Raw genomic sequence first — 144,179 nt, forward strand, 5'->3', positions numbered from 1 at the left:
TTCTTATTGTTTCTAACATGGGGGTTGCAATACAAATTTCATTGACATGCTATGCTCAGTGATAATAAAGATGATCTTGAATCTTGAATCTTGAATCTTGAATCTGGGTTTGAAAAATGACGCCTTAAACCTGCATTCTTTCTGGCCAGCAGGGGGCGACTCCACTGGTTGCAAAAAGAAGTCAGATGTCAGCTTATGAGAAAATTACTCTACTTTCCACTTGATTCATTACCTCAGTAAACAGTTTCCTTATAAGTTTATGATCTCAGTTAGTAGTTTCAAACCAAGATGGTGACCTGCCAAACTCAAGGCTCCAAACAGTTACTGTGATGTTACTGTGGTTACATCCACAACTTTCTATACAGTCCATGGGATGGTTTAATAAAAGCTTTTACATGAACATTACTGAACATTTTACTGCTACAGATTTGACCACCTGCTGCTCTTAATCAAACCAGTGCCCTTTGGAAAAATCATCAACCAACCAAGAGCACCTTTACCCAAACGCTTCACCTTAGTTTTATCTTAGTTTTAAGTAGGTACCAACCTGCAGATTGTTAATGCACTTTTTCCCATTTATCCCATTTATTCCATATCTGCCATTGCTATACGAAAATGTGAAACGTTACGTTGTGAGCAAAGCAGGCAATATCTCTGTTGTCGGCTGTGGGAACCAACACAAAAGTCCTCGCCTGCTCCGTTCATCTGAGGACATCGACCCTGTGGATTAACTCTGTTTTTGATTGAAATGTCTCAACATTGACTGTGTCATGACCCGTGCCATGCACGGCGGTTTTGTTTAGTTTTCCTCTCGATGTTTTGCCTTATTCAGTTTGTAAGTGTTCATTGTAGTGTTCTTTGTTCATGTTCGTTTCTCTGTTCTACTCTGTGAATTCCTTATGTCTTCTAGTCATGCCATGTGTTATGTGCTTGAGTCTTGTCTTAGTCCATAGTCATGCCATGTTTTATGTAAGAGTTTTTGTATTGTCTTAATCTGTACCCTTGCCCTGTCTTGTTTGTATTTTGTTAAGTTCCCCATTGTGTCTTGTCTTTGCCTGGTTTTGGTTACTTCCGGTTTTATTTTGAAGGTTCATGTTATGTGTCCTTTTGTTACTTTACTTCCTGTGTTTTCCCTCCCGTGTGATTGTCTGATCGTTTCCACCTGTGCGTCATTAGTGTTTTCCCCTAGTGTATTTAAGTCCGTGTCTTCCCTTTGTCCTCGTCGGGTCGTTGTCTGAGAAACCTTAGTCTAAGTCATAGTCTGTGTTCTTGCTATAACCCATGCCATAGTCCCATCGTGAGTGTTTGTTGTGTGGTTTCTTTGTCATGTCCGAGTCTGGTCTCACGTTAGTGTTTCTGTGCTGTGTTGTCTTTGTTCACGTCCGTGTCGTGTTTCAGGTGTATGTCTCCTTGGTTTGCTCTTGTCCTTCGTTTCAGTCCATGTAAGTGAGTTTACCTTGTTCATGTCCAGGTCTTGATTTATGTAGTGTTCCCCGCCCTTAGTATTGTCCTGTCGTGCGTGTTATTTGCATAACTTAGTTTCTGTTTTCTTTGCATAGTTTTGTAGCTTGCCGATTTGTTTTCCTCGATAGAGAGAGATTTTGTGTTTGAATACTTTTATTAGATTCTTGTTTTATTCCGTTTTTAGGAGTGAACCTTGAATTGATAGTTTTCCTTATCCAGTTCTGTTTGTTGCATTTCATAGCTTTTGTATTTTCCTCCTTCGGGAGCATTTTCTGTTATTTCATTTATAGTTTATTCCTAGTCATGTCTATAGTTTTCCCACAGTTTATGTAATTGAGTTTCTTGTCTTGTCGTAGTTCCGCCAGGTTTTGTTAGTGCTTTTTCAGTTGCTCAGTGTTTCCCTGTGTAGCCTTTGTTGTGTGTTTAGCCCTTAGAGTTTGTGTTAGTTCCCATAGATGTGTCTTTAGTTGTGATTAATAAATTTGTTAATTTTCATCGTGCATCCCTTGGTCTGTCTGTGTTCATGTCCTTGCCACGATTCATGTTATCTAGTCTTGTCTATACCATAGTCTACGTCCCCTTTGTCTGCATTTGGGTTCAACCCTTAGTTCCCCTCTTAGTTCCCCTCCTAGATCCCCCTAAGTCCCCATCTTCCTGACAGACTGAAAGACTGTGTGCATTTTAACATTACTCTGCATGGCTGCTTTGTGAATGAGGGCCAGTAACGCTAAAGCTCAGGGACGGATCAATACCAGCTGTCCATGACCCGACTTCAAATTTAGGTGTAACTTTTGCAATATTTGATGTTTTTCCTGTTTATTTTGTTGGTACGCCTGTTAAACTTGGCAGTGTTGCACAGCTAATGTGGCTAACCTTACTCCCACGGACTGGGAGCGATGTTGAACTAATTTTTGTAATATTGAACAACAGTCAAGAGAAACTTGAATGTTAAGCCTCATTTGAAGCCAACTAAATAATGACAGTTCTACGTTTGATGCTGGTAACTGTTTTTTCATGTTGCTTTTTGGGTGTTTATAGCCTACTGCAGCACTAGCTTAGCTAGCCTTAGCTAATGTGGTTTCCTCCACAGACTGGGAGTGATGTTGGACTAATCTTACAATATTAAGGGACAGTCAAGTCAACATAATGTGAACATTAATCCTGAAGCTGACTAAAGAGAAGTAGATTGAATGCTGGTAACTGTTTTTACATGCTGCTTTTTGTGTGTTTATAACAGTAACTGCAGCACTAACTCAGCTAGCATTAGCTCTGTTACCATATGAAGCCTGTTCTGCTCTGTGGTGTTGATTCTACAATTAAATTCTGAGATGCTTTTAATTTATCAGCCTTTAATTCCACTGTAGCTCCTCTCAATCCACATGCACTGTTAAATTCATTGAACGAGCTGTACCAAATTGGCCCATTTAAAACCAGGAAACAAAAATCGAGCAACCTCCCCTGACTAAACGATTACTCTCGAGCTCTCAAGAGACTCTGCAGATGATCTGAAAGACAATGGAAGTTCAACAAGTGTGAAATAGTACATAACTGCCTTAAAAGTCAAACATTAACATATCAAAGTGTTTACAGGATTTGAGATCAAAACTGATCTAGGAATAACCACAGTGCCAAAGTTCTCTTTAGGGATAATTTATTCTGTTATTAGTTGATCCTCCACTTCTCCTGTACCTGAACTGAGCTGTCCCCAAAGTTTAAAGGAGGTGGATGACATCAGGTCCCAAATCTAGCCTGACCCTCATATTCTTTCAATTCCCCATGTGAATTCTGCCACTTACCCAGTTTCAACCCATCACAGCTTCAGTGTTAGAGAGTTCAGTCTCTCATATGAACTCCTCTCCTGCATCTTAGATATCAGCCCCACTAAGCTGCTCAAGGAGGTTTTCCCCACTGTTAGCCCTGTTATTTTGCAGACTTTTAACAACTCGCTGACCTCTGGTTCTTTTCCAGACAGTTTGCCATTGTTCACCCACTGCTAAAAAAAACTCATTTGGACCCCCTGTCTTTAAGTAAATAGACCAATCTCAAAACTGCCTTTTTTATCTAATGTTCAGCAGAAAGTAATTTCATTCCAACTGATACCTTTTATGAATAATAATAGTGTTTTTAACAGCTTCCAGTCTGGTTTTACAGCACTTCAGTGTACTGAGACAGCACTTGTTAAGGTTACTAATGACCTACTGCTGACTGCAGGCAGAGGCAACAGCTCAATCTTAGTTCTTTTAGATTGAAGTGTTGCCTTTGACACAGTCACAGTATCTTCTTACATCATTTGGAGACTTGGGTCGGCATCAAGGACTTGGCTCTTAGCTTATTATGCATATACCTCTCCAACAGAACTGCTTCTATCACTGTCTCTGGGTAGCTCCTCTTCCTCAATGGCTCAGCTGAATTGTGGTGTCCCCCAAGGCTCAGTTCTTGGTCCCCTTCTGTTTTCTATGTACATGCTACCGCTTGGTGAGGTTATTCAAGATCATGACGTGTTTTACCATTTTTAGCTTGTTTGGTCCTACTCTTGGTGGTCTCTCAAATAATATTACACAGGCTGCCTGAAATCTCTGTGTAATATTTGATGCTAAACTCTGTTTTGATGATCAAGTCAAAAAGTTGTTCAGTCATGTGTCTTTCAGCTCAAATTAATCTCTAAAATTAGGGAATTTTTATCAGTTGCTGATTTTTAAAAAGTTGTTCATGCTTTTATCTGTTCTTGGCTTGATTATTGCAATGCACTTTGCTCTGGTATCAGCCGGGGCTCCTTCTATCTTCTGAGGTTGGAATAGACCACTGCTGCTCAACTCATTAATGGGACAAAGAGGCATGATCACATCATGACTGTGCTTGCCTCCCCGCATTGGCTCCCTGTCAGATTTCATATTGATTTTAAAATTTAATTGCTTGCTTTTAAGGCGTTAAACCGCCCTACTTCTAAATACATTTCTGATTTATTGACCTGGTATGTGCCCTCTCCACCATTAGGATCCAGGATGGAGCCCTGCTGGTAACTCCAGGTCTCGGTTTGTGGCTAAGGGTGAGCGGGCTTTTGCTGTTGGAGCCCCCACAATGTGGAACTCTGCCAACTGAACACAAAGTCTCTGGCTCCTTTAAACTTCTTCATGTGAAAGCTTTTGGAAATGTTTGATATATGTTTTATTTATGCTGTTTTTATTCCTATTCATTTGATCTTATCTACTTCCACTGTCTTATCTTTACTTCTTCTGTGCTCATGTCATTGGCCTTTTTCTCATTTTATATGTCTCATCTGGTTTTATTTATTTTTTTAGTTTTGTAAAGCACTTTGAGCTTTGCTGGCACAATATGTAACATGACAATGTACAAGAATTTGTGTCAAAGTCTACTTTAAAGACCATAAATATTTTAGTTTACATTCAAAGTGATCAGCCCACAGAAAACTTGGGGCAGGGCAGTATCATTCCAGCATAGGAGAAGTGGTTGGTCTTTGACCGTCTTGGGAAATAATGAAGCTGCCATGTGTTCCATTAGGGGCCCATAATAAATATTTGCTCTGGGGCCTCCAAGCAGGTTAATCCGGCCATGATGAAATGAAGTAGAGGAGTAACATAGAAGAAAAAGTGCATACTCAAGGACAGTACTTTAAAAATAAACGAGGTCGATTTACTTTCTTTCCACTGTCAGTACATAACATACTGTATAAAGCAAACAAAATACATTCTACAACACACATCACTTTTGTGTATTTCAATATTAATGGTATTAAGACTACTTTTCACTAAAGAGACATTTCTTTATTTGTCTTCCCTGCATTATTTATATGTATCATTTATTTTAGAATCACTGGTGTATTTGATTTTTGCAGAAATCGTTCTTGTTGTGAAAACGGTGACAGGACAATAAGCTGTGAGTCAATACTCTGTCAATATTCTGTCAATACTCTATCTGGGTCCAAATAATCAATCGGAGGAGGGAGAATCCAGTTAACCCGATTCTTGAGCATAAAGAGAGGAGACATCCGTCACTTTGTCGGGTTGCAGCGGAAACATAGAGTGAGGGAGAAGCCAACAGAGTGACGTGATGGTCACTTTCTGATTGATCTTCCTGTCTAAGAAGTGCCACGGGTGCCGTGCGGTTAAAGTGCGCGGCGGTGCGCGCGTGTGCGTGCATGTGCGTGCGCGCGTGCGGCAGCAGCTGCTCCCTCCCTGACTTTGTTCCTGCCTCACATTCAGTCCTGCGGTCGCGGATGGGCTCGGTGCTCCCGCCGGCAGGAGCGCAGACATCTGAGGAGCCTGTTGGTGTCAAAGAGGCGCAAGAGGAAACGCGAAGAGCTCCTCCTGACAGCAAATCCCTTTGAGCCTCAAAGGCGGACACCTCCGGTGTGCGATTCCGGATCAACTTTGCCACTGTCTTGGGTTTTTTTTTTTCTTCTTCTTCTTCTTTTGCGCAGATTCAGTCTGCACCTGGCTGCATCCTCAACATCTTCAGCATCAGAGGATCTGCGCACGGTCAGTAAACAATAGCCTCACTGAAATTTGTCTGAATTTGCTTTTCTCTGAGATGCTTTTCTCAGATTTTTTTTTCTTTACAAACAGCTGCTCCTCATTGCCTCCACAGGATTAAAATATCTCTTTTGTGGGATGTGTTGGGAGTGGAAATTTCTAAGTTTCTATATTGCAACTTTCCCCTTTTTTATTGGCTGTAATATATTAATTATATATGAAATATATTTGATGTTAGTTGTGAACGTTGCAACTGACTCTGATCACAAATGTAAAAAAACACTGTATTTACAAAATGTTTTATGTTGAGAGTGACATCCTGCTAACTGTACTTAATAAATGAAATATAATATTAAAGCTATGCTGCAGATAATTTTCTTTACCATGCATTTATTCTTTAAATCACAGTTATTATCAAATAATTTCCTCACTTTCTTCTTCACTAAATGTTGCTAACTGGGAGCGGTTGTGATCCAAACACACTGTGGGGAGATGTGAAAAGCTTTTTGGCGTATTACTCTCCAGGAATGTGTTATTTGGTCTGCTACAGAGCTGCTCGTGCAGCTGCAGGTGGGGGCAGCCTCTGATATCTGTGATGTTTCTTTAAACAGATCTGATTGCATCCCTGTGATGGACTAAAGGTGTGAGGAGGAAGCGAGAGTGAGGAGGAGGAGGGAGGGAGGAGGTCTGCGTGAGGATTGCTTTACTTGAAGGTGAGAAAGTCTATTAACAGCTGACAGACAGCCACTCCCTGGAGGAATGAATGTACATAAAAGGACTGCACTGGGACCAGTGCTGAGCAGCAACATGACTCCAGCTGACTCATAGGATGTGGCATAAGATGGGGGATCATGATTTACATTTGTCTACAAAGATTTTTATCCACACAGAACCGAAGAAGCCGCACACCACAAGGCTGGAACGTGGGACCTGATGCTCTTGGTAAGGATTTCCTGCCTGTTTGGATTCTGATTGCTGTGTTTTGTTTTTCTTCCGTCGTGTCTGTGAATGGATTTTAATGAGGACCAAAGGAAACCAGTGCAGTAAGCCTTACAGTCGAGAGATTTTCTTACCTCTCTGCTGCCCCTCTTGCCGTGTCTCTGTTCCCGCCGGTAAAGCAGCATGGATCTGTCCCAGGACCAGCTGTCGGACTGGAGCTCAGTCCGGCCCAGCTTCTCTCCACTGCTACAGTACGACGGCTCTCAGGAAAGACTCAACCACACCTACAGCTTCCACAGCTCCATGATGCTGCCCTCCACCTTCAGCTCACCTACTTCCTCCCTCCATCAACCAGCGCCCTCTCTGCTGCCCTCCTCCCTCATCTCCTCCCCTTTATTCTCCACCATCTCCACCTCATCCTTTCCGCAAGCATCTACTTTTGTCTACCAACCCTCCTCTTCCTCCTTTCCTTTGTCCCTGTCCACCTTTTCTTCTAATGACTTGGCCGACCTGGAGAGCATGCTGCTCTGGACTCTTCACGAGCCCAGCACGATCGCTCTGACCATCATGTACTGTCTGTCTTTCATTTTGGGATTTGTCGGGAATTTAATGTCCCTGCGCGTCCTCACCAACAGGCGGAGCCGGCGGCTAGCCGGCGTCAGCGCCACACGCAGTCTCCTGGTGAACCTGGCGGTGTGTGACCTGGCTGTGGTGTGTGTGTGCATGCCCATCACCCTGGGAAGCCAGATCTACACTGCCTGGGTCTACGGTGACCTCCTGTGCCGAGCCGTACCCTTCACGCAGGCTATTTCAGTCTCTGCCAGCGTGTTAACGCTGACGGTGATCAGCGTGAATCGCTACTACAGCGTTCGATCCCCACTGCGAGCTCGCTCCATGTTTACCCGCCGTCGAATCTTGGCTACTGTCGCCGTGGTGTGGACAGTGTCTTCGATCATATGCGCTCCTATTGCAGTGATGAACCGGCGCCGGGAGATCAGCTTTGGGACATTTGCCATCTTGGTCTGTCAGGAGGAGTGGCCTCAGCATCGCCTGAAACAGGGGTAGGTACTCTGACTACCAGGGTTCTTTGATCTAGTCTATGATCTAATCTCGGCAGATCCTCTGCTGTCCAACTCATTTTCATCCCATGATGCTGCCTCAGGGTCCTGACACGACAAGCTGACAGTGAGCCAATGGTTGGGCCATTGTCAGTTTCATGGCCCTCCATCACCGGTAGTTTTTGTGGTGTCCCCTTCTGTTGGCAGTAATTCAGCATGTGGCATTGGAGGAGGCTGACAAGAAAAGAGAGCTTCTGGGTTTTTCCTCATAAGAAGAAAGACCACAGATTGGCGACACCAGGGCGAAACAAAGTTAAACTTTACATCATAGCTGCAACTACATGCACAACTGCAGTCTTTGCAGTGTGTTCATGAGCGACGTGAGGTGAAGCACAACATGCACTCAGTCAGTGTTTGCCTGTGCTTGTTCTTAAAGTTTGGTTTGGTGTGTCAGAGACCTTTAGATTCTCTTTCAGGGAACCACTTGCCATTCAAACCTGTGAGGTTCTTAAATGCTTGGCCGGGGAGCTCAGTCTCAAATTCAGCACCAGTCGTCCTTTCTGTAAAACACAGGTTCAGAGACACTTTTGCTCATTCTTCATCCTTTATTTTATCCCTTTTTTAGAATTTCCCTGTTTTGTTTTTCTTAATTTTGTGTTGTCAGATGTCTCAGAAGGACTTGGATTGTGCACACTCTGAGCTTTTTGGCTGATATGCCGTTATTGATTCATTTTCTATTCAATGACTTTGCAACTGTGTGCTGAAAAGTGTCAGTAAATTGTGTTAATTATCCAGAGATAAGCTCAAATCTAGTTTTCTTGTAGTTCTAATACAGTCCTGCTGGTTATAATTTTGTCATATTGATCTTTGTGATCTTTGTTTAAGAAACAGTAGCAAATTAAAAAGCACTGAAAGGAGTCCACTGTGTCCCAAATAGCTGCACTTAGGCTACAGTCCATTACTCCAAATGGAGAATGCTGTTATTATAATCCTCACAGCTCACAGTTTAGAAGTAGCAGAGAATTTAGAGTCTCCAGCAACGTAAAATTACTTCGTTAGTGTTTCACCTCATTTTACTTCTTCCACAGGTACAACGTGCTGCTGTTTGTGATGCTCTACTGCCTGCCAGTGACATTTAACCTCACCATAGGCTTCCTAACTGGCAGGCGGCTTTGGGGAGGGAAGAAATCCACTTTTGCTGATCTTGATCCTCGCAGCCAAGCGCTGCACGTCTCGCGCCTCAAGACGCGCCAGAAGATCGCCAAGATGGTGGTGTGCTTAGTGCTGCTGTTCGCAATGTCCTGGCTGCCGCTCTACTTGGCTGACCTTTGGATCGACTGCGAGCAAAGGCCACCATCTTGGCTCCTGCAGACGCGACCGTTTGCCCAGTGGCTGGGCCTGACAAACTCCAGCCTTAACCCTATCTGTTACTGTTTCATAGGGGATCTGTACCGCTCAGCAAAGGTGATACGGACACGATACTACCAGAAAGTTGCCGCTCTCTTCAGCACCTCCTCGTTCTCCAGCTCAGCTGCAGTGGCATCTCCTGTTGCAGTGATTACAGACACCAAAGTGACTGCTGCTGAGCGCCACCATATCGCTGCCGCTGCTATGGCAGCGTCTGCACCCATTGTTACACTCCCCAGGCTGCTGAGCTTGGCTAGAGGCCAGGGACTGGGGCAGAAGGTCGGAGACAGTTCAGACAGCCGAGCAGGATCTGACCACAGTATCTCCGACTGGTGTCGGTCCAATGCCAGCGTGTGTGACAGTTCCTTGTTCCCCTGCCAGCTCCACACACTCCAGCACTCCTTCCAAAGAGCAGACCTCCTGCCTACAAGGAGACACTCTGTGAATGAGAACGCTACACCTTTACCTTTAAAAATCGAGTCTGTGGAAATAGACATGCTGCCTTTGAGGAGGCATTCAGGGGACAAAATATATGGTCTGTCAGCTGATAAGAGAGACATCATTACCATGGGCAGAGACACTCTCTGTAATACTGGACAGCACAAAGGTAAAACATTACAAACGTACTCTCTGGTTAGCAACAGGGAGGATGAAACAACTGACATAACCAGCTTATGAAACCTGCTGCAAGGGAGGAATTATTTCTTTTTGTCACATACAGCTCCTGATTCACAGTTTGCAGTTGACAGTGCGACTTAATCCCTTGCCAAGCCATTGTTTGTCTAGAGGCTAAACTGACCAGGCCTAAAGTCCGTCTTTCTCTGTGTAGTATTCTCTTTGTGTCATCCAAAGCACGGGATCCAGGGCCGGTGTTTACGAAGACAGGATCAGGTTTTCGAAGGCGGAGTGAGCAGTGATGGAGTGAACCCCACAGGGAAGGACTTGGAGTGTTATTTAGTCCTGTCCTGGAAATCTGGTTATCAGTAAGAGGGATGGATTGCAGCACTACGCCATCACATGCGAGTCATATAAGTTATTCAGCTGCTGGACATGGTTGTGTCTCACATGCTTAATACAATAACCCAGCAGGACATATCTGTGTGATAAATTCTTTTATTTGCTTTGCTAATGGTTTCCTTTGTATTTGTTGCTCACATAAAAGGTGAAAACCTTTGTTATAGTGCAATGTATCACATACCAATGTGTAAAGAGTTTTTGACAGGTCTTTGCAGGATAATGCCACCATCAATGTCTGCAGTCTGTGCACGCAAAGTACTGTAGCAGCAGGCGCTCATGTGTGCAGCCATACAGGTAATTTGAAAGGAATATGAGATATACTGTAGTATGGAGCAGAAAATGAAAACTCAGAATACCGAAAAAGGTTTTGTTTTGCGTTCTGTGATATTGCTATTTGGTAGGAAATAACTTTTCAGGTTCGTCAGGCTTTCGCTAGACCAGGTCCTCTGGAATAAGCCCAAGGCCAGCAGGGTTGCTTTATTCAGAGGAAATTTAAAGGGTCGGTTCACCCACATAGCCAAAAATAAAGAACAAAAATTACAACAACATATTTACTTTAGTATTTACATACTTATCTTAACCATCTCTGCCTTTTCTGATGCCAACCCCATATGCACTGAATCACAAATTCATCCTGCCAGCATCATTCTCGGTCGACAATCGAGAGGCGGTTGCAAGGAGCAGTTAACATCTTCCATGCATGAGGAAATCTACCAATTAATGGCGCTCTGTGGATTTTCTTCTTTCTTTTCTGTTTCTTCTTTTAAGTCACAGTCGTAGTGTTACTCACTGAAACGCAGCATGTGTCCTTGAAGCTTAACAAATATATTTAATACACTTCCTTCCACACATCTGCATAGCCCATTTTGTTTAACAGTTTCATTCCTGCATTGCTTGCATCCACATTTCGAGCCTTCTTCCTCTTCCCCACATTTAGCCGACACATTGCTGTGTTTCAAGATGCAATCATGTGGCACCACTGGCAGTAATGTGTATTGTGTCTCTCGTATGTGAGTGCCCTTGTGCATGCATGAGAGAAAGACAAAATGGGGACCTATTCATAAAGATATTGCTCATTAGTGTGAGTGGTCGAAAACTACCTTGCACGTTGAATGCGCCAATTTTATCTTTCTGGCTCTGGCAGAGGAAGATGACGCTCCAGTTCTTCATTCCCCTACAAAACTCTGATTGGCTCAGTTGTTAGCACAACACCAGACCTATTTGAACCCCTATATAAATCAGAGACCCATATCTTGGACATCATTTTTTTGCCTCTCTGGATAGTAGTTGTTGGGGCACAGATATCTCAGAACCAAGACAAATGAAAACACAGCTAAAGGTCAGAGAAAATGTTTGTGATTTGTGGTGAGCTGACCCTTAAACAATTTTGTTTTTTGCTAATATCACATTAACGGTACTGTGAACGGCTACAGAAAAATACAAGAGACGTGCAAGACTATTTTAATATTAGATAACAGGAGAGTTTTGGCCCAGCCAGAGACACTGCCTGTTAAACCAGCTCATGCCTTGTTGAGTAAAGGAGTGAAACAGGGTGCCGAAATAGCTTTAAAGGTTAAAGAAATAAGACACACACACACACACACACACACACACAGAAACTCACACATACACAGATGCATGCACACGGACAACAAAATCTAATCTACCCTCAGGCTTCCTCCAGTAGTGTGCAAGACAGAGGTGGCGAATAGCATGAACTGCTGTGACATCACACTTGTCCTTGCAGCAAAAGTGAAGTGGTGCAACACTCACGGCATCAAACTGTGTTGAAACTGTCCTATTTATGCTATTGGATAAGGTTGCTTTGTACCTTGGAAAATCTCAATGCCATTATGCTGTGACTGTGTCTTTCATCTTCCCTTCTCTCTTTACTTTCATCTACCTCTCTCTCTTTCTCAGTTTTGCACTGTGTCAATGGAGGGCATGTGTACTAAATAAGGCGCATTTGGTGTTTCATTAAAAAAAGCAAAAAACTTTGTCTGTGGTCACCTGTATCTTAGACTGAAAGGTCCCAGGATTTGCACCCAATTGTTAAGAGCCTTCAACACAGCGGCTCTTAAAAGAACATGGGTTTGAGGACTGTATAATGTCTTTAGTTAATAGGAATGTAATAAATGGTGGGAGCCCTGCAATAGGCAGATAAAAGGTCTGCACAGGCATGGGATCCTTTGTCCAATCTCCTCTTGTTCCCGCTGGCTTGATTAAATCTTAATGGGATCTGAATTTAGTTATGAGTAGCTCTTATTCCTTTATCAAATGAGTAGAAGCGGGAGAGACTCAAAGACAGTCTCAACAAACTTGGTTGAATTTGATTAGTGATTGATTTTACGCGTTCTTCATATGCAAAAATTAGATTGCCACTATGAAGGTTTGGGTTAAGTTCAGGCTCATATGCAGGCAGTTTGATCAAGATTCAGCAACTGACCCTCCTACTGCACCGGGCGCGTAACGTCTGTGTTTTGTCTGTGTCTTGTCTGTGTCTGACGAGGCTGATCACTGACATTCTCGACAATACGAACACTTCCACAGGGCGCGTAGCGTTTCAGAAGTATCCCAGAAGCGTCTCTCCAAATACTTTCAGGCTTCTTCTTCTCTGTGTTTCACTTGTGCATTGCTGCCTTTTTTCCTCACAGGCCACAATATGAAAAGTGTACAAAAGTAACCATGGTCACACACAGACATACAGGTGACAAGTCAAGGAAAAACCTTTGTTATAGTGCAATGCAGCTGTGCTGCATAATACAGTTGTGTTATGCTGTTATGCTGTGGAGATGCCTGCAACTACTGAGGAGGCTCACTTAAACTTGATTTTGGATCAGGATGGCAGGAGGAAAAGTCACTTAATAAGTGGATTTATAATTAGGGCACAGATGGCAGGAGCTTCAGTCGCAAAGAAAAAAAGTCATATCGTCAGCTGAGTCATTTTTTCCCGTAATCTTGACAAGTGGGTGAGTATATGTGTGGCCAACAAGTACTCCGAATTAAATGTACTCCAGAACAAGGCCTAAATGGGTTTTCTGATTGGACGTGCCTCTTGGCAGGATGACATAATTTGTCTGTGGCTTTGAAAACTGCAACAAATCACAGCTGCAAAAATAATTCTGCCCACTCTTTTCTTAGTTTATGGCTACTGAGGCAGTCACTCGTGAATCACATGGTTTTATAGTTCTAGTGCGCTGCCCTATGTGTCATTTTTACTATTTACTCATTTTAGATGGAGGCAGGATCAGGTGGGGTTAAATTAGTGCGTATTGCACGATTTGGATGGCACCCATTTGTAGAGAGAATGCAAAATACATACATTTTTTCTGTTAATTCATACTGCGTAGCTTCATTTTAAGTAATATGAAAAAGTGTTTAAATATATATATTTTTCAAATCAATCATTTGATTATAATCTATTTTTGTTTTTCAACTATTTGGTTGAGGTTGTCGGAAACAACTGTGGTCATGGTCACAAGAAGCCAACGTTGAGTGCTGCAGGAAACCAAAGTGATCACTTGACATGTTGTTGGCCCATCCGCCCGCCACGACCTCCTCCCTCTGTGGCCTTTGTGGAGAGCCATAACTCCTGCAGCCGGTAGACGTCTTTCAACATGAACATGCAGTATGTTGTTATTGGGCAATTACTGAAATAACTGGCCTTTTGGAATAATGGTGTTCATCCCTGCAGCAGAACGCCATAGACGTGAAGAATCTATGAAGAGCGTTGAATTACATAATTGATAAAGAGGTACTGGGTCAGAGATATTGGTACTTGTTTTTGTCTTCAACCTCTTCTTCCTGCACAATATTTCAGAATCAAATTATCTGGCTCTGAATGTGCCTCCCTCTTCTCCCTCCTCACTGCGTATTTTTCCTGCTACCCACATCATGCATTACTTTTGCTGAGTCGAAATGCTTCTTTGATTCCATTTCAGGGTCCCAGTTTCCAGGTGCATGTAATGTATTACTCCGAGGGACCTGAGTTCACTGCAGACGTCCCCGTTTGTGAATTGCCATCTGACTCTTGAAGCATTTGCGAGGATGTGATGAGCAAACACACGCACTCACATGCACACACACACGCACACACACAATTTTATTCCACAATTTCAGACATCCCCAGGACTCATGATGAGGCACTTCAACTCATGATTGCTTTCATTTCTTCACCCATCCAGCCATGTTGATTCTCTCAGGTCTTTTCACTGCGTCCTCTCATCAAGCTGTATTTTTCTTTGTACTCTCCCCGCCTTTGCCTTGTCACCTCACCTCTCTGCCTCTCCTTTTCCTGTTTCTTTTCATTTTGGTCATCTCTTTTCTCCTTGCATCAATGCTGTACCAGTGTCAGAAACTTGTGCTAACAATAGCCTGCTTTTCTTTCTCTTCATCTTCCTTCATTACCATCTTCATATTTCCTTTTTTGGCAACAAGACAAGGGCCATTTAACACTAGAGAGCATAGCTGGAGGGGTGCAATGAACACTGAAGGCACAGAAACAGTGAAGTAAAAATGCTGGAATAATAGCATAATATACATGATGGTGAGGCCTGTGCTGCAATCCAAAAACTCCACTTATATTTTATTGACCAGGTTGATTACAGTAGGGAAATTTTTAGCACAGAAACTATGTTCTGCTGTTAATGTCACATTGATTTTACTTTAAAATTCAGCATTATTAGCAGACTGTGAAACGTTGTGTCTCATCACAGGGTTCACAGTTTGTTAATGTTGCCTGAAGACAAGATCATTTCTGCAGGCCTTTTAATGCTACACCCATCTGCTCAGGCTCATTTTTGCACTGCAGTGGCTTATACAATAAGCTTCTTCTGCACACACACAGTAGGATACATAATCTATTTTACCAAGCCTTGACCTGCCATACCCACCGGGATGGATTAATATACACTACAGAAAGATTGGCATAAGTACTGATTAAGTGTGAAAAAGATATGATTATATGATAAATTATCTTTGTTTTAAAACTGCTGCAGTTTGTAACAACTCTTCACTATCACTGGTAGATTCGGGTGAGCGTAGGAGGAGATAGCTCTTTCTCGCCGCAGAAATCTTGACTTGTTTTTTGACTAGTGGAAAAAGCACAGGTGTTACTACTAATTTTAACAATGAGTCGTTTCTATGTGTGACAGTGAGCCGGTGAACACTACCAGAACTCAGGTCTTGTCTACATGTTCTTTTGTTTTTTCAAAAGGGATATTTTGTCCCTCTATTTATGCGCGACAAAGCTAAAGTGCTCAAACAAGCATGCCGGACCAATAGGTGGCGACAGTCTACATCAACCATACATCACATTTCTAGGGTATTCTAGCTATGTATAGTGAATTTATTTTGCTTTGGCAGTAGTAACCTATAGTTATTGATACCCATTTCTACACTTCTATTTGACACCTTCAGGCACACGGCCTAGCTGTGCTGACCAACTGTAGATTTGGTCCGCCATTTTTGTTGTTGTTTATGGCGCATGCTTTTGCACAAAGCAACAGGCTTGCACGTTTTCAAAAATCTGTTTTAGTGACCTGAAACTCTGCATGTGGACGAGAATTCAGCCATCATTTATGTTATTATTTACACCTGTTCTTTTCTGTTGTGACATGTCAAAAATGTTTCAAATGGCAGGTGAGCTCTCCAGCTCAGATAGCAGGACCTGCACCTGGGCTTGCCCCATGCAGACCTCTAGTTTCAAAATGTTCTTGTCCAGATTTTGCTGTTGTGCACCCAAATCCCAACATTTTCTGTCCACTTTCATGCTGCTGTTGAGGATGCGAGAGAAATGGGACACGACACAACAAAGGTCCCTGTCCAGACTTGAACTGGGGACTTAGTGTTTCGTGGTCGGCACCAGCAGGTCACCACTTTCCACTCACTGTTGATAGTTTTAAAGAATTTATAAGATAAAATAAGACTTTAGGCCGCCGGGGAAACTCTCTTGTTACAACATCAGAATAAATGGACTTTGGATTATTGCTCTGTAGAAATATATACATCTATTGCACAGGATAAGTTGCAATAGCCATTAGCGTTTTATAGTTTCTGCTTAAGCAGGGGTCCAACTAATGTTTTTATTCTCAATTAATCTGCTGATTATTGTTAAATCATTTGTTCTATTAAACATAATAAAATAGTGAATTATGACCATCACTTTTTCTATAGTCCCAAATCTAAGGGTCCACTAATCCACTAATTGACCAATTGTTTAATTATTTCAGCTCTATATTTAGGTGTTGAAATATTGAGATTTGGGCTGCTATAACAAAACCAGAGAATTTACTTCTAAAATTAGGCCATCAAATACCTCAAATATCTGTTTCCTTGCCAAAAGCAGAAGTGACTGTTCTCAAACATTTAAGGACGCTCCTTTATTAGTCATTGTGTTGTCCCTGTTAGTTTTAGTTGTTTTTACCCTCACTTTACACCAAGTCAAATGCTGCTGTGATACTGATGCACTCCACTTGATAAAGCAAACCAAAACCCTGATACTGAGTGAAACAGCTGATGCACCAAATTTGAAGAGCACTTAATCAAACCCTGAGATGCTCAGCAGGCTGATAAACGTGGCAGGATGCAGAAGAAGTCTCAGGAGGTATGAACACAGCAAAGGCTGGGAGAACTTTTTAATACTTTCAGAAAGAAAGAATCCTATTCTGGACTTCCTCAATCACATCATCTCCGAAAAAAACAGATTTAATAGGCCACTACTGAGACACGAGAGATCTGACCAGACGGGCGAAAGGTCATTGTTCTATCAAATGTAATTTAGCCAAATAAACAGACGACATTATGCTGCTAAATTTAGGATGCTAATGTAAGTCTGGCACAGCTGAAATCTGTAACTTTTTCTATAACCATTTTATTTGGCCTAATTGTTGAATCTGAGCCAAATGCCTCCTGTGTGTTCGTGTGTTTGTGCAGAATGAGGGAAGCCAAGAAGCGTGAAACGTGCTGAGCCATATTCATATCACTTTCTCATTACTGAAAAATGGGGTATAATTACACAGGACTATTATGATTGTCATCATAAACAATTAAAATATGGAAAGCATTCTGTCAGCTTTGGCTCAGACATTCAGCCAGCTCTTAAAATGCTGGACTCGTTTGCAGCAGTTTACACATAATCTGTCATTCCGAAAACTTGGATCATTGTAAACTCAGGATCTCGAATTTACAGACATTGCTGGTGATCCGTCCAGCATAACCGCACTTTTCGGCTGCACCTTTAATTTTTTTAATCTATATTTGTGAAACAGATAATCCTCATCAGCCTCAAACACAGCTGTAGTCAGTAAAAGCTGAGCCAAAACCCTCTTGTTAGTATCCCCTTGATGCCTGTAAACATAATTTGCCAATTTAGAAAGTCTTGGAGCTAAAGAGCTATGATGGAATTAAACTGAATGCTCCTGACAGACTGGGATCGAAATTCGGTTGAACTTTTGAACTGTTGTGGAGTCAGTGGTCGGCACCAAGAGGTCAGCAGTCGCCGATACAAATCCAGTGACAATCAGCTAAGTGAATCCCCCTGTGTTAGCAGCACCGCACTAAATACACATGTCAGCACGCTAACATGCTGATGTTTAGCAGGTCTGATGTTCACCATGTTCGTCGTCTTATTTTATCATGCTAATTAGCAATAAATCGCTAATTAGCAATAAAAAGAAAGGGCAGCTGTGAATGATCAGTTTAGCAGGTAATTCATAAACAAAACAAACAAACAGTTGCACTAAAACACAAACGTCAACCTGATGGTGGCGCCAGAGCAAAAGTCAGGTGATCACCGGAATCATTAGGACTCATCCTCTGGCCATTTGTATCAGGCTTCATGGTGATGCTTCCAGTAGGTATTGAGATATTTCGGTCTGGACCAAACTGGTGGACTAACAACCCATCACTGGAGTCGTGCTGACAGCACGGCTGAAACGCCATCAGACCTTTGCAACCATGTCGTTTAAGGGGAGCTTTGCAACCCAGCGTTTGTGTTTCTAGTTCAGGTGTTTTACTTTGAAGCATGGAGGCAGGAAAACCACTACAGAGCCACTACCACATGTCCTGGATTGATGTGTCTTCAACTAAATGGAATTTATTGTACCATCTAAGCATTTTATGGCTTAGTTCTGGCTTTAGGGCTGAGGAGGCAGCCTTTTCTACTCTTACTCTGTGAAGAAAGTGATTTACAGGCTGCTCTACATTTGCTGGGCCCTGTGCCTCTCTGCTGTAGTTCTAAAGCAATCAGTTAGTTCTGTACACATGTTAATTAAACAACAAACGCACACAAGCCCATCACTCACCTGCCCATGTTCCCAGGGCTCGTGGTTGCAACTGCTGTCGTGGCTCCTGTTCATCATATATTATGACACATGAATATATACATAAACTATCATGAACGTACCATATACACATTATTTCATACACTAAATCATTATTAGTCATATTTCTACATCTCTGTGATTCTAAACCCAAGCGGTTGAGGCAGATGGCGCCCAACCAGAGCCTGGTTCTGCTCAAGGTTTCTGCCTGTTAAAAAGCAGTTTTTCCTCGCTGTCATGCTCGCTCATGGGGGAACTGTTGGGTCTCTGCAAATTAAAGAGTGTGGTCTTGACCTGCTCTGCATGGAAAATGTCATGAGATAACTTTTGCAGACTGGAATTGAGATGATGTTGTTGCCTTCCAGCAACTCAGCGGGATACGTCTCACTGAAAACAGATGAATGCAGAAAGGCTGTGAGAAAATACTCTGTAGCAGTGAAAATGACCATTTTCTTGGTTTTTATGTATAAAAACTGACCTCTTGATGTAATGATTCCCATCCTTCCTGTACTGACTTATATCTATTCATGTGATCAAGAGTGAAGAGTGAAACCTCACAGGGTTACCTGTAATCTCATTACATTTACATTTCTCTCAAAATGTATTAATGTTATTCACTCGACAGACAAATTCAATTGGAGCTCCGTCAGGTCAAAGTTCAGCTACTGAATCACACACGTAAGCCAAAAGGTGTGATGATGGAGAGTAGGGGAGCCACTGATTCTACCTCTGCTCAAATCACCCTGTTTTGTACACTAACACACCGCAGCATCGCTCTGCTCAGCGTTTCCCCAGCGATCAGCCGAGGCGTTCACTGACTGCGCTCATGTCTCTAGATCCAAAGCAAAGGCACTTCAAACGAGAGGTCTGTTTTGTTTTTTGTACTGCTGTTCAACTGATTGAGAGCGGCTGCTGCAGTGAAAACTGTGAGCAAAACACATTACCTCGAGCTTCACTAACATGCTAACTGGAGTTACTGCAATCTAAAAGTGAGAGGTGTTTCAAGGCTACACGTCTGGTGGATAGGTCTGCCCTGTAATTGTCATCTCTACTTTACACACACACACACACACAAACTGTGGTCTGCTGAGGCCTCACAGGTGTACAAACTGCTTCATCACTGGAGCACTCACACATGTGTTTTATCTCTGGTGCTACGCAAATCTGCGCACTCATGTAATTATTCTCTTTCTCATTTAATTTTCGCTTTTTTTTTTTCGTCAGGCCTGCTTTCACTTCAGACGAAGCTGAGTATCAGCGGATCTAGCAGTCAATCTTTAAGCTATCTGTTTGTTGCACCCTCTAATTTATAGTCTTGACGAATACACACACAAGCCCTCAGGGTACTTTGCATGTGCGAAATGTGTAAAAGAAGTGAAGAAGTGTACAGAAGAAGCTTACATGGAGGACATGAGCAGTCAGCGAAGCAAACCCTGCTAACGCATTCATCAGCACAAAGAGCTAAGAGCGCACGTCAGAAGTGAATCTTAAAATTTACTTCTTGCTGGGCACTGAGAGTGTCAATCTGAGAGTAGCAGATAAGGTATGAGGTCTTATTTTCCCAGATACGACATCTGAGGTGGAGGCTGTGCCAGCGTGTGTGTGCATCTGCATCTGTCTGTGCTTGTATCTGAGGATCAAGGGGCTACTGCGAAGGATAAAAACCTTTTTTCAAACATTTCACAGCTTTTCCTAGTTGACGGATTCACCATAGCTCGAAGCGAAGGGCAGTGCTCCCCAGATGGCGGAGGCTCTGGCAGGAAACTGTTGTATGTCGTCTCCATCACCGATTTCCAATACTCAACATCCAAACCAAGTGAAGTGGAAACTCAGAGAGTTTCTGACTTGCCGCCAAAAGAAAAAGACAACCTGGGGAGATTGGCTTGGTCACAGAGCTGCAGTCAATCCTCTGAATACAGTAATGGAGACTAATGAGCTCCAGAAATAGCTGTTTCCTGTGTTTCAGCTAAAAAAAAAAAAAAAAAGGAGTAGAAAAATATTTTCCTGCAGCAGTAATGCAGCAACACGGCCTTTACTGGAAAATCCCCCAAAATGTGATTCAAAGACTCTAACAGTGCTCTGTGTGAAGGTATTTTAAGCTTTATTGTACGAGATTTTGAGATTTGGAAATGTGGGGATCCAAAATATTGAGTGAATCTTCACCAACTTCGGGTCCTTAAAAACGTTTGGACACTTTTGAAAAAAAAAAAAGATCAAAATTATGGCATGGCTACAAAAAATGTTCTATCTCAGTGTTGTAGTATTTACCATCTTACATTCCAATTTGTTTTACTTCCTGCCACTGTTCAGTTTCACCTGTTCTCTATAATCCAATCAGTCCTCCCAGTGCTTGGACTCCTGGCTGCTCACTACCTGTTAGTCACACTGACTTAGTTCTCCTCACAGACAAGCTTTCCAGCCATTATAGCTGCCTTGTTGGCTCCTGGTGCGTCTTTGTTTATGACTCCTGCCTATTTGTTCATGATCACAAGCTATAAAGTAAACACTGCGATTTTTGGACTTGAATTCAGTTTTTTCTTGGTGGATCCATGTATTTGAGTCTTTTTTGAGTTCTGCCCATCATGGTGTCATTTCTACCAGCAGGCAGCTGTTTGCAGTGAAAAAGGGGCCAAAACCGCTGTGCACCACCCGCTCAGAACCAAACAGCAGACAGATGAAGTCAGAAACTAGCTGTTGAACACAGTGGAGCATTAAGCAGCCTTTGGCTTTTTCTTGTTATTGTGTTACCACACTATGATGAAATCATCAACATGTTCACTGTGATGGGCTACCCACGTTAAATAAAGAAATAAATAAAGTGAAACTGCAGCCTGTCTGAAGGTAGCAATTCAATCTTAACTGGTGATGTACAAACCTGAAAAAAGTCAGTATGCTATCGCTTGTGAACCACTGAGCCTTTCCAGGATTCTTTCATACCCAATCATGATACTATCACCTGTTACCAATCAACCTGTTTACCTGTGGAATGATCCATGTTTTTGGAGCGTTCCACAACTTTCCCAGTCTTTTGTTGCTCCTGTCCCAACTTGTTTGAAACATGTTGCTGCATCAAATTCAGAATAAGCAGATATTTAATCAAGGTTGTAATCTTATGCAGAACTTGGTTCGATGTAGTCTTATGTGTCACTGCTCTGAAGCAAACATATGGGCCTTCAAAGCTGCTATTATGCGCACAATGTTTTATAATTTTGAGGGAGCATGGTTTCAGTCCTACTGAAAGAAAGTAGAAATAATAGAAGTGATTCCTGATTCCTCACAATGGCCTCAACATACAGGTGGATTTAGTGTATAGGCAGACATGTTAGACTCAATTTCTTAAGACAGTTTTGTCTGACTTATTGATTTGATACTGTGGAGATTTTCAGACATTGCATCATTCGTTCTTACTCACCACAAAGACTGAACACACACACACACACACGCACACACACACTCCTGGGACTCCCCTCTCGCAAGTCCTGCACAATCCAGTTTTATATAATGTACAGTGGCTGTGGTGATATGAATTCATGTCTTAATTCTAAAAGAAAAGAACATCTGTTTGCAGAACTATCGACGTGACACCTCAACTTGCACACTAGGTCAGCTGCTTTCTTTGTATTGAATACTGTGATACCGTGAACATTTAGTATTTGCAGAAAAGCTGGTTTTCTGCATGTGACGTCATACGAGCAGGTGCAACGCCTCCGCCAGATGAGCAGCGGCTCTAACCTGCCAGTAGAAGTTAATGTGGGAGTGTTAGTCCGCATGTGTGCTAGCCCTGAGACGCAGCAGTGACATGTCTCACCTATTGCCAAGTGTATTCTGGAATTGGCTCAAGCCCCCGGTGAGTCTGAACAGCACAAGCAGTTTAAAAGATGGATGAACGGTTTTAACAGGAGGGAACCAGGAGACTGGCTGGTCTTGAACTTTTATTTAGATCGGCTCTGCTCATATACTGGATACCCAAATTACTGTGAAAATCCAGCAACAGGATGGAGAGGATGAAATCTGCATTTATAGAGCATAGACATTTATTCATCAGCCTGTTGTTTTCTCTAATCTTCCTACAGAAAGTAAAAGCGGTGATTTCTGGGAAAGCACAGGTTGCAGGTTGAAGTCAGCAGTTTATTGGCATCCTTCATATTTACTGCCATCATTCTTAGTTTTTGAGGAAGAAGATGAGTCTAAACCTGCCCTGGCGCTCTCAAACCGGCAGCATGAGGAAATTGGCGGCGCCGTCTATAAGCAGCTTATAAATTCTTTGTGTGCAGCCAGCTTGTTAAATGTTGAGGAGATCCTTTAAAAGGTATCTTACAATACTCCTGGCCTGGGTTCAGTGCCACCAGCCCTCTGCCTCGGCTGCAGGAGTGACCCCAGCAGACAGCCATCCATCCAAACTGCTGTTCAGAGAAAGGTGACAGCTGCCTGTTTCTGTCTCCCCCCTCTAGTCCTCCACTCGTTCTCCCTGAGGCTGCCCTCAGACCAAAATAGCACGATTAAAAATCTCAGCAGTCTATGCAGGTGTGGGCATGTTGCTACAGCCAAAAAAATTAAATAGAAACTATAGGAAGCCCAATTTGAAGGCTTGTCAGAGACTGTGTTTTGTACTCTTCACGCCCTCTTCTAATTTTCTCCTTCATTATGATGCATGTCAGGAAAGCAAAAGACGTGAAACAATGCTTTATGATACACAACAAGGTAATCTGACTGAAGCGGTGATGACATTTGTGTGGCAGAACTTCAGCTGTTTTGTGTTGTGTTGCCTGAGCCTTCTGCACTCCTGCTGTGCCAGAGCACTGGGATTTGTTGGCTGTGTTTTTTGAAGCAGCGCTAATGTTTGTCTGAACACAGGCTTAATGTTTTCCCTCTTGTCGTTGTTTCATATCCTCACCAGCCATGCACGAGCCTGGAGAGGAGAGCTGCCGGTGCAGCCAGCTTAGTCAACAGATGTCTGTTGATGGAGGCAGGCAGGCTGTTTGGGTGGCCGGTACATCAGCACTTGTTTCTGGTGTAGATTTGTCCAAGGGTGGAAGATTTGTTTGAAAATTGGGGGAGACACAATAAAAGTGCTTTCCTTTCTGCATTTCTACATGGTTTAATCATATTCCCAGCTATGTAAACACAACACATTCTGATACTGAGTGGAGTGTATTATGATTATACCTCCTCACTCTTACATATTACATGCATTTTTAAAAAACAAACAAACACAAGAATTGTATAGCAAAGTCTTAAACTGAATGACTTAAAGTATATTGGAACATAATCCAAAACACATGCTTTCTCTCCTTATTTGGAAGGATAAACTGGCTTTCCTCGTTCATTTCATCCCATCTTTCTCTCTGAATGTGACAGACAGGTGAACCAGACTAAAACGTCAGATGACTTTATGGCACGACTTTGTAAAATGTGCCAGCAACGTTACCGCTATAGTCACAAATTGTCTGCGACTCACAGCCCAAGAGTGGCTCCACTTCATTACTATCCCGCTGCACGCAGGTGGTGCATCAGCAGGATGAGGTTTCCCATCAAATGAATGTAAAATAAGAACATCTGTGACCTGATAAGTCCACTACCCTGGAGTATAGCCGGACTGATCATGTGGACCCAAGAGTGTCCCCAGCACTTCTCTGGACTAAAAAAGTGGGGTGGACATGTCCCTCCTGCCCCTCATGGATGTTACCCTCGTGGTCATTGTGTATTCAAGGCACCTGTGGTAGATTCAGACTGTGTCATCTTACCCTGAGCTCAGCTTCCTGACTAGAATCTGGATCTCAAATACGTTTTAATTCCCCTCATCATCTTTTTCACACCCCTCGCTTTTTCATTCTGACTCATCCCTTATTGCAATTTACCTTGCTGTTTCATTAGAAAAAATCGTATTATTATTTTATAAGCTCTTACAAAACTGCTCAATTATCCTCCCTTTAATTCTGCTCTTTGTTATTGCCACTTTGCATGTTAAGTATTTGTGTGTGCATATCTGGAAGTGTAGACACTCTTGGCCTGAGTGATCCTGGACCATATCTTCAGCACAATAAACAAAGAAGCTTAATTCTCACAGATCACTATCAGCAGGATGTAGTTGGCTTTACTGTTTTTGTCTGAGCTCTTTTCAGTGACTTTTCCTCAAGCTTCTCCCTCATCCTTGTTGCATGTCATAAAAAGGAGATATAATGATATGAAGCGGTGAACCCCTGCTGTCTGGGCACTCAGTATGAATAGCAAAGTGCATTGAAGTAGACACAGGCACTGAATCACAAACACACATCAAAAATGGATACTCCCTCTCCTGCCTCTGGCTACTTTATTTATCCCTGGGGGATAAAAATGCATGAGGTTTGATGTTGAGGCAAGATTGTAACTTTCTCCAAAGAATAGGTTGAATTTATAGGCAGTAAAACGCATCTTTGCTCACCTCAATGCACTCCTGCAGCCTTAGCTGGTCTGGTATGACTAGTACCTCATGGTGGCTAATGTTAGCTAATGTTAGCACACATATTTTTGTATGGCTCCACATTTCTCGAGGCCTTAGTAGAGTGGTATCAGTCTTCTCATCGAGCTCTTGGCAACACGGAAAATCAGCACTTTTCCTCAAACGTCGCCTCGTCAAGATGACATTTGAATTATTTAACCATGCAGCAGCCTTTCCCATGTCTGAAAGCGGTTCCAGTCAGTTCATCTTAAGCATTTCCTTGCTTCTATATTATGATAAAGAGGAAGAATTCAATTGAAAAACACTGGCAATAAATATTTTGTAAATCTATGTTGTGGTTTGACTGAGAAGAAGTATTCCATAAAGAAATACACTCACACTCTGATTTCTTGTCAGCAGGTTGTTCCAACCATCCATAATGAGTTTTCAACTTTCCTTCATGAAAGACTCACATACTTGAATGAGATTATAGCTTTTAAAGTGAAAATAATCAAGCCTCTCTTACATTTTTAGTTAACAACACTGAGGTAATTTCACAGTCCAGTGGGCCCCTGCATTAATCATTCCATGCATTTCCTGTTGGTATATGAGCAATTGTGATTCCTTGTAATCCTGTATTAGAATATTTTGCAGCATCTGAAGTGATGGAAGTACACAACAATACGTGTTAGAAGGAAGTACAGTAGAATCAGTTAGAAATAGGTTTGGAGTGAATCTGGCTTTTGTTCAAACCAATTTACTAAAGCTCTTCACAGTTGGCAGCATTCCAGTAGCTTTGCCATCCCTTGATTCTTTATTTAGACATAAAAGCCTTTGTGTAAGGAAAACTGGGGTTAAATGTGGGTCCATTAAATTCATGAGCTGTTCAAAATGGTCCACAACAGCTTTTTATCGGTCTTGTAAATGATTAAATTATCTATTTTTTAAATAACTTACATACAATATTATAAGTCAAATAAATGATTTTTTGAGATATCACAAATCTTCGTGTGAGTCATCAATAAACTGCAAATAACAACAACAGCAATTACAGATAAAGATTATGATGATGATGGTTATAACTTATTTTAATTATTTTAGTAAATTCATAGTAACTTACTAATTCATCATTAAATAGTCGCTAATAAATCAATGACTTGTAACCAATTTTTTTAAAGTGTTTACATGTTAACACAACATTGACGTACTATCACCTCATAAAGTTGATGGGGCTAACGTGTTAGCATACAGTTTTCTATATACACATCCAGCAAGCAGCAACATTAGCATTTAGAGTCATGTCTCAGGGCACCTGATGAATTTAAGTCCGTTAATCACTCTTCTTTTTTCTTGCTCCGTTTTGGTCTCCACCAACTTCATATATATTAGTTAATATATATTTAACTGCTAAATGCGTGTCCACCAGCTACTTTCTAATCGTGTCTGCCTTCTGGTGCTGGACAATTCAAGACAAGTAGCGCACAGCTGGTGTATTAGAGCTCCTTTGCTAAAAACACGCCTTGTTCAGCTTGAAACGAGGTTGATGAGAGTTGATGAGAGAGACCGAATCAAGACAGTAAACAAAGGAGGTAAAAGACACACATACACATACATACACATTGTTGATGTAGCTTGTTTGTTGATTGATGAAAACCGTGGTTCAGCTTTGATTCTCACAGTTAAATAGAAAGAGCTTTGATAATCCTGCTTATGAAACGTGTGTAAAAAAAAGTGTAAATGTTGGGAGTGTTTACGTCAGATGAACATTATGAAGACTAGTGTGTTACAGCTGCCTGCTGATATGGGTTTTCTGTCGGCTTCCATCTGAATTAAGCAAACCTTCTCTGCTACAACATTTCACCAGGCGAGACACATCTGCTGGCTCCAGCCTGCTGTGACCACTGACTGTCTGGTATAGAAAACTATGCTCCTCTCCCCAGGTTTGATCGCGTGGGCAAATTCATAAATCCCCAAAATTACCACTGAAAACTGGCATCATCTTCGATTTACAGCTTCTCTCCACAGCTGCACCTCTTATGAACTTGTGCACCTGCCGTTTTCTGGTAAGAGTGTAAAACTGTGCGAATGTAATGTTTTTAAAACATGCCAGTTTGGTTAAAAATGAGTTATAGTCTAGTTCTTATCTGGATGTTAGTGAATCTTCAGCCTTTTTCCAAATCTACAGGATCTAAGGGGATCTAAGTTTTCTGCTTCCACACAGGAAAAGTGGCTAAATTAATTATACTCCAGTACTGACTGACTCTACCATCCCTTGATGCAAAGCTTGGAGCTACGAGAAGATCGCTGAGAGTCTTCAAGTTGCTTTATGTTGTCTTCACTCTCAACAAACTCCACTGGCATCAACAAGCAGGTGAAAACACCTCCAGCCAATCACAGTTCTTGCAGTCCCCACATGGTATCTCTGTCGACTCTGTAGTCCCAAAATGGAGTTGCATTTTTGAGGAGCTACGCCCTATCCTACCATGCAACCTCGGAGATGGTGAGACAGCTTCAAACATTCACTTCTTTCTGTCCTGTGCAGAGTTAGTATAGAAGAAACTCAGTGATTGCTCTGTGTTTACCTTGCAGGTCAGATTGCTGATTGGCTGAGAGAGCACAGCATTTAAAGAGGTTTCTGTCACAAATGGCCCATGCAACCTGTGCCCTCTGAGGCCTTGCACAGTGAGAACTATAATGGGGTGTCAGAGAAAGCTTGAAAGGCGTGCTGGTCTTCTTTAGAGCCTTGAGCTCTGGGGAAGGTGATGGAGTAAATTCAGGGGTAGCTGGAGATGACCAGATGAAGGGACTGATAGGACAGTCCACTCTGTAATAGGTACTGTGAACTCTTCTATCATCGCGACTGTTTCCATTAAGTAAGGTTAATTTTACTCCCAAAGCTCCCAGCCCTTCCATCCCACTGGCTGCCTGTGCCCTCAGAGGTCCTTACACAAGCTTCCAGTGCAAGTCCTGACTCACAACGGCTGCAGACCTCTGCAAAAGGCTCTTCCTCTCCTTTCTCTGCTCCAGGCTCTTTCAACTGCTGCCTTTGCGACTGCTGTACCAACCAGACCAAGCGCCCACGCCCCAGTTTTATTGCTTGTCATTTGTTTTTGGTAATTTGATTGCATGAAAATTTGTAGGCATTTTGCTCCACATAAGCACATTAACTAAGGTGAGTCTTGCAGTATTACTTCATTTTAAGCCTAGGCAGGTGAAACAAACTGTAAACACACACTGAGATATTATCTTCTGAAATAGTAAAAGTAGAAGCAACCAGTGGTTTATTTACACATCCAACAAACATGGAGCAACATTAACATTCATGTGGAGTAATGTGTGAGTCTCCTCGATGAATGTAAGTCGAATATTAACTCTGTTTTGATCTCCATCTAAATATTCCACTGTTGTCTACTGGTTGGTTTTGGGCATGCAGTGTCTTCAGCTGAAAACAGCTGGCTGGTCTATAACAATGCTGCTGAGAGTGGTGGGTAACAAAAATAAAGAAATATGCCAAAAAAAAGAAAGAAAGGCAGAGCTAAAACATGCCAGACACTAAAACATGCTAAACACTGATCAGAGTCTATGGGTTTGTCACTACAAGCAGCACACTTCACATACACCCATTCATTTGATCCATTGTTGATATAAAAATATTGATTATAATAGCTTTATTTATTTGAGTCGCTATTGTGTCCACATGGTGCATATTCCTAAATTAAAGTGCTTTATCAAATTACCTCAGACAGACAAGGAGGAAGTCATGGGCCTGGTTGTTTTCCAGCACAGGAGCACTGGTTGGTTTCTGTGCTAATATTAAAGCTGCTATGCTGCTGTGTGCATTGATCTTAATGAGAACTTGGAGGCAATAGGGTGCACGCAGGTGGCAGTGAGGGGCCAACAGGTGCCCCCTTACAGGTTAATCTTGCTGACTGATCAGGGCACAAATGGCAACAGGTGATCCATCAGTGCAGGCTGAGTCACCCAGAAAACACCCTAAATTTAACTCTCCAAAGCCAGTGCCACGAGGACATAAATGGGGTCACCAGTATTAGTGGTGGTGGCATTAATGTCCATGTCCCTGACAGAAGAGACAGGGGGAAGGACAGTGGAGAGAGCAGTGGCTAGTAAAAATGGAGGTAACTGGAACGTTTACTTTGATTTCACATAAGTTCTGAGGGAGAAGCCACATTTCTGAATGTTTTAATCCTCACACTGCATGTGTTTGCTAACTTTAACAAACTTAATGCAAACACCTGCAAGCTAAAATCATTTTTTTTATCTTCATCCTGAATGTCTCGAGAAAGCCTCTCGAGTGTGAGTAGAATTACTGGCTCGCTGCACATGTACTGACTTGCTAACAAAGGCACCAGTTCACAATACAGCTAGAAGACAGACACCACAAAGCATATGTGCATACAGCAGATGGAGGTTAGGTTATTGCTGGTGCGTCGCTAGAACTAACAAAAACCTGTTGTTATATTTGCAAACCATGTCAGTGACTAACAAAGATGAATCATCAGTTAAAGTACGCACAGATGGTAGCTCAGGAAAATAACACTGGAAATAAGGACATAAACACATCTATACATTATGGTCATCCCAGAGTCATTGTTGGAAATGAATGTGAACCTGACAATACATACATACATATACGGAGAATGGAAAAAAAAAAGTGGTATATATACGCTTTGCACCTTTCTGCCTAGAAGTGTCAAATATAACTAAAGATGCAGTCCATGTTTCAGTGTTCTCCATGACATTTCATTGTGCTCATGGAATGCACCACACAGCTATGCCAGATAATGGAGTCATGTGGCTTTCACATCCATATTATTCTCTGTAAGGCAAGAACATATACAGTAGGATAATGCATAATAGGTAAGCCTCACATGCTTGCATGCATAGCACGTGGACATAGTGGAGGACATGGACAATTATCATTTAGTCTAGTATAAGTAATAGCAGGCTGCAAAATACATCATTATGAGCAGTGGCGGACTCTGAGGAGCAGGGATGTAAAAAAAAAAAGAAGGACACGGATATGTAAGTACATCATGTCCTCTATACTGGAAGGCTGTTGAGTGCACTCTATCCTGTTTTATCTACCGTAAGGGCCACCAAGAGGGCACTTTTTTTAAACAATATGGTTAACATTGAGCGTTTTTGTGTCTTTCAGCTTGTTGTTTTGGTTTTACGACCCACAACTTTATTGTTTTGGTTCAATCCATTGTCTGTTCTGGGACACTGTAGAAACTGTGGAAAGGGATCTGTTGCCTCTGTAGACATGAAGAGTTAATTCTAAAGCAAAGAAAACTCAACAATCCTTAATTTCAGGTGATTATACACTACTGAAAACATTTTTATCAATATTGTATTCCAATTGTCCCGTATTCTGTCAACAACTCTGCCTATAATCCAATCAGGATGAATAACTCGGAGAGACTAACAGAATGCATAATACATATTCTGTCAAAAGTTATTCTCTTAATAGGGAATTTTTTTTTATGTTGTGTATTGTTTTTCAGCTCATCTTTCACCTTTTCACCACCTATCTTTGTTGTTTGTTGAGCTCCCTTTGAGTATTTATTGTTTGAAGTGCAGAGGGGGGCTGCTGACAGGACCACAGAGGACAGATTTCAAAAGTGGGCTGCTAGAAATAATCAGTGACAAAATGATGAGCTGAACCTTTTGGCGAAAGCGAAAACAGGAGCTGGATGTGGATTCATGTGTGAATCAGTGCGTGTCTGATGACAGAGAAAAATTGAAAATGAATGAACACTAATGACAAAAAAAGGAAAAAAAACTGTCATAACATTTTACTGGAGCCTTTTGGAGGAGATAAGACAGGGGATTCATGCAGCCCTCTCTCTTTCACACACACACTCACACACACACACAACCCTACACAACTGCTACTGTTAGAGGCCTTTTATGTGAGATAGGCCGATCTATCAGGCAAGGCTTTTTATATTTCTCTCTCTTATTTATTTTCCATTTTCACTGTCTCTTTCATACTCAAAGACAGGGTGGAGTATTTAAAACTACAAAACCACTGACACTGGACTGATACAGATTCTTCTATATTTACAGTCTTCTAACTATAGACTGTAAATATAAAAACATATGAATCTGTTGACGTCCATAAATGCTTTCTAGATTAGTTTCTGTGAAAATACGATGCGTACGGGGTGCACATAGTTGGTTCGCAGGTACACATTCATGACAAAAATCAGAAAGGCGTTTCAAAACATGCCTTTACGTGCCGGGCAGCAGCTGAATTGGCTCTGGGTTATACTTCAGTTCAGTTTTATTCATACGGCGTCAAATCACAATCGAGGTTGTCTCAGCACACTTTCCATATAGAGTCACTCTTTGATCCACAGAGGCACAACAATTCCCCCACGAGCAAGAACTTGGCAGTGGCGAAGAATATTTATGTATTACAGAATGGACAATGTTGATGTGAATGGGATCACATCAACACTCTAAATAGTTTGAATTGTTAATAGTTTGCGCTGTGAAGTTGTCCAGCAGATGGTGATAATGCAACATACAGTATATGGATGCCAACCACCATTAAACACTCAACAGAAGAAAAAGGAAGCAACGGTTATTGGTCATCGCATCATATGTATTTCTTGTCAACACATTTGACCCGCGGAAGTAACCGACTGTGAGCAATGTCCAAGAAACAACAGACATTAAGTGCCTACTTTGGTGTTCCGCCGCCTACAAAAGAAACATCAAACTGAACCCGACCATGAGAGACAACTTTTCTGTCACAGGATGTTCCAAGGTGTGCGTGGCCTTTTCTAACGAGGAGTACAACGAAATTTGGTGCCAGATATGTCGCTGGCATCCACATCTAGCAGACAAAACAGGTGCATTTTATACAGGCTCACAGAATTTCAACCATCCAATATTTGAGACTCACAAAGAGCAAGGAGCACATGAATGTGGCACAAGCTGTAGCTAACAAAGAAGACATTCAAGCTGAAAAGTTCCGTCGCCCACTTGCTAAAGGGTGAGAGTTGAATGAAAAGCGGCAAGCTATGTGTGACGTTTTATCCAAGCATTTCATAAGGCTAAACACACACGTCCTGTGTCTTCCTACGCTGAGGGTTTAGGAGTGAATGTCAGAGGGGCATATTGTTGTGAAGGGGAGAACTGGATAATGAGCATTGTACAAACTATCAGTAGGGAGATAAGAGCAAAGCTGCCGACTGGTGAAGTTTCGGGGCTGCTATTTGACGGATCCGAGGACATCACAAAAAACACCTCTCAACTTGACAGACCCTCCACTGTGTAATAATGGATGCACTTAAAGCAAGCAGGAAAAATAGGCAACCAGGATTGTTACTCCAACATCAACAAGGTGGTTAAATTGTCTCGTACGCTGCTTTTGAGCAGCACAGCATGTGAGAGGAGATGTCAGCGTGATAAAAACCAAGCGCAGATCTCCTCTGTCACACGCTTGTCTCTCAGCCCGGATGCACTTTTCCGTCAAAGACAGAGACATTTGACCCACAGCCAGCGGTTGATCTGTGGATGGAGACGGCTAATTGACTCAGCCAGGGGCGGAGAGGTGCATCTCCATCATCTAACGTGCTAGAAGCTGAAGCAAAGGACAGTGTGAAAGACTGTGTTTATTTAGACTGCACTATGTAAGAGGTGAGTATCAAACACCAGTTATATGGGTCACTGCATATATTGCACTGTTGTGTGCTATTTATAGGCTAATAAACTTGAGCACCTACTACACTCTACCACTATCTAATATGTGCTCGTATGGAATTCTTTGTGTTGCGTTTCACTCAAATTGACTTTATAATTCTCCACAATTAGATTAGCAGTGAGGAAAAAAGTATTGTGCTTTGCACCCTGATGTGAAGCCACAGGCCACTGGCTTCCATAATGTGTATTCATATCGTGATGTCCCGATAGGTCATAATTAATTCTCACCAGGCATAAGTGCTCTGGGTGGGTTCAGTGAAAAGGTGAAAAATGCACTATGTCATATGAATGAACAAACAAGTCACGCTTTCTCAAGGGAACAGAGACTCCTATTTGAGCTGAACTATGAAATATTATATTTATTTATTTAATGTATATCTTATCGGAACAAGTATATGGAATGAAATGCCACATTTTAAAGACCCCTTCCCATGAAAAAACAAAAAAGCTATTTTTTAAGATTACCATTAACAAGTCCATATGGTTCTTTTTAAAAGTACTCAACATCATACCTGAGCATTTCCACCTCGGAGCCGCAGTGGACCAATGACAGTCTCACAAACATGAAGTCCAGCAGCCAGCATTTCATACGTAAAAAACCTGAGGAACCAATCCCATCAATTTATGTTGTGGGGCTACAGTAAAATGAAGCCAGATGTAGCCACGTATTTTGCAAAGTTTGACTATTTTTGATGAACGATGGCAGTTGTGTTCTGTTTTTGGTTGCAAAGCTGTAAAAGGAGAAATTGTGGCCGTTCATGTGTTGTCAAAGGATTTTTTTTCAACGAGTTTTGATGAGTTTTTTGGGGGTTTTAATCAATGCCTGGAGAGGAATTTAAAAGGAAAAGTGACAGATGGTGGATTGGTTTGTTAGTTATATACATAAATAATAGCTGGGCTTTCACAGATAACTATGGTGTTGTCACTCAACATTGTCTCACAACAACAAGACCAAGAGTGTACAGCCACGCTAGCAGCTCTGTGAGGCTGTACTTAGGCACAGAGGTGTTATGAGATAAATGCTAATGCCAGCATGCTAATATGCTCACAATTGCAATAAGATAGGATAAGATAAGCCTTTATTAACACCTGCCAGGGAAATTTTGGTAATAGCAGTTGGAAAAATATAGCAACAGAATAGAGAAATATAAAATACAAAATAAAAGCTGACTATATATATTAAGTTTTTTAAGTTTATTTACTTTATTGATCCCAAGACTGGGAAATTCTTCTCTGCTTTTAATCCATCTCTGTTGAAACACACACACGCAACAAGCACCATGCTGTGAAACACACACAGGAGCAGTGGGCTGCAATCAAGCACGCGGGGGGAGGGAATACTCCACCACACCCAAATAAGAATTTTCCCATAGAAAATATACAGCCAAAAAATTGTATAGCATTTCATAGTTTTTACACAAATTGCACATGGTGGATACGGATAAAGTAAAGCATTTACACTGTTGCACAGTTATAAATATATATATGTGTTACAGCAGAACAGTAGAATACCAGTATTCTATCATAAATCACACATCAGTGCAAAAACAGTCTGAATATGAGTATGTATGTATGTATGATCAGTAGCATGCTGATGTTCAGCAGGTAGAATATATGTACACTATCTTAGTTTAGTGTGTGAGCATGCTAACATTAGAAATAGAAACCAAATTTTTACCAAAGCTTGACATTTGTTTGACAGTTGTTTAGACATTTCACTCCAAACCACAAATGTCAACCTCATGGTGGCGCTAGAGGAAACAAGGGATCACAAATGTGCTTTGGATACATTGTCTGAGAAACATGAATGTTTGTCCAAACTTTTGTGGCAATCAAACGTAAGGATGTTGAGATTTGGCCATGTGACAGCGCTGTCATGTTCTGCAGTTATTGAAATGTTTCAGTCTGGATCAAAGTGGTGCACAGACAAACCGAGAGTCACGCTGCTAGTATGACACACAGAGAAAACACACCTTACAATTATTTAACTGACCTATATTTGATTTCTCAAAAAGATTCATTTAAGAGCATGTCGCACATGCCGTGCTTGAAAATCTGAGCTGTGTTTTAAACAATGATTTCCAGCCTTAAGATGATGCAGAGCTATCACCACTTATCATTGTTCCCAGTCTCCCCCATTTCTCCGACAAGGAAGGTAATGAGAAAAGTCATCAGTGTGTCGAGGGAAAGTGGAGGGGGAGGACAATCTTGGTATTCAAAGCGGACATATTTCATTTGTTGAGGTTCCCGATAAACTCTCTTGCTGTTTCTTTAACCTTGGTGTATGTGAATGAGCCAGAAGAGAAACCGCAGTCCTCTGAATCTGTCCGCGCTCCTCTGTGCTCGAGTGGCTAGATGATAAATGAACCAACTGTTGTTGGCTGGAAAAAAGCTTTACATTGCTCAGAAATAAAGCAACATGCACACATCAATAGGGCAAAAGTGCTGACTGCATGACATACAAGGGGCCTGACGGCTATTATAAACTGGTCCCTCTCATGATAACCCACTACTTGTCCCTGTTGTGAGACTCCGTGACGTGTCAGCCTCTATCTGACTTGCAATTAATCCAGTCAAAGCTATCAGATCTGCAAAAGGTCATGCAGGAAAGAGTCATGATCTACGTAGTGTCATGCGGATGACAGAGAAGAATGGAGGCAATTTTTGAGGCTTCACTGATTACCAGGGATATACCTTACAGGTCTGTTTTAAGTGCAGTCGCATTAGTATTCAGAATCTCCACAGACAGATTAGTATTCAGTGTAAAGCTGCAAGACAGAAGAGTAGAATGTAAATTAGATGAGGCTGTCATAAGCCATTACAGGCTTTTATCACACCCGCGCACATGCTTTTATATTTCCGTCATGTTTTACATTCATGTAAGTGAAACAAATAAACAAAAAGATCTACATCATGTTGTATCAGTGTGTTACATCTTGAGGCAAATTGCTTGTCAAATACCTCATATAGTCTTACCGCCTGCCTGGGCTAGAGTGAAGTACAGTTTGCCAACATATCCGACCAGTGTAATGCATCCAACCAGCAAAAAAAACAGCTGGGAAGTGGATGAAACGTGAAGAAAAACAGAATGCAATCATCTGCAAACAAACTGTGTTTACTGACAACAGTTTTACAACTGTGTTCACAAAGTGTTGAACCTCGCTCCATGCTTGCTTGTTAAAGACTGAGCCTTTCCAGGATGCTCCTTTCATACCCAATCACGATGCTATCACCTGTTACCAATCGACCTGTTTACCTGTGGAGTGATCCAAACAGGTGTTTTTGGAGCGTTCCACAGTTTTCCCAGTCTTTTGTCGCTCCTGTCCCAACTTGTTTGAAACATGCTGCTGCATCGGACGCAAAATAAGCAGATGTTTACAAAAATCAATGAAGTTGATGAGGTAAAGCGGGTGGTCAGTGACTGAGTCCATGACAAGCAGTCTCGTTCCACAGGTAACCCGAGTGGTCGACAGCTACGATAGTCACAATGATCGAAATACATTTTTGGAATCAGGGCTGTGGTAGGCTGTTGCTGGAAATGGATAAACCCTCTGATACCAAGAGGAAAGCAAAGCAGTAAAGGTCATGAATTGATAGTGATCCAAACAACATGCTGTCAGCCGACTGCGAAAATCTGAAATGTGCTCAGAAATTGAGTTTCCTGACACGTATGTATATTCCGACATGAAGCTCAACATCTGGGAATTAACAAGTCTGCACACCCTCTGCGTACACTGTAGCTTGAGAAGGTTGAGTTCATGTTTTCTTGACTGACAAGTTCTCCACCTCAACCAAGGCTCCACCATGTTGTCTTTCTTTACCCAACAACAATAACACCTTGGGAGAATCCCAATCGGCGAATAGTTAAGCTGCATAGCACGTCGCCGCAGTGTCTCTTGTTTGATCCCTCTCAGAGCTCTTTGTTACTCGTCATACCCTTCATCTGTCTCACTTCTACTCAGCTTACTGATTGTGTTTAGAGAGTTTGATCATGTAAGTTGGCCTCAGAGTCATTCTCCATCAGTGGCTGAGCGTGTCACATAATGCTGCCTCCGTCCGTCCATCCATTTTCCGTCCAGGATAAGCAAGGTAGTCCAGCCATTGTTCTCCTCACGCAACTTTTTCAGCCCTTCCTGGGAGATCCTTCTCAAACCAGATGAGATAAACTATCCCTGCAGCGTGTTCTGGGTATACTCCATAGTCTCCTGCCAACTCCTGCAAGTCCTGTCTGCTCCCTGAACACCACACTTACACAAGTGCATGTTTGTCTACAGTCTCTGGTAACAATTCCTGCTTTAGCTGAGGTGAAGAAAATACACCACATTAGGCTCATTTTCGGGCAGACTTCAAATTACCTTTTGTATCACATATTATAGTGAATAAAGGGGCTTCAGATTGGATATTGGCTTATATGACTTTGGTGAAACTGAACGCATTTTGACTAGAAAAAAAAAGATTCACTAACATGATTCAAAGACAGCAGTCAAATTAATGTGTCACTAAAATAAAAAATATGCCCTTTAAATATTTTCCAACCTAATAAGTGTGGAAACAGGGTTATAACTGAACACAAAAATGAGCAAGATGGATCACTACATCATAAACAGCTGCAACCCTCGAAGAGGAATTTTACCCCGGGGTTAATGATGTTGATATCATCCATTATTGACTCTGTGCTTACTGGCATTCGTATCAGCCTTTAGAATCAAATACAAGAGGAACTGCAGTATCAGCACACTGCATTCACAGCACACACATCTCCGTATGGAATTAATTCCTGTGTGCTGCTTATCTGACACTCAGTTGCAGCTGTTTTTCCACATTTTGTACTCATTCTGCACCACTTCTCTCCATTTTTTCCTCCACAGCTCCTCTTCCACCTCTTCTGCCCCTTCCCTATCTCCTCTTTATTCCCCTTCTCCCTCTTCATCCCACCTTCTTGCTGCCACCATGACGCCTCCTCCTTCTCCCCCCGATGTGTGTGTGTGTGTGTTTTTTATTATTATTCTCCTTCCATTCACCCAACTCACCTGCAGCAACGCCTTGATCCTTCTTATTTCCGTGTCTGTCAGTCAAGCCACCCTGCAGGTTAAAGGAATCTGTGCAATTGCTCGTATTCCAGCTGATGGCTCACATGAGCACATGCACACTCACAGGCTAAATGACTCCCGAAGGACCGCTGTTGGGTAGATTATTGATCGAAAAACAGGTGATGGAAGTTCATGGTAATATAATGCAGACCACACACAAACAAACACTCACATCATACAGAATATAACACACGCTTTTATGAAACGAGTGTGTTTTACGTATATTCTGTATACATTTCGGGCTGCTCATAGTTTTGTGATGTGTTCTGCGCTGACAACATCGCTGCTCTCTGGAGGGCTGCCCTGCAGACTGCAGAAATGCTGTGGACGTCGGAGATCCCTTGGGCGAAGAATTCAGAAAATCACATGCATGCATCTCCTTCACATCTTGACTGCTCCACTGAGTTTGCTTATTTTATTAATTAGTAAGTGTGATTTATTTTTAATTCCTCCTCGGATCGTGGTCTCTGTATGCATCATCCTGCCTCTCCGTTTGTGTGTCTGTGTGTGTGTGTGTGTGTGTGTGTGTGTGTGTGTGCGTGCGAGCGTATGAGCATGCACGTCACACATAAACTAATATTGTTAAAGTACTCCCTGGGGCTAGAGAACACAGGAAGCCTGAATCAGCTATTGACTCTGTCCTCCTTCATTAGAAGAGTGTAAAATCACCATTTTATTGATTCCTCTCTTTAACCTTTGCTCATTTGATGTCTAACATTGTTTTCTGTCTGTCTCTCCGTTTTCTTCCCCAGTTTCCTTCTTTTTGTCTCTGCTGTTCTTCCCACTTTATGGACCCATCATGACAGCAAATTCCCTTTTCTCTGTCATCACCTTCTGCTCCATCTTATCTATTTATTATCCTTTTTTTCCTCCTAATTGTCCATTTTCCACCTCTGTCTTCCCCTCATAGATTTACAGTTACAATAGTCACTGTGGCGACGCATTGTGTCTGGGTGACCTTGAAGTGACCTCTCTCTCTGGCTGCTGTGAGCAAAACATGATTTGACTGACTTCATTTCTATTTCAAGTCCTCACACAGCGGTTCCCACGAGGGGTATATTCTTCATCACACATCTTGACATCTTGACTCAAAAATCAAAAGTAGCTTTAAAAAACCTGATGCCTCGCAGTTTACAATTACAAGGACGTATATGTGTGTGAAGATGAAAAGACTATTCAAATGCACTAAAGGGATGAAAAGAAAGTGGAAAAAAACTTAATAGTCTGTAGCAATTATGTGGGTACATTTACTACAACTTCTGGCTGGTGATGCTAAAGCCTTCTTTACAGCTATCTGAATAACATCATTATTAGTTCTCACCATTCTGACATTAATTCGACACTGATGCCAACAAGACAAGGTAACAAAATTAACTAACTAATTTTTTCTAGATGTCAGCTGCCTAATCCTTTACAATTTACGTAAGGAGTATTTATGTCTGTGATGATGTTTACATGCTGTGGGTGGAAAAGCTGCTGAATGTAAGATGGCTTTTTGTGAGCTGCTTTTACACAGATGGCGGTGAAGGGCACATCTGCAGGCACTTCTGCTGATGTACTTCTTATGGTGTGTGTGTGTGTGTGTGTGTGTGAATATGTGTAGGCGCATCTCAATGTGTGTGTTTTCCGCATTCATGCCATTTTACATAGATCACTTTGTTCAGGCCAACCTCAGGAGGGCGAGGACAGGTGGCGACGATGAGGAGGGTAAGAGAGACGGGGGAGTCAGGCTGAAGGATAAAGAAAGAATGTAAGGAAATCGTGCTATTAGCCAGCAAGTGAGGGAGATAGGGGGTCCAAGAAAGGGAGACAAGAGAGGCGGGAAGGGGCAAGGGGTGTGAGGACAGCGGACCGAAACCGGCAGAATACTCTTGGGGGAGAAGCGATGAGAAAGAAAGAGACAGTGACAGAGAGAACGAGAGCTCTTGTGTCACTCTGAAGAGGACATGTCTTCTGCCTGACCTTTTCAGACAAATTCACACTCCTCCACCCTCTCCCCCTTGGATTTCTCGCAACTTTTAAAAGAACTGCCCTCTGTGGCTCCCCCTAGCTTTTGTTTCATGCACTCCAGCACTTTTCTGGCATAAATGTTGGTGAGCAAGGGCAACGGCTCTGACCTCCTCAGCTGCTGCTCTCCACTGGGAACTTGGTGTGGTAAATTAGCGGCTTATTCTTCTGTTGCTCAGCTCAAGGCCAAGATGTGAAAGTGTTGCTCCTTACCCGCATTCACCCGCCTCCCAGCAACAACTGCTGAGCCGGAAGCTTTTTTCTCTGTTTTTCTGGAAGACACAGTGGCTCAGCATTCAGATGAGGCCTTGGTCTATTCTGTGCCTTTTCAACCCATATATTCACATTTATGTGAACATACATCCTAGTGCCTCTGCACTGGCGACTGTGGCTCTCCAGAGGGCTGCCCTGCAGACTGCGCAAATGTCGTTAAGGTTGGAAATCTCTAGGGCGAAGAATTCAGAAAATCATGTGACCTATACATCTCCTCTCCATCTTGACTGGTGGGGAGCCTTCCAGTTTCTTCTCACATCTGAAGACATCAATGTATGCTAGGTGTAAGGAATACTCTGGTCATTGCCTTAGACCACAGCACTTGTCAGAGAACTCGAGTTTGTCCTTGGGTGCTCCACTCTGGCTGTCAAACGCAGAGGATGAATTTCCTCAAGGGAATGAATGAAGTATTTATGTAGAAGCAAACTGGATGCATAAGAATGAGAGTAATAGTTCATTACAAGGTTTGGTGACACTGTCTGTTTGTTGCTAAATCAAGGTCAGCTCAAGAGCATCATTGGAGTGATTTGTGGTTATTCAATACATTTTAATGCTTCAGGCTTCTGATGTTATTTCATGTGACCCATGATCAGCCCATACCTTATTTTCCATCTTTAAAACTGTACAATCAGGACCTGGAGCCATTTGCCTGATGCCAGTGCTAAATGCACGCCATGAGTGCCAGATCAGTCTGCTGTGTGGGCACACTATCCATATTCACTTATTCATGCTAAATAATGACATGTGCCTTTTAGTAATGAGGAGCCAGTCACAGCTTGCTGCTGATCGGTTCCCTCATCATACTGCAGGACTGATGAATGTAGTAGTGCTGCTCTCTGTGGGACAAACTATGCAACTACATTGTTTTGATGTCAGTGAAGTCACACACATTCAGGTACGTAACAGATGCCAGACTGAACAATATGAAATTGATGATAACATACTGTATTTTTACAGGGTGTGTTTTTTTCACAGTTTTATTAGACCAGGTAGGCTACCTGAAAAGTTGACAGATGTTCAGATGTTCATTCAGTCCTGAGGTCTAAAAAGCTTACAGGCTTTTATCTTTATAAACTTTACTCATCCACTAAGGGAAAAACGTGTTTAGTTTGGTAAAACATTAGAGTGCTGTGAGATTGAATCTGTCCATATCCTTCGCCTGTGAACTAACTGGCACTCTCGCGCGAACTGGCACGAAAGTCTCGCGATACTACACGCATCTCATTCGAGTTAAACTGGAGGGATTTCTGTCAGTATGCAATGTGTGCAGCTAACACGCTAGCAGAGCAAAGATAACTTATCTACGACTAACTTGCTCCTCTTCACAAACAAGTCAGCTCTGAGGTGAGGACGTATGCTTCCAAGCGAGACCGTAATAACGTAAATGCTAGTTGGTTCTTGTAAGATTGGTAGCTGGTTAGCACCCTCAGAATAACATTAGCTGTAACGTTAGAAACTAATACACTTTAAATGTTATTTAGCATGCCTAGTCTGAAGTGACATAGGAGAGAGAACAACAGTTTAAACGAAATGCGAGAATAGCGTGACATAGCTTAACCTTAATGTAACGTTAGCGACCAAATATTAGCTTTTGTTTTTAACTGCTAGGTTAGCTTGCACAGCTTCTTTTGTTGTGTTTGTGAGCAGTCAAGCTAATGTCAGTTACTATTACGCAGCTGTCTTTTATTTAACGTAAACTGCTCCTTCTATCTATCTATCTATCTATCTATCTATCTATCTATCTATCTATCTATCTATCTATCTATCTGCCTGCTGAAATAGTTGTGTTTCTTACACTGCAATATAAATTTACTGACCCTTGCTCTTACTCTGAACCTTTGCTTTGTGCACTGCAACTCCAGTGACTCTTAAAATGGATTTGGAAGATGACACCACTGTGTTCGCAACATTGAAGTCCTTCAATTCCTTCATCAGCCGCACTGAGCCTCCACAGCGACTGTCAGAGCACTCAGCGGGTAGTGGAAACCTGCAGAGTCAGTACAAACGCAGCATGGAGGTATACAGGAACTGACAGCATCAACAGTAAACTGCGTAAAGGCGGTGTGAACATGCAACCTCTGCACTGACTGATTTCTCTTCCCTTTTAGTTGTTGGAGGCAGCAGAGAGGGTTCACTCTCAGAATCGGTACCTTCAGCTGGACCAAGAGAAGAAGCAGATGGAGCTGAGTCACAAGCGAGCTCGGTTTGAATTGGAGAAGGCTGCTTCTGATAGTGCACGAGACTTGGAGGTACAATTCACACATTCATATAATACAAATGGGTGCAGGGTAAAGGTTACTTTGTTTGCCATGAGAGATTGAGATTGAAAAAACAAGCAAACTAGTCACAAAGCTATTTGCTCCATTTAAAATTTACTAAAACTTATTTATCTCAAAACATGCACACCTTACAAGCAAGCAAGTACATTTCACTTTGCATGCTTATAAGAAAACCCATAATTATCTTAGTACCTCCCTTTCTGTCTATCCTCCAGGAGTTGTTTATAAATAGATTCGGTTTAACTGACAGAGGGACAAATGAATGTTTACAACAACTGGGGGCCTGTACCTCCTTCCAGAAATTAATAAACCCTTACTTAGCGTTCAATAAATGGAAAAGCTTAGATAAAATCCTATTGGCCTGCCGAATAGTGGGCTGTTAAAAAAATGTCTTGGTGTGTGGCTGTTCCCATAATTTTCCCTACCATCGTAACCAGGCTCAATATTTGAGCCATAAACTTCCAAACCAGCTTGTAATATGATTACATAAAGTAGATGCTATAGTAGCTTTATAAAAAGTGTGCATAACATACCAGCGGACACCAAACGTCTCAGAATGAAATGGAGGCACTGATGGATTCTCGCTCAGACACTTGCAACATGTGTGTTAGCTATGCTGATTGACAATGTTGACCCCTAAATATTTATAATAAAGTGACCTCTCTAATGTCTTGGCTATGTATGGCAGTAAAACTATGGCCTCCAGTTCATCTGGAGTCTTGTACAGTTTCTTCAGTTTTGTGTACATGGATGTGCAGATGGTGCTCATCACACCAGTCCACAAACTTGTCCACTTCATCTCTACAGCTGGTAATGATGGAGTTGCTTGTTAATCTGAGGATAGCAGTGTCATCTGAGAATCTCACCACAAACTGTTTGGGTTGTATACAGAGAAAACAACAAGCGGAATTAATTCGTCCGTTTCAATCATTATTTACTATATTGGAGAGTGAATTAAATGTCACTTTTTGTGGCCTGTTTGATTTAAAAGGAAAAAAAGAGTATACCACATAATCAAAAAAGGATTAATCTTCAACTGATTTTTTTTAGCAAGATGTGGGGATTACTAGTGTTCAAAGCAGAACTAAAATCAATAAAAGCAGTCTGGTGTATGAAAAAGAACTTCTAAGTGCTTCAAGACAAGATGCAGTATTGTGGAAATGGCATTATTTGTACCATATGGTGATGGAAAGACACTTTAACCTCACCACTCTCTTACCCAGAGAATATCGCATAAACTAATAAGTGTCAGAGAAGCTACTGGGTAAAACCTGTTTCTCAACCTTTATGTTACAGCATGAGGTTGACCGGAACCAGGACCTCCTGGGGCGAATAAAAAAGTTGGAGGAGAGAGAGACCGGAGCAGCTAAGAACCTATCAGAGCAAGTAGAGGCAAATCGTACTCTCCGTAAAAACCTGGAGAGCCTGAACAAGAAACTGGAGGAGCGAGACATTAGATTGAACACTGCTAACCAGGTACACACACAGCCTGCCTCACTCACACACTGTGTTTGTACTCCAGTCATGTCTCTTATCTTGTGTTGGCTTACTCCTGTAATCTGTTCCCAGACCATCAGTTCTTTGAAGGATGAGATCAGAGAGCTGAAGCAGAAGGTTCAAAACCAAGACTCAACAATTTCTACTCAATCTCTGGAAAAACAGGAACTGCAGGAACAATTAGATCTACAACGCAGGTACAAACACTTAGAGAGACTGTTACTGACCTAGCTCTGTTTCATGATGTTGGATTGTGAGCTGTGCTGCAGAAAATAAATGCTGACCACACATTTCTATCTGATTGGTATTATAATCAGGAAGTATCAGGAAGTGTCTCAGCTTTGCCAAAGTCTCCAAGCTGCCCAGTCCTCCTGTTCAGACCACATCATCAAGATTAAGGTATGTTCCACACAGTGGACATTACTTGTGGCCACTATTTGATCTGTCTATGTACAAACTGAGATCAAAACATGCCTTGTCCACACATCAGGGATGCTAGACTGAAAAGTTTGCCAAAGCAAAATATGATGATGGCAAACAATTTATTAATTTTTTGATGTACAGGCTGAATTGAGAGTAGGAACTGACACTGGTATTGTGTAATATGAGTTTTGCCTCTTGTAGCTCTCATCCCCCATTACAGATGATAAGTTGGAGAAGTCAAAAACAAATGCAGATAACAAGAGTCTTAGACTATAAATTTATAACTGCAGATTTTGTTGCCAATACCAACTGCCGATCGTTCATGATCCATATCTGCCGATACACAGCTGATACAGCTTTGTGGTTACCTCATAGCAGATGGTATCTCAGCATAGGTCAGTTTTAATGCTTTGTAGTGTATTGGGATTTTCATCAATGGCAGCGTACCCTGTCTTATAAATGCTGTGTGACTTTGCAGTGTGTAAGTAAAGAACCACAAAAAGTCAGGCTTGTTCACAAGTGGAGTGCAGTTTAAGTACCAAAATGCACCTATAACATTTGGCTTGTTTTGAAGGTTATGAAAACACTGTTTGTATGGTCACATTTACCACAGGATCAGATAGACTGTAGACTTACATCATGAGTAGTTTCATGTTGAGAATATTACACGGCAGTCAGCCAAACTTTGAGATGAGTAGCATTAGGCGATACCATGGATGTAATTGGCGTGGGGTTAAGCAATAGAGGTGAATGGAGACAAGTAGTTTGTTTCTTAAATTATTTCTTACTTGTGTTGAAAAAATGAAGCCACGTTCAACACATCCATTCTGAGGAGAGGTTGCAGCGCTGGCAGAGGTCAAGATAATCTAACAGGCTGTGAAAACGTAGCCAAGCAAGTTTTCATTTCCTGCAGGCATTGTGGAAGCAGCACAGGCTTTCTAATGTTTCTTTGCAAATGCATCACAAACAAAGAAACTGTCAAAAGAATGAATGATGAAGGAAAGGAGGCTTTGCTGCCTTTACTAGTAAATGTTAGTGAGGTATAGACTGGAGAAAAAATTATTTAATTCACTACAAGTGCTTAAAAAATGTATATGAATTTCAGCCAGATTATGTGACCTGCAAATATACACTTAATACCTTTTTATTAAATCCTTCTCAAGTCTTCACTACATATAGTAGTGTGGACAGACATGGATGTAAACTTCAGCTTGGTTGGTGAGACATAGAACTGCAAAGCAGTAGTTTTATATGATTTTCGAGCTACATTGTGTAGGTTGAAAGTATGTTTCACGTGTATGTGTCAATTTTTACATGATAAAGATTTGTGTTCATAAAAATTATTTAGATAATTGATGTCTAAAAGATGTCTGTCTTTGTAACAAAGGCAAGAGCATTTGCAGTGTGCTGAATACACACTTTACTCTTTTGGCTGATTTCTCTCTTCACACTTTGGCAGGAGCTGGAGAGACGTCTTGCCCTCCAGGAGCAAGATGTCGCCATTGTGAAGACTGTTAAGGCAGAGGTGGCGAGGGTTCCAGACCTGGAAAAGGAGTTGAAGCGCCTCCGAGAGGATAATGCCTTTCTCAGGTGAAATACATTTTTAAGCCTTTAATGTCTCACCTTTCGTTAGACCAGACATGCTGTCATTTTTAAACACTACTAGTATGACCCCACAGGGCTCAAAATGTTTGCTTTGAACTTTTTGACATTTCAGTGTGACTTAAGATCATCATACCACTTGGATGCATTAGGTGACAGATGACTATGCTCATGTTTTTGCACCCTCCAAACCAGACACAATGTGTTCAGGTTTGTATTCTGTTTCGTCTGGGTGCTGTTGAACCACATTGTGCATACAGTCACGGTGAAAAACTGAGGAGTCAAAGTGGGAGAAAAGAAGAGCCACATGACAGATGTTTATCCTGCAGTCATGACAGACCAAATGCAGAAAGCAGCACTCTGTGTGCTTTCTTGCACATGATTATTGTCCATTGTTGGCACAATTCAGATTTCAGAAACATCATTTTAACGCATGAAACTCATTTTCCTTTCTCAAGATAATGGATTAACAGTGATGTTGCTAACACATGTCACATGTAAATGTAATCCCATCAATTCCTTCAATTAGTGCTTTCAAAATAGTTAAATAGAATAGGAATAATAAATAGCCTTAGGCAGTGACGTCCTTTAGGATCCTAGTTGGCCTGAGGGTAGAAGCTCTGTGCTGATCCGGTGTGTCCGGTATCTTCTTTTGTACCACAGCAGGTAGAAAAGGCCGTTATCCAAGTGGTTGGGATTGTAAATGATTCCTCTAGTCATATTCTTGCAGCACCTGGTGTAAACATCCAGGCAGGGTATTGCATTGCCTATTGTAAGTTCAGCCAAATGGACCACTCTATGCAGGGCGTCATGGCCTGTCTGGTGCTGCTTCTGTACCAGGCAGCGATATTCCCTGTCAGGATGCTTATGATGGTGCAGGAGTAGAACTTCCTCAAGCGTCTGACATGAAACAGTCTCTGCCTTGCCTTTCTCACCACTGAGTTAGTATGCAGCGCCAGGTGAGGCCCACTGTGATGTAGACGCCACGGTACTTGACCTCTCCATTGGGGACCCCTTGATATTAAGAGGGGCTCAACCCTTTGCTTGGTTTGAGACAGCTTTTTAAAAATTATTATTAAATTGTGCATGGACAAGAAGTAGAATAGGAAGAGTATTTTTTTTTTATTATAGTATTATCTAGTTGGAAAAGTAGCCTGATAACATTATCAGTGATAATATCTATTAGCTGCCCTCTGCAGTGCCAAAAGGGTTGTAATTTGCAGAGTGTGTGTCTGTCTGTGTGTCTGTCTGTCTGTCTGTCAAGGCGAGGGTAAGGTTAGTAGTGGTTATGGTTCATGTAAATCTCCAGGAAATTAATGTAAGTCTGTGTAATGTCCCCAAAAGTGACGGAAACCTAACGTGCATGTGTATAGATATTGTTACTGTGATCTCACTACAACTAAAATCAGTTTTTAATCATGTAAGAGGGTGAATGTAGCCAGAGATTGTTTAAACAAAGTATGTCCTTCCTACACTGTCCAAAATTTCCAATGTCTGAAGCTTTAATGTAATTTTGTGTTTTTGTTTTTTGTCATTACACTGTTCACTCTGTGCAGGGAGAACAGAGAGAATTGCAGCCTGTTGAAAGAGGAGGTGGAGGGGCTGAGGAGGAAGCTGGAGAGGATGGCTAAGACAAAAGAAGAGCTGGTCAATATGGAACTGGAGAAGGAGGTAAACTCATTGATTACGCCTGTATTGTATCAACGTCCGTGTTAGCAGATCATGTTTTAAGCTGCATGTTAGTGTATTTTTGACCATCTTTGCAAGATTGAAGTTTAAAATGTTTATTTAATTTCCAGTAAAGTCTACTTTTCAAAATGTACTCTTATTTTATTCTACCGTGGTGTGTCTTATTTTCTCTGTAGTTGACTGCTGATATGATAATATAATGTACTTCCGGTATCTGTAAGACGTTTGACGTATTGTTTCTTGAATCCTTAGCGGTTGGCAGAGAAGCTACAAGCCTGGGAAAACCTAGGCCAATCTACAGGACTCAACATCAGGTCAGTCACTGTGTCAAACTGCGCCTGTGTGTGATTATGAGGCAGAAAAACAGAGGTAGACGAGTCTTCACAAGCTTTATCATTACATTTTTTTATGAAATATGAATGAGTGCCACTAGGAGGAGCTGTCGTCATTCCAAATAAATGTGCCTCATCACTGTGGATTGATTTCACCAGCGTGTATAGGTGTGTGTGGTTGTGTTTGTTTTATACCTGCTTGTGTGTGCGCTTGAGTGTGTCTCAATGCATCCAGTCAAAACTGGTAATGAGAGAATGATTGCATGTTTCCTTGTGAGCAGTGGAGCAGATCTGACAGATTATAAACAGTGCAGCCTTGTCCTATCGCATGCATGCATGCACACATGCACGCACACACCATTTTCTCTGTGATTAACTCTGGCCACGATGTAAACAGAATGTTAAATGGAACACATCCACACAGCAACTCTGGTTTGTTTTATTTTGTGTGTGTGTTTTTTCTAAAATGTGTGTTACACCTTCCTACAGGGCAAGAAGAAAAAGGTAGACGCGCTGTAAAAATTATGAAATGAAATGAAATCGTTTCCTCATGTAAGATTTCATTTTGGTCTTACGTAATATGTTTTGGATCCTGATTGCATTTGTTAAATCTGCAGTTATTAAAAGACCTGAGAGGATCACAGGAATGCAATACCAACCTCAGTTTAATATACACAATATTTGGTTGGGCTGTCCATCATTTTTCTGAAAATTTAAGTTAGTCTAGGCTGTCATCCGGAGTAAATTGAGTTGGAAATTTGAAACCTTCTGCAGAATTCAGGTGTTCAGAAGTGCTGTTACTGGGAGGAAAAAAAACTGCGTTGCACATACGGCTTCTAAAGGGCAGCCATATGTGTGAGGCTCATACTGATCAAAAGTAAAGGTTAATGCAGCTTGCAAATCAACAGTTAGAAACTCCTTCAAGCTGTTTTTACTGTTTACTAAATGGCCAAGTTAATTGTCAGGATGTTGCTTCCCCCACACAGTCCTGTGATCTGAAAGCAAATGGAAAGCAAGAGCATTTCATTCAGCAGTCTGTTCACCTTTGTTTCATTCAGTACAACAGTGCCGTGTGAAAATTAGTATTGATTCACATTTGTGCATTAGTGGCATTTTGTGATTGCCTCATAGGCTCTTAAAAAGCAGGCATGATTATCTCATTTTTTTGTCCTGAACCTTTTCAGCACGTATTTTTTTTAACTTGTGTTTTATGAGAAAGTCAAAGAGTGATGAAATAAGTGAAACTGAATCTGGATTTATGTCATTATACTGTTTTTGTGGAATGATCAGCAAGAAAAGAAAATTGATGACACTGCAGTGACAGAATGATAATATCAATGCTATCAGTCATGTAACAGTGTCTGAATTAATGTTGACATCAAAACAAAGCTTCCCCTTTTTTAGGCCTCTTCTTCTGTCATAAAATATGAAATATCTCATGAGGCTGTGTTGTTTTGGCACTAGTGTGTATTTGTATTATTGATTTGTTGATTTTGCTGGCCTCCTAGTCATTTCTCATAACTGTAAGCTACTGATACTTAATTCATTGTTTTGTTTTGGATTACATATTGTAACTCTTTCTGTCACTAGACATGTTGTGGTGGTCATTAGTGGTGTGAAAAGAAATATGTTGTGGAACAGTTGTTAATGAGGAGTCAACACAAGTGTTGAGGAGCCTGTCTCTTACAACCCAGGATTTGGTTTCTTACCAGCCATTTGCACTGTTTTGCCAGACGAAAATAACTTTTGGCCAGAAGTTAGCCCACACCAACAACAATCAATGTGGCTGTCTGGTGGAGTAGACAAGCCCCACAGCCACAGCTCGGATTTGCCAGTAGTTGGCTGGTTGCTGGTCCTTATTTCCTTTCCTTCTGTTACACAGTCTGATAACATTGTGCTTGCTTATGAGTGTACCCCTTGGCTTGACAACTGAAAATAAGATTGACAGAAGCGGAATGAAAATATTTTCAATTTTCAAGAGACCGGCGATGAAAATATAAGGGGAGGTGTTCTGGAAATGGATTTCTTTTCCAGTAATGTTTTCACCAGTTGAAAAGACTATTGAGACCGTTTGGTGCATGTGTGGCTCAAGAAGAAAGAGAGTACCTTGAAAAGTATAACTTAGAAAGTATTTCTGAGTCAGAAATGCAGTTTGAGGTGTTTATGTGTGTGTTTGTGTGTATGGTATATGTTTGCCTTGATCCTGTTCCCCACAATAATGGATTCCACCTTGCTTTTTGTATCTTTATCCTGTTTGTTGCATTGCAAAAAAAAAAAAAAAGTGGTATTTTGGTCAAATTGAAATGCAGTTGGTCAAAATTTAAATAGTATTAGTAGTATTAATTATCAAAACGTTGTTCATCAGTTACACCTGGAAGAAAAATGTCATATAATGATTCACTCCAACATCTAAAATGTGAGGAATTTATGCTTTTCTCTGTCTTTGTCAGCTTAATATCGTTGTGTTTGGCAGGAAAAAAACAAGCAATTTGAAGATGTCCTCGTAGGCTGAGGGAAATTGTGATGAGCGTTTTAAATTAGATTAAAAATCCTAAATAGATTAATTGATAGTGGAAATAGCCATTGGTTCCAGCCCTAGTATGTCTCAACAGCCGAAACACTTTAACAAAGCTCTGGTGTTAGAATCACTTCCCTCCACTCAGTAGACTTGCAGCACCCTGACAGTGCATGTACACGAACGTACCTCGTTCACGACATCTCACCCACTAATGTGCAACCAACCCACTGCTTACAACATCAACAGAAATGTCTGGTTCATGACCTGTGGAAAAAAAAGCAAAAAACAGAAGAACACAGAAAAAGAGCCTCTCGTATAAACTTAGGAGAGGCTAATCCCTCTTTGCTCTGGGCAGTGTGGAATTACCTACTTTGGGTACCATAGTTATTCCATCCTATGATTCATGAACTCATATTTTAGTCATGAGATTATTTCCATACCTAAGGCTCCACTGAGTGGAAGTGTTGATAAATCCATGCTACCCAACTTTCGCGTGGAACACTCTGACTTTCCAGCCTTGATGTTCTCCTCGACCGCTCAGCCTTTTCTTATTTGTCACATGACTCCGGATTGCCTCGTGCTGCACCACCGTATCAGATCCAGGCTACCGCTGGCAGTCTCTAGTGAAACCTGAAGTTGGATTACATGCTTGATTTTTGTTATGGACGATTGCAATGTTACACTGACCTCCTGCGGGTTAAAAGTCTTTTGCTCTCATGGCTACACCCAACCTCATGATGTCGAGTTGCACTTCAGAGCATGCTGTGTCACTTTTCAGGTGTGTCATTTTAACTGCTGGGCGGCAGCAAAATTAATAAACTCCTGTAATGTAAGCCCATTTAACAAGAGATAAAGAGATAATGGCATTCATTTTTTTTTTTTTTAGATGGATCCATAGTTTCATGATTTTGGAGGTCATGTGGTGCATCTCTATCAGAGTATGTGACCTTCTGCATTGTTGCTGTCCCATTGAGTGTTTACGTGTATGCGTGTGTTTTGTAATCTGTCAATCTCTCCCACAGAGTGAGTTTGTTTTGTAGAACTGTGGCCAGTATTTAGCCCACTATCCTCCTCTCATCTCTCCCTCTGCTGCTCATGTCATTTTATTTCACAGCTCCCCACTGGCCGACTAACAAAAGAATATGGAAAAGCCGTCGTTTTCATCTATTCTCTGTCCTTTCTGCTCTCTCACTCATATTGATTTTTCATTGTGTGTGTCTGTGAGTGTGTGTGTGTGAGTACACATGTGTATGCTAACTGTTCTGTGTGTGTCTGTCTGTAGGAAACCAGAGGATCTGTCCAGGGAGGTGATTCAGATCCAGCAGAGAGAATTTGCTCTGAAAGAGCAGAACTACACACTCAACAGCCGGTAACAAACACATCTTCAAACATACACAAAATCCCTCTCTCTGCCTTCAGACCTCTTTCTCTCATTCTGTCTGCCTGCATGCCTCTCTCCCCCCATGTATCTATTAGAGCGTATCTCTGAGAAGTCCTTAATTGTCACAAAGTTAATTAAACTGGTCCTGATTCTGATAGCACTCCTGACAGTAAGAGTGTGTGTGTGTGTGTGTGTGTGCGCGCGCGCGCATGCGTGTGTGATTGAGGAAGAGAGAGAGAGGGAATTCACTAATTAAACTTGTCCTGTTTAGGCAGAGGTGATGTCTGTAGGGAGTGCTGTGCTCATGCTCTGGTATATTCATGCTACAGCTCAGTCCAGCCACGAAAGCTTTCATTAGCTAACAGGCATCTCTCTTCTGCTGAGCATGTTGGGCTCATTATGAAATATTAGAAACAGCGGAATGGTGAAGGGAGTGTGAGGTGTAATTATTGTGCTCTCTTATAATTATTGTCCTATTGATCAGACCTTCCACAAATCGCTGCTGCCAATGATTTCTGGACAGTTGTCTCAGAATTATTTGGTGTCAGTCAGGTAAGTTGTCTATTAGGGGTGTTATTCTAAATTGACTGTAGATTACTTTACAAATTGTCTGAACATTCAGTACTAATCAACCTGTTTCCATCTTCCCCTGCCCTCTCCTCTCCCCTGTTATTAACCAACACGCACATTTTTGCTTTCCACCTATTCATTTATCCCGGCCCACCAGTGTGAGGAGTGTGGAGCGTTCACAGTCTGAGCTTCGTGCAGAGCTGTCCCAGCAGCGCAGCAAGACTCTGGAGGAGCAGAAGAAGAGGGAGACACAGGAAGCTCTTGTCCGTCGGCTACAGAAGAGAGTACTTTTATTAACCAAGGTGCCCCGACAATCAAACGCACACCAATAAACACATTCATGTATTCAAACCCTGCACCATCACCCAATGCCAGAATTTAACTTTAAACACTCAGGGAACACAGTACACACTTGAATCTCAAGGCAGAATTCTTAATCTGCCCTTCTACCCCCTCTCTCGCTCTGATTGGTCGATGAATGTCACGTGACTCCTCAATCTGTCTGTCCTGCTTCTCCTGCTCTGCTGTTCCTGACTAGATCTCCCTGTGATATTGATTTCGCAGTGTGTGTAATTCCCGAGGTCAACATACTCAGTCTCTTAGTACACAAATCATACACACACACACACACACACGCTCACACTCACCCAGCACCATAACTAAGCAGCGCTACAGGCATGCTGAAAATATGGTTTGGCCCAAGACTGTTTTGCCAGAGACTGCATTCAACCAGTCACACTTTACCGAGCACTCAGAGGCTGTAAATAGTTGTTGTTTATTATCGAGTCACAGCGTATTTAAAACAATATCCAGTGTAGTAGGTTTTGATTATGTTGCCTTTTAAAATTATGACCCTTCATTGTGCCGTGCAGGCGACAGCTGTGGCCGGAGGCATTATGTTTTCAGGTTGTCCGTCCCATTCTCCTGAACATGATATCTCAAGAACGCCTCGAGGGAATTTCTTCAAATTTGGCACAAACAACCACTTGTACTCAAGGATGAACTGATTATAATTTGGTGGTCAAAGGCCAAACATGAAGGTCACTGCAGCCTCAGGAACACCTGGACAAAATTTCAGTGCATCTGGCACAAACTTCCTCTTGGACTCAAAGATGAATCAGTTAGAATCTGCTGGTCAGAGTCACAACACATGTTTTAGTTACAAGTTTTAAAGACTATAGTTGAGTGTATTAATGCTTTTTACCCAACCATATCTGCAACTGCCCAACTACATTTAGTCTTTCATTCATCATTTTCCTTTAATCCATTCTGTATACTTCCAAGAAAAGAACAACATACATATGTATATAATGTGATAAATGGGCTGCAACCAACCAATATTTTTTATTATTATTATTATTCATTGCTGTAAGATACCTAATGTAGCCAGCTATCATTGTTTTTACTTTCTGATTAAAAATAACCTTTTGTGCATGCTTTATTAACTTGATTGCCCAGATGTAGACATTTTATACATTGAACAGTAACACTAAATGCAATGAATTCACACTTGCACTGTATCTGTTTCAACCAACCCCACCAAGAAATGAAGAGAGGAAAGCAGCAAATACTTAGATTTATGAAGCTGGAACAAGGGAAGTTTGTAATGTTTTTTAGTTGAGAAATTAATTCAACTATTAATCCATTGACGAAAGCTGTTGTCAATTAGTTTTATTTTGATCGAGTATGAGCTCTAAGGTGTACAGATCTCCGTTTCTCCCCTTCACCTGTGGGAATGACTGTAGCCACAATTCAATGATGATTAAGTGCCTTGCTCAGAGGGCTAAGGAAGGTGAGAGGAGAACAAATTTCCCTCTCCACCACAAAGCTGCATCTCCTTCATGTAACTGTTGCCCTGCTCGGATGCTTTGTTTCTCATATACTTTTGTGGGACAGACTCATTGACTCATTAGAGGCACAGGCACATCTTTACGCACTAGATAAAACAGTTGACATAAAAGCCATTTTTCAAGAATAGATGATGAAAACTGTAATGATAGTTTTATCACTCTTTCCTCCCACTCCCTGTTTGTGTGTTCTTTAAAATGAAGGTTTTATCAGAGAAATGCCGTCAGATTTTTGATTTAGATTGAGTGAATTTCATTACACGTTAATAGACAGTAAATAGCCAAAGGGCCTGATGGTTAGGACTGGCAGCATACACATACACACTGACCTCTAAATGTGTTTGTACCTTTTTTTATTTACTTCTGTTCAGTCTGTCCTCCTGTTGGTCTTCCTCATCTCTCTTTTCCAAGTTTTTTTAAAGGATTTATTGGGCAATTGTGTTATCTTGCATGACAAATGATGCTGCTTCAGTGCCAAAACAAATAAAGTTGAATTAAGGGTGATTTCATATATAGTGTTTTTAAATGAACCAGAGCAGTCATCTTTAAATGGATTATGTTGGTTTTGATCTGGCTAATCACAGGCTGAATCTCATTAGGCTAATTTGTTTTCAGATACCAGCCTATGAGCTAATCTGACAGGGCAATTGCAGCCCATTGTTCACAGAATTTTACATGCAGCAATTACAAGGTGCTTTTAAGCCACTCTAAAACGGCAGCACGTAGCAGTCAGCATATAGTACATGCAGCTACCTGAAATTATATTTACTGCAAGTATTTATCACCTGACTTAGACCTGAATTGCATACGCTTTCCTTAATTAGCCCTGTTAATATTAGACAATTGAGCTTTTCCAATGACCGTCAAAACTCAAAAATGGTCCTACGCAGCCTGGCCATTTGTGAGATGTTTATTAAAAGTCTGATTGCCACAAAATGCCGCCTGCTTTGCTTTATAATACAGAGCGGCCCAGCGCAGTGAAGGGAGGGGAGGAGACGCATCATTTTAACGGTCTTGACTGACAGTGAATTTGCATTAATAAACAGGCTGTTTGCCTTTTTTTAAATAGATTAGATTGTTCTCACTCATCATGTTGCTTGGCAACCAACACAGATTTACTATGTCAACGCATGAATTAAATGTCGCAATCACTCATTACTGTTATAAGATAACATGTTATACATCAGGTAAAATTTTCTGATTTTTTTTACACTTTGTGAGGCTTTAGAAATGAATATTTTTCTCTAAGTGGTGTTCTCTAGCATCACAAACCAGTGGCTGATAACATTTTTTTTCCAGCAGTTTAGCTTACTACAGGATGTACTGTTCCTTTCTCTTAAAATATCCTGGATCAACTGAGCATATTTTGAAAAGTAGAGCGTAACTCATACACAATATGATTCCCTTTTTTCACAGCCCTTAATTTCTGATGCGTCCTGTAGGTGGCCGACTTCTCCTTCTATACATTTTTGTTTGTGTTTTTAGGGAACCATACCAAGGCATGCATGTTTCTGTGTGTGCAAATGAACATACACACTCAAACATCAAGCAGACAGACACTCACTGACAGTGACTCGTGAGCTATTTGGAGACGACGTGTCAGTCTGAGTGACACTTGAGAGGACGTTGACTTGAAGAGGTTTTTATCCTCTCTTCTCTATGAGAAGCATCTGCTTGGTGTGTTGATTCACCGGACAGAGTACAGTGTTGAGGACACATCTTTCATTCCAGTATTATAGGGGAGAACAAATTCATTAGAATTTTTAAATGATCTCATCACATTTCAAATAAGAGGGATGAGGCAGCATAATATTATATGCTTCATTTGCAAAGACATTTCTCTGTCATGAGTTAATTTTTTGATTTGTTCGTTATTCTTTGTCTACAAAGACATTTGTCTTTGATTTGATGATTACATGAGGAGAAATGCAGATGAGCACGACCATAACCTTAAGCCTCGCCTTGTCACAGCTTGGATGAGAAAGGCGCAGCCGCCTCATACTTTGTTCCTCATTTACAAAGACATTTGCCTGTCATATTAATGCACCAAACAGTCATACAAAAGTAACACAGACAAATCAGAAAAACGATCAAAGAGCTTTGATATTCTCAGTTTATTCACTCGCACACAAACATAACATATCCAGAAGCACAAAACCCTGTAAGGTCATGACATTTTTTTTGTTTTTTTTTGTAGTGTTCTGCTAATGTGAACGTGTGTGTTACAGGAGCGTGATGGAATGCGGGCCATACTCGAGTCGTACGACAGTGAACTGGCACCTACTGAGTATTCTCCTCAACTCAGTAAACGGCTCAGAGAGGCAGAGGACTTGCTGCAAAAGACGCAGAACCACAATACAGAGATGGAGGTGCGTGTTTGCACACACATACACTAATACTGTACAACACTCGCATTTATAGAAACCTACTAGCTTTTGTATCACCAGGTTTCTTATTTAATTATCAAAATTGCAAAATTTGAATATAAATATTTGCTTACGCTTCTCTGAGCTGCCAATTACGTGTGCATGTTGTTGAGCAACACTTTTCTTGTAGCTAAAGGCAATGTAAATGGGTGCTACCCAGCCTTGTCAATGCGCTCAATACTTTTGCTCAATGAACAAACTGACAGATACAGTACATGCTCTGAAAACTTGTTGTCATTCTAGAATAGGAGAGGACTGATCAAATGAACTGCACACTTCTGATAACATATGGCCGCTTCTTCTCTGCTCACATGCACTGTTTCTGTCAATACTGTATCTGTAGTATAAGGACAGGAAGTCAATTTTTCGTACTTAGTATCTGTGACCTTTTTGCCTTTTTTCTGTCCTTCATTTCAGGCCCAGCTGAGCAAAGCACAGGAAGAGACAGGGGCTCTGAAACTGCAGCTGCAAACAGTAAGTATACATGTACACACACACACACTTTTTCTAAAAAACTGGTGTTCTTCCTTGTAAAAAAGTTTAAAAGTAGAACATAGGCTATTCTGAATGGCAATTTTTTTTTTTTACACTTGAGGCTTCTTTTGAGGTTTTTGAATAAAGCGTTGAATGTCTGTTACATTTTATGACGTCATCACCCTAAAAAACATTTTAATTCTTTGATGAACTTGTCGGTTTCGTCAACAATTTCAAAATTCAATTTCTTTCATGTCTTTGTACAGTCGGTGGTATGAGTGTGTCCATGTTTTGATGGAGCAAAGAGCACCAAATGAATGCGGATAATTTTAATTGAAGCCGAGGTAGATTTTTTGTTATTGTGGTTACATAAATCATTGTTGTGGGGGCATCTTCCCAAACACGAGTCAACCTCTGTGTCGTTGCCAGAGAAACTCTTTACATGATAAGCGTGCCACTGCCAGTGTTCCCCCTGCATTAATTCTGCAGCAGCATGAGCACCACTGCTAAAAATGCATGCAATTATTGATGTTGTTTCACTAAAGGCGGGATTAGCTCTTCCACACACATGAAGCCCAGAATAGGAGAGACAGGTGACGAGGAGATAATGTTGTACCGGTTACTAACAGGCTCGGTAGTCAACGACGTGTTGAGGGATTCTCTGTTTCTGTGTTTTTCGCTTCCATCTAGACTGCAGACTAATACGTTAAAACAGATCCGTGATGCTGTTTTCTCTCATTGTTGTCCGTGAAGTTTGCTGTAAGTGACGTAATGCAGCCCCTGATCGTTTCATGTGGAGTTAGCACTGTGCTGGATGTTTTAAAAGAAATATCCTTTTAAATGCTACATTGCTTGTCAACACCTTATCATATGGTAGCTTAGGAGGCAGTTTGGCCTTGTGTGCTCTGAGTAATTTGGCAAGCAGTTAACCCACCAGTCATAACTTTGTTTTAATGAAAGCTCAAGTGCTGGCATTTGCTTGTAGTGTTCTCCAGCACTGTTTTGGAAGAAAGAAATAACGGGAGTAACAGGCGAACTATCTTATAAAGCGAGATACTAACTTTTTAGATAAGTGCCTTGCAGTGAATCAAATTTATGCCGGTGAGAAGAGTGTTGCATGTGGATTTTGAAAAGTAACTGATAAATATTTAAAGAAACTTTAAAGTGTTAAAGGTGAGAATCCATTTTGGTGTGTTGGTAGAATGAGCGTTAAATGCAGTTAACCCGCAGCCCACCCACCACCCCCCAACTGTCAGCCAAGGGGAAACACTGTACATGTCATTTATGGAGCTGTTAGACTGCATGCATGCCTCCCTTTGTATGCAGCATGTGGGAGAGCAAACAGTTTGTTGACTGCAATGAAAATATTTCATTAGATTAAAACATGTTGGGAATTTTGGAACTAATTACATCTTTCTTTTTTTTTCTTTTTTCATTTTTGTCCTTTACAATGGTCTAAAGTTATTGGAAATTGGATCACAGGAGTTGAAAACAATCCTACGCAGCTGCCATTGGAATCTAATTCTTGAAAATAGTATAAGACTAATTATGGTAGTGTTACCCAATCTTTAGATCAGAAATAACAGTCCTAAACAGAATGAATAGTAATGCAAAAACAAGAAAAAAGAGGCTGTGCGGTATTCAAATGCTGATTCAGAATTTGAATGTCAACGTTATGAAGCATTGAACTATTTGATACAGCCCTGGTAGAACATGTTTTAAAGCTATAGAAATCTTAATTGCTACTTAGTGATTAGCCAAAAAAATCACAGACATTGTAACCTCAGCTTTTAGCACTTAAGCTGTCTCAGGTGCCTCTTTAGACGCGACTGTTTTGCATGCAGGTGTAGAGTGCCTTTATGTGAGTCAAAGATGCCCTCATGCCTCTGTGACTAACATGCTGACAAGTGTGCTGAACAATGAGGTTAGTCTTTTTTAAAGGGGCAGTTTATTTAGCAGCAGGATTTGCATTTACGGTACATGGACAGTAGCTTCCTAGTGTTGAGTAATGTGTCTTCGTCCTAGTACATTTATGAAGTGACACTAATTGGCACGTACTACTGATATAGGAGCCTCTTTTTAACATTATTGCGTGCAGTGAGTTGTTGCCAGGTTGCACTGAAAAGATAGTGGTCTAAATGAAGTATAGCAGTCTAATCTGTGAGTTTTTGCAGACTCAATGGACCAGTCCATCTGTTAAGTTTGCTGTGTACATTGAAGGGTGCTGAAATTCCAGTAAAGTTACAAAAAAGTAGACTGCTGTAAAAAAACAGTTGAATAATAAACCAGAATAAAGCAAAGAGTTGGCAGGTGTGACCTAAACTCTCTTACACACTATGTGCATCTGTCTTTGTGTCTTCACTTGTTCTATGATCTCCCTTCTTTTCATGGCTCCTTGTTGCCGAGGAGACATCAACATAGCCATGGCAATGAGTATTGACGCGTGAAATCCACCTGTCTAGTATAGCAGTAATTACTTATCCGTCTTGGGAAGCCAGAGAGTGAGGATGAGCTGCGAGACAGACAGATGCTGTCAGAAAAAGAGGAAAATGGGTGTGCAAATGGAAATGAGGGATAATTGCAGACAGGAGAGCAAGATCAGAAAGGAACTAACTAAGATGCAGACAGACTAAAAAGAACTAGGGAAAAATGATTGGGACATTTGAAAGTGTGGAAATTGAAATGTAAAATGACTCTGTGGACCAGTGGTGTATAAAGGATATATCTGTTTGTCGATGTCTGTCTTGAAAAGACAGCAGCTAACTGGGATAGTGAGTCTCCAGGATTTATCTGCAGCCACAAGGTTTCTGCCAGGCAAATGGCCAAAGTTAGCACACCAAGCCCATTTTCTCCTCTGTTTGTCCTAGGTGGAGCTGGAGCTGGAGTCTGTGAAGAAGCAGCAGGCCTCTGCTGCTGACAGCAGTTCTTTAGTGAACAAAGAAGAGGTCAGCATACTCAGGTACCTAGCACACACCTGTTGCAAAAAATTCCAAACCTGGGATATAAAAGATTCATGCATATACCAAGGGTGGATTAATTCAACCACACCTCACATACCTTGCCTTTAAACAGAGCTCTGCCTCGTGGGCTAACTAATTAAATCAATGATGTGTATAGTCGCTATTCTGCTAGTGATTGTGTATGTGTGCATTTTCAGACAGAAAATTGAAGATTTAGAGGCAGAGCGGCAACGTTTGGAGGAGCAGAACAACATTCTGGAGCTGAGACTGGAGAGACACAACCTTCAGGTAGGCACCAAGTCTTCCCTCCAACTGTTTTCTGTGATGGATTTACTCGTCTGGCACAAAGGAACCAATTTAATAACCCCAATGGCAGCAGCCTCGCCTGTGTGACACTGCAGATTGATTCACACAAACGCTTCCCATATCTGACAGTTTTTCAAGAACAATTGGACCCAGGTGTGATTCCAGCACTGCCCAATGGAAAATCTGTAGAACTTGTGACTGATTTAAAGTCCTCTTTTATTGGTTGAAGGGATTAGAATGGACAGAGTGTTGGGGAGATATCGTCAAAATAAATGTAGACCTTTCCTAGTGTCAGCTTGGAATGAAACTGGCTGAAATGAAATGAGTCCCGGTTGGGAGCCACCTTAATACTCACACACACAAATCACACACATGCATGGCTGTGTGCATCTAATCCAGCTACTTTCATCTTGGAAAGTTACTTAACTAACTCCCTGTTATACCTGATCCCTTCTCCTTTTTAAATTGGCTCCATATATATATGTGTGTGTGCGTGTGCGTGCGTGCGTGCGTGTGCGTGTGTGTGTGTGTGTGTGCGTGTGTGTGTGTGTGTGCGTGTGTGTGTGTGTGTGTGTGTGTGTGTGTGTGTGTGTGTGTTTCATCTCAGTCAGGTCCTTTTACTCCTCTGACTCATACTGTGCCAAACTAAGCCTACCAGGGCACTTTAATGAAACGTGTGTGGGCAAGCGTGTTGCGTCCATTTAGCAGAGGGGTGAATGGAATTCATGTGTTCTCAAGCATGACCACCACTTTTAAGGCAATTGACAACTGAGTACGCGTAGGAGTGTGTGCGTGTGCACAGGTTTCAAGGTTGCGCGGTCAACGGATCAATTCTTAGGAGTTAATTCTTATGGCTCCTCCATGGTCTAATGCACACCAAGAGACCTCTACATCAGACCGAGTGGAGAGATGAGTGACTGAATGGAGAAGGGGAAATGAATGGCTGAATGAGTAGGCATGAATGACTATACAGAATTGAATGCCTGAATGCCTGAATGCATCGACAATGCAATTTTTCATTATATCAACTTGCACGTCAGATTCCTGTGGCCTAATCCATCATTTACGCCCTATCTTTATATTTAGATCATACTGACTAGTGTGACTGTCAAACACTCAGGTTGCTCGTGTAGTGAGACTGCTTCTCATGGATGCAGGCTCAGTCATCCCCTCCTGACTGACTTACGTATATCTATGATGTGTGCAGATATAAGTGTATGTATATATAATTTTCCCATCAAAGCAAAATGTGCTCTTGTAAACTCGAGTCTGTCATGATCTAATGGGGATTGGTGTCTTGTGTATATACATAATGGTTAGGAGGATCTTGTCATCATTGCAGCTTAAACACAGTTTTCTTTACGAATGCATTTACAATTTGAACATTCGTCATGAAATTTTAATCAGTGATGTCCATGTATTTTTGGCTAAATCTTTAAAAGCAGCCATACTCCTGCACGTCACTCCTCCTACGTCAGTCACTTCACAGTCAAATTGATCGGGTTTGTAACTTCAGTTTTGTTTTAAAGGTTTTTTTATTTGAAGTATATTTAGCTGACTTTAAGCAGCCATTTTTTCTTTGTTTTCTCATGCATGGTTGCTGTTGGTGGACATGCTATGAATGAGTTCACTCCTTGAGAACGGAGCAAGTTGAAATGTCACCTTTAAAATTACGTATGGGAACAAGCACTACTGCAGAGCTTTCATCTTTTTATTTTCAGAACTTCTCTATTTCTTCGAAATATTCATTATTGATGATGACACAAACTTAACACATTACGTTCTGTGCACCCAGTTTTGTTTTTCCACCACCTACTTGTTCAGAATATTAAATGCAGAGACTTTATGAATCGGTTATAGGTGTTGCAAGTTCTCATTGGCAGCAAGAGAGGAGCAAGACATAAAGCTAAAATCGTAACAAGGAATATTGGAAGAGAGTGTGCTGGATGATTGTTATATTGAATTTTTAAGTCTGATTTAAACGATATTTGCTACAATTTTATCTGACAAGGCCATCTCGAAGGGCCGTCCGTATTCAATTCAGTCTTATTATTAAGAACAATGACGTTATTTGCCGACAGGTTTTCAGAACCTGTCACAGGCTGTTCTGTTCTTCTCCTGTTCTGTCTTAAGTAGCCCCTCTGTGGTTTGGACCCTGTTTTCTTCCTGGTGAGAAATTATGTTCATTAGCAAGAAGGCAAATGACATCACCATCATCTCCTCGAAAAGTGCAGCAGAATTGCAGCTATTTTTAACGTAACGTAGTAACAAAAAGAAGATCTGTAGTCTTATATCAGTCCATTCCTTACAGTTTCTTTCTCGTTTTTGCTCACTGTTGATTTTTTTTCCCTTGCACTACGGACTGGAGCAGCAATAATGGTAGACTCAATACCGCTGTACTTTGTCTTTTTGCTTTTGCTGTCATGCCAGTGTCTAGACAGAGATAATTGTTGCCGTTGCAAGAGGTTGCATCAACATATTCTCTCTGCTATACATGTGCTTACATGGGCATGCCCAAGTGTATATTACTCAGCCACAGCAGCATTACATTTAGACATTATTTTCAGATAGAAAGAGACATAGTACTAGATGAAAAAGCTGTTGATATTTTGTCTTGACCTCAAAATGCGTGTAGCCCAGGTCATTTTTTTTTTTCCAGTCCCTGCTGTTGTAGTGTTGTCATTTGATGGTTTGCATGTTCGTGGCAGTTTCACCTACTTAAAGGTTGAATCAACTAAATAGAAATATTTTTAAATGAGAATAGCTTCACACTATTTCAGTATTCCTTCTAGAATCACACTATCAAGAAACATTGTAATAAATTACCTCCTCTTCGTCACTTTGTTGTTTTGAAAAGTATATCGTGGGCTCAAACAGTGTAAAGATGACGTAGAATGGCCAGATCCTTAAATAAATGAGGCTGTTGTAGACTGTGGATCAGTGTTTTCCAAAAAGACAATACTTAAGCATATGATAATATTGGTGGCTAAAGCACAGCAGCAACAAATAAGGGCAAGAGAGAACTGTGTCCGCAGTCAGATTTGGAGTAGATGGAGGTGTCACATAGCATCAGCTTTCCCCATGACAACCTTAGCTATGATGCTTGTGCTCCGGTGTTGTAACTGTTACTGTGTGCCATTGACTGAGCTTTGACTTCTTTCCCATCAGACAGTGTGTCTTTCCATTGCTCTTGCGCGCATTGGTAAGAAGAAAAAATCATGACGTTCCTGAGCAAAATTGATAACAGCCTCCTGACTCTTAAGCAGAATATATGATGCCGTTGCCGCGGCGTTTTTATCGAGTAAATCAGTGAAATGATTCAAGACGTCAGAAAAGAGTGCCTCATCCCCCTTCAGTCTGCGCCGTGTGAGATGCAATTTGAGAGAGAAATGTCAGTCTTGACAGTTATGGTGAAATATATTTGATTGAACATACAAGTACATTTTTTGATTCTATTTCAGGACTTCCAAAGAGAGAAACAGCGGGAAAACTTTCTAAATACTCAGAGAAATGTTCCCTAAACAACCTTTATATAATATAACGCTTTATTTTGTTATGCAAATAAACATTTCAGTGGTAAAACTGAGAAAACCCATCTGTCCAGCAGCCGGCACGCTGCAACAAGGAAGTGTGGGAGTCCAATTACCAGCCCAAAGATGCAAGAAAGGTCACTTGGTTCACAGGTGAGATGTTTCAACATGACCAAGTTGTCTGATGAGGAAGAGGATGGCACATTGCAGGTACCAGTAGTACCGGAAGACTGAGACATGAGGGTCTAGTCTTTTAAAATATCTTTTGGCTTTTGGCTCTAAACAGAGAGAAGAGAAAGTTATTGCCCTTCCTGTGCAACTTGCCAGTATGCAGTTTACATCAGGGAATCTGAAGGTGACCTTGCAGCTTTATTCTGCTTTTATCCCAAAGATGATGAACTCATGCTGACATGTTGATCTTGGAGCCCTTCAGCTGCAGTCTTACTGTGTTTCAGAACAACATATTCTATTCCCAGTTTGTGCTTTGCATGTGTATCTGAGCTTAAGGGTTCCCTGTGGAGTTTTAGACCTCTAGTAGCGCTATGGAGCTGTTTTTATATATGTTCCTGATTTGGTTTTATCTTGTGCATGCACACAAGGATGCACATGCATCAACGTGATACACAGTCCTGCCAGTGGTGTCACACTATTCCGCTGATCAACAGGGGCGTAGAAGTAGTAGTAATAGGAAGCAGCTTGTATCTCTGTAAAACTTTACAAAAAGGCCACAACTAAAAACTGGCATCAAAAGAAAAATGGGGCCAGGGCCCTTTCCCAGAAAACAGAGGAAACGGATCATCACTACAAACAATGAGGACGCTGTCATAACTGGGTCTGTTATATCTAAGAACAATACAGACATTAAGATGATTGAGTTAGAAATGTAAATGTTTTCTTTCTCATTTGATGTTTTTTCAGTTACTCTGGGTAATCCACAGACTTTGCTGCCAACAGTTTTTATTAAACCATTGCTTTGGTCGAAAGAAAAAAAAAAAAAAACAGTTTCAGTGAACACGGTCGAGAGTCATCACTGTGCATTATCCAGAATAAGCAGGACTGGTCCGGAAAGATCCGTCACTGTTCATGTTGTTATTATTATTTTTTTTTTGTGGAATTAGGTTTGCGCTCCACAAATGAGATTCCATTCACCGTTGCATCAGGTAGCACTATACGTACAGAGATGAACATCTAAATCTCTTGTTTTTTCTTTAAAAAAAAAAAAAAAAATTTGCTAATTTGGATGATCTGATCCTTTTCAATGCATCTGTGATTTCCCCTGGACAGTTGTGGCTAATTTGTGAAGGAGAGGGTTTAAAAAAAAGGCAGTATGAAGAAAGGAGCTCCAATCTGTTTGCTCCTCCAGTGTCTCTGCTGCCACTCCATTCAACCTCCCTTCATCAGTTCATGTGGTTCAAGAGTGTGTGCATGTGCCTTTTTTCTTCGTTATTATTTGATGGTACCCCTCGGCTCCGACACCATGCACACTCACTGACCATTAGTGCGTCACCTGGTCCATCAGTGACTCATGTGTCCCCAATGCTTGTCACTGTATTTAGCATATCAGCGGATGTTTCAGAGTGATTTCTTCAGCTGTGATAAAAACAGACATTGCTCCCTGGACTTAGAAGCCCCTCTCCCTCTTATACTCTCTCTCTCTCTTGCTCTCTCTCTCCTTGCCTCTTGCTCTTTTTAAAAACAGACTGTGCTCCCTGGTATTAGATGTGTTGTTATTGTTGTTCTATGAATAAGAGATGTGTAGCCTGAGGCACTTGGAATGGCACTCCACCTTGCTGCACTGTAAATACTGTGTGGAAGAGTAGGCTGTACGTATGCATGTAAAACCACACACACACACACACACACACACACACACACACACACACAAAACAGGCCAACTGCAATACTGTAAAATTGGGCAGTTTGCTAACATTCACTTTGAATTTCAGGCAGTTTGGCCTTTTTTGTTGTTGCTGCAGGGACATTTAATTGATGAACTTTCCCTTGGTTTTCTCAAACGCAGACATGCATGTATAGTGAAAGGTACTTACACCTGTCTCCATTTTATTGATGGTTCCTGTTTGACTTTTAAAGTTTCATGTTTTTATTTCAGTGACTCATACCCATTCAGTTGATTACTTTTTTCTCTGTCGTATCCTTGTTTCTCCACAGAAGGTACAAATGAAAGCCGATCAAAAGATTTCCAATTTTCTAACTTTGGTGTGATATATGAGGAGAGTTCAACCAATTAAAAAATGATTACACTATTTCTTGGCTTACTCTGAAGGCGATGTGCTTTAATGCCAAAGAGAAATAAATTTCCTTTGTTTTTTTTTTTTTGTTTTTTTTTTTTGCTCAACAGTCAATTAAAATTTGGCCCCTTGGCTCAGTCCAGGCATCCAAAAAGTAAAATATGAATTGCACGGCCAAATGATTCAAATTTTCTGTAGCTTGATCTAATTTTTAGACACTATGTTTGAAAGAGTTTTTGCTTTTTGACAGTATGTAGCTCTTGGCTGCATTTTCTTTTTGTGCTTGGTTTACAGCTCTAATCTACATATCTGTCTCACGCTATCTGGTTCTCCCTTCTATTTTCTCTTTCTGTTTATCACAGCTCACATATACACACTCATCCTTGAATAAACCCTCCATATACAGATGTAGAACTTCAAAAGATTTACACAAGAAGAAAATGAGCAAGGATTTTATTTGGCTGTGACATGTGTGCCGTCCAGTTGAAAGTGTTTTGATATAAATACACACATCCTCAGTTCCTTGTTTTGGAAAGCTCAATCCTTGTGTTCCTTTTGAATTATACAAAGTGTTATTTATAAGCATGTGAGGCTTTTTTCCCCTCCATCCATGCTCCCACTCCGTTACGCCAAAGGCAATGATATCCCAGCCCTCTTTGTTTTTCGCCATGTTCTTTTTTCGATGTCCTTCACCGTTTCCCATCTTCATAGCCCCTTTCTCCTTGTCTCCCTCTTGCTCTCCCCCACACCTGTAATTTATTTGGCAACCATCGCCTGTGGACATATGGAATCTAATTTTGCCAGTAATCAAGAACTCAGATTGGTGTATGTGTATGTTCCTGCTTGTGTGTGTCTCGCTATATTGGCATTAAGCTAAGATAGACTCTCCTTATTTACCCAGACCTCATAGAGTCAGATGAGAACAAGGTAAGAAAAGAAGGAAATCGTGTCTTCTGGAACCGACATTACTGCTTTAGTGTTGGCTTCTTATTCTGTGCGTTTTTCTCTTGACGCCAACATCCATCTAGATTTACCAGTCATTGTATGTTACATAATTTTATTTTAGTCTGCTAGATATATATGTATATATTGATGAATCAAGATGTAATGAAACGTTTATTAACCCCTCTGTTGCCAGTGTTTTAGTTTCAGTAACTCGCTGTTTTTAAAATGTTTAGTAAAACTGCTTATATTTATTGTTGCAGTATATATAGAATTTGTTGGAAAAAGCAGAATCTAACAGCACATTAATAAATACCTAAATGCATAATAATGAGTTTTTACTTGTTATTGGTCCTGCTCTGACAGATTTGTTCACATTATAGACCAAGAACGCTTTGTTCACAAGCATATCAGTTGCACTTCATTCACTGTATGCAGTGTATCAGTGCAGAGTATTCTGCTAAGGTGGTCCACGCTGCTCTGTGCTGAGGGCAAAGAGTAGCACACTGGGAAATAAAGCAGGTAGGCAGTCTGATGCTCATAACTTCACTGTATGCTCCTGCAGCCTCTGTAGAGAAGATTTTGGCAGGCTAGGTAAAGCAGAGCATTCAGAGGTTACACAAAATACATATCTTTAGAAACAGAAAGTTGGAAATAAAGCTACTTGTTAGAATTCCAAATTCCCCGTCTCCTACACAAGCTTTTAGTAGCAGACCTGCCCCCCCCCATGCAATGTTGGCATTGCCCTGAATAAATGAACATCAGCTACCATTTATTTCTTGCATGCATGGGATATTTCTTGCAAGCTTGTATTTACGTACACTATGTGTGTACATGTTTCTAAATGTAGCACATGAAGTAGTTCAGCATATTTGATGAAGGTGATACGCTTGCATGATTCTTGCAGTTTTTATCTTGAATCTACATGATTTAATGCATTGTGGCTTTTTTTTATAAAAAATAAATGTAATGTTTCTGAAAAATCTGCCAAAATGCTGTGAAGTTGTACTATAATTCAGTTGGAACATAATAATAATAAGAACAGAATGGAGACATAGCTTTCTTCAGCAGCACTTGAGCAGACAAAATGAAAAGAGAAATGCAGTTAAACGATAACTGGCAGCAAAGTGTGTAATACAGCATTTAAAATGGACAAGTTTTCTCGAGTCTATGTGACTGAAAGCACGGATTGAGTTCTTGGAAAGAGCTTTCATGGACGCACTTCACCTCTCATCTCCTCCTCATTTATTCCTCTGAATCATCGAAAGCACGCCCTCACTGATGGTTTCCATAAAACTCTTCCTGGCTTTTTGATTATGAAAGTCTCTCCAAGCTTTACTGCCTTGTCCATGTTTTGCCACACATTTCATAGAAATATGTGCGACCAATGAACGGTTTCAGTATCTATGTTTCATGTGCTGGAGTCTTGTGCAGTACACATATTCTAAATGCCTGCGAGGTATTATGGGTGAGAACTTGAAATGCTGTTTACTTGATCAATAGCAGGAAAAAAGTCCACGGGCAAGGACACAGACAGACTCTTTCTCTTGGATCCCAATATGTATGATAATTGAAGAATTGTTTAAATCAGGTTTCCAAGCAAAAATGTCAACGGTTGTCTGGTTCCAGAGAATTTAGAATGATACTATTATCACAACACTGACAATAAACATGCATCATGGATCTGCTGCGTCTGACATTTTGAGAAATGTGCTCATTTGTTTTCTTGCCAAGTGTTAGATATGACAGGGGTGTGAATCTATCTGTTTAATAAGAACCTGAGCCAGAAGTTGGTTTGCTTAACTTAGCACGAGGACTGCAAACGAGGAAATGGCTACTGTGGCTCTGTCCAAAGGAAAAAAAAACCTCACCTACCAGCACCCAGAGAGCTCAGGAATTAACACACTATATTTCATTTGTTTAATCCGTACAAATAAGAAAGTGTAAAACTATTTCTTGGTTAGGTGTGAAGTGACCTCCTGGAGTGTCTTCAGGGTCTTGCCTTTGAAGAAACATTGACATTATGGCACTCAACTCAAGAAAATAGTTAAAAGTAAGAAGAGCACACTCATTGTTGTGGTAAGTCTCAAGATAGGTGTTTTTGTTTGCTTCCTGGGATCTCACTAGCCGTGTTTCCGTCTATTGTCAAATGAATTATAAGTGAAAGTTTGAAATTTTGCAAACCAAAAAGGAAATTTGAATTATTCTCATTTCCATAAACTGGTTTAGAGTAAATCAGTTAAGCTACACAAAACGTAGTTTCATCAGAAGTCGGCGGTATAGTCAACCTCATGCATGGCTATAATAAACAGAGTAGAAGAAGAATGTAGAAAACCGAGAACAACACGATTCGCCTTAGCCACCTGAGAGAAAAATGGAGAGAAGTCTGCATGAATTTGTTTCATTTGGTGTCTGCTTAGAAAATTCTGTCCCTCAGAGAAATGTCAATGATGACATCTGGTCTTGGACTCAGACTTATGGACCCGGCTGTATGAATTTCTGCACATTTGTTACTGTCATAATACTATTAACTGATCTTTGTCTCTGTGCCTCTTTCTGTCTCAGGGAGACTATGATCCAGTGAAAACCCGAGTTCTCCACTTCAAAATGAACCCTACCACTGTTGCCAAGCAACAGCGGCAGCAGGAAGTTGAGGCTCTTCGGGAGGAAGTGACGCGTCTCAGGGAACTTGTGCGCTCATTGCAGGATGGAGGCGCTCTGGTCCATTCACAAGATGAGTCCAGTATGAACACCCCCAGCCTCGGCCTCAGTTTGCCGCCATCAAAGGAGGTGCTGGGTAAGATCCAGAACACAGACTCACATTTACAGATACAGCTGTACCGAACTAGCTCATTAGCTTGCACTAACCTGGTAATCAGTGAACCCGAGTTGGGCAGTTGCATTGACTTTTTCATTGTCCATCACATTTCAATTACCATAAATTTTTATGGAGCTGAACTTAGGTGCTGCAGCTTAGAGCAAACCTAGGACAACTAGGCACATGCACATGAAGCGCTCAACTTCAGCTGTAATTAGTTTAGCATTTGAATAGTGCGATGCTTAAAATGTTCTACATGAACCATAGAAACCACTGGCTGTGTATCATTAGATAACTGGAATTTAATGATTTACGCCTTTCCACCAACACCTTTTTGACAGAAGTTTAGGCCTTGTTCCCTTTTAGCCTATTAAAAAAAATGAAATCAGAGAAACTGGGAACCTACACCCTCTACTGGCTCTGTCCTAAACCAGAGTAAGAAGGAAATTGGTTCATTGGTATTTATATTTGAGGCCACCGAGGCATCTGTCCTCTTAGGTGTAAGTATATGACAGACAGTTAGAGGGGGAAGTGTAGTTATGACAGGGTTAAATATTTAATTGGAGTTCAGGGCAGTTCAGCACGGGAAGTCTGCTGGCTAATTTGTCTTCTGGGTACTGTACTGCTCTCTCTCTCTCAGTCTCCCTCTCATTCACTCTTCTTCTGTCTCTCGCTCAGCAGCATTAGCTCATCTCTCGTCTCCTCCTTTCACTCTTGTCTTTTCTCTGTCATTTTCCCCTGTCTTTAGTTTTGCTTGTCTCTTCCTGACCTATTCTTCTCCTATTCGTTTCTTTTTTTCCCATGTGCAATGATAATTGAGTTTCTCACCAGTGTGCTCAATTTAAACTCCGGCAGATGCAGACCTAATGTGTGGTATCTGTTATTATCTTCAGACCAGGTCATTGGGATGTCTGCAAAAGTAGTGGAGTAGGTACACTGAATAATTTTCATGGCTTTGAGGCACAGTTTTATATAAAAAAAAGTATTAATTGATACACTCTAGGTATATGACTAAACATTAGTTATAGACCCACTGGCACTGAGTAATGCTTGAACCCCACCATGAAATACAAAATTTCAGACATAAAATAGACCTTTAAAAAAAGGTCTTGCAAAAGGATGTGGTTAATATGGCGATGAACGACATGGCAGGAATCCCTAAGTGTGTGTTTTTAAACCTTTGATATTATTATTATTATTTGTTGACAGTGGTATCATTATTTTAGTCAACTGGTTCATTTTGTGCGAATGGAAAATCACAATTGACGTCTTACTATTTTAGATTTATCTATTCTACATACATATATATCGCTTAGCTTTTTGTAAATTTCTCAGGTGCAAACACAATTAATGCACTTTTCAAATGAAGCCTAGGTAGATTAGAACCCCACCTATTATATTCATCAGGCACTCAAAAAAGGAATTAACAAATTGCTTTTAGTATTATTCCTCACAGATGACTGTGTTTTAGTGAATGAAAGATTATTTTTGTTTCTTCTTGGAAGCGTTCTGAGGGTTACTTTACAGTGGAAAGTGAAAATAGTATTGAATGTATTGAGTCTGAAGACACAATTGACCTTCCTTCCTTCCTTTCTTCCTGCTGTAGGCCTTCTAGATGTTTTTTCATTAACAGATTTTGTCATTGGTCTGTGATGTAGCCAAGAATAATGCTTGTTTTTTGTTTTTTTTAAACAGGTTTTTTTTGTAGCTTTTTAACTTAGAATAATTGTTCTTTCTCATTTTTCTGTCTTTTAATTTGAGTAGTCTTTAGAAGTCACAACAAGCAAAGTCAGGATGATATTACACTTGTTTTGGGTTTCCTTAATAGATGGGTTCACATTTTGTAAACTTGTGGTCTTCTTTGTTGGTAAAACAGCAAATGACTCGTGTCATTACCCATTTTTGATCATTTTTCCATGTTACATTCAACAGATACAAGTGCACTTTGGGCGTAGCTCAGTTTGAAAAATGAGCAGGCAGAAATATATAAATAAGAAGCTTCCTCAGCAGTGGAATTTTTTTGACAGCCTTTAAGAGACAGCGTGCCCAGACCCGTAGAGACCAATTAAGGGCAAAAGTCAGAAGTCACTAACTTTCTCAAAACTTGACAGTTGGTGTAAAAATCTTCTAACCCCAAATGCTTTGATCTAGCAACTAAACACACACATGGGCAAATTCGCATGCACTTGTGCACATTCGTTTTTTGCAATTGCACTGGCAATAACATGCCCATGTGCCCGAGTACGTGTCCATTTGTCTGCACGGTACAATAAATTTAAGCAGCGTCTACTTCATGCTGTCACTTGAGAATTAACAGCCATTTTCAGGGCAGTTTGATAGCTGTCATATAGTGACAGTTTTGTCACAATGCTGAAGTCTTGAAACAGTATTTATCAGCACTGACTGACACTCAAGAGAAGCCCATTCACCCAGGAGACAGACGGGCACACAGACACACTCACAGACTCTTAAGTTCATACTTTTTAGCCATTTAGTTGTGTAATAATGACGGATAAGAATGTAATAGGCTGAGATGTATGAAGAGAAGAATGTTGGGTTGTAAAAATGATCAATCATAGCAGGATTGGAAGCCTGGCTTATGCATGCACCACTGTAACTATTACTGCTCTTGCAGGAATACTTGATAAACTGTGTGTGACAGCACAGGAGAATTGAGAATTTGTCACTGGTTGTGTTGGCTGTAAGAAGGTGAACAGCACTGGTTAAGTTAAGTAGAATTCTTATCTAAGTAGATGCACATTTGGGCAACTGAAATGCTTTTGACCTTGAAGAAATTATCAACGCAAGCTGAGCTTTTCAGGGGTGTAAAATAAGCACTTTAACTGCCTTGATCAAATCATTTTTCACCCTTCTGAATTCTCATTCTGGTGCCCTTGACTGTTTTTATTACCCATGTTTTTAATACTTACTTTTTCTTTAACTTTGACAGAAATAAAGCAGACAAGATGGGCATTTTATGTGGTGTAAATAGCAGGAACAAAATTGTCTATCTTGTGAAGTCCAAAATTACACCATGGTACTCACTGCTATTTAAATAGAGCAATCTGTCCACTGTTCATCCTGCTTGGACCTTCTGAAAAGGCTGGATCATGCACTCCCACTAAAGATGTCTGGGTCCAGATAAAAGCTTCCAAACTAAGCTCCATTTTTAGGCTGAAATCATAGAAATAGCAATCAAATGACACTGACGGTTGATGGCTCTGCCAGTATGAATGGAGACTGCACTGTGTGGATAAGCATTAGCCCCCAGCTGCCTGTGGTCAAATGTTTCAATAGAACATACTCAAACACATGGAGAATGTTTTCAATAAGTGTGAACATTAACATCTTGGAAACATTCGCCTCTTTGCGGTTGTTTTGTTCTTCTCACTCCTTTCATCATTTCTAATGTCACATTACATTCATTGTATTCATGCACAATGACACTCACATGCACGTGTATCACGTTTAACTTTTTCCGCAGTGATAACGTTGTAAATTCCCTCCACAACGACCCATTTTCATTTAGACAAACTCATTTCTCTGCCTTCTCAAATCAAGTCTTCAAATTAAAGTAATTATCGCAAATTGATTTTCAACAAATTAAAGTCAAGCCCCATCCCGCATCTCCTCCTCATGAGTCTCTCTGCTCCCAGCGAGGAGACGCAGCTGACTGCTTTAGTCACCACTACACTCTGCATCATAGTGTTTTGTAGACCCTAAGTGAGCAGATGGACTGCCTCGGGGAGTGTATATAGCCATGCTTCCACCAAGCAGTCCAGTTCAGTGCAGTTCGTTACACATTAGAACGGTTATTTTCGCGCTTTCATTGGCAAAAGTTGTGGATGGTACCATTAGAACCACTCCATTCTATCCCCTTTTTGAGTTACCTTCTGTTGAGGTTCCAAGCAAGTTGCAGCCGATATTAAAAGGCAGAGCTAAAACACTGCAGACCAATGATAGGTCAGAGGGAATCAGAGCAACCAGTGTCATCTCGTCGTCTGATTTCCCACACTGTCCTGTTTTTTTTTTTTCAGCAGTCTATTGTCTTGCTGCTTGCAGCCTTTTCTCAAACAAAACGTGTCTCCTTGATGTAATAAACAACCACATACTAAGAAGAAAAGACATGAAACATTCAGTGTCCTCCCATTGTTTGCGCATAGCGAGTGCGTGGTTGAGCGACAGAGAGAGGGTGAACAGCAGAAAAGTGACGGTCAATGTGAGCAGAGCATCGGGAACGGTTAGCAGTAAGTTGTCAGTCTGGTGGTAAATGTAGAGTATAGATTACAGTGTGTCAGACCACGAAAAGTCTTGTTTGTTGTTTCCCAACTGCTGGAAAAGTGGAGGGGGTTACCCTGTGGCCCCAGGAACATCCACATCTACAATAAAAGTACAGCGTGCATGAGCACGACGATATATTGGCCAGCCAATTTTATCAACCGTTATTGGCCTGTCACAGATATAGTTGAAACAGCATATATGTTGTCCCATATGCACCAATATGAAAACTTTTTTTCAGAGTACATAATGCAAAATACTGGAGTAATTTATAGTTATGAAATTATTGAAGTTTACCCTTTCAGTGCAATGATGTCATTTTCAGTGTTTCGATGTGAAATATCCTGCCTCACTCTACTGTCTGTGGTGGAAACCCAAAACTCTGGTGCTACACCAAAAGTATTTGGTGTGGAAATGTAGCTTATGTCGTATGAAGTTGTCCATCTCTGCTGCTTTCGGTAAATGAGTTGAGCATGTACTTGTGGAGCCTCATGGAGAAGACGGCCTTCTCGTTTAGCATTCCAGACAAGTATCAGAACGTTTGACTGATGTATTCTCCCAACTTTTGTGTGTGTTGCAGATTTGCGTAAGCAGATGGAGAGCTCAGAGCTCAGGAACAAGAGACTGAAGGAGGTGTTTCAGAGGAAAATTCAGGAGTTCCGCACAGTCTGCTATGTCCTGACTGGCTATCAAATAGACATCACCACCGAGAACCAATACAGGCTCACCTCGGTCTATGCAGAGCACATGGACGACTCCTTGCTCTTCAAAAAGGTACACATACTTCACCTTTACGGCTGGGCATTGTGAACACAATCAAACAGAATACTTAAATGTTGATACAATGTGTGGTGCTTTCAAAGACACAATATTTACACAAGAGAAAAAATGAAAGTTGTTCATGAGCTCAGGAATGTTAAACTGTTATGCAGCCTTTGAGACCAGAAAAATGCATTGAATCACAATATCAGCATAGTCAAAATCCCAGATCCACGCTCATACACTGACATCAATATTATCAATAAACTGTACATTTAATTTTGCATTCATATATACCTAGCTCACACTTTCTGAGATCAGATATGGTTGCAGGTAGCTGTGAGACAGTGGCAGTGTGTGTTTCTGCAATATGCACCGAGATCATTAACATTGAAGTGTGAAGTTAAAAGGGAAACACTGTCAACATCAAAATTCCTACAGGCTGTAACATCTGTGTGCGTGCTGATATCTGTCTTAGTGAGATCTTTCACCAATGCTTTAGGAAGTGCAAATTTGACCTTGCACCCCCCCATATCCTCCATACGCACATTTATGCACCATTACACCACGTTATAGGTTTGTACCCGACTCGGCTGTGCAGGCAGAGGAAAGCTACGCCGACCGGGACTCTCCTCTGCTCTGTGTATTGAATGTGTGTGTATCTCATGAGTAGAGGAATGATAGTGTGTGTGTTTGTGTGTGTGGGGGGAGAGAGTGATGACTGGGCAATGTCACGGGGCTGGGCTGCATTAATCGATCACCACTCCCCATCCACTCATTGAGCGTGCTAAATAAAAACTGTGTGTCTGTCCCTTAGCTGTTGAGCAAATCCTTTTTCCTAAGTAGCTTTACAGTGAAAACATCCTGTTATGCTCCCTTCGCACTTACCTCTTTGTCTCCTTCCTTCCCTCTCGCTCCTCTCTCCATCCTGCCCTGCTACACTTTTTCTCTCTTTATCTCTCCCTTGTTGTTTATCTCTCACCCTCTCTCTGTTACCCTCTGATCTGAGTGTGTAGCAGTAGCTAATCGCCGTGTTGTTGCTGTGTTGTGTTATGATAGGGAGGCCTCTAGCTAGAACAGAAACCGTGGAGAATCCATACTGGCAATGTAGAAGGCAGCTTTATTATCCTGGCAGGGTAATTATTGTGGTCAAATGCAAGACGACTGTGCCTGGGCATTACTGCCTTGCTCAAGGTCTCACTCAAATGCTGGTGGAGTGGAGAATAACATAAGAATAAGAGAAATTGGGGGGGGATTCAAACGTGTGCGTGCGTGTACGTGCACTTTTTTTTTTTTCTTGCTGGTGTGTCAAATCTGCTCCATCGAACCCACCTGCGACCCTGCCAGAAGAGATAATTCACTGTCAATATTTATTAACCTCAGACTGCGTCCATAGAACGCACGCACGCACACACACACACACACACACACACACACACACACACACACACACACACAGTCGTAATGCCCTCATAGTGCGCACTGTCACACTCAAATGCACACATACTCACTCCAATCTCAACACTCTCCGTCACACCACACTTCACCACACAGCTGCCCCCCCCCCTCCCCCTGTTGGCTGCACATGCATACAGATGTACAGAGACAAACACACACATACACACACAAAACAGATGCTAACACCTCCTGTGTTAGTATTCCGGGTGTTCTCCACTGTTTGAGTGTGTATGACACACGCCTGGTGGCCTATGGGAGCAGAGAGGCCTGTACTACTAATGAAATACGACATTCACACCGCGTGCACACACATATAAGGAACACCCGCACTTAAAGGAACACACTCGCAAATACACATGAATACAATATACATAACATGCATAATTTGTTCTTTTATGTGAGTGTGTGTGAGTGTGACTATAATCTGGGTTATAGGAATATTAAGTGGACTAATTGTAGGATGAGGCAGGAGCAAGTGCAGAGAAAACGGGGATTTTGGACAGGAAGCTCAGAAGTCTTTACAAATAGGATTCTAATGTTATTCACCTCAGCAACAGGGTTGCCAGATAATCCTGCTAATATCCCCCTCTAGCAGACGCACCCAAATCCCCCCCCCCCATGGTGTAAGCTGTTTAACCTGCAACTGTCATGTTCCCCCACTCTCTCTCTCTCTCTCTCGCATTCATTATGTCTCACTCAAATTCAAATGATTTATTCACCCTTTATTCGTGTTTACTTTTCAGCCGTTTAACATTGCTGTAATTTGGTAAATTAAACGTTTCAAGTTAAATTGTCAAATGAGACGCTTTTCTGACTCATTCAGTCCTGTGTGAATCTCAACAGGGATGCTAGAGAGACACAATGACAATGGTAATTATGACCGCGAGCGATGTTTTCTTCATTCAATCTTTGATACTAACTTTGCTCAGATGTTGTAATTTGAACTACATTTACGATTTAATCTGTGAGAAGCTCAAAGTCCAGTCAGCACAATCAAATGCTAGTTGAGTGTTTGGGAAAAACGGTACTGAAACAATACTTCAGTGATCATAACTAATGGAAACTTGCGCTCAAGATTGAGAGAAAAATTATCTAAGTTTCAGTCTGTCAATTCATAGAGTGAGTGATTGATAAGGACAGTTGCCAATTTTTTTTTCTGTTGATTGACTTATTGATTAATTGACAAATCATTTCAGCTCAAATTCAGGGTTTATTACTTGCTTGCCCTATATGCTAACTCCCCACCCAACATTATTACTCATAATGCAGTGCCACAAACTACAGCCACGGAGCTGAACCAACACCTCTCACATGCTTAATAAACTTTGGGAGGACTGCTGGGATGCATTAGCTTGTACAAGTGCTAGACGAGATGTTGCGCCCATCCTCTCTGTGTTTCACTGAAAAACTGCTGTGTTGCTGGAACACAAACTAGTGTAGCATAGCACAGGTCATTTGAGAGTAAATGTCATTTAAATTAATTGTCAACATCATTGCAACCACAAAAATGTAAATATTCTTTGCTTATTGTGCGTAGCGCGATTTCTTTTAGACACACAACCCTGATTACAAAGAGGCTGGTGCACTGTGTAAAACACAAATAAAACAGATCACATGCAGGTTCGGTGAAATGGCAACTCTAAATTGCCCATAGGTGTGAATGTGAGCATAAATGATTATGTGTCAGCCCTGTGATGAACTAGGGGCAGTTCCATGGTGTACCCCACCTCTCGCCCCGTGTCAGCTGGGCTCCAGCCCCCTGCGACCCTACAAAGGATAAGCGGTTAGAGATAATAGATGGTCTTGGACTAGACTTTCACTTTTAATGTAAAACATTGAAACATGTAGATGTGAGATGGAACATTACAACATGCACGGTATTAACAAGATCACCAAAGACACAAGTGATTGAATGTAAAAGACAAACAAACATGACTGATATTTGAATTTGAAGTATACCTGTAAACACGGACTGAATTCCTGTTAGCGTCAGTTGTTGCTGACATGGTTCGCTGACATAATAAATGCTTGTATGTTAAATGCATTTGAACACTATAATTCTTATGATAAAGTATATACTGTTAAAGTTCCTTTTAGAACTTGATTTCGTCGTTGCATTAACTTGTCTTCTGGGTAATGGAGATACACACCTCCACAGCGTTTATCATAGACTTCAAAGTCAAACTGGATCTCATTATATTGGCACCTTCATGCTGTTGTTTTTGATCAATCTTACCGAATAAAGTCAGAAGTTAGAATGTGTGTTTCTGCAAACAGTTGGTATTAGAGTGGTGGGAGATCAAAAGTTGTGGGTGTCAGTCAGCTATAATTGTGTGGTTCTTTTACAGTGTTGCAAAAGAACCAGTATGGTGTAAAAGCTACTTATTCATAGCTAGTTTCTGTGGGGAAATACAGTTTGTCAGTTGATATTGGAGTAATGCAGTGTTGAGTTAAAATGACTGTGATGCCAGAATTAATTTGAAAGGGAAAGTGTGCAGAGGATGTTTGTGTATTAAGCTAACTTGAACATGTGTGCAGTTTATATTTTTAGCTCACCCCTAGGTGAGAGGGCTGATTAGCATCAGTGATTAGGTATTTATGAGGCCCTGCTAATCAGCGAGATAAACACCTTAGCTGTGCGAGCGAGTGAGTTACTTGAAAATTTTTCTTCCAGAAGTTTCAAGGAGAGGAAGGCACTGCTTACATTTTATAACATTAAAATTTACCCATGTTTAAAGGTTCAAGTCCAAAAAGTCAGTGTGACATAGAGATTTAGTTGGCAGTTTTTTGTTTTTTTTTTAATGCACACATAGTGTTTATATTGCTGTGAACCCAAGAAATAACATGTTTAGTTCACTTTTTCCTCTTAATTTCCTCAAAGGTATTAGACAAACAGTAAAAATCATGGTGAAATCATGCTGGCTCAGGACATCAAATAAAGAAGTGCATTTGTCAGTTAAAGCCTTGACCTATGATGATCCTATTGTTCTCATTTGTACCTGAGAAAGTTCAGCGACTTTAGTTGAGTCAGAACAGTTAAGTTGGGTAAAAAAAAAAATCGTGATGCTTATTGCAGACAAACAAGTCTTACAAGTTGTGCGTCTCTGTAAGTAATCTCCCAAAGCAGACCCACTGCTGGGCTTACACACCTCTCCTATTGATTAGCTCATTAACAAATAAACAAACGCACCCGCACAGAACTGTGCTCTCCGCAGCAGCGACTTTAAACTTCTAGATGTTCTCTATCGACCTGAGTTCTCCATTTTTTCCTCTTTTTCTTTCATTACTTCCCTTGCTCTCTCTTGCTCTTCATTCGCTTCCTTGACACTCTCTCCCCCCTGTCTTCCCTTCCTAATGAAAGGAGAAGATAGAATCTCAGGGCCAGCTCATTAAAACATACTCCCAATTAACTGTCAACCCTCTCACCAGAGAGAGATGGAGGGAAAGGAGAGAATACATGGAGGAATGGTGGAAGGTGATGCGTAGACAGAGCAGGAAGTTTAAAAAATGGCAGTGGTTTCACGAAGCAATGAAACAGTGCCTTTTGATAAAGCAAAATCATTTTTATCTGTGTCTGTGTGTGAGAGTGGGAGAAGGAAGAGGACAGTTAATAAAGCACAGTTTATGAACACTGTCGAGTCTTAATGACCTGTCTCTGTTTTATCAGCCACTTGGGAATGATTAACGCCACACAAATGTGTGTTTGCCCGTGTGTATGTGTGTAAGACAGATTGTAAGCCATCACTGCTTGAATGGTTTCGTCATTTGTCTGTTATAGCTTAATTTTGAAATAACTTTGAAGCGTAGCCGGAGTGTCAGGGAGCTGCTGGCTCCAGTAAGACTGGAACCATGGGAGTGGACGGGAGCTGGTGCAGCGGGACCCAGCTGGGCAGGTGTCCAAAAACATGTTGGTGTCGCTCTTTCTCACCCGGTGATAAGACTGTTATCTTTGCCTCTCTTCTTCTGACCAATCAGATTTAATGCCACCACAGTGTTAGTGTTATTTGTAGCAGGCAGTGTGGCAGCCACTTAAAATGATAAGGGCCGATAAAGGTGTTGCATTTTCTTTAACCATTTTTTTATTGATTAGAGAGTAAAGTGGAATAAGCCGGTTCTTTTTAAAGGGAAGGGAACTTACGCCACATTCATTGCCCACAACACTATTGACAGCAGGCAGAGTGGTGTGAAAATATCAATACAGCTCATTTTTAAAAAGGAGGACGGTTAGAGAACGATCCTGTTTATAATCAGGGTTATGCCAACATTTTTCTTTGCCAATTTCATGCAACTCTCAAAATATTTCATTGACAACTGCACTGCCTGTCCCTCACATGTTCACAAGCTTGTTTCCAAACAGTAGAAGCAGGTACATCAACAGATCCAACACTAACTAACACATACCATTACTCTATTTTTTCACATTGCAGCCATGGATAGTAACCTTTTGTTTGTTTAGTTAGTTTGTCCATATTATCATTCGCATAATGCATCAAAAGAAATCAAAACTCCAATTGAGTCATGACTTTTAAATGAATCTTTGATATCTTGTCTGATGCTTGGCCTGTATTCAGCTAATAATCATTATTTTATCAGGCTTTATCCATGAATACTATGGCAGCTGTACACATTCTGGATAGATAATTCAACTCTTGCTGTGGCACTCTATTATAACTATTTTTAGCTGAATCTGATCAAACAAGGTCATGATGCAGACTAAAGACCAATGCAGTTTGGAGATATTGCTGAGTCTGTGTGTGTGTGCGTGTGTGTGCGTGTACTGTACGTTTATCTTAAATCTTTCCCTGTGCAAAATGGGTCTTGTATTATTACTGAACAGTAAGATCCATTATATCTTGCATTCCCATCACATGTTGGTTCTGGTCGTCTAAAATGTGTGTGTGTGTGCACATGCATGAGCTCTGGTTATAAGACAGGGAGCAATAAAATGAATATGAAACTAAAAAGGATAGGTGAGTGGGTGTTTGGGAAAAGAAGGCTTGCTGGGACTGAATTTCACTTTGCTCGCTGACTGAAACAAAACACTCACTGATGTATCGCTGATAGCTATGAAGATAAACATGAGCAAAGCACTAATAAACAGTAAACACAAAGGCTGATGGGAATACAAGAGTGCATAAATTAGCTGCATTTTCAGTGGATATGGCTTTATGTACTTAAACCTTCAGAGAGAAATCTTGGAGTTGAAATCCCAGAGAAAGAAGAGAATGTTGACTCTGATTTCTCCTGACAGTTTCCTGTCCTGCTTGCCCTCGGGGTGTGTATGTGTATACGCGTGTGTCTGTGCGTGCACGTTTGCGTGCCCGCGCTCGTTGGCGTCACTAGCTCCTCTGGTCGATGTTCGGAACATATGTCTGCTGTCTCCATGGTAACGTGATACATCGCAACCACACGTAAGTCCACCTGAGGTCATGAATATTCCTGAGCGTGAGATGGTCTCTCCAGCTCTGTGCAGACTCTGAGCTGTTGCCTTCATAACTCTGCGCTTATTACTTCACAGTCGCATGATTTTATCCCACAAAAGATCAAATGTTGGTCCGTTTGACCGTTCTGTATCCATATATCAACGAAAGTACCCAAAAGGATTCACAAACTGTTTAATGATTGATTTATAAAGTACTCAGTAGAGCGCAGATCAACAGGCCTCTCCCCTCACAAACAAAGAAAAGTTGAATCCCATTCAATTTCCCTTTACAGTCAAGATGGCGGCAAAGATAACAAAAACAGGGATTTCTTCATCGCGTATCGTACCTATCTTTAGTGGATCACAGCATATCGGGCATGGAATTAATCTACATGTGCTCTTGTTCAAGGAGCGCATCGCCCACCCCTATGCTGTAATAGTGGTATAAAAGACAACAGCTAATAAAATAGGGTGTGAATCACCTTAACCACGGAAAATGCTGGAGCATACAGCCATTAATGTGCACAAAAAATAGTAGGCTGGTGGGCTCAGTACTATGCAAGATTAGCTGAGGACAGGTACACACACACACGCATGAGCAAACACATGATCTCCTCCAGGCATACCCCCAGCGAGATAAACAGAAAAAATCCACATAAAAAAGAAGGCTCACAAGTCATTGCTGATGCACACACGACTATTTCCTCGTTTAAATCAATGCAATACGAATCCACAAATACTGTACATGTGTTTAAGAGTATTTGCAGTTTCCATCAAAATATATTTGGCTGTTGGAACGTTTGCTTCTGCGTATGTGAAAAGTTGCCTAAAACCTTGCGGAGGTGCCTGAATTAGCATGCACATGTTTGGAAAAGGTAAAAAATCAGGTGGTGTGGTTACAAATTAAGCGAGTTTACTGCTTCTATAGCCTGCTCCTCATCTCTGCTTGAGGCTAGCAGCAGGAGGGTGGATTAGCCACTGCTAGCATAACATACCCGAATCTCTGACCCATGTGTTGGCAGCCAAGTTGCCTTATGGGTAATGTTGGTGCCAGGTATAGGAGTGTGATGCTAAATGACCGGAGTGCTCTTTAAAGTTTCTCTTCACTTTTTACTCATTAAGTAAAGAAGGTTTGCTTAAGTTTACCCGATGAAGTAAGCTGCTGTTGGTGCACTTCAGCATCACATTAGCACCAGTGTTTCATGTTGCAAACATCCTCTGAGCTGCTGTTCTACAGTAAAAGGTCACCTATCTTAAGAGCTTCCTCTGAGTATTCATGTTTGCTACCAAGACTTGTAATTAGCCACCTAATCTCATCACCCAAAAGCTTTGATAGGAAGACGGGGTTTATAGAGGCCTATTTAAAGTTCATTTGACACTTCATCTGATTTGTGGAAAATTTCCAATTCCAGTTTTTCTGACAAGTATTACCGTTATCATTTAAATCTTAATGTAGCAACAATTATTTCTATTGGATATAATCAGATAAAGTAATGCCGCTGCTTCTTGGTGCTATGTAACTTGTTTTTTGTGTAGAAGCCAGCCAGTTGGAGAAATGTTAAATTACATAAACTTGGCTAATTATCTATAGGAAAAAAGCCCAGTTTATCTCACATTTAACAAGCTGTAAACAATGTTTAATTTGTGATCTGGCTTTAATGAAAACTGTCCCCATAACACCTATAGCTGTAGGATTAAATCTGTGGCTTGGCCATTCTATGAAATCATACTCTTGTAATCTTATTAAGACATTGTTAATAATAATAATAATCCAAGTTATGATAAGGTAATTGTGGTTCTTGTGATTTATAAACGCTCTTTTAAATTGTGCTGTCAGTGTAAACATGGTGAATAACTAACCTAACCTAACCTGCATCATGGTTCACACAGTGGAGCCAACAATGAATTCTCACAGCCATAAACTGTATGAATGAGCCAGAGGAGCTTTTAACCTGGACCAAAAATACTAAAATAGACTCACCACGTTCAACCCAGCATGTAACCAAATGGAAAATTCTCTTGATCTAAATGTTGATAAAGTCCGAGTACACCTGAGATATAAGAGAAGTTTATGTGTCACATATACCAAATCAATGAATAGATATCCTGCACAGTGCTTCACTGTGTGCATATGTGAGGCAAAGAGAGGGATACATGAGCTTTGTGATTACAACAAGCTGCATTACACTTCTGCCCAAAACTGCATCTGTTCAGTAAATATGTCCAGATAACAAACAGTATCAAATTCACAGTTAATTTGGAAAAACTGGCCTGTTGCTCCGCTTCCAACAGCTAAGTCTTGTTTACCAGCCCAGTTTGTTTTGTTTTGGGTCCTATCTGAAATGCATATGGAATACAATGTTTTGTATTGAGTTCTGGCTGAAATTCACCCTGCATATGAAAACCCCTTTTTGTACCTCATTTGTAATACATGGCTTAGAATTTTAATGGTGAAGAATCCAGGCCAACTGACGAGTTTCTTCTATAATAGTCCCTGCTTTGTTAAATACTACACAGAGGTCAGCACACTGTCATTTTCTCAACTCTAACTAGCTGACTAATGACCTGTCAATCACACATCAAAGGTGACGCCCAGGGCAGAGCAGTGTTGCATATTTGGACTTTTTCCTCTCTGTGACAAAATGATTCACAACTGTTCAAAACCGAACATTTGAACCAGGACAGAAATATGAACCAAGAGGGAAGCTGCTATTGGTGGCACATTGAGTTATAAATGCAGGAATTTTGAGTTTCCTCTAGCTTTGAAATTCTCAGAAAATGAAGTTAAAGCAAAGAGAGGAGAAATCCAAAACAAAACAACAAAGACTTCTGAGCTCTTTGAACGTCGAGGCGCATGCTAAGTTTTAAGGTGTCTTGTATTGACAACTGTAACTAATTCCATGTTTTATGTATTTATGCTAGCGAGCTTCTGGTTGATCAGTGATTCTGTTAATGGTGTTTATCACACTGCTCACAAAATAGTTTTCTGTTAGATGTATGTAGTCATTAGCTACACAAACAGCTCTTTAAAAGCAGTAAACAAAAAGCTGATTAGAATATAAATATGAATAGAATTGCTGCGGATTTAATTATTTTTGGTGGGAGCTTTACTCCATCTCTCTCTCCTCCTCTCTCTGACATCCTCCTCCCGACTGCAGAAAAATGCCAAAATCTGCATTTAAATTGAAAGCTATTCATCTGCATATTTTTGATTATTCAATTAATTTTCGCTCTGTTTTTTTCACCCCCACCAATCAGCAGCTATGCCATGCAGTGGAATTGTTTATTGTTGATGATGACGCTGCTGTTAGAGGTGTGTGTGTGTGTGTGTGTGTGTGTGTGGAGTATAGGTGGGTGAATGTGGAATCTGAAAAGAGGCAAAGGTGCAAATGAGAAATGAATAAAACTGAGAGAGATTTGTGCAGCAGAGGCAGGAGAGAAGATGGAGAGGGTAAGACAGAGAAGGAAAGCCCTCTCATTAGCGGTGGAAAGTGGAGACAGAGGTCAGCTGATCTGTGAACTGCATGTCATCACCTCACTATAGAGCCATCTGTCACATCCATGCATGCACACAGGCTGAGGACTCTATTTTAACAGTACAGTTGCAAAGACCAGCGCAAAGCAGTACAGTATGTCATATCTGTAAGGACACTGCAGCTGTCTTTTAAGCATTTCATAAAGGCGTAAATTGTTCAGTGTATTGTAATATAAACTGTAAGGGAGTGGTGATTGATCATTATCTTTTCAGTCACATTACTTATCTTGCCAGTCACAGTTACACATAATGGAAACCCCTCATCAAATGGAAGTGAGAATGCAGAGAGCTTTTCAACGTACAAATAAAGACAGAAGAGTGCACTCAGTGTACTCAGTGTAGATAACCACCAGGTGTGAGCATTATCCCTAGTGCAGGGGTATTCATTTAATATTCAAAGAGGTCCAATTAGAGACCTCTCCTGTGCGTGTGCGTGGCTGCATGCAAAACCCTGTTATGTAAATCATTTCATTTTAGGGTGAAGACTTGGGTTAAGGTTAGAGTAAAGGTTAGGGTTAGATACGTTGTGGTTATAGTTATGGTTCATCTATGTATTGTCTTCAAAAATGATTGAAACGTGTGTCCGTGTGCGTGTGTCCGTGTGCGTGTGCGTGTGCGTGTGCGTGTGTGTGTGTGTGTGTGTGTGTGTGTGTGTGTGTGTGTGTGTGTGTGTGTGTGCGCGCACAGATTTGGTTGGCTGAGTAATATCACGTGACGTGCGTGTTTCCTGCATTTCTAAACCAGTGCCATACTCACTCTGTCCAACGCCAATATTTCCACACACACACACACAAACACATAATCCCGTCAAGGGTTACACCTGGCTGAGATAAAAAGTATTTGTTGTGTGTGGGACTCATTGAACTTCACTACTTTATTATACTGATTAATGAGGTTGCATTCAGTCATAATTGGTTGCATTAATATGCAATAATAGGTTGCATATAAACGTAAAATCAGTTGACAGCATTTCATTTCAGACTTGAGTTGTGATTAAAAAAACAAAAGATAACTTATTTGTTGACTCACTGCAATTGAATTAAGCCAGTTCAGCCATATCACATCATATCATAATTAAAATGTATTTTAAGAATTGGAAATGAAACAGCACTTTAGCAAGACAAATTAGAACGAGGCCAATGACACACATGGCTGTAACCCAGTGATTTTGGATGAGCAGAGGGCAGCAGATTGGGTGAGAGAAGATTCACTCATTCAGTTCATTATTGGTTTTGGTTTTTGGTTTGTCGACAGTTAGAAAACTGTAGAACGTCACTAAACATATTCTTGAATTGTACAAGTTTATCCTGAAAGGATAAGTCAGTTAATCGATTAGTTGATTAAAAACAAAAAAATTCTGCAAATATGCTGATAATCAAGCGATCATTTCAGTTTCCTTTCAAGCAAAAAGTCCCAGAGTTGGACAAAACAAGACATCAGAAGATGTGAGCTACAGTATAAGGAAACTGTGATGGCCATTTTTCTCTATTTTTTCCAGATTCATTGATAATATGATGAAAATATCCGCTGGTTGTAGCCCTACTTGAACCTTTTGAAGATTATGCGAAATTAAGTAAATTTAGAACAAATAATAAAGTATGAAGTATAGAGGCAAAGCTTATTTCAAGGTCAGGAAAATAACCACAAGGAGGGCTGCCTCTTATCTTTGCATTGGCAGTAGAACAGAGGGCTCAGTCATTGGTTTCATGTGTTTCTGACTGTCTCAGGGCGTGGGTGTTCACATCTACTCTGACCCTGTCTGCTTCCTGAGAGGAGCATGATTGTCATTCAAGCAGCATGCAGCTCCTTGGTTGGATGAGGTCAGTATAAAGCCCCGCCCTGCATCTCAAGCCAGGAAGTATTGATTTCCTTTAATTGGATAGACAAATGAAAGGAGGGGATGAATGGGATAGCACTGCTGCTCTCCATTGTTGAGGTGTGTCCTTCTTAGGTTCTGAGTGCAACTTTGTCTCAGATTGTTAGATTCTTACAGCTGATATTGGAGAAGCAAATAGAAGTTTTCTTCCATCGCTGCCTGTTTTTCTGTTGGATGAGGTTGATCTCACCCTGTAGGAGGAATCTGTGGTGCTGATATATACCTGAACCTCACACTGTTTTTTTCCTGCATCTTGCTCCCTCTGCTGAATGAGAGAAATCCAGTTGTTTTCAAATATAAACAGAACCTTGTTGTCTTCATAAAGGTCAGATATTGTTTAAAACACGTTTTGCGGAAGTGTGAATATGCATATAAGCATTGATAAGGTCAGTATTTGAATAAAGCTGATTTAAAAAAAACCTCCCTGACCTTTTATGAACTTCTTTTGAAATTTTCCCTGCTTATGGAAAGAGAAACGTGAGAATAAATTTAAGAATGTGTGGCCCTCTGGGTCAAATTTGATACCAACATGCCTCTCTTTCAACCATCAGGAATGCTGTTTTTTTTCTCTCGATTGCACACAAGAACCCTCATATAATGCGTGACGATTCATTTTAATCAAAGATTTTTAATGGGTTAGTTAGTCTGGCCTTGATGGTGGTAGCAAGCAGAAATGAGTCAACCACTCCATCTGTACTCTAGTGCAAGATGTTTTACCATACGTAAATGGAATCACATAATGTTACTGCCAAGTAGTTCATTAGGCAAATTAGCCTATATAAGTGCAGCAAAATTTTAATGTCATTTAGGCAGCCTGGTTGGGGCCCTCTGTGAAACATTACGAGAACAAGCATGCTAATTCAATTAACTCATTCGTTAACCAATTATGCACTGATACTTGTGTAGTAGCTGTCAATCAATTCAAGAACGCTTAAACTTTTCTTCCCCACAAGAGCAGGTTGTATGATAGCACAATTAACTTTGATTTGAAAAAGATGACCCAGAAACAGATGAGAACATTAGAAAAGCACTTGCTTGTTTTTTATTATGTTGGTCAGACGCAACAGCACTGTGATATACTGATTTTAAAAAAGCCGTTGATGAATTTTCATTTCTCGGTTCAACTTGTTGTTGTTCGCCGGTGCTTTTTCTTCCCTGGCTATGAAGGAGAGGCATTCTTTCCTCAAACGTCTTTGGCATGACAATCACTGTTGTTGTAGACTTTTACCCTGCTATGTAGAACTTTCTGGATGCAGCAGGCTGAGAGGGAAGCACACATCTTCCCAAAGTAACTCCTGGAATGCTTTCAAAGTCAGATAGTTAGCATACTGTGTATCAGACACCCCAGTTAAAATGGGATCTGTACGTTTTCCGGAGAATAAAGGATCTGATCTTGCCTGGTAGTTTTAATTTGTTTTTGTTATCGTCATTGAGATTGGATCTCTGTCCTCCAGAACAAAACCTGTATGTGAGCAATTTGAGTTGGAGGCAAATCAGCCCCAGACTCTTAAAAAGGTCATGAGTTTGTGAGTTGATGAGTTTTGGGAAACTTTAGAAACTTTGTGAAATGCATTATTATCCCTCTATTTGTAAAAAACATATTGTGGTTTATTCCTGGTGTGTTGCTGCAGCAGCATGTAGCCTCCTCTGTGACTAGATAAATTACATGCCTTGTTAACAGATGATCCGATGAGTGTCGCGCACAGTTATTTCTCATGGTATATCTTTCATTTCTCACCCCTATTGCTTTCATTTTTCACGCAGTTCTGTTTAATAGGACATCTTTTGATGCTTTCACGGCACGGAACAGACATATAATTACTTATTAGACTCATTCCTCTTTCAGCCACAATCTACATTTAATGTGAGCTAAAAACAAATATGTGAATCAGTGTTATGTCGTGTACATACGACAGCACGTTGGATTGCGTTAACGCCCAAGATCCAAACGCAGTGTGAGCCAGACTACCTCCAGATGTGGTCAGACAGCTCTGATCACATCACATTTACACTTTGCATTTACATGCGTTTTTCCTTATCCGGATAACTTCCCTGGATATGCATCTCATTTTCATACCAGGTGTAAGTGGGAAGGTGGTTCTTTCTTCAGTACAAGAAATCCACTTAGCCATTGACTCTGACAGTTATGTCATATTAACTGCTGTGAAGCATTCACATGAGGGGATATTTTTCCTCTCATCGCAAGCTTTTCAAAGCCACAAGGTTGTCAGAGATGCTTTTACTGATACAATCATGAATACTTGAAGGCTGGACTGAAACTTACCTTGACACTATGATATTGATGCACCTCAATGTCACACACAAAACACATCAAAGGTGTAGTTTGATACCGTTTTACTGCCAGTGGTCACGCCTCCAGACTGAAGAAAATTACACACATTTCAAAGAAAATAATTACCGTTACGAACGGCTAGAAATGCAGCGCTGAGTTTGTGGGAAGAAGGGCAGCGGTTGAGAAAGTGGTGAGCGGAGCCGGAGCCGAAGACACATACACACATGTCCCAGAATGATGAAGGTGTTGCACCGTCTTTGTTTATTCTTCTGTACTGTCCTCACTTCCTTTCACATGTGCACACAACTTCCTTTTTTTATTTTAAGCACTTAAGCAAAGGTGTCTCAGGCCAGTCTGCAGTCCATCAAACTTCCATCCAAGCTGAAATGTCTCAACAACCACTGGATGGGCTGCCGTGACATTGGGCAGAAAAATGCATGTTTCCCAGCGGATGGCTCCTAATACCTTTGGTGATCCCCTGATGTTTCAGTTTGACCATTACTTTGGTTTATGACCAAATATTTAACAGATAAAACTAATGACGGTCCCATCAGCCTCAGTTGTTCTTTGTGTTGTGCTAATTAGTAGACGTTAGTGTCACGGTCACATTAATGGTGTCATGACATTGTCAATGTGAGCATGTTAGCATGCTGACATTAGCCTAAGTGCAGCCTCACAGAGCCGCTAGCATGGCTGTCGACTCCGAGTCTGTAATTGAACAGACAAATTGAAAGCAGCCTGTCTTACTTCTACGTTTTACAGCGCAGTCTGCAGCTGTAGTTTTATGCATGCGAGGCCTCAGTCACGAGCTAAGGTTGCTAGTTTTTGACGCACCAACAGCTAATTAAGTACAGATAAATCATTTAGAAGCTGTGACCTAGTTTGAATATTAATTTAGGACAAAGCCATCAGTGATTTTAACTGTATTTTATTCGGTAGTTGCAAGTGTTTAAACAGTCAGAATGGTGGATCTGCTGCCATTAATGGATTCTCCCTCTTCTGCTTACCTCCTTGAGTTTACACTAACATCCCCTCTCTATCTCAGACCCAGAGCACCACCACTTCAGTTTTGTGTCTATAACCTTTTGTAATCTATGTAAATCTGTATAACCTTTGCTCAGCTCTGTGTGTGTGCATGCATGTTTGTGTGCATGCACATTTGGCCGCTTGAAGTCTTAATGTCATGTGGGGGCACAGGTGTTTCTCCAGACTATAATCTGTTGTCTTAGTTTTCCTTTCTGACTGACTGCGGGAGGCGTCACCGTCCTCGGCCTCCATCAACTCATCCACCGTGTCTAACACACACATACACACACCCACTCATACACTAAGTCTGCTCTGAGGACAAACTTCGGCAGAAGGTGTATCAGACACTGAGATCTCCATGGTAACGGCTCGCAGTGTTTTTTTTTTCTTTGATGTATGTGTTCCATGTTCCCAGAGCCCCAGCGGTTTCTCGAGCCGTGTGCACACGCGTGTCAGTGTGTGCACGCCTGTGATGAGAGGAGCTGCCTGAGGATATGGCATCGCTTTCAGACAGCCGCGCTGGGAAAGAAAACACCAGGGACGGCCAGCGAAATGAAGCCACAGAGTGAGACAGTTAGAGTGGTGGACAGTAGTCACGAGAAAGCCTTTGCTTTGTCTCCCTGCTGCGTGCAGGCCTGTGTAATAAAGATGGATTTAGAATAAAATCAAGACAACGTGTAAGGAGTAACACTCAAAGAGGTGACCAGAGCCGTGTTGTTGTGTTGTGAGGAACGTTTATATATAATGTTTTACAGATGCTTGTCTGCTAATTGGAAACAAGTGTTTCCTGTTGTTTAAGTCAGCTTAATTTGTCAGCGTGAGACGCTTCCCGGTGTTTGATGTGTCTTGTTTGCCGCTGTTGAAGCTGGTCCATTTAAGTCACATGCTTATGTTATTGAGATACATCCAGAATTGCATTGAGAAGGTCACAGCTGTCAAACTCAAATTTAAGCAGATTATTGGAGGTGCTTTGAATTATGGGACTTGGAGTCAATTCCTTTTTCCAAAACATAGTGTCAGCCTCATTTGAGAAGATTTTTCACCATCTCTTCATACATCAAACCCAGAGGAAACAAGTTCATTAATAAGTCATTCTTTTACGTTTGATAACTTTTTGATAATGACCCAATTAAAGACAGGAGTACATGTTTAATCTTGAAAACAGCACAGTGGCCGGGTGTCACGGTGGCCTAGTAGTCTAAGATGCTTACCACATAACCGCGACCAATCCGGCTAGAGACCTTTGTTGCATGTCATCCTCCCTCTCTATCTAATTTCCTCTCTGCAGCCTCTTGACTGGGTACTAAAAAAAAAGGCAAACTGCCAATAATTATTCCAAGAAAAAGAAAAGACAATGCCACCGGGGTCATATGACCTGTTAGAAAGTATATAAGAGAACTTTTAGCTTGAACACGCTTCCTTCACGTCTACAAAAAAAAAGCATTCCTCATACTTTGGTGCTGGAAGTAAAAGGCGGCGTCACACATCAGTTTTTTTGCTGCAGAAATTACTTGATTTTCTCTAAAAAAAGAAAGAAAGGTAAGATCACTTGTAGACTGGAACCGTACTCCACTGATTTCACAAGCGACAGTACAAATAATTTTCCCACTCCAGAAAGTAGATTTAGTGTCAGATTATCTGTAAGAAGGCTCCATTAAAACAAAATGAATCAACTAAGCTGTTGCTAAATGGAAATGTGAGCAGATGAATCGGCTCTTTTGAAGTGAAAATGAACACGAAACTTCCACTGCTTAAAAGTCGATCAACCCTAAAACTTCTCTCGGCAGCCTGCTAGCTTGTGCTCGGCTTTGACTGCGAGCTAATGTCGGCTGCATATTTGTGTACTTTGCTAAAGGACAGCATGAAAACGGCAAGTCACCCTATCTGTGTCTCTCAAGCACTCTCCATTCTGTGTTTAGCCTCTGTTTAGCATTGTGCAGTCAGCTGGCAAATGTCATTAGTTCAGTTATCCTCTCCTCTCACCCATTAGAGATTTGTGGCTGTTCACACAAAAGTGAACAGCTGAGTTCGCCTCATCCTGTGGCGTGAGAGGAAGCACACTAATTGGTTTATATTTTTTTTCATTTATTTGCATCATCTTTCTAACATCCTATTGCCAAAGTCTGTTCAGTTTTCAAACAATAATTCTGGGCTCAAGTCAAATCATATTTTATCATATCTTTTGGAAAGTTATTTAGCTCCAAATCACTCTCGATGGGGAAACGTTTACTGAATTGGGACTCAGTAAAGAAGTGTCCATATGGGAAATAATGTAGCGCGGTATTAAATCTCTCTCCGTTAATCATCGCCCGTTCAACCGTTTTGTCTTCTGCTCTTTAGTTTCTTCATTTATTTTCCCTTTTCCCTAAATAAAGATCTGCGTCACTTCCACACGTTGACACAGGACATCTCTCAGATGTCTCGATATCTTCCCCGCATGTCATGGGACTGTGCTCCTCGCTACCTTCCTCCCCTCCCTGCAATGCTTTAATTACTTTATCCCTCGTTTCTCTCCTCATCCCTTTCTCCTTCACTCCATCGCCCCGAGCTGCTCCTCATTCCTTTTAATTAATCCACACAGATTTAGACACCTTCACCCTGCTGTGAGTGTGCACACACACACACACACACACACAACACACAACACACACACACACACACACACGCTTGACAATCCCCTGTAGACAATAACAACTTAAAGTGATCTTGCTTCACTTTGAAAGTTTTTCTCTGGAGATGGACGTAGTGGAAAACTCGTATTGTTTGATGTCGTGTATTGTCTCACGATGCCCGTGTGCGTGTGCATGTGTTTGTGTGTGTGTGCAGGGCTCCAATGGAAGCATGCAGCTCATGGAGACCGAGTTCTCCAAAACTCTGGGAGAGATGGTGGCCCTTCACCTGCATCACCAGAAGAGCATCCCGGCGTTCCTCTCCGCCGTGACCCTCGACCTCTTCAGCCGACAGACCACAATCTGAAGTAATCTGACACCACCTCAGACACGGGGCTTTAAAACGGGATTTGTTCAGTTTTTAATTTCCTGGCTTTTTCCTTCCCTTCCTTGCCTTTTTTTTTCCTGTCTCATAGGATATTCACAGCGTGTTCAAAATGTGTCGGTATTTCTCAACAACTCTTGACATGCGAGCAGTGCAGTCAGCGCTGTGTTGTGGAGGATGAACACCTTGTTTGATGGAATCCTTCCCGCTTACATTCAAACGCCTAAGAAAGCTACTCGGTGTCCCTATTTGTACGCTGAATATTTCATCAATGACACTTTGAGAAATACATTTTTCCTTTAGAGAACAAAGTTGTCATGAAAATGACACACAAAAGACGCTGATGTTTGGATTTGAAGCTTGTTTTTTATTTTTATTATTTTTTTTTTTTTTTACAGTGGGAGTTTGAGATGCATTTCCCACCGAGTTTAATTCACACCGCGTGAAGCCAAAGAAACGTTGGTGTGGTTCTCTGCATCTGCAGCAGATGTGTTTTGCATTGTCTTCACTGGCTGAGTCTCCGTCAGCTCTTTTTTATTCTTCCTCTCTCTCTCTCGGGCCTTACAATTAGTCCAAGCCAGTCTAAAAACAGTGTTAAAGGAATCAGTTTGAATACAAAATCTGGGATTTTTTTCCCTTTTGCTCATTGATGTCCTGGAATATATCAGAATCTGAAGTTAGTTTTCATCAGCATGCGACATTGTCAGTGCCGTACACATGATTCTATTGTTTTAATGAGTGTTTATGAGTTTGAATTGGAGATAAAATCTAAACTCAAGTTTCCTGCATTCGTCTCTCCCTGGTGCCGAGACAAGAGCCGACAGCAGCACGTTCAAAATGAGCTCTACGGTTATCCGTTGCAAAAAAAAAAAAACAAAAAAAAGAAAAACAATATTTGATCTTTGATAGCCTCACCATGTTCAAAATAAGCACAACAGGCATTACTGTGCACTCAAACGGTCCCCAGTTTGACAGTGTGGCCTGGCCTGTTGACCTCAGCGCGACGGCCTGCTGTTTTCTTCATTAGCGCAGAAGAGAGAAACCAGAACGAATAATCATGGCACCATTTGAGCAGCGCATGTGTGTGGAGGCATTTTGGATATTAGGTGTAAAACTGGTGCCTGAAGGCAAGGCTGTTTGCTGCCGTTTAAAAATGCGACTGCTTCAGGGTTAGTTCAGGGTTAGATTTTATGAGTCGAATCAATTTGAACGAATGACGTTCTAGTTCTCATTATTTTTAACTATTTTTTCCGCTGTTTTTTAAAAACTACCACATAAAACCTGTTTTTTGTTGTTGTTGTTTTTTTTAATACCATATACCCATTTGTTCTTTCCTCACCTGCTTCATACACACCGTTAATAAACATCAGTGTGTCATAAAGTACGGACTGAGCTAAGAAAACACACCCATGCTTTATTGTTTGGATTTTGTTGAAACTCACTAAAAATGCATTTTTGCTTACTGATTGTGACACAGAAATAAGTCTTTGGATATGAATTAGATTTTGATGCTTCTATGAATTCTTCCTGTTCCTCCTGTCCTGACTTTAATTTAACAATCGTGCCTGCGTGTGTCGGCGCGAGTACGACAGTGAGATAAGACGAGGCAAGTTTCTTGGCGGCAGTAGAGAGACGGCATAAATACACACGGGGTGAAGAGGAAGCAGGGGAGCAATCCAATAAAGCTGAGAAACAAAAGGAAGCGAACTGAGAATAAAGCCACTTATCACAGCAACAATATAAGAACTCCAGCTGGTGCAGCCATATGTCTCATGAGGAAACACGCTCTCCTGTACGGTACATGTCACATACTGTCCTTGTTTTTTTTCCCACACCCTCATTCATTATCACAACACAGCATATCTTCTGCAGCTCTCACCTAGAGGTGGTAATATGGAGGCTTTCATATAAGCTGTGCTGCACGCACAGCACTCCAGCATCGCACGCTCTCCGCCAGCAGTGAGCGATGTACTGTGGTTTTATCACTGTTGTCTGCATCTGATAAAATTACTGTACCATCTTACTTAAATTTGAAATGCAAATGTAATCAATAAAGCATAGATGTGACTTGGAAATTTGAGTTTCACTTGAGAGAATAAAAATTTTGCAGCAACATGTAACTGTCGTGACTCACCAACTGTACCTCCAACCATCGCAAGGCTGTATCCAGAGGCTGTGAGAAACTGAAGACTCAATGACAAGCCTCATCACCTTGTTGTTGCTTGACCCCGGGTGCTGTGGTGTCAGCTGTAACGGCTCCGGTATGTTCTCCAAAGGCTGTCAGTCCCAGGTGAGAGCCCAGGCGAAGACTGTTGTTGATGGTACAGTGTCTTCAACAAGAGCAACGTCAACGGAGGCTTCTTGGACGGGACTTGTGCAAGAGTAGCTTGCAAGCAAGAGTCTGGAGCTCGTTCAGACCACATTCACACTGACATTAGCGCTGCGTAAAAGACTTTGGTGTGACCGCTTCTCCAGGAAAAAAAAAAGTTGAAGCTGCCTCAGTTTTTGCTGCAGTGCAGTGTGATGTCATCTGGCAAGGCGCCAATCAAATGGCAAGTTCATGTTCCTGGTAGATGGCTCTCAGATCTGAACGCTGTATTTCTGCTGTTACCCAGCAATGAAATGATTTTTGCAAGAACTTTCCAGCCCATTAAAATCCTTCTTCATAATATTATAAACCACCTGCAGTTTTAGCATCTGATAAACCTTCAACCTCGTGACTCTGTTACTCAAACTGGACTTATTTCACCGCATGTCTCACCAGTCCCTGAAACACACCTCCACTCCCACAGCCTGCTGTTTTCTGTCTGAACGCCCACTAAGTGTGAGTCAAAGACCTCTGTCTGCCTGGACTAGGATAACAGGGACCCCTGGGAGCGGAGCTTGCAGGCGAGTGTCTGAGCCTGTACCCATTTACCTGCTCAGCCTCAACCCGAGGAAGTAACATGGGGCGACTGGCCACAAAGCTGTATAAGTGCACACGTCCATTGCATTGCCAGTTGGGTGGCGGGCAGCTATTTATGCTGATCCCTGCCCGCGAAAACTGGCTCTTAGGAAGTGGAAACTCACCTGTTTGTCACCACAGTTGAAGCGGTCAAAACTTGTGGAAGGTGGAGAATTACCAACTCAATATAGTTAACATCACCTGTGCACATAGCACCTGTTCTGAAAGCGAACTCAGAGACTGAGGTAGGACTTTATTTCTCTGGTGTTTCCCAGGGTGAAAGTTGCTGGCAGGTAAAGATTGTTGGCGGCAGTGACACAGTGCTGGACCGCGGCGGTGAAGGAAGCTGTCAAGCTGAAGTTAGCCTTGCTTAGCAGTGAAGTTTCACAAGGCCAGAAAAACAGAGGCTGCTGTGGTCACGGGAGCAAAAACTCAACGAGTTCGAGGAAGTTTGGTGCGATTTATCCGACAAACTGTCAGTGGACGCAGGCGGAGGTGAGACATTGTGTTTCCCAGGCAGATCTCAGCAGAGGAGAGCGGCTGACCTCGGAGGATATGTACGTTGGATGGTGGAAGGAACACCTGAGGCTGAACCTGTCCAGCACACCCTCTGTGGAGGAAGCAAAGTCAGAATTCCTCTTTTTATTTTTTGTTCTTCTACCCCAGGAAGGCCGTCAGGACTCCTCAGTGTTTTATTGTGCTTACACAATGGCCACTAGCTACAGGCGAAAAGACAATCTGTGTTTAAACAGTCATGCATTTTTTAAAGTTTTTGCTTGTAGTCAATTTAACCCATGGTTGGTTCCATTTCACCAGAGAGAATTAACCGACGCACAGGTAATAAAAGGAGAAGAAACACGTGTTTTCTGTACCCAATTAAGATAAATGTTAGGAAGTAAATGCCACCTCATTAGTGTGATGTTACAATCTAGAAACGTCTATAAATAAAAAGAAGATCCCCTTAATACGCTCCTGTGGCTGTAATGTTCCTCCTACAGGGGAAGAATAGGAAGACATTCTCTGTTCAGCTTTCATCCACGTTATTTCCATTTCTGTCTCTCACTACCTGTTCAACCCTAATTTTCTTCCTGCCCCTCATCCTCTCTGCTCTTCCTGCTTCTTTCCACTCTTTTATTCATTCCTTTATCTTTATTTCATCAGCCCATCATCTCCGAGTCGAAAACAATTAGTACACCCCCTGATATCTCGTTAAATATAAATGAGGTGGTGGAGTGAAGTTGAAAATGCCAAAGCGGAGCTTTAAAACTCGGCGGCGTACATCAGATTTTCCACACACAAACACACACCGATCCTCATCGAGCAATGAACAATCAATTTTGAAAGGCGCGTTTTAAAAAATAAACAGCAGAAATCACTTCAAGGCAGCAATAAATCTTTAAAAGTGATTCTCATGCATGTTTAATTTATTAAAAAGTATAGGAGCCAAGTCTTAGCTTCATATTTCAGCTTTTTTTTTTTTCCACCACAGAGAAATATTGATAAGTGAAACCTGCTGAGAACAGACATTCCCACTACAGAGGAGAGTCTCAGCTGGAAACCAGAGAGGCTTATGGGACAGAAAGGCAGGAGAGGACCTGTCACTCCTCTCTCTCATCTCTCATCCCTCTTCTCTTCCTGTCTACACCTTCCTCGCTAAACTCTCCATCTGCTTGTTTCCACTCATACAGGAAGCTCGGGATCTTTCTCTCTGAAGAGTCTTTCTCCCACCTCTTCCTCCAGCCTCCCACTCTCCTTCACTAAAATCCCAACAGAGAGAGAGAGCAGCTGTCACGCTTTCCTTCAAATCTGAGTTTCTTTTCCCCGGGTTTCCCTTCGAGTGATGCTGTGTTCGCCGAGAAAGGTGTGCGTGACAAAGCACTCTAGTGTACGTACAGTAATGAGTGGCGGGACAGCGGTGAAGCTCTGAATTCAGACATTTGCCTGGAGTTGCAGTGTAGCTCGTGCTGATCTTTTAAAGGGTTATTCCTGTTCATAGTCATTCGTTTGTAGCTGTAATTCAGTCCGAAGATTCTCATTCATGCAGGTCACGGTGCTCCTAACTGCTTCCAAAGGCAGCTGGACTTGCTTGTGGTTCTAGAGCATATCTTCACAAAAATCAATGAATTTGATGAGGTAAAACATTAAATATACTGTCTTTGTACTGTTTTCAGTTGAGTATATGTCAACAAAGATTAGCGAGTTACCACGTTCTTTTTTTATTTACACTTTTTTGGAATGGAGGTTGTAAGAAGCCCGACAGTGCAGGAAAGCTGAGCAGTCAGAGGATCATCGACTAACTTTCTGGTTCAACTCCAACCTTTTACACATGTTGTAGATCTGCTTCCTTGCACACAGATTATTAACTACATTTTAGGTGTGTTGGTAACAGTATAATAATAATAATGATAATCTGGGAAAACAGCAGCAAGAAACAACTAGTTTAGATGATCATACAGGTTTTGAACAAATCTGGTTAATCAAGCTTCTTTAGAGGTAAACCAAAGGTGAACCGTAAAATTACTGTAAAATTACCCAAACCTGTTCTTCCACATGAACCTCCAAATCAAGGGTTTACTTAATCTGACTTATCTCTTGGGCTCTTTGTGGCCTGCATGACAGTTCGGCTTTCCTGCCTCATCGGTATTCATTCCCAGATCACAGCAATAACGCTGACGAGTGCAGTGTTATCGTAACTAGTACAAGATCCGAGTTGCAATTAAAAGAGTGCCCCGTGCATTTTGATCTCTAACACTGACTCATGATGGACAGTTAATAATTTATCCATCAAAATCGATGCAGCAGAAGCAAAGAGTTCGGCTAATGTAGCCTTGAGCTGCTCGCGTCAAGCAGAGATGAGGAGCCGCAGAGGTCTGCTAAACTCGCGTCTTTGTAACTCCACACCCCCAGATGTGTTTTCTTTATTTATTTATTTTTCCTATTTTCAAACTTGTAGTCTTCAGCCCCAGCCGACACTGACGGTATTTCATCAGTTTATCAGATTTCACACAGCTCCCTCTGGAGCTGCAGAAGGCTTTTTCACGAACACAGCAGCAGTCTGTAAACAGACTTTGATGTTTGAAGTTGGTGGACTTCCCCTTTAACTCAAATGATCCTTTAAATTCATGTGTTAAAGTACTCTGCCTTATCCCTGTGTGTGCTTAACTCAGTAATTTCCCACCTTTTTGGATTGGGACCCTCAAAACGAAGTCATATGTACGTCGTGGCCCCTCGTCACAGGTTATGGCCTCACTGTGGACATGAGTTATGAGGAGTTCAACCAGAAAATCATTTTTCCTTCTTAAATTGTCTCATTTTCTGTATTTTTACGGCCCAGTACAGTTGGGAAGACCCATTTTTCACTCAGAAATCAGTAAAATAAACAGCAATATATAATTTCCTGTCTTATCCCTTTAATCATGTTATGACCCCACAGATTCATCATGGGAACCACTGACTTCGCTCATTCGCTGACTACACATTGTGTTTACTTTAAATTTTTGCTGACCATTTTCCAAAGCAAACCCTTTCTGATAATAGCTTTTAAGATTGATTTCCTACCTTCCAGGCTTCCTCTGTGTTTTGGCCTTCCCCAGTTTGCAATAGAGTGAGCTTGCAGAGACATGAAACTTGAAATTGGTAATCCATTACATTAAACACTTTTTGGTTTTGTGTGTTTATGCTATTGTCACTTTGGAAAACACCAGACGTCTTTGTTTGTTTCTTGCAGGAACTAAGTTCTTTTAAATTTGTCATCTTCTGCAGTGGTTTAATGGTTTTCCGACTGCATGAATTGGTGGATGTTGCTGATTCTCTCGAAATTTGGGTAAAACTTGTGACACATCTGGATGAAACCCTGCTAGTGTTTGAAAAGCACCAACAGGGAGAGTTTTCAAAACACGATGTGCTCCATTTCTAATACAACAACATGACCTGAAGGTGGGGAACTGTTCAGTATGATGGATTACCAAACCTCAACTGCATTTCAACTTTCTGCAAGTTGAGTTTTATACTTTTTTATTATTAAAGGCTCCCTGGAAAGTTTTGAAATCAGTCCAAAAACTTGAATTTGGTAAATGTTCAGCAGCATTTTAATGAGGATATTTCCAGTCACTCAGTTAGTCAGAATCTGATGAACCTGCAAGATTTTAGCAACTTTAGCGTAGCAGAAAGCAACACAGAGACTTCTCTAGCTTTTACTGGGTAATTATTTATTTTTCCACAAATAAGATATACAAAAGTAAATCAAAAGCTGCTTTAATGACAAGACAAATCCACCCACAGTGACTTTATGCAGCGCATCTTAATATTGAAGAAACTGAAATTGCACTCTTAAACTCAAGGAAAATGTGGCCTCATTTGAAATGTGGGGTATTTTCAGCGATGACCAGAGGCTACTGCACGATCATTCACTGGCATAACAATCAGCCAAAGCTAATGGTGGAATAATGCACTCAGAACTGATGCCAGACTAAAGAAGCAAATTTGGAAGGAGTTGTAACAGGGCAAAGTTTATACCTCTGATGACAGACCTGCACAGAGCAACTTCATTAGCACATATCTCTCCATTCATTAAAACATTTTAGAGCTGTTGCAGTGCTTAACGTCTGGCGGGTGTAATTCTCAACAGCCGCTGCCTCTAATCCTCACTCCCATACAGTATATATGGCTGTTCAGAGGGCCGGTGGAAATGTGCAGGCAGGCAGGTCTCCAGGCAGCCTCCAATATGGCTGCCAGAGCAGGAGAGTGACAGTTTGGCTAATTAGAGCGCCTTTAATTTGCACTGCCTTGATCTCTCGTCTTAGCCTCCTTCAATCTGGGAGCTGGTGTGCGTGTGCAGGAATGCTTGCGGGTGTGTGTTTGTATATTTTCAGCTGGTTCAGTGTCACCTTGTGTGGCCATTTAGAAAGGTGAAATAGTTTGAAGGGGGGCTAAGCGACAAAAGATCTGCCGTTTAGTGTAAGTCTCCGCTGATTCGTTCGTCCTTTTCCTCCATGGCTCACATCTCGGCCCTTGTTTTCCGCCAGCTTTCGCCACACACACACACACACACACTCCTCACCTTCTCTGCATGAAAGCAGCAGAGTTTCAGGGTCAACAATCTCCAGTGCTCGAACGCGAGTCGTTCAGCTGGTGCGCTTGTTATGAAACTAGGCGTCTTAAAAAAAAAAAAAAAAAAAAAAAAAAGGACCTGAGACTGGAAATGTTGCTTGTATCTCCCGGATGACGAGCCTCACAGGAGAAGGTTAGATACGTTCACGCAGTCAAAGAGAAGATAACAAGATAACCAGTGTAACCGCTGACCTAATAACTCACAAGTCGTGTTGTTCGCCTCTCAGCCAGCCTCGACCTTTCCACAGCGTTCTCTCACTTACACTGTACATTATTAATGCTGCTTGGCCTATCATTTGTGTGTGTGTGTGTGTGTGTGTGTGCGTGCGCTGCAGTGAGACGTAGGGCCCTCCTTTCAGAGGGTTGATTTTAATACGTATTAATACAGTGGTGAGAATGTTTCCCATTATCACTCTTAACATCATGCTCAATGAAGCCGCCTCCTTCTGCAGGCCGGCCCACATTAGGCTGTGATCTTTGATAGAGACAGCAATTCTAATTCCCATTTTTAAAAGAAGGTTATTTCACAAAGACAACCCCCAGGGCTGAGAGGGAAATCAAAACTCTGGAAATGAGCAAAGAATCCCGTCTTTCTGTCCTCTTTTATCTTCCTTAGCCCCTTATTAATTCCGTTTCCTGCTTCTTTCTCTTCTTTCTCTCTCTGTCCTCATATCTCTTCTGGCCTCCATCAGTGCCGGAGGTGTCATTGTAAATGCCATGTGGAGAATAAAAGGGGTGGGGGTTGTATTGTTTGTGCCTGGGGACGCCTCTTTTTGTACTCGGGCAGGCATCAGTGTGGACAGCTATAAGTGATGGGGGGAGACAGGCAGCGCACACACAGAAAAAGGCAGATATTTTGGTCGCTGCAGCTCCGGCTGTGACGAGCCTGACAACTACTTGTGTTCCAAACTCTGACACCGGGGCGAGCTGGAGGCTCCTTCCCCGCTCTGCGTCAGGCCGCTTTGATAAGACCGCATCTAGAAAGGGCAGCTCTCAACCACAGCGCTTCAGAACTGGACTTAATGTAGGTTCTCTTCCAGCAGTAATACTAGGAGTTGTTTGGCTGCCCTTTTCAACCGGCCCACCGGGTACAGCGCTGAAATCTTTCATTCTGCTGGCCAGGAGTGCTCTTTAATAAGCCGCCCGGCGTCCCGGCCGCGTTGTGCGCATTTCTGTAAATATCACGTGTAATTTTTAAAAGTTCAACCACAGAATCGGATGTGAAAAGTTTTAAACTGTTGTAATGTCTCGCAGTCCAAAGAGCGCTCGCAAACGCCGAGCGCTCCCGCCTGCCCGTGTGGGTTTCAGAGCGAGCGAGAGATTTGAGGCGTCACAAAGGGAGGGAAATGAGGTTGGGGGAGACCGATGATGTAACCGTGGAGACATACCAAATCCACCTGCCCTGGGTTAAAATCGCAGAGGACAGATAGAAGATGGAAGGATAATGAAAAGACCCTGTTAAGACATGTTCTCTTCGCGCCGTCTTGATAGAAGCCGCCCACCGCCGGGCCCCAGAGCCACTCGCACGGCAGCAGTTTAAAGATAAGGAGTAATGAACCTCGCCGGTGTTGTACTGAAGTCGCGATTTTCAGCCAGTCAGCTCAGGATGGAACGAGATTGCACTCCTGCACATGAATTACGCCTCCGTTATGAATCTAAAGGGTTATTTCACCTGCAAAGATAAGCCTGGTCCGGCCTCATTGTGCTGGAGGTCTGCGCCGTCGCCTCCGCGTGCTCTCGGACGAGCTGCGAGATGAGAGAGGATCAAATTAAAATGAGATACGACAGGTTTTCTTTTTTCTTTCGGATCAGCCGACGAGTTACATGTTCCTCGACTGTTTGAGAGCCTTTTTTTAATTGAACATTTTAATTACATTCTCTTTGGCGACAGTTAGATGAGGAAATCGATGCCTCTCACGTCTCTGTGTTAAAGGTTTCCAGAGAAGCTTCTGATGCTTTTTTCTATTTAAATGTAATTTAAATAAGTGGTTTGCATCGTCGCCTCACATTTAAAAGGTCCTGGGTTTGATCCTTTCTGCGTGGAGCGTGCATGTTCTCCCCGTATTGAGCGGTTTTCCTCTGGGGCTCCAGTTTCCCCCACCATCAAAAACCATGTATCTTAGGTTAATGCTCCTGTCAGGGCCCTTGACCACGGCACTGGCTTAGAGCTGGAGTTGCTCCCTGGGCGCTGCGCAGTGGCTGCCCACTCTCGATCGTTTAATCGATACACACACACACAAATGTAAAAATGTGTGTTTTTATGGAGAGTTACATGGTGCAACGACATGAGCGCTGAGCTGTTGTTTGCCCTGGAGTCTCCGCTGGTGGTCTGGCAACCTCATGGTGTCAAATTATACCTTTAGGCATGTCCAAATGAATCCATAAAGGGCCGTGTGGCTGCAGGTTTTTCTTGCAACCAGTCAACAGGTCTCCTAATTATCAGCTGAAGACTGAGATCAGCTGATTAAATGAGTCCAGCCTGGCGTGCCCCTCCTTGGTTGGAACGAAAACCTGCAGCCACTCGGCCCTTTGTGGAATCGTTTGGACATGCCTGCTTTAGACAGCTTAGATGTGTCTAAAAGTTCTATAAAAGTTGGCATTTTTTTCTTTACTAGAACTCAAGTACCAGTTCATCAAAGCTAATCAGCAGAGATGTGAGGCTGCAAGTCCCTGGTGTGGATCAGGCACCAAAAACCCTTGATGCTATTTTTCCTAAAACGCCACAATCGAGTGGCCTCAGCCGCCTCGTAGACACTCACATTTTTCAAACTCTGCGCCCACAGTTTGTTACCCAGGCTTTGTGTTTGTGTGTTCAGAGTCGATGTCACTTCAGTGGTTTTGTTCAGACTCGACAAAGCTCCCTCCAGAGCCACTGAGGATGCTGGGCAACTGTTTTCAAAGGCTGAGTCGAAGTCCTCATGACCTATAGACTCGTCTTGATGTGTAAAATCAGTGGAGTTCAGCGCTGGAGCACGCTGACCCACCGCTGGCTGTGACATAACCATCCGCGTGGTGTTAAACCGTTGGATAGGCAGGTGTGCTTTTGTGGCATTCATTGAGGATTTCTGTTTCAGACGGTAAAAAGTGAAGCCGGTGCCTCGTGTTGCATCGCTGATGTCTCTGAGCAAAGCACTTACCTGCTTCATGCACAGTAAAGCTTCCCATTAAAAGCCTCTGAATCCAATTGGATGGTGTAACTATGTAGAAAATGGCTGTGTTGGCGGGGGTTGACAGTTCAGACTCCAACCACGTCAAAGCTTTTGTTTGGCTGTTATTAGTTATTTTAAATGCTGCTTTTTTTGGCATATTAAACATATTAAAATTGTTTAAATATGTTTGGACTTAATGCACATACTGTCCTCGCTCCTCATTAGATGGTTCACTCGGTCCGTTCATTCACGGCTGGAACGGCCTCCAAACCGGGCCTTGCAGCCACAGTGCCGGTCCAACAGGACATGACCTTTTTCCCCTTTTCGAAGTCTTTCTCCAATCAGTGTTTTGATTGAGGGTGTTTGTCAGCATCCGTGTTCATCCAAGATTTTCCTGCAGCAAATGTGGCCCGAATTTAAAATCAGCTTGATTTTGTTTGGCCTGAGACATAAGAGTGTGTAGGTTTGCCGAAATTAGCTTTTTTAGACGAGTTACGCAGTTTATTTAACAGGATGATGGTGAACTACGAGCCAAAAGCCGTCCACAAGTATCAGTCATGGATTAAACAATTTGAATTATTAATTATTCTGACGGCTTCATGTTGTTGTGTGATGTTATAAAACTCCACACTGGTTATGAGTTATGTATATTTATAAGCAATAAATGCTGAACGCTGTAGATTTGAGCACATATCACACAGCAGGACCCTGTTTAAGTGCTCGTCTCGCTTGCCTCTTGGTCATATAAAGTTTGAGGTACATTACAGTTGACTTTTTGATGGCAGTGCTGGTTTGCCCACCACTAGACAGACACACGAAAACTGTTGGATTGGCTGCCATGAAGTTTAGTACAGACATTAACGGTCCCCTGACGACATCGGTGATCACTTGACTTTTCCTCTGGCGCCACCAGCAAAAATCTTGTTCACGCTCATGTTTCTCTTCACCTGCTCAAACTTTTGTTTCTGTTAGACAAATGCTTTAGTTTCTGACCAAATACCAGCAGAACTAATCACTTTCCCATCAGCCTCAGCAGTAGTTTGTATTTAGTGCTAATTTCCAAATATTAACATGCTAGTTGAGGTTAGCATTTTGCTGGGCTGAAGCACTGCCTCTCAGAGCAGCTAGCATGGCTGCAGACTCTGAAGCCTGGTTCATGCTTGCTGCAGTGTCCCTGTTGCACGGGTGTGTGCAGCAATAATAACGTCATTGTGGCTTTTGTGTCAAGCGTGAAGTTCATGCACCTCAGAGGTTTTGTAAATCGGCGCCTCAGCCTCATGGACAGTCAAGTCATTTCTGAACTGAATGATTTCGATTTGGAGCTATGTGGCAATAATTACTGTATAAAAACTGTAACAAATGCAATGTTTGGCAGTTTGGCAGTGTTTACTGGGCTGCTGTTGCCAGGCCCGGCGAGTAGACATGTGAGATAATGCTCCTCAGTTAAAACAGACCAAGTGAAACCAAAAAAAATGTGAATGGCAAAAAAAAAAGCCATTTGCGGTTAAATGAGAAAATCTTGAACTCTCACTGTTACTGCTGTTGTTCACATTTCTATATTGTTACACAGTTAGTCAATATGAGTGAATTTGATTACAACGTGAATGATGCACTATTGAGATTGTCACCTCAACAGTGATCTGATGGCTCGATGCACTTTTGATAATGAATGTGTTGACAACAGATACACAATTAGTTACTTATTTGACTCATTAATAAGTGGGAAAGCCCTCGTTGAAGACCCTGGATTTGACTTTAACAGCTTTGTCAGTGACCCTGTTTCTGGCGTCAAAAATGAACAGAGGAAGAAATTACACTTTTAATTATGTAAGTTTGACACTTATATAATAGCATTACCTTTAAAAGAACAACCATGGTAACAGGAGCTGTATAAATATGTCCTTATACTGAACTTTATGACCTTACACCTCACCATGCCTCTAAATTCCCTTAAAATGATCCTAAAACGTCGATCCAAGCAGAGCCGGAGTAACTTGAAAGCTGTTCTTGAAGCATTTGGGGTACATGCTTGCTTTTGGTCTTTCTGAAATGTAGCACTCTGAAGTTTTATCCCCAGCAGTCAGAATCAGTGTAAGTGCTACTGGCATTGAGTGATAGAAGTCTGAACACACTGAGGTGTAGTTTTTATTTCCACCTTTTTTTGCACATGACTGTATCTGGTCCTGTAGCTGGAAAATACAATCAGATCACAGCGTGAAGCCCAGTTTGTATATATTTCTCTAGATGAACATATTTATATTTAGTATATATATATATCTTTATATTATAGCCATTTACTATATCATTTCAAGCGCTGTTTATTATCCCTACTTGCACTAAATTCCTTGATTTGTCTATAAATTGCCCACTGAAGCAGCATATCCTTGTATTTGGGAGTTCACTGGCTGTACAAAGCACCAGTCATCTGCACAATTGGTTGCACCTGACTCAGTGAAAGAAGAGAGCGAGGCACTTTGTGGACTCTCGTTGGCTGCAGAGATGAAACGGAACATCAGAATTAGTGGAGCGAGGTGTCAACCAACCTGTCACCTACATGCTTACTGCAGTTAGAATGGAGAAAATGTGAAAGATTAACACAGTGCCGTCTAATTTGAGACGATGAACACTATCCCATCAGTGGATTACGATGAAACTTCACTGCTGAGTTCTCTCAGTTTTAGAATTGTTTGTTTGTTGCCGTTGATTGTACTTCTATCATGAAATGTTCGCAGCAGTCGAATCCCATGAATCTCACATCTCCTGGCCTGAAGAGTTAAACCAGGTCTGCAGCAGGTTTAAGTTAAACCTCGTGTACAGGGACCTCTACAGTTTAGCTTCTGAGGACACAACAGTGGGGTTTAAGTGTGACGTTGATCCAGGCAGCAGAGGTTTAAACCTTAAACCACAGCTCAGCTAATGAGCGACAGCCGCTGCAGGTCTTGGGCTTATTGGCTAATTGTTTGTCAGAAACAGCGTCTCCATCAGCGAGTCTGGAACTATTTAGTTTAAAACCTTTAACAGTGTATTCTGTATTGTCCAGTGCAATGGAAAGAGATATTTCTGTTCAATTTTTCAAATGTCATTTTCCAGCACCACCAGAAATTTAGTTCCCCTCCACTGTATTGAGGTGGATGCAGAAAAAATATATCTCCAAACATTAACAAATTACAATTAAATGACCAAACCTGTGTATGGCTCGATACGATTGGAGCGAAGTGAGAAAATCAGCTGTTTCATTTTTCAGCTAAACTGACTCAAACTAAAGTAATGAACGTGGTTGAGATGAGGAGTGAAAGTCCTGAGTGTGTTTAAAACTTCTGGCGTTCGTGTGGTTTCTCCAGGAAAGGAGACAGTGAAAGAAAGGCTATTTTATTGTGCTCATTTTAATTTTTTGACAAGAAAATAAAGAAAGAAAGCCTCTGAGAGATCCTATGGCAGAGCGTTCTCTCTCTCTCACTCGCTCACTCCTGAGTCATTCACTAGAAGAACACAACACAAGCTTCCACTGAAGATTTCCTTGCAGCATGCTCCATTGTCATTTCTGTCTGTTGTCAGTAGGACCTCTATTTATTTCCACTTTCTAGGCATTGTTGTTTCAAAAACACAGTTTCTTTTCATCACGCTTCAGAGAATAGCAGCGCTGATTAGGGTCACTGTCGACTGGTCGCCTCGACCGTCAGCTCGTCGTCGTCTGGTTCTAGACAAGCTCTGCTACTCTGTGACACGTGATAAATTCAGGCCATTATTGTTCATAAACAAATGGAAAAAAAAACAAAAACAGTTGTTTAATACATCGCTACATTGCTATTACTGTTACTCAAAGAATGCTCAAGTGAGGCTTAAGAATCAAGCAATTATAAAATTGCAGTCAGGAAAGTATAAGTTAAGAAACCAGGAAATTGAAAAAGATTAAAGAAAATTGAATGTTTTAAGGCTGTTGTTTAGTTAAAGCCACAATCTGGGACGTGTGATGCAGAAACAACCACGGTTCATCAGTTTCCTTCCTGGATCAGAGTTGGGTTGTTTGCTACAGCAGCAGAGGAACCGTGTCCGAGCTGCTGCAGTACGAGGGAGGAGAACAAAAAAAAAAGGGCCTTTCTTTAACCGCACAAACGAACGAGCTTTAGCAGCGCTACAAACAGCTGTGGTGACTTCACTAACCCACGATTATGGCTTTAACTGGGCTTTAATGACTTGAGCATTCTGAACTCATTACAGCACAGAAAAACGATTTTATACAGTGTTTCCATTCACCAATAAACTTTTCATTGTTCGCCAGCTCGGTTGTCTCTATTGTGTAGTTTTCAGTGTTGTTTCAAGGAGTCAATTCTGTTTCAATTCAGAAAAGCAAAGTGGCCGCGATTCAGTCAGTATAAGCATCTGTAATTACAAATTGTTCGTCAATACTCTGAATACTACAAGCTTGTTAAATTCAAAATCCACTGAATTGAAATGTTCTTGACTCCATCCCTGGTTTAGTCTTCTTCAATGAGTAGTTGTAGCACAGTTCTGTAGAAAATAAACAGCAGTATATTTGTTATCACATTTTTCTCCTCTGTTCAGCCTTCGGCATCCTGCAGACATCGCAGATACACGTGTAGTCTCTTTACACCACGCAAGTGATGCTAATCACATTTTTACTACAACACTTCTCATATCAGGAACGTTTTCGGTTGAAAACCTTTAATAAGGCAAAACACCATTGCTGTTACTTCAACAGACGTCTGCAGTGGCGATTTTGGGCTTCTTGTGGACGTTTGGTTCAGTCGGCGACGTCCATGAGAATCTGCCCTGAGTGGGTCAGATTTTGTGTTTTTAGCCAGCCAAATATTCCTTATTTGTCTCCCAAATCTGAAACACAAGTGGCCATCTGAGCAAAGTTTCCTATCAGACAGATGAGGACACTGTTTGAACACAGCTTGTACGTCAGAAACAGAAAATCCAGCTGCTGAACAGTATTAATTTCTCAAAGAATACATTCATCTGTGTGTGGTCGTGGTTGTGTGTGCATGACTACTATGCATGTGCTAGAGTTGTAACTGTAAGGGTGATGGTGGGTAAGTAGTCGGGGCCGGGTCGGGGGCTCATAGGGGTCAATTTACTACCACAGTACTTTGGTCTTAGAAATGATTGGAGGATAGAAGGGGAGCAGTGAGCCAATGGTGGTGGAGCTTTTTGTGCAAATCGTTGTTCTGTTTGGCAAACTGATGTGTATCGATGTGAAGGAGAAGAGGTCTGTAACTTGTAGTATTTAAAATCAGTTCAAATACTTCTTTGCGATTTATCAAGTTGGCACAGTGGCACCACAGTGGAACCAGAGGAATCCAGAAAATTAACAGTAAAAACCTGGGAGATGGGAGGAGAACGCAAAACGAGTGGCTGATAAAACACAGTGGCTCTACAGTGTGTCGGGAAGGAAGCTGAGAGTTTTCAGGTCTTTTCCTAAGAGTCGTTTTTTGATTTTGAACAGTGCAGATATGTTTCCCCTGTGGAAATTGAAGACATTCATTTGAAGATTAGAATTTTTAGTTCGATTTCAAAATCAAAAACGTACCGTTGTAAGTGAGAAGGTAGGTAACTAACTTGGGATTCTGGTTTCTGAAAAGTCTGAAAGATTTCAAAACCATGTTGTACAAACAAAACAGTCACCTCTGTTGCAAATATAGAACTTCTCTCTCGCATCTGTACAGCGTTCCCTCTTTGGGAGGATGAGGAGCGGGTGTAGCAGGGCTTCACCAAGAGAAAAGACGCGCTTGTTTTTTGGCTCGGCACAGAGCACATTCCTCTTGGTAGAAAAGAAGAAGTCAAACGTCTCGTCCGTCTCACTGTTCGTCTCCGTTGGTGTGCGCTTCTCAGCCGAGAGGTTCGAAACAGTCAAAACACAGTCACACGACAGAGCCATGCCATATTCAAATAATAGAGTATTAATGATGAGGAGCATAGGAATAATAAGAAGACCAGTAATGTAATAAGAATAATTAATATTAATAACATATCATTCTAGGTTTTTTAAATTCTGTATATAAAAACAGTGGTGAGGAGAAGTTGGTACACAGTAGGGCTCTACTATCCCCTTGGTTGATTTGGCACATTAAACTCACTCTGTGAGAGCTACCTACTCATTCTCAGCACAGTTGAATATTACTGTTGCCTGGCGACCCATCCAGAATTTGTCATTTTGATGTTTTAAATCTTCCGTCTCAAAGCGTCCTTTTTTTCTCAGCAGTGTCGCAGGGCGCGATGCGAAAACAACCACCCAGCAGAGCAAACCCTTCATCAGTCCGCCGCCGCCGCGAGTACCGGCGAGGTTAATCTGCCGGGCTTGGTGAGCAGATTAAAAGCGTAGCCAGGCTGATCAGGATGGGTTTCCCGGCAACATTTAAGGTTTCTGTTTCTTAATGTTGATTATTTTTTTCTCCATTCAAAACTTAGTACAAATAGCTACATAAGTCTGAGCTATAATTTTCATTACATTACAAAAAGTAACTCAGTCTCTCTATAAGTTATGATTTTTGTTGTTCAATATAATATATTAGTTTGGTCCTCCTTCATGTTCTCAGAAGCAAAGGCTTGGTTTGTGTAAAGTGTGTGTGTGGATGTATGTGTGCCTGTAATTTGTGTGTGTTTGTGTGTATTTACAGGTCATTTTTGTATTGGTCTGTGTATCTGTATCAATGTGTTATGAGCGTAGTGTCGTTAATTTCCGTCTTCAAAGTGTTTGGGCTCTCCAGATGTGGGATCAGGTCTTCTGCTGGGCAGAGACGCCCTTCCAGTAGTCCAGTATGTCATGAAGATCCTCGTCCTTGGCAAACTGAACCTTCCGCCTCAGCGCGTGTCCGGCTGCCACGTATCCTTCGTCTTCCATGGACGCCTGCCGGTGCCTCTTGCGGTGCAGTTTGAACCTCTCCCACAGCCCCAGGGTCGGGGTGCAGAGGAGCCCTTCCTCCTCCTCGTCATCCTCTGGGCTGGAGCAGTAGCTCAGGTTGTGGTACTGGGGCGAGAGCGGGTAGTGTGGCGAGAGCTGGGAGTAGGCCAGCTCGCGCTGCTTGGCCTGCCTGCTGAGGGTGAGAGGGTCTAACACAGAGGGCTTACGGCCCCCTGGGTGGTGGTGGAGCTCCTGCAGGATCTGGGGGTGGTGCTGCAGCTCCTGGAGGTGCTGCTGGGAGCCGGGGTAGGAGTGGCGGTGTTCATTGTATTGGCGGATTCTCTGGGCTTCAGCTCGTAGGATAGCCGCTGCTGGGTTGACTGTACGGATGGCCTCTCCCCCTCCGCCTCCCCTCTCTCCCCTCTCTCCGGGTGAGGTCCTCTCGATGTAGCGGGTCTCTGACGAGTGGTAGCCTCCCTCCGAGCGGAATGAGCGAGGGCTGCGGGCAGAGCCTGGAGAGGAGGAGGTGCTGGGCCTTTTGGAGGTTGGAGGAGCCTCCATGCTGTGGTGTCGCTGCAGCGAATGATGGTAGCTTCTCCCCCTCTCTTCTCTCCCTCCTCTTCCTCCCTTATACACTGGGGAGAGGAACTCGCCTCCTCTTTCTCCTCTCTCTACCTGCTCAGAGAGAAGCACCAGCTGTGGCTCTGCGGTGGAAACAGCCCCTCCGCCCGCAGACGAGGGGGATTTGATCCCCTGCTGAAAGGAGGTAGACTCAGATTTGAGAGCATCTATACAGTTGTTGATGATCTGGTTGACTTTATCAACTTCTTTAGCGATCGTTGAGATCTCCGCTACTGAGCCCTGGGGATTCGCTTGTGGCGACATTTCTCTTTCTCGCTCTCGTTCTCTCTCCCTTTCGATGCCGGACCCTCTCACTTCCATGTAGTTCAGTTTAGCAGGCTTGTGCGGTGGTGTTTCTATCACCTCCTGCAGCTTGTACGGATCTATCTCGCCACCCTGAGGAAGGTACGGCATCCTGGACAGACTGTCCCCAGTGGCAAGCTTCTGGGAAACGGATCCTCCGCTGCCTCCCTCTATATCCCCTTCTCCACCATACTTGAGCTCTATGAGAGTCCTCTGGATCCTGCTCATCTTCCTTTCCTTCTCCTCCATGATCCTCCTCTTCCTCAGGCAGTGGACAACCAGGCCAAGGAAGAGCAGCATGCCAAACAAACAGCCTAAAATGGTCATAATGTAGTGGGTTGCTGACGACTGATTGGCTGTCCTCTCGTCCTCAACCCGGCGGCCAGTGGAGATCATCAGACAGGTGTGGTTGTAGCGCAGGGAGTTTCGTATAGAAGCCACGCAGTACGTGTAGTCCGTGTTAGGTTTTAAGTTCTTTAGCTCAATATCCTCTCTTTGATTTTTCAGATTCTGGATATCTGTGAAGAAGCTGTTGTTGTAAAGCACCAGGATATACATTTTCCTGTACGGATGAGGGATCTGAACCGTTATCACAGCGCTTGAATGAAGCACCTGCTTTAGCGTCATGATCGGATTGGTGTTAGAGAAAATCGGGCTTAAGCTGATTACCTCATCAGGAGGGGTCCCAGAAGCGCAATCGTCCAATCCGCAGGGAGAGGCAAAATCTGGGGACGGGGTGGTGGAATCGGCCACGTCGATGAAATTGAAGGGTGTCACGCTGCTGCCGTCGTCCGTGCATACGAGACTGAGCACGTGCAGAGCGTTGCGTTGGGTAGGCATGCGGGGGTTCTGGCTCAGGAGGTTGTAGCCGAAGAAACCTTGAGGGGAGTCGCACACCATCCTCTCACTGGTCCTGTTGGGGAAGGCTGAGAGCCATCGCAGGAAACCCAGCAGCTCGCATGAGCAGTTGAAGGGGTTGGTGTAAAGTTCACAGGTGGTCAGCTTAGAGAGACCAGAGAACAAACTGCCATCCAGCACCTGGATCCTGAAAGGGGACAAAGAGGAACATTAAATTTCACCTCCAGATTCACACACACTCACATGGAAGAATACAGTATCATCAACCTGTCATATTAAAAATGCTCAGATTTAGCACTGCACATCTTTCTCCTACATTACCCACAATGCAACTCATCTCAAGCAGTACAGTCAGAGATTTGGGTGTATTATGTCCGTACTGGCTAATGTGGCCTCGAGCTGAACGAAGGTCAGGTTAGCTCATTTCCTTCTAACATCACACCCCCAGATTTTTCATTTTCAAACTTAATCTTCAGCAGCCTCAAGTGACATCATTTGAGGCAGTTTATCAGACTTTGCACGGCTGCCTCTGGAGCCACTAAAGTTTTTAGATTTTCTGAACTTTTTCCACATATGCAGACTCTGATGTGTAAAATTGGTGAATTATATCTTTAAAAGCACTTGTTACTGAGTCTTCCTATACTTCAGTTTATGGTCTTATACATCCCCCAAAATACCTTTCAACAAGCCCCAAAGAGCAGTTGAGCTCATTCCATTCAACTGCTGCTTTTCCATTTAAGTCAAGAGATCAATACCAGTTATAGTACCGATAGCAAGAGCAAGACAGTTATCCCCACTGGGAAAAGGTAGGAATCTCAACTTCTATTGAAAAGATGGCTTGTTGCAGCATTGCATCATGGTTTACAGGGGATACTGTCAGTGAGAAAATTACTATCAGCTGCTGCTTTCTTTTTCCTGGTATGTCTGCCCAACATCAGTGCAAATTAGTGAATTTAGAAAGCAGCCATTGGGGTGATGACACAGCACCTGACATTTAATGGTGATGTTTCAGTTGTCTTTAGAAAACTTACTACATTCTCTGATCTAGCTCCAGTGCAGCTGTGCTAGAAATGTAAAAACTTGTTTTCTTCCTTTGCCCAGTTAGCGTCTTACACCAATGAACAACAAAACATGAACCCAGACAGTCAAATTGTGAGCAGCCTTTTTCAGTTTTTGCCTTGAATTCCTTGTCTTTCACATCAGGTCGCTAAACAACAAAACAGTGACACGTCTGCAATGATTAAGAGACTTCAATGACGGATCTATTATTAACCCTTTTCTCTAATCGATTAATCAGCTAATTGTTTCAGCCCGACCATGGCTTGCTTTTTCTCTCTCATTAGACACACATACACAGACCCAGGTCGATACCTGTTCATGGAGAGGTCTATATTCTCTATGTTGGGGCATTCCCAGAAGGTGTTGGGTGTAACAGTCTCGATGAGGTTGGCTTGCAAGTAGAGATACTGCAGCTTGCCCAGGCCCCGCAGCATCCCCTCTGTCAGGTTCCTCAACTTGTTAAAGCCCATCTGGAGAACCTGGGGAGACAAAGGCAAGTGGGATTATTCTAATCTCTGCAGAGCCGACCAGCGCCAGGCATCACTCACTGCAAGCTGGGAACATACAGAACAAACAGACGACTGTTCTGTACAATTCATGTTTCACATGGTGATCTAAGCCTCTGTGCTGTGCTGAATTTACTGAGATCTTCTTCACATTTTACCTCCTGGATCGGCTCCAGCGGCTCGGTGGATGTGCGAGCATGCCAGCTCATTACGGTCGCGTTCAGCTCAGTTTGGCGAAAGCGCTTTTGCCTCAATGTCTCTGGAAGCCATAATGAGCGGGTGTTGTCTTTGTTGTGGGTGTGTTTCTTTCTGTGTGTGTAACGCTGGAAGAACATCCAAGTGAAGTATCTGTATCACAGTGTAAAAATACTCTCTTTGATTACAGTTAGAAGTCCTTCATTCAGAAGTTTCCTTCAGTAAAAGTATTGGAGTCTTATTGGCAAAATGTAATTAATTAATAGTAATTGTACTCATTGTCAAAATTTTAAAGGTGATTCAGTACAATTCTTTTTTTGATACCTTACCTTGAGAAATAGAAGTCTTATTTTTTTTATAAAAACCCTTTTTTATTTACCAAATGAAGCCAAGGTTCTCAAATATTGAATGCTGTCTAAAAACAAACAGCCATACAAGAACTTTGCTTGAATAAAACTCAAAGAAATTGCAATTCAATCTGATTCCAGTTTACTTGGCAGAATTCAACACTTGGTGCTACTGACTGACACATTTAAGTCAATACTAAAAAGGTGTTAAGCTTTGATGTCCAGCATTATATATGATTACATAATTGATTTGCACTGCATTTTTAATTGTCGCTGGTTAGAGCACATTTTAATTTAACATGCTGTCGGGTGGTTTAATCTGTAAGAAAATCTTATAAAGTAACTAATAAATCTAAATAAATGTATTGGAGTGAAAAGTGAAATATTTCCCCCTGAAATGTAGTGTAGTGTAAAGCACTTAAAAGGTAAATGTACCTCCTCATTGTATGTATGTGCATTAAAAAGTGCATCCATCAATGTGCATATGTGCTGGGCGTACATTGTGCCGCAGCTCACCTGCAGGTTGAATTGTGCTGAGAACGCTCCGTCTTCCACATAGCTGATATCGTTCTTGGTGAGGTTCAGATAGGTGAGGTTGCCAAAGCGGCTGAGTGAAGAATAATGCACCGACCGAATCTTGTTCTCGTTCAGCCTCAGATCCACAATGGTGCTGTTGAGAGAAGTGTGAGGGCTGTAGATGTTTGGCAAAGAGGCCAAATAATGTCAACAAAACTCTGTTTCACCGGAAGTTTTCTTACCTGTTAATGTGGGAGGGGATGGCCTCATAAGGCGGCTGGTTCATGCTGCAGATAGCCAGCCACACAAAGCCTTTCTCCCCTTCGATAAGCCAGCAGTCAGCTGTTACCATTGGCAACCGCATTATTGACAGCAGGGCAAGCCAACAGAGGAAGGAGCTGGCTGTGGACAGGACCACTGATGAAAAGCCTCCAGTCACGTTATGTCTCTGCCGTCCCTGTCCTGTCCTCTGGGCCATTTGGGATGTCGTCACAATATCCATTTGAGAAAGCCGACCAGAGATGCTTGCCATCTAACATTTATTCATGCAGGCTAGCGCCATTTGAAAGGGAGTGAGGGCTGGTGTATATAGTAATAAATCAGTGTACGGTGACTCTGTGCTGCCTTCTACGTCAGATTTGTGTCTGTACTGGTTGAGGTATAGTCACAGCATGGTAAAATGGTCCTGCCTCTGTATGAGCCGAACTCGTGGTAGGAATTAAGACTTTATCAAAGTAGAAATGAGTGCAGGAATGGGATGTATCACTTCATTGGCAGTATGTGTGTCTAGGTAAACTGTATCAATTGTTCAATTAGGGGGTCACATTTGATTTGTTATGTATAAATTGGCAAGTGGAAGTCGTCCTGGTGCCAGATTGGCTGGTGCTCATGTCTTCTGTGGCCATCTGCATCTCTGATTGGACAAGCACCTCTTTTCTTTCTTCCTCATTGCTCACTGCTCTGTACTTGGTGTGAGAACTCGTCCCTGGAGGGGAAGAAAGAGAGAGGAGTGTTAATGAAACGCAGTGGTTTATTTTGTGAGATACCAACAAACACAACCCTGTTACCAGCATGATGAGATAGAGGTGGTTGTTTCCTCTTATATAACAGTCTGGCATGCGCACACCCACAACACACACATTTTTTGCATGCACACACACATTTCCTATACTTGTAAGACATTTCTTGACAAGTCCAATTAGCGCATAGTGGCGAACATACACAACAAGCACCTGCAAGTCTTAAAAATACACACAGTTCGTCGCTCCTTCATGCACACACACACACACACATATTTTCTGCCCTGCCATTAGCCCCGGGTGCCTTGATAGGCCTGGGCTAAGGCTGCCCATTACTCTGATACTGTATCTAATTAATTAATCTGCTCTAAATAAAACACTTCCTGGGAAAACAGCTGATGTCTGATGGAACAGGAGAGGTGGAGGAAGACAGGGAGCAGAAAGATGCTCGCAAAGAGCGGTGGAGTGGTGGGGAGGAGGAGGAGGGAAAAGTGGGTGCAAGAGAGTGGTGACGAGTCATGTTTGGGGGGAGGAGAGAGAGATGAAGTAAAGAGTGAAGTAGAGGGAGGGATGAGGCGCTAAGGCAGAGAAAGAGGCAGTGATTCTGTGAGAAAAAGAGGAGGCTGGGAAGAGAGAGGCTCGAAGAGTGGCTCTCTGTCTGGGGAATTTGCTAGAATAGTGGCTCCCTCTTCTCTTTAAGAGCCTTTTTCTCAGCTATAAGAGCAACAAACAGGATGTGACATCATGGAGGTGAAGGGGAAGGAGCAAAAGGTCCGGCCTTCCTCACAAGCATGCTTTGGCTGCCGTTCCCTCCTTATTGATTACAGATGAAAGCGAGGCAGGGAGGTGCTGATGCGTCACCTCTAATCTGAGAAGGACGATAAAGAGAGCAGTGCTTTTTGTGAATGGGACAAGGCTTCTCTCAACTCCGTGTGTCCTTGCGGCAAGCAGAAGCCCTGACGTCACACCCTGTGTCAGCTGCTGTTCCACTAGCTTCTGTTACTCTGCGTTATCTCTAACGGAGGGTCTCTTTGATCTTTCTTTCAAAAGACTGGAACGTGTTCCTGCTTTTGCACAAGATAAACAAGCATCTACTACAGCCTTTGATAGATTTTGAATCCTTCATGGTTTAAGAAAGTTAAACAATGAATTTGTTAGCAAGTTGTTAAGTGGGGCTGTAATTAAAAAAGCCTACAGCTCCCGTGATGATTTGCTGGCACAGCAGCACGTACACTTTACATCATCACAACTGTTATCCATGATGTTAACCAACGCTGTCTTCTAATATCATGTTTGCAGCCACTCAGCTGTAATCTCTGTTGTCTGAACAAGACAAATATTCTGCAGCCACGCTAGGGGCTCAATGTGACAACGCTAACAGGCTCATGTTTTGCATGTATAATGATTGGCGTATTAGTTTAGCGTGTTAGCATGCTCTCTTTTGCTAATTAGCACTAAACACAAAGTACGAGTGAGGCTGATGGGAATGTTAGTTATGCAGGTATTCGGTCATAAACTGAAAGTATTTGACAAATGAAAATTTGGGCCTGATGATGGCGCTAGATAAAAAGTCAGGGGATCACTGGAGCTTTTACAATTCGTCCTGAGAGGAGCATAAATTCACAAAATTCATTTTGCACAAAAAACACAAATGTCGAGCTTGTGATGGCCCAGAAGGAAAAGTCAGGACGTCACCAACGATGCCGGCAAAATAAACGTCTGTACAAAATTTCATGGTGATCCATCTTACAGTATTTCAGATATTTCAGTCTGGGCCAAAGTTGTGGACCGACCGACTGACCTTGACGTCCGTCGAGCTGCACCACTAACATCGAGCAGGGCTGGGCAGTTTGATACCCCAAGTATTGATACCACCAGTACTTCAGCTGGATTTGTACAAAAAATAAACTGATCCTTCTCATGCTAGATTAAATTCTAAGCACATAAGCACTCTTCTTAGTGGATGGTGCATTAGTGCATCTTTGCATCTCTGCAGCTGTTGTATGCATGCATGCAGCAAATTCACAAATATAGCGTTTCTGTTTTTACCGTTAAAAAACTTCACTGTGTTTTAACATGCATGTGACACTTTGTGGTAATGGGACTGTATTCAGAGGCCTTTAAATGATGAACTCAAACCATTAATCACAACACATGCCTCTCACCTACACAATAATGCATTTAATATACTACATTTTTCTATACAGTATATAATATACTGTATATAATGTAATAAAAAATATTGATATTGGTGATTCTGGATTCTATCCATCTATCTACATTTTCAGTCAGCTGGCCTCTGTCTCTCAACCTGTTCACATTTAATCTGCCACAGTTGTGTGAAAAGGTGTTTTTAAAGGCTGCTATAAAGAGAAGTATAAAATAGATGACAACATTACTCATTTATTAAAAATGTACCATCCCGGTCTCGGCAAATGGAATGAATCACACAACATAATGTTGAGCAAGGTCATGTTGTAGTGCCGTGTTTTTAGTAATTTGTTTTACAGCAGATGTCAGTGTGGATTTGAAAGAGGTTTCTTCACCTCCACAGCAGAACCAGGAAGTTCCGATTTCATCTCTTTGTATAAACGTCACAAACGTACACTCGGAGGTGTGTACGCACACGCAAAGGCTTTTCCACCCAGTCAGCACAATCTATAATTGATGGTGAGACTTCCTCCCACATAGCATGAGACAAACTACCCAGTTAGGCCACCAGAGAAACGGTAGGAACTGCTGCCAGCCACACACACACACAAGCAAACATGCATATGCACAGGAAATGTCCATTTTGCTGACCAAGGGTTAAGCTCGGGAAAACAAACTGTTGGGAACAGGGGGGTGTAGCGCGTATGCAGATCGGGTGGGGAAGGCCGAACAGTTTAGTTAACATGCAGGGATGGCTGATTTCTGCCTGACCTCTTTTTTTTCAGCGAGGTACGTGATGTCGGCTGAAGGGCCGGAGACGGAACAGGAGTGCAGGGCAGCAGAGAGCAGAAAGAGATACAGGAGCAGCTACTGGCTTGCACTTGACCTCCTTTTGTAGTAAATACACTTGTAGCAGCTAACGTGATATACGCAGAAGGAACTGTTAGGGAGGCTGTCGGCCTCTTTTCCATTTTGCATCATTCATCGCCTTCCCCCGGCCGAGCACAGCGCTCCCCGAGCGAGCTCTCACGCCGCCGCCTCGGCTGCCGAGGACGATCACGTGGAATATTCCAGCACTCAGCATCATGACCGGCTCGCTTTCCAGTCATGTCGCACTCAAAGATTTATAGGGTACAAAGCGTCATATGGAGGGGAGGGAGATGAGGTGGGCTCTAACCTTGCTGACGTTTAAGGGTGACGTCTAGCGGTGTCAGGGTCGTGGTGGTTTCAGGATATATCGTGTAGATGCGCACATTATCTGAAAAAAATGTGTGAAAAAACTTGGAGAGTGTTGAGAACTGGGCTCGGTACTCTAATACACACAAAGCTTTCTCACACACAGCAGGACGCTGAGCCTCTCGACAGGAGTGTTTTTCCTGTATAACATTTCCTGTAGAACATCTACACACAGTCAAAAGCAGCCAAACTTGTTTTTAACAAGACACCAGAAAGTCCAGCGTCCTTTAGCGAATCTAGATGTCTTCAAACCTGCGTGCCCGACTCTCCTCGTACACTCATCGATCGGTTGACAAATATATTTAAAATTGAAACACAGACTGAAAAGCTTTTAGCTTCCTCAACAGAAAACATCTTCATTGTATTTCCGATACTGTTTCCCGTTGAAGGAGGTTGAAGCTTTTCTTCCTGCCTCCGCCATGGAAGGTGTGCTTTCACTTCAGTTTGTTTGATACTTTCGGTATTTCAGATTTCAGTGGCTTCTGCTTGGAGGTTTGACCGCCAGCCAAGGAAAAAGCGGTTACACTTTGGTGCAGATCCAGGAGTTTCCTTCACTCATGCTCTGACTTGATGTGTGTGTCGTACTTAGATGCAGATCAAGATGCTGATTCACGTATTAAGAAGTTATTTAATGAGAGGTATTGATCTTCTCATCTGTCTCTCTGCGAGAAAGTAAATATTTCTTTAAATTTCTAACTATGCATTTATATATAACCCTTAGCCTGATCATAACTCTTAGTCAATCTGCTTAATTACAATTTGGGTCTTATTATTGTAGCACTGGCCATCTTTTTTATCAGCTATGACAACTTTATATTCACCAAAGTAACTACTGAGATCTGGGAGCAAGGCAACATCACTACGACATTTATTTAATTCACTTCATTTGGAAGAAAATGGATTGTGCGACACCAGAAATGTCAGTAATAAGCCGTCATTGGAGAGGAAAACGTGCTCGACTACGGTAATCACAGCAGGTCAAAGCTGAACCAGGAAGTCAGCTTGTTAACTGCTAAATGTTTTTAATGAACCGTTTGGATGTTAAGTTTATCTGTTGTCTTTATATAAATCAGTTTACCTAACCTAGAGGCTCGTTTGTAGAAACTTGTTGGATTTCTTGCAGTTGCGTTACCAACAAAATGTTGTTATTAATGGAATGATGGGCAGAGATATGAAACTAAAACCCGAGCTACAATAAACCAGAATATCCTTGAACCCTGAAATAGGTTTTTGTCCATGCATCGTGATAAATACCAACTACACACACACACACACACACACACACGTCCCATTCCAACACCTCACTGTCCCTTTTCCTCCCTGTGACTGATGAACAGCACTTAGGAGATGGGTTATACTCCTGGGCAGGTTGTGAGCGAGGCAGAAATATGAGCGCATTAATAACAGGTGTACATTAATACGAGCGCATACAGCGCATAGACAAAGAGCCAGGCACACACACTCAAACACACAGCGCAGTTCACCATCTCAGCGTGTAGCGGGGCGTCACACACTCTGCCTCTGCTCCCATTACTATTCCAAACCAGCGTGGAAAACAGCAGCACCCAACAAACCTGCGAGGAGCCTTCAACAGAAGAATGATAATGAAGGAAAAGCAGGAAGACAAATGGCCCCCGTGCCCACATGCAGCACTGTATCTGAGTTTAAGGTAATGATGAAGATGAAGGCAGCTTCTCCTGTCTACTATTCAGTATCAAAGGAGGAAGGTGGGTTGCATTGATTTGTTGGCATCAGAATGGACTGTTGTTATATCTACAGTCGAATTTTCAGAATATCAAGCTGCATTTTTGACACTATTCAAAGTTGACATATGCGATAACCATCCAGTATTTACACTGAGTTATTAATCTCTATTTAGTAGTTTTTTTTTTTAGCAGTGGCAGGGTCTGCCACCCCCACCCTGGATTAGGATTACCACATAAACACAGGAACCGTAACATGCACCTAATCCAGCATAATTCATGGAATATATATGAGCCTCACTGTTTCCCGTTCACTCTGTTTACACAGTGTCAGAGAATTAACGTAATGCTAACGCAAAACAAACATTTCCAACTACTGATGTTTCATTTGAAAAGCATTTGATTCATGAAATGCAGAGTGTTGTTCACCAAAAACGCGTCCACACAACAAGCCGCGCTTACTTTCGGTATTTTCCACCGGCTAAATATCACAGCTGTTAGACGAAGAGCTGCAGGCTGAACACCTTCAATTCCTCAGCGAGTTAAGCAGCCCCTGTTCCTGCGCCCTGCTGCTGAGTGGAAGATCTCACGGCGTGAAATCAGATCGCGCTCGCAATTATTCTTGACTGGCTTCATATTAAAACGATGTGAGTTCGTTTGGCTGCACTGCAAACAGATACACCAGCTGTTTTTCTGTCATATTTCTGACAGTGTGGCTGCTCCAGGACTGTTTCCTGTCGTATTAAACAGGGCTAGCTGTTATCACGGGTGTTGCCAAATCAGCCAGGACTGAAAATGTAAGGAAATCAATATATATATATCCATAGTTTTGACTTGTGTGATTATTTTTAATTATTTATTCATCATAGCCCCCCTAAATTAGTGTTCTCCAGTGGGTGTGAATTTTTGGTTCTGACTATTACAGCGTTGGCAATGTAATTTGACTGGTCCGATCTGTTTGGGTAAAAATAGTTTACAAAATCAAATTCCAACAACCACGCAGGCAGCTAACTAGCTGGGGGGAGACTTTTGTAGCTGTTACCCCTATTCGTTCTTTCAGCACTCAGTACATTACTTCATGACTCCGCCTGGACTCTGCATGTTAGTAACGCCCTTCTTGAATTACGGGGCGTTTCCACAGTCTCACAGTCAGCGTGGCGGACAGGCCTAATCTCGCCACAGACAGACCCATGAAAGAGACACAGCTAATGCTAGCTAGACCCCCTCTGTACGAACACAGCCCTGAGTGTGTGAGGACCACCGCTGAGTCACAAGGTGCTGCAACAGGAAGCAAAAGTAACGTTTAACGGGAATCAGGACTAGCATTAGCTGAATTATAAAGCAGCAATCCTCACGGCCAGCCAATCAGCAGCAAGTGGCGTTCGTGCTCGTGCACGGGAAGACGGGGGGAGCGAGGGGGATGGTGAATCTGGCATGCTAACGTCTGATCTCATTTACACTCCCAGATGTTTAATATTGTCAGTGGGCTTGTTGAAAGAGGGGAGGGTCCATCTTGTATTAACGTTCGGAGGCTGTACAGGACCGTATTAACTGCTTCAGTAGGTAGAACGCCAAAGAAGTTGATAACAAGTTTCCAGCCGTTAAACGTCAGTAAAACAACGCCATCGGAAACACAAACACAGACGCCTAATCTGAGACGCTGTTTCCACAAATACTCTGTGACCAAAAATGGTTTTATCTTCTTTTTAAAAAATGGAAAACTATGCAAAATAGCTGCTCTATCATTTTAGTTTATATTTCCTTACATAACAAGTGTGGAGAATTCAAAGTTCTGTTCAACTTTAATGTTTTCTCTGCTTCTAACTGCAAAGTTCTTGATTCTGCTTTGAAAGACTCTCCAGCTGCTCTGCAAGCGCTGTCATAGGCAGCTCCTCTTAATGCTGTACGCATCCAAAAATTTACAAGGCTATTTTAGGATTGCTCCCAAATAATTTAGGTATTTATGTAACACAGAAATATGGACGCTAGTAGTGTACAGTTTTTCTTTGTTGCCTCGAGCCCTGACAGAGATGCGCTCGACAGTCTTTATGATGCTTTGACTTCATCGTGTAAATTTGTCTGCTTAAAGGCTTGAGAACTCAGAAACTCATTTCTCTGTCGGAGTTCAAAGCCTCCGTTGGAGCTCTGCGAGATGAATCCATGGGAGTTGTCATTGCTCTGAAGAAGTTGTTAGTCTTTTCTGATGCGAGGCCTCTGTCTCTCAGTCTTTCTGTCTGTCCCCAGAACCTTCTGTATTATTTATATAAAACTTTACAGTATGCTTCCACATTGTTGGTGAGGTCTCCCTTGCAGATTTTAGACTTTAGATGGTGTAACTTGGTCAAATTTAACCAAAAAAAAAAAGAGGTGAATTCCCTTTGCCTGTGTTTCACTATGAAGCTTATCGATTCCCCGGGACGCAGAGATGTAAAACTGTGAGGGATTAATCTTTCCTCAGCGTCTCGGGACCTCACATCAAACCGTATTACACAGTCAGTTCTGGACAGCACAAAACTACTTGCCCCCCAGAGTATATGCACTCACACTCACACACACACACACACACAGACACTTTGCAGGGCACAAATGACACATGAGATTTGTGCAATCGATGAAAGTGAGTCATCTGGATTATATTAGATTAGATTACGGAGCAAGAGGAACTGAGGCGGAGGGGAAGAAGGAGAGAGGAGGTGCGGGAGTGAGAGGGAGGGGGTCGGATCAAAAAGCAGCTGCCTGCGAGGCAAACGCAGCTACATCTCTCACGACGGGAGACACGGAGCGAGTGTTCGTCTGTCTGTGGTCCGCACGACTCGCATCCACCAGGACGTAATGTGTTTCGACTCCCAGTCTCACCCGTCTTCGCTCGTCCCACCCCCTCCACCTCCACCCCCATCGCAGTGATTGACTTTTACAGAAATAAGGCTTCAACATAACACAAAATCACACATCCCCGATAGTGGGGGACGCCGGCCTAGACATTTCACCTCCCCTTGGGGTTTTAATGGAGTGGGGTCGAGGGGTGGGGGGAGTTTGGAGGTTGAGCTGCCGTCCAGGCTGGGCGTGATGGACGTTTCTATAAGAGATATGGAAACACTGAGCGTGACGGACATTTCTGTAATAGAAATATTCCACTGCTGCTCCCCAGCCTGTGGTGTTGACAAAGAGAGCAAGACATGCACTGCTGTGTTGTAGGGGGGTGGGAACGCAGACAAAATTGGAAAAATAACGATGCTACTGATACAAGCCCTTTTATTTTTCTCATCACGCTACAACATCTTTGTCTCATCTGTCTCTGTCTCTGGCTGTCTGTCCGTCTCTGACTCTGTCTTTGCAGCGTGGGGGTTACGCCAGAATAATACGCACTGCTGATATAAATCTCCTCCATCGGCCCTGCGGTGCTCCACTTGTCACTCCCCTGCAGAGAGAAGTGAACATGCGAGATGCCATGGATGATCCTCTGTGGCGAAGCGATGTATGGTTACGTAATCCGTTTAGTATTCAGGGAGGAGAAAGGAAAAAGAAGAGAATGGGGACAGAGAAAAGAGGGGGAGCAGTGGTGGAAAGAGTCAGAGCCACATGAAAGGGACGAGTAAATGAGAGCAAGGACCAGAAATGGAAATATGTCATAGAATTATATACATATATATATACACAGAACAATTATACAACCCCAATTTTAAGAAAATGGGACGCTGTGTAAACATAAATAAATTAGAGTGTGATAATTTGCTAATCCTTTTTGACATATACTCAATTAAAAATGGCACAAAGACAATATATCTAATGTTTTACCTCATCAGCTTCATTGATTATTGTAAATATCTGCCAATTCTGAGTTTGGGAAAGAGTTGGAAAGTTGTGGAACGCTCCAAAAACACCTGTTTGGATCATTCCACAGGTAAACAGGTTGATTGGTAAAAGGTGATAGTATCATGGAAAGGCTCAGTTGTTCACAGCGAGGATGGAGCGAGGTTCATCAGTTTGTGAACACATGGTTGTATAAAAGATGTTACTACATGGGCTCAGGAACACTTCAAACAACTGTTTTCATTCTGGTTTTGTTTATGTTTTACAGTTTTTTGGAATCAAGGTCATATATACTTTAAACAACACTTCATATAGTTCACAAAACAGTCTCACTTCAAGGCCCATTTAGTAGCTGTTCTGGAGCTTTTGATCATGTCACATGATTTCCTTTAACAGTAGTCATGAAAGCTGTTACAGAAAGCTCCAGAACAGCTACTAAATGGTCCTTGAGGTGAGACTGTTTTGTCATGACTGAACTTTGAACCTCAACTGTGCAACGCAAAGTTTTTCAGTATTTATTTTAAATGAGTAATTGAATTTGAATTGAAAGAAGCAAAAGGTTCATTAAATGTGTCCATTAATAATATATATGGCCAAAGGTACGTGGACGGCCCTGTTTATATTCTTTTGTGTACTTGTGGCCTGGGGCTGTTTTCTGTTGTTATGCTCCTTCCTTTGGTTCAAATTAAGGTAAATCTTAATGCTACAGCATGCAACATAACGATATTTTAGATCAGTGGTGCCCAGACCTTTATCCTCTACATGTACTTGTGAACAGATCTGATATCTGTGAGTTGTGGAAATGGAAGTTATCACTGTATTGACATGTATGAGTCCAGTGAATAATTTCCAGTGAGAAACAAAAAAGCTTCATCACGTGGTGAACCAACAATCACCTGAAGCTCAATATCAGCAAACCAGCGAGCCTGTGGCAGCAGATCTAAACAATCAGCACAGTTTCAAGATGGACGCCCAAGATTAGTGTCACCAGTACTTCAGTAAGTGTCTGGCCAAATGTGAAATATGGTCACAATCTGCCTTCTGTTACTGAGTTCTGGTGTTGAATAATGGCCAGTGTTTTTGCAGAACATTATGATGTCACAGTGAAGCTGACCTTTGACCTTTTGGATATAAAATGTCATCACTTCCTCATTTTATCCTGTGAGACATCTGTGTGAAACGTTTTCATAATTAGCGCATTAATTCTTGAGTTATGGCCAAAAATGTGTAATGTGGGGTCACTGTGACCTTTGACCAAAATATCTAATCAGTTCATCCTTGAGTCCGAGTGGACGTTTGTGCCACATTTGGAGAAAGTCCTTCACGGGACAGACGGATGGACGTGATGCCTCCGGCCTCGGCTGTCGCAGGCGCGGAGGCATAACTGCAGTTAACTATCAAACGTACTGATCGCTTATTTTTATAGCTGAGCTCTAATTCAGCATTTAATGATTGCTTTTTAAATGAAACGATGTGTTCATTGATTAGAATTAAACACCGGAAAAGTCTATATATACCTTGATGGCACACTAAAGACTCCATAATAAGATGCCAGGAAGAGGTAAACAGTGTTGAATGGTGTGAAATATACATGAGAAAATTACACAACACCTCTCCAAAAGCTGATACACAGACTCGCACACTCTCATGCACACACTCAAACACAGAAAAACAAACACGTACACAGGTGTGATAACTGTGTGTGTGTGTGTGTGTGTGTGTGTGTGTGTGTGTGTGTGTGTGTGTGTGTGCAGTCTGTCTCTCTCTGAGCGGGCAGTAGGCCAAAGAGGGTTTTAACACGCTTAATGGGATTTCACACTCAGAAGTACACACATGTACACACTCTCGGACACACAATAATGTTGAAGATAAACATGTCTGAAAGCTATGTGTGATCCCAGACAAATAAACACACACACCCACACATGCGCACACTCTGATATAAAAGGATTTGTCAGGCTCCCACATTGTACACATGCAAAACTAATGGACTCCAGAATCCACACAGTTACGTTACTGTTACTCATTTCCAAAAGACGTGGCTTTACACACCTGCCAGAGTGGAAACACAGACACACAGGCGGCTGCGTCCTCGGCTCAAACTATGTCCGTCCAGCATCGGTGTCGCGTTAGTGCTACAGTGGTCACTGCGACCTGTTACTCTCCTGCTGGTGTAAGAGGAGTTCTTCGCTGCAAATCTGTCTTTTGAGTATGAAATACTTCAACGGGGACTGAGAAATGCGTTTCTTGTTTTCTTGCAGAGGAACAGCTGTACAAAGATTGGATTCACAGCACTATAAATCCCGACGGAGACTCAGAGACGGAGCTACAAAAAAATGTGTCAAAATGTTCATAGAAACTTTTCAAACTCCTCCTGCAACACAATCCATTCCTCCACTGTTGAGCCGTGTGTTCAGTTTGTTCCAAACACTCATTGCTTTGCCAATAAAAGACTAAATACTTCTGACAAAGCTTCTGAACCACAGTACAGGGAGGCAACACTGTTATACAAAAACAGTGTAAATAGCTATGTTGTGTTTGGAACATACTGAACAATGCAGAGCGACAACAGAAAATGCTGCATGAACAGCATAACGTTTTTCCTTGTGACTCAGGGCCACTGTGGGAATCCATTATAAGGGCCAAATCACACTCACAATAGAAATAGCTCAGACCAAATTCAATGCATTTCAAAGGAACAGAAATGCAAATTCACCCTGTTTACTTCTTTTTAAAACACCTTAAAAGTGCTGAAGTGTGAGGCCGCGTCGTGGACTTTGGTGGTCAGCTAATTGTTACAACACCATATAGCCACAGCTTCTCCAGGTTTGATTCTGGCGAACAAAACCAAAGTGCATTTCTGTGCACCTGCTTTTATGAGCATGTTCAATTTGCACATACAAAAAATGTGGGTGGAAATGCTGGTAATTTGAAAAGTTGAAACATTGCACAAAAAAAAAAAGTAAAAGGTGGGTGTAAAAGGTGGGGGTATCGATTAGGCAAAACGGGAGAACACGATGGAAAACTGTGCATAAATCATGACAGAACATGAAGCACGTGACTTAAACGCTGAGGAGACGAAAAACTGGCAGACAAAAACATCAGATCTGTGTGGAACAAATTAATACAAAAAACAAACATGTTTTCTACATTGTTTACGTTTGTTTGACATCTGCCTGACGAGACAAATTCAATCATTCTGCACCAATCAGACACAAAGTGTTGAACGGGGCAGAGAAATGAATTCAAAAGAAGACATTAAGGAAACATTGAAACTGCATTTAAAATGCAATAAAAACAAACTAAGAGTTACAGATTACAGATACGTGAGTTATTTATCTAACTTATTGGAAAGCTGCTGTAAAGAACAATGTTTTAAGCACTGATTTTAATGAGTTGACGGTTTTAGCAGGTGTTCAGGAAGCTTGTTCCACAGGTGGGGAACAAAAAAACTAGAAGACGCTTCACCTGGTTTGCTTTTGATCCTGGGAACACTGAGTAAACTGGGTCCAGACCACCTGAGGAGTCTGGATGCTTCGTAAAATGCAGTTAAATCAGAGATGACTGACTCTCTTTAACTAACGTCATTGCATCCTCTTCTTCTGCAAAGGTTTAATGGCACCCAGCTGCTTTTTTTGCTGATTTTCTGGAAATATGGTTAAAATTGGCACTAAATTTAGCTTGAAACCTGGCTGTTGTGCCTTTCTCTCTCTCTGCTCGTGTTTTTTCTGTCTGTATCTAAACTGTAAATGCAGAAAAAAAATAATCTTTTGAAATATTTGCTGTAATTTATTACCAAATTTCAAATACTCTTCTTCTGCCACAGTGTAAACAGATATAACATGGTTTTCAGTCAGTCATGTGACAGCAGTGAAATGCACAAACACTTTGTCTTGAATGAACTGTGTGAACTGTCTGGTTACAAACTACAAGCACATGTAGTCATTGCACCGCCACGACTCCAGCGCCACGCATTTCACGAGTGTGCAAATTAATTTCGCCGTGCTGCATTCTGGTCTAACCGGGCACCGACTGCTGTGGAACCAAGCCGCCAATCTCCACGAGGGACCGAGCTACAAACTTTTCAGCGCCACCTTTCAAGCCTACAGGCGGTGACAATTTGATACTCAGAAGATTGATTTTTCTGTGAATTATTCCTCTCAGCGCACATCTGTTTAGACAGATAATACTCAAAGGCAGGTGAGCTGTAGATCAATCAGTTCCTCCAGAAAATAGTCTCCCGAGTTCTCAGAGAAGTGGGATGAATTTTTTTTCCAAACCAGCAGCTCTACTGTAGTTATCTGTTGTCTTCAGAGCATGCAGTAAAATATGGGACCTCTACAATGAGAGAGAGAGAGAGAGAGATTTCTCAGTAATAGAAAGCAGAGCTTATGTGCTCTGGTAGGTGGACCGTGTTATGGCCTGTCTGAAAACTTCTGCAAAGTTTGACTTTAGAACTTCAGCAGACAAATGACCGGGGCTTCCTACCATAACTCATACTGGAAAGCATATCTCTCTCTCTCTCTCTGGTTCTACAGTATCTGTCTCTCTCTCATACACAATCGTACGCACGAAAACATACATACACACACGCACAGCTAGCAGCAGCTGAAGCAGCATCACTCAGACACCTCAAGCTGTTAATTTCCTTCCTGTCTCGATACATGCAGCCAACTGTGAAATGTTATAAAAGCAACATGAGTGTGTCTGCTGAGGACAAACACACACACATACCATGCAAACAGCCAAAAATCACTTCTTTTTTTCCCCCCCACACTGCCACTTCCTGATAAACACATTATGGTTAAAGTATTCATACGATAACTCTGCCACGAGCGCGTGTTCCCGGCTCCGCATGCCTGTCGGCCTGTTCGTTTCGTGTGTTTTTGCGCCTGACAGACACGAGTGAGCCGGTGACTGAATTCGGGAGGTCGAACGTAATGGAAATGCTGCTCACCTGCTATCCAGGTTGCCGCTGTGCTGACAGAGAGAGAGACAACCTCTGCTGTGATGGTGGGAACAGCAATCGAGACAAATGATGGAGATAATGGAACACTATGGTACAAACTTTTTGTTTTTTTGGTCTCTCTCATAGCTGTGCAGTGTATATTCTCTGTCACACATCATACAACTACAGATAGCATACGTTCAGTCAGATTTTGTGCAACAGCCACCAGCACCAGCGCAGCGACACATCATGAATACTGACTTCCTGAAACCTGCTTTAAAAACAGACCGAGTGAGACATGAGATCAGCGTGACTTTTCTAAACGGATCATTTGAGGTTGTGCAGCCTGTGTTTACCGTCTCTGTCATGGTGTCATTTTTGGTGCAGGAAGAAGCCAGACCGAGGCAAAGGAGCCAAGGTGGGGCAGGTGGAACATGCCCGAAACAAGGCTGCGTAATGCAATCATACTGTGGCACAATCGTTTTAACAAACTGCCAGCGGGAGAAGGTACTGAGTGCTGAGACACTTCATTTCAAAAGAATTAGTGACAATTTAATGAGCTGTGTGATTTGCACGGAGGTAAACAGATTCTAAGTTGTTTGACTAGAATCTGATTGTTTGATCTGAGTAAATATTCCAGGCCTGAAATGATCCAATACTTCAAGAGAAAAAGCCACAATCTGAAAATTAGAAAGAGAATATAATTTGATGTGGCCTTTTTTCCCCCCCTCCCTTTCCTCATCTAATGTCCCCTCAGATTTATCTTGAGACCCTTAGAGACCCCCGACCCCAGATTTTGGACCACTGATGTTCTATTTTAATAAGTGCTTCTGTTGCGTCTCATGAGCTTCAGTATCTGCTGCTGTGCGCTAACACCGTGTCCACGCAGGAGGTGTAGCGTGAGCAGCACGTTAGCGGAGCAGCAGCTCCAGTCCTCCATCTGTGTCTACACACGGTGCGTTCAGAAACAGGACTGAGTGTAGGTCACCAACATTTTGGCAGCACTCCAAACGCAGCGAGCAAGAACTAAAGTTCTGCACAGAAAACGCTTCAGCTCGTGCATAGCACAAGTAAAACAGGAGGTCAGTGCTACGTTGCCAGTGTAGACAGCTGGACTCATTAGAATAGCAGCGTATCTGTTCCATCAGAGGTGTGAGATGGCCTCAATGTGTTGACATTAGCTAGCCTAGCGGTTAGGATGAAGATGCAGCGACAAACGCTCTCAGAGAACTAACAGTGATTCGCTGCTTTAAAGCAAGAGACAGAACGCTTTGTGTTGCCTTGTTGTAGCAGCAGAAGTTTTGTTCTTCTCTAATTTATTCTCGACGAGCAGAGGATTTGTGAGAAGGAGAGGACGGTTGTACGAAAGGCCACAAACTTGGGCTCTCTCTTTGTTTCGTGTCAGTAACGCTGCAGAATCTCTTGTCTGTGAAACATTTGTCAGATTTGATCATTTGGCTTAAATGAGCTATATTAAGATTTTGCTCCACCTGTGTTTGTCCTAATGCACCTCCTACAGTTTTGCCTGGAGCTTGGACGCAGCCACTGAATGAAAAGACAGCAGCTGCCATTAAAAGTCATCTGTACGTTTTAGCACCAAAAGTTTCTCTTGGCAATTCTGCACACTGGCGAGTTGGAGGGCTTAAATACCAAGTCATCGTGCTCAGTAAGCTACACAAGGCTGGTCAATACTTGCCAAATACTGTACGTGAAGTCCAGCTTTCACTTGATGGAGCTCTGACTCATCTCTCTAAGAGAAATTGTTGTGCTTTGCTTGAACTCTGTATATATTATGGGATATTTAACTTAAGAAGAAAAAGGTCACACTGGGTGAAGATAAATCATTGAGATGTTATGTAAAAATCCCAGCAGCATCGATTGCTCTGATGCTGAAGCAAGCAGCGTGGAGTCTGTAGGCAGGAGGACGCTGAATAAGTTTCCTACTGATATAAAAAACAACAATACTTTAGTGAAACTAACCAAATCCTCTGTGTCCCATTTAATTGGAGATCTCTGATGCTGCTCTACTTTGTGATTTAGGCTGATTAAGTGTTTAGTTTTACATAAAAATCTTTAATAATGTAATCAAACGTTTCTAAACTGTGGGATGAGGAGACTTCCAGCAGCATCCTCCATCATCTCGGCTGTCTTGTTCCAATGCAGTATTGTCCTGTGTATTAAGTGTCTTATCTGTCTCAGAAATCTAATAGTATATTGTTCCCTGGTCTGCGATAAACCACCACTGAAACTCCCAAACAGTAGCTGCAGGGCACCTACAGTCTCAATGACACAACAGGACAACGGACCACTTGCTCTCTCTCTCTCACACACACACACACACAGAGAATAATCAGGCTAGGCTCGACACATTAGCCTGCCCTTGTTGTGTGTTTTTGCAGAAAACGTCTGTACAGTAATCATTAAGTACACTAAGTACACAAACACACACACACAATGCTTTTAAGAATCCCTCAAAGGACCTTCAAGAGCATAATTTAATCTGAACTCATCTGAGAATAAAAGACAGTGAGTGAGTGCTGACTGGATGAGTGGATTTCTATTATTACATAAAGCACCTGAAAACATGTTGTCAAATCTCACATATTTCTTTATAAAGTGAAATGTTACTTGCAAAAAGAGATTTGAATAAATTAGGGAAACAAATCCTTAATTAGAAATTAATGAGTAAGTTTAACTCAGCTCTGTATGGCTGTGATTTGATCAGTTGCAGCTCTGTATTAACAGTCGGACAGCTGTTATCAGACTCGCTGTCACTCCTCCATTGTTTCTAAATGTAAATACTGGATAGAGGGAGGAGCCGGCTGTTGCTCTCTTCACCTACATACATGACTACACGATTAGCCGCCTGAGTTGACGATGCTTAACCTTTTTGTCGCTTGCTGTATGACCACAGCAGCTACAGAAAGCAGAGCACCCTGAATCAAACACCTCTTTATCAGCACTGAACAAACACCTTTGACAAAACTGGAGCTCCAAGCTGGACTGGTGCTTTCAATCCATCTTCATTAGCAGCTCAATTCCCTCAGTCATGGAGGTAAAACAGTTCACATGGGAGCTCAGTAGCCATTGTGATTTCATCTTCAACACCTCTAGGGCTCCTTATTCTCTTCCACTGATGAAGACAATGCTGTGTGGTTGAAAGCCCTGGAAAAAGTATAGAAAGCTGACCTTGAGTTGGGATTGCTTTGTCAAGCTACTGCTTTCAGGGTCAAGAACCAACTTTCCCTTTCCTCTCCCTCTGTAATATACACACAGTAATTGACTCTATAGGATGCAGTAAAGTGAGATTTCACACTCTTATAAATCACTATCTCTGAGCCGTTCATTTTTGCATCTGCAAAATGCGGTGCGTGGGATTGTTAACAGGCAGAGGTTTCTGAGCCCCCGGACACAACTTCTTAGTTACATCGAGGGAATTTTTTAGAGCGCTATAAAGTGGATAATTTTCACACTTTGGACAGTCAAACAGAATGGCAGAAAATATAATGTGGTAAATAAGGAGTGGTGTGATCTGAAAAATCTGGGTCAAGAATGAACATTCCTGAGTTAAAAAAAACATCATTAAAATCTTGGAACAACATCAGCTTCTTAGATTATCAGAGTGGGCCAGTCAGTGATGTTTAAGATATTACAGAGCTAAATCTGCTACATTTTAGCTTTTTTTATTTTCTCGAAGATGCACCTCTTGGCTGTGGCTTTGCTGTAAGCTGCTGCAGACTCTGACAAGCTGTTCACCTTCTCTGGGGTGGTTTCCCACTAATAGGGAACATGAGCTGGGATTAGACCTTCGTGAGACAGGTGAGTTTCACCCTACTGATGATGTGTTGTTGCCACCGTACCACTGGCAGAGCTGAATTCTTCCGCCGCCCATTATATAAAACACGAACATTGACACAGTAATAGTCTGTCTACAGCACCTTAACCCTGTTGTTCTAAAGTCACGAATATGGAAATCTGTCCTGTAAAATAAGCTGTGTTGTTCTAACTTTGACACTGTGTTCATAAAGGAGCCCACTGCTTACAGTGAGGACGTATCAAGAAAATAGACTTTTAGGACCTTTAAAAAACTCCTTAAGTTTTTATCATTTATTAAACTAATCATCAATAGACAAAAACAAACAATGAGGATAAAAACGTTCTTATTTCATGTTTATATGAATGTGTTGGTGCTCTCACTCTGTTCATGTGAGACTCGGCGCGTGCCCGCTTTGTAAATGTGTGTCTGGCTAATGGAGAAACCTGTGATTGATGGAAAGGTTAATCATTCTAGACAGATGGTATGTGCTGCTAAATCAGCATTAGGTGAAGTCTCTCTCTCCCTCTCTGTGTGTGTGCTTGTATGTGTGTGTTTACATCAATGCGTGCATGCCCACTTAGGCTGAAACGAGTGGGTGTAGGCCATTTGATTGGCCGTGAGTGGAAGGGGACCCAGCCAGTCGGGCATCATGGGAACCAGCAGCCTCATTATTTTCAGTGTGTGGAGACCAGAAAGAAAACAGTGCATCCGCCTCCTAGCTTGTATTGTGAGTGTGTGTGGGAAAGCTGCTCTGTGACATGAGAGACAAAGCAGCTACCAACCAGGCGAGAGCCGAGGTCAACACCTCATCACGCCGGAGCTTCATCCGACTCCATACAAGCCAACAGAAACCTCGCCAAGGTCATTTCATAGCAACTGTGACTCAAGTGGTGATTGGAATGACCCTACACGGAGAGGCTGTGTGTGTGTGTGTGTGTGTGTAACAAATCTGATGAGACTCAGTGAACCTTTTGTCTAAACCTCATAAAATCTGTTGACCTAAGGACACTGCTTCACTGAATTGGCCATGCCAGCACACACGTCTATATCACACACACACACACACAGTTTTTAAATGCATAGCTTGTTGATTTGCTACGACATGCATAATGGCTGCAATGCTTCCATGCATTACATGCATAAAACATGATTCCGTGTACACAAAATGCCTTCGCACACGCAAGCGCGCGCACAGCTCCGCAAAACGCGTACGCACACATTCACACATTTGCAAAGTAGGAAGGAGGCAGCACGCCACAGCTAGCACAAAGTGATAAATGTGTTTTTACATCCTGTAAACACATAAAAACCCTCTCACACAAACACGTGCAGCTAGAGAAGAGGAAGGAGAGCCAAAGAGAGACGGAGAGCGGCAGCTTTTGCGATGGAGGTGAATGATGCAAGGACAACAAAAGACTCCTGTCAACTCTATCGCATCAGATGGGAGATGTTGTTGTGTGTTAAAATTCATAGGTGCTTTATTATTTTTGTGTGTTTTGGAATTTATATTGCGATCATCAAACCCTCCAATGAATGACACAGTCCCTAAATGAACGCAGCCTTTATTGGTTCCTCAACACAACATATGTTCATGTTTTTCTGTCATGCAGCCATGTGAACAGACCTCTCTCTCAGAGGCGCCATGCCATTGTTCCGATCCCCTGCGTTATCCCCCCCCCCCCCCCCCACACACACACACGAATTTCGCAAAGACCCGCCCCGACTTCGCCTCTGATTGGCTCTGACCCTGAGCTTTTTTCTAACACTAACCCTAATCAAGCTACAAACAAACTGATCAAAGGGACACTGGGTGGATGTTTTCAGACATTTTTCTGACTATTGGGCTGTTGGAACATTGGGCGGTCCCCTCTCAATAGCGGCGGAGGAAGTAGCATGATGTTGTTGTCCTGCTGCAAAATCTACTGGGCTGTGTTCCGAATGTTAAAAAAGGCTGTTTAGAAAAATGTAAGACTGGTGCAGGTTTGATGCTACAGGTCTGGTGAGACGATTCAATTCAAGGAATTCAGGAAGTCTGGTTTGAGTACTTTGCAACTCTAACATTATCACAAAAGCAAATATTTTCTCTTTTGTATTGACAATAAGGAGGTGCAGTAAATAGCGTAGAAAGTAATCTGTTAGGACTGTGTACTTCTTGCACTTGTCGTTGCAAAGATTTAAAGCTGCTATTCTCAATATTCTTTATATTAACGACAGATCGAATGACTGCCTCTCTGTGAGTGCACCTGACGCACCAACCAATCAAATCAACGAACCATATGACTTAAGAGTAGAGTGAATCTCTCAGTCAGGAAAAGAGTAAACACATCTTTTCCATCAAGTCTTCAGTGCCATTAGCTCTGCCTTCAATGCCGAAACACTGTCCAGTTCTAATACAATCAGTTATAAAGCAGCATCAATGCTAAACTCTTGAGGAGCAGCCATTGTTTTTTAAAATGTATAAACCACGGCTGTAACTGCCAGTAGTTCATATTACAATGACTGGTCCGGATAACTGTCATGCAGCCTCAAGCAAATAACTTCTTCCTGGTAGGATGAACTCCAGCTGCCTCGCAGGGTAAGAAAGGTGTCGCTCTCACTGATGAACCCAGAGATGGTTATCACACGACTCTACAGCTGCTCTCTCAGTCAACAGCTTCACTGTTTTCATTCACTCTCATCAGAGATGTCTTCTGATGCTTCAGGCAGCCGTTTCCAACGAAAAAAAACTCATCATCTATCACTAAACACCAAACTTGTTATCAACTAGTCTGAAAAAAGAGAGTAAATATAGAACTTATCAGGTAGTCGACACGACTAATGTTGTTTTCTGTACATATTTGCTGGATGTATTCACCAAAACAAGCTATGAATTGATAATATATCAGCGTCATATTTACAGCTCGTTCCTGCCAAATAATAATAATGATAATAATAATAATAATTTAATTTAGATTCAGCAAACTTTTCAGTGGACTTTTTACTGTGTTTTGTGCTTTTTTTTTTGCTGGAGCCCTCTGTTACACTGGCCAAGCCTCCTACTAATGGTCTGGGGGCGGCCCTGTTGAGCTCTCGCTTTAAAAAAAAAAAACATTAACACTAATAATACTGCTGCTGGGTATTATTAGTGCTATCATTATTTTAAGGTGACGACAGAACGGTAGGATGGTGGTGATGGTGATTATGGTAACAATGATTTTTTTTTTCCGTGGCGCTGCTTCTTCTTTTCTTTTTTTCCTCTTCTTCGTTTGTTATGTAGTACAGCTCAGCTCTTATTATCATTGTCATACACGGCCCTCCTCACGCTGCCATGCATATCAACACACTTACCACAGCATGCCGTTATGCATACAGGGACACATACCCAGTTAATACCGCCATAGTTTGTTTTGCACATCAGAAATGTTTTCTCCTGATATCAACATGCTTTCTAATTTATTCATTTTGGTGTCATGTTTTTTTTTTCTTGTCATATTCTTTGATGTCACACTTTTATCACATTTAAATAAAATTAAAAAATATATATAAAACATAAAAAGGCCCCCGCTGTACTAACTCAGTAGTCTCTTTCAAATGAAGAGGATGGTTTTTTGATGAGTGCTTCTGGTGGTCTGACAGTAGGAGGAGGGAGGTGGATAGCTGGGTCTACTAAGCACGTTACTTTCATACTAGAGACCAAGTTTGGGTTCTTTCGCTTACCGTAACCCAGTCAATCAAAACACTGACGTAAATCATTTTAAAGTACAACCTTTTTCCTTGCTTAGGTACACCATTGTTGACACTGATCCAGGCTTAATCGCACCCACACGTGAATGACCATGGTTTTCAAAGTGTTCATACATGGGTTGAACATTCTTTTGTCCACATACTTTTGGCCATATTGAGTACTCAGTGACAGTAAAGGTGAGGAGAGGTTAGACAACAATAAAGCCAAGGAATTAAAATTTGAAAGTTAAGTGACGTTGCCTGTGAAGAGGCGCTTCAGAAAATGTGCCAAAATAATACAATAAGACGGTTCTACTCTCAGAGCTGCACAAATCATTTCTCACCTCCACTCTTTGTGTAAAACTCTGTGAAGAATCACTTACACAAACAGCATAACACAGTTTGATTGGCATCTCTGAGCGAGCTGGAGGTGCTGCATCAAAGCTTAATTTCCACGGTTACAGTTCCACTCAGACACAACAAGCTGCTAATAATCTGTTTGACCACCATCATATTTCACCGCCGCTTCCCTCTTTGTTATGCCAACCTCCTCATATTCTCTGTATTATGTTTCAGCAATTGAGTACTTGGCGAACATGCACACATTAAAAGGACCATTCAACATCATTCAGACGCATTGAAATGCCTGCTACTCTTTTCATATGTCCCGACGATTAAGTACATCCATGAAATGTGAAGATTTTGAGTGATGAAACATAAAAGAGACTGAGATGAATTCAAGCAACTGTCAAATCTGATCAAAGTAACACCAAAAAACAAAAGAATATGACTTACGCGGTGTAAAATGTAAATAAACCAAAATGCAATAATCTGCAAACAGTTTTACAAAGTGTTCCTGAGCCCATGTAACAACATCCTTTGAAATCATGTGTTCACAAAGTGTTGAACCTCGCTTCATCCTGGCTTGTGAACGACTGAGCCTTTCCAGGAAGCTCCTTTCATACCCAAACATGATACTATCACCTGTTACCAATCAACCTGTTTACCTGTGGAATGATCCAAACAGGTGTTTTTGGAGCGTTCCACAACTTTCCCAGTCTTTTGTTGCTCCTGTCCCAACTTGTTTGAAACGTGTTGCTGCATCAAATTCAGAATAAGCAGATATTTACAATTCATTGATATTTCTTCAGCTTTGACGTGCTTGAAAATTGGGACTTCAACACTTCTGTAAGAGCAGGAAAATCCACTACATTTGATGATCTGATGCTCTTATCTTTGAGGTGTCACATTTTTCTGAGAACATGCGATACGCTCTAATACAAACCCCCGCAAAGACTCTCCCGCTGAGTATTATAAATCTGTCTTTATCAATTCTCCCAGATTACATCTCACGTCTACACACACACACACACACACACAAACACACCTGTCACGTAGCTGTGGACCTGTTCCTATAGCAGCAGGTGACCTTTACATTTGCATGTTTGAATATGTAGCTGTTAAAAAGCTCTAAAAAAATCACTGTACACAAGCTGCTCAGCACCAAACAACAGACGGACAGTTACAGACTAGCTGGTGAATGTAAGTGAAGCATTTAGCAACTAAAGAGCCAGATATTTAACCCCAGAATTTGGAAGAGACCAGAGTATTTGATTGACATGGTGGCCAAAACGTAACTGCTAATGGTGCTATTGCAATTGTTCATTAGCTGCTAAATAAAAAGCTAACTTTGTCTGTCTGATGTTTGGTGCTGGAGTTTTTTTTACGCTCTATAGGAGCAGGGATACAACAAAACAAAAGTGGCGGCCCAGAAAACCAAAACAATGAGCTGAAAGAAGCTCGAATGCTGCACAGAGCTGAGAACTGCAGGTCAGGTGGAAGCTCTGCATCAGTTTGTCACTATGAGCAACACCTTCCACTTAAATAAACACAGTCATTTGATCCATTGTTAATATAAAAATATTGATTCTTTTTGTAAAGCGCTGAATAATCGAGCTTTCCTGAATTAATATTCATGTGGTGAAACAGTTAGCACTTTTACAAATGTATTCCACATTTATGTCTGCTTTCACAGGACTAATCCCTCAAACATGCTAAGAATGAGCTCTTTCTTTCACTGCACTTCACGTGCCTTCCCCACCACAAAAAACGACACCTGCACTGCTTATTTTTGGTTTTCCTCTGCCTCAGACGGGCATTGTTTTGGATTTGTGACGAGCTTAGAGTGTGGTTCTAAAGCAACGACGAGGGATTATTCTATTAGTCATTTTTCATCACCGAAATAATGTACTGCGGAAGATTTAATGTGGTTTTAGGTGCTGGGTGGAAGAGATGTGACTAGGCTGCAGATTTACAGCAAGGTTTCGACCATTTTGCATAATCCCAAGAGACATCTGTCTGTGAGCGTGAGTCCCACCTTGCAAATTTCACATTTGAAGAATTCAAATTAGATGCTTTAGGACAAGTCATACAAACAGACTTTAGCAAGCGCACACAGGCAAAGATGCTAATTTCCAGCAGATAATCGGCTATTTGAGGCTAATCTTTGTTGCCCTAAAGCTTGTAAGCACTTTGAAATCTGATTTCAACTCAAAATAAACCATAACTTTTTTTTAAGTGCATGTGTTTTTGAAGTGCATGTGTGTTTGGATGGGTGTGTATAAAAGGCAAGCCCTCAGAAAGTTTCCAGCTGCAGCTCTGTTTATCCGTTTATCACCATCACAGTTTATATTATTTGTTCATTGGTTCTTCCATGTTTGCAGAGCTCCGTAGATACGAAACACTTTTGTCTCAAGTTATACAAGCCCCCATACACTCACACACACACACCTCCATCTGTTCTGCTCTGTCCCTCTCTCTTGTTCCTGGTAGTTCCTCTGCATATGAAATGCACCTCCTCATACTTTGTGATTCGCTTTGTTTGCTCTTGGTTTTGTTATTCTCGTGCATCGCTAGACGATCGTCTGTCACATCTCGGAGGCGTCTGTGCACGTGCGCCGTGGATGTGCGGGTCTGTGTTAAAGCGAGGAGAAGTTATGTGGCTCGTTTTGATCTTCTTTCGACTGTCGGCCGCCTCTCGGTCGACTTCCCTCCGTCTGTCTTTTGCTCTGTCTGTCTCTCTTTCTACACCTGTCACCGCCACGCTGCGGAGACAAAGGAGCCACAAGGACGCTAACAGGATCTTCTCGGGACAGTTTTGCCTTTAGCTTTCGCTAAGCTTAGCATTTAAAAATAAACACATCATTACCACCTCCTTTTCAAGATGTTATTATAAGAAGTGTAAACAAAAGAGACTATCACAGCTAAGACTTTTCCTCTTTATCCCTCTGGATCAGATTGCATGAGATATCTTGTATAGCTCTCAAGCATAAAACTGAGGGGGCTGATTTTACACTTTGCAAAACTAGTGTAGTATATTTTTGCCTATTCAAAAAACGCAGACTTCACATATGGAGAAGAAGCGATGTTCTAATAAAAGCCTGCTGGTGAAACAATTAAATAACAGAAGGTTTTCGGCCTTGGCGGGTCTTCATCGGGGTTCAAATAAGGAGACAATACCTGAGTCTGACCTTTTTATGGATTCATGCAAAACTCCACATGACTTCTGCTCCTCTACACGTGAGTGTATGATGTTTGCTCTTTTGTTGGAAGATTTCAACCCTTTTTCTTCAAGAGCACCGGTGTTTGTTTGTTGGGTGCATCCCAAGATACACAACCATCTTTATGGACTCATTTTTCTCTGAGTCACAGAAATGTCAAGTTTTCTGCTAGTGCAGCGAGTGTGATCAGCTTCAAGCATTAATCAATTTTTATCCACAATTTTCTAAAAATATGTTTGATTAGCTTGAAAGAAGACACAAGAAGGCAAACTGCTCCACGTGAATAAAAGTCAAATGTTACACGTGGTTCTACACAATTTCTGAAACAGCTCATTTGCATTGGAAACAGATTGAAATGAACTGCACTGGTAGATTTTTTAAATTGTTTTCAAATAATTAAACGTACTACGATAACTATGATGATTAATAACGTGATAACATGAAGATTTGCAGATTAATTGCTGTTACAGAATGTGGAGGGAATGAAAAGGTTGTAGGAAAATACATTCCATCACCTTTATCTGCTGCAGAAAATTCAAAGAGACAATAAATGCATGCAGATATATGCTAGAGAGAGGCAGGAAGAGAGAAATCAACATATTTGCAACAATTTCTATGGGAAATGTGCTCCTAAATTGAGCAAAAATCACACAAACAGGCAAAATCAAGGATATCGACTTTCCTTACTATGGTCTCCTTTGTAATTATGCCAAAGTACAGCAATTAATTTGACAAAAATAAATAGATGTTTACAAATGGCACACGTAGCACCTGTTCAGTCAGGTAGATACATGGATAATTAGAGTGTGGTGCTGATGATGGCTGAGTGCTGAAATGCGTCTGCTGCCGCACTTTATCAATAAAGCAAGATGGATCTGCTCTGCGAGCCGCTCCGACTCGCTTAATTTGGATGTTTATTGGAGCCTATGCATCCAACCTGAGAGGTATCGGACGACTTTAATGATACCATAGCATTTTGGACACACTTCTCCTTCCTGCTTTATAAAATCAATGTGAGTTGTGTTAAGGAAAATCCTCACTCTTTATCTTAGCGTCTGTACATCTGTCAGATTAAGGGAAAGGCTATGAGAAAGTCCAGGGATCAGATGCATGAAACAGAGGATTTGAGACAAGGAAAGCTGTGTATGCACAAACCAAAAACATGCCATGCAGCATTTTTAACAATTTCCAAAGAAAACACTAATACTGTTTTGAAATTATTTTCACGTGAATTTTATGTTCCCACACACTCAACATTGCTGCGCTGCCTGCTGCCATTTAGCATGGATGTGCAGTACACAATGTCCTCTTGTGACGACCGCTCAGAAAATGTTTCCAGATGTTTAAATATTAATCGCATTTTAAGCTTTATTTCCTGGATGTGGTTTTTCACATTTGCATGCGCTTAAAAAAATAATGAGCTCAACGTATGCACAGTTCACAGCCTTCACAATAAATGACCCTTGACACACCTCTATTAAACCTGCTCTGTGCTTAAACTGAAATCATCATCACACGGCAGAAAATATGACTTGCTCCGTTCCTCAGCCTTGCATAGTCAGCGTACTCTAACAGCCCCTGCAGCAGCCGCCGTGTCATTACCCACCATTACATACTGCGAGTCATAACAGCCTCGTGATTGATCACTGAGGAGCGGGTAAAATTTATGACCTCATGTGTGTTTTACTGCACGTCAGGACTGACAGTGTGGAAGCTATTTACTCCTGCTGGAATAAAATTCATGTTTGTAGAAAGCAAACTGCGTTAAAACTCTATTGAGACCTCGTGACTCAACCTTGTGAATGGATTAAACGGACACTGTGGAGTTTTTGACCACTGGTGGTACTCCATGGCAATACTTTGATTAGCCTAATAAGTGCACGGTCAAGCTGTGACCATGCAAGCTGTGGTTGTTTTGGGGGTTTTTTGTCTCAACTAAGTGAAATCTTTAAAGAGTCAACTGCAAGTCAAGTCTCAAATCCTTATTTTTGTGTCTTCCTCTATATAACACATTTCTGCAGGGCTAGGTATTGAAAACAGGAATGTAAGTTGTTAAGGG

The 144,179-nt window shown here is 41.8% G+C and overlaps 3 protein-coding genes across 3 annotated transcripts; 2 read left to right on the top strand and 1 right to left on the bottom strand.

Annotated features, from left to right (window-relative positions):
- The first annotated feature begins 7,076 nt into the window (after window positions 1-7,076).
- LOC121604247 (galanin receptor type 2-like) lies at window positions 7,077-10,345 on the top strand. The gene is made up of 3 exons (XM_041933712.1): window positions 7,077-7,954; window positions 9,040-9,965; window positions 10,188-10,345. The coding sequence occupies exons 1-3, from the start codon at window positions 7,077-7,079 to the stop codon at window positions 10,343-10,345; spliced, it is 1,962 nt and encodes a 653-aa protein (XP_041789646.1).
- A 31,113-nt stretch (window positions 10,346-41,458) lies between these two features.
- Window positions 41,459-94,634, top strand: mad1l1 (mitotic arrest deficient 1 like 1). Its single transcript, XM_041934312.1, has 19 exons — window positions 41,459-41,562; window positions 42,081-42,235; window positions 42,327-42,467; window positions 43,794-43,973; window positions 44,067-44,191; window positions 44,312-44,393; window positions 45,877-46,007; window positions 47,576-47,690; window positions 47,961-48,022; window positions 51,841-51,927; window positions 52,667-52,811; window positions 56,585-56,725; window positions 57,200-57,256; window positions 60,124-60,215; window positions 60,414-60,504; window positions 69,809-70,040; window positions 74,920-75,113; window positions 93,535-93,685; window positions 93,794-94,634. Exons 2-18 carry the CDS (start codon window positions 42,092-42,094, stop codon window positions 93,682-93,684), a joined length of 2,169 nt encoding a protein of 722 aa, XP_041790246.1. The 5' UTR covers window positions 41,459-41,562; window positions 42,081-42,091; the 3' UTR covers window position 93,685; window positions 93,794-94,634.
- Window positions 94,635-111,643: 17,009 nt separating this feature from the next.
- LOC121604256 (protein ELFN1-like) lies at window positions 111,644-116,652 on the bottom strand. The gene is made up of 4 exons (XM_041933727.1): window positions 116,417-116,652; window positions 116,175-116,328; window positions 114,923-115,089; window positions 111,644-113,738 (listed from the first exon to the last, which is right to left on the bottom strand). The coding sequence occupies exons 1-4, from the start codon at window positions 116,650-116,652 to the stop codon at window positions 111,644-111,646; spliced, it is 2,652 nt and encodes an 883-aa protein (XP_041789661.1).
- Between the last annotated feature and the right edge of the window lie 27,527 nt (window positions 116,653-144,179).

This window comes from Chelmon rostratus, chromosome 3 (assembly GCF_017976325.1).
Source record: "Chelmon rostratus isolate fCheRos1 chromosome 3, fCheRos1.pri, whole genome shotgun sequence".
Classification (NCBI taxonomy): domain Eukaryota; kingdom Metazoa; phylum Chordata; class Actinopteri; order Chaetodontiformes; family Chaetodontidae; genus Chelmon; species Chelmon rostratus.

Coding starts and splice junctions, on each gene's coding strand:
- LOC121604247 (XM_041933712.1), top strand. CDS start 7,077: ATGGATCTGTCCCAGGACCAGCTGTCGGACTGGAGCTCAGTCCGGCCC. Junction 7,955..9,039: donor CAGCATCGCCTGAAACAGGG/GTAGGTACTCTG, acceptor CTTCTTCCACAG/GTACAACGTGCTGCTGTTTG. Junction 9,966..10,187: donor TAATACTGGACAGCACAAAG/GTAAAACATTAC, acceptor TTCTCTGTGTAG/TATTCTCTTTGTGTCATCCA.
- mad1l1 (XM_041934312.1), top strand. CDS start 42,092: ATGGATTTGGAAGATGACACCACTGTGTTCGCAACATTGAAGTCCTTC. Junction 56,726..57,199: donor ACCACAATACAGAGATGGAG/GTGCGTGTTTGC, acceptor CCTTCATTTCAG/GCCCAGCTGAGCAAAGCACA. Junction 70,041..74,919: donor GCCATCAAAGGAGGTGCTGG/GTAAGATCCAGA, acceptor TGTGTGTTGCAG/ATTTGCGTAAGCAGATGGAG.
- LOC121604256 (XM_041933727.1), bottom strand. CDS start 116,652: ATGGCCCAGAGGACAGGACAGGGACGGCAGAGACATAACGTGACTGGA. Junction 116,329..116,416: donor ATCCCCTCCCACATTAACAG/GTAAGAAAACTT, acceptor TTCTCTCAACAG/CACCATTGTGGATCTGAGGC. Junction 115,090..116,174: donor CAGCACAATTCAACCTGCAG/GTGAGCTGCGGC, acceptor TTGTCTCCCCAG/GTTCTCCAGATGGGCTTTAA.